At 42.6% G+C, this 144179-nt stretch overlaps 4 protein-coding genes across 7 annotated transcripts in view; 1 reads left to right on the forward strand and 3 right to left on the reverse strand.

Moving 5' to 3' along the window:
* Positions 1–17120: 17120 nt before the first annotated feature.
* SLC26A3 (solute carrier family 26 member 3) lies at positions 17121–39417 on the forward strand. The gene is made up of 20 exons (XM_077807860.1): positions 17121–17251; positions 17984–18123; positions 18260–18370; positions 18594–18751; positions 19967–20131; positions 21407–21559; positions 23647–23729; positions 25493–25640; positions 25774–25887; positions 25991–26068; positions 27711–27806; positions 28933–29039; positions 29668–29737; positions 29827–29919; positions 30550–30645; positions 32373–32606; positions 33628–33682; positions 34915–35060; positions 36085–36150; positions 37352–39417. Exons 1-20 carry the CDS (start codon positions 17121–17123, stop codon positions 37373–37375), a joined length of 2268 nt encoding a protein of 755 aa, XP_077663986.1. The 3' UTR covers positions 37376–39417.
* A 10707-nt stretch (positions 39418–50124) lies between these two features.
* CBLL1 (Cbl proto-oncogene like 1) lies at positions 50125–64704 on the reverse strand. Of its 3 annotated transcripts, none has more exons than XM_077835319.1 (6): positions 64667–64704; positions 58004–58171; positions 57397–57494; positions 57022–57105; positions 54308–54381; positions 50125–51608 (listed from the first exon to the last, which is right to left on the reverse strand). In XM_077835319.1, exons 1-6 carry the CDS (start codon positions 64677–64679, stop codon positions 50567–50569), a joined length of 1479 nt encoding a protein of 492 aa, XP_077691445.1. In that variant the 5' UTR covers positions 64680–64704; the 3' UTR covers positions 50125–50566. The 3 variants fall into 3 exon arrangements, with proteins under 3 accessions (XP_077691445.1, XP_077691438.1, XP_077691428.1); XM_077835312.1 differs by having other exon boundaries at positions 57397–57497; XM_077835302.1 differs by lacking the exon at positions 64667–64704 and adding an exon at positions 64064–64204 and having other exon boundaries at positions 57397–57497.
* A 6266-nt stretch (positions 64705–70970) lies between these two features.
* SLC26A4 (solute carrier family 26 member 4) lies at positions 70971–98821 on the reverse strand. The gene is made up of 20 exons (XM_077807861.1): positions 98667–98821; positions 96765–96904; positions 94020–94130; positions 93378–93562; positions 92057–92221; positions 91712–91864; positions 91528–91610; positions 89528–89675; positions 86567–86680; positions 85864–85941; positions 85537–85632; positions 83855–83961; positions 82739–82808; positions 82270–82362; positions 82058–82153; positions 76732–76959; positions 75072–75126; positions 74582–74727; positions 71824–71907; positions 70971–70994 (listed from the first exon to the last, which is right to left on the reverse strand). Exons 1-20 carry the CDS (start codon positions 98819–98821, stop codon positions 70971–70973), a joined length of 2331 nt encoding a protein of 776 aa, XP_077663987.1.
* An 8174-nt stretch (positions 98822–106995) lies between these two features.
* LOC144275810 (B-cell receptor-associated protein 29-like) overlaps positions 106996–144179 on the reverse strand; it is a 53962-nt gene continuing 16778 nt past the window's right edge. For both annotated transcript variants that reach the window (XM_077835352.1, XM_077835351.1), the window contains exons 5-8: positions 139056–139191; positions 132432–132543; positions 112423–112523; positions 106996–108040 (exon numbers count right to left, since the gene is read on the reverse strand). In XM_077835352.1, coding sequence (XP_077691478.1) covers positions 108002–108040; positions 112423–112523; positions 132432–132543; positions 139056–139191 — 388 coding nt within the window. In that variant the 3' untranslated portion in view covers positions 106996–108001. The remainder of the gene's footprint in view (positions 108041–112422; positions 112524–132431; positions 132544–139055; positions 139192–144179) is intronic.

A 144179-nucleotide genomic window follows, 5' to 3' on the forward strand; every position in this document is an offset into this window, starting at 1 on the left:
TACCAATGGACATTGCCAAAGAGCCACAGTGATACGTCAGCAGCCCCCCATCAGCTCTCAGCACCTCCCACCCACCGGCAGCCCCGCCCCCTGCTTGCCTCCCCGCACCTCCTGATCAGCTGTTTCATGGCGTGCAGGAGGCTCTGGGGGGTAGGGGGAGGAGCGAGGGCACTGCAGGCTGAGGGGGGTGGGTGGGAAGGGGTGGAGTGGGGGCAGGGCCTGGGGCAGAGCCAGGGGTTGAGCCGTGAGCACCCCCCGGCACCTTGGAAAGTTGGCGCCTGCAGTTCCAGCCCCGGAGGAGTCGGTGCCTAGACAAGGAGCCGCATGTTAGCCTCTGAAGGGCTGCAGGCTGGCCACCCCGGTCTAATCCATTTTAGTATCCTCCTGAGTTCTTTGCCTGCATACCTTTTGGAACTGAATTTTATGTTAAAAAACAAACCTATTTCTTTTCATCAAATTTAAATTTGTTACTGTTAGAGAGCTTATGCCTCACTCTCCCACTTCCCTGGTCCTTCTCGCATGAACAGAGAGCAACAATACCCGAAGTCCGAAGGTGCAAACAATTCGATGTTTATTGGGGTGAACTTCCAGCAAGCTTAAAGACAAGTTCCTTTTTCCTTATTTTCGAATCACAACTTACTTCCTGTTTGCCCCTAATTTATATAGTAATATTCTTAGCTATACCTTAACCAATCATTCTACTGAAATTTAACACTCCCAGCTACCTTCAAGACACCACTGACTTCCTGAGGAAACTTCAATCCATCGGTGATCTTCCTGATAACACCATCCTGGCCACTATGGATGTAGAAGCCCTCTACACCAACATTCCACACAAAGATGGACTACAAGCCGTCAGGAACACTATCCCCGATAATGTCACGGCTAACCTGGTGGCTGGACTTTGTGACTTTGTCCTTACCCATAACTATTTCACATTTGGGGACAATGTATACCTTCAGATCAGCGGCACTGCTATGGGTACCCGCATGGCCCCACTGTATGCCAACATTTTTATGGCTGATTTAGAACAACACTTCCTCAGCTCTCGTCCCCTAAAGCCCCTACTCTACTTGCGCTATATTGATGACATCTTCATCATCTGGACCCATGGAAAAGAAGCCCTTGAGGAATTCCACCATGATTTCAACAATTTCCATCCCACCACCAACCTCAGCCTGGTCCAGTCCACACAAGAGATCCACTTCTTGGACACTACAGTGCTAATAAACAATGGTCACATAAACACCACCCTATACCGGAAACCTACTGACCACTATTCCTACCTACATGCCTCCAGCTTTCACCCTGACCACACCACACGATCCATCGTCTACAGCCAAGCTCTGCGATACAACCGCATTTGCTCCAACCCCTCAGACAGAGACAAACACCTACAAGATCTCTGTCAAGCTTTCTTACAACTACAATACCCACCTGCAGAAGTAAAGAAACAGATTGATAGAGCCAGAAGAGTTCCCAGAAGTTACCTACTACAGGACAGGCCTAACAAAGAAAATAACAGAACACCACTAGCCGTCACCTTCAGCCCCCAACTAAAACCCCTCCAACGCATTATTAAGGATCTACAACCTATCCTAAAGGATGACCCAACACTCTCACAAATCTTGGGAGACAGGCCAGTCCTTGCCTACAGACAGGCCCGCAACCTGAAGCAAATACTCACCAACAACCACATACCACACAACAGAACCACTAACCCAGGAACTTATCCTTGCAACAAAGCCCGTTGCCAATTGTGCCCACATATCTATTCAGGGGACACCATCACAGGGCCTAATAACATCAGCCACACTATCAGAGGCTCGTTCACCTGCACATCCACCAATGTGATATATGCCATCATGTGCCAGCAATGCCCCTCTGCCATGTACATTGGTCAAACTGGACAGTCTCTACGTAAAAGAATAAATGGACACAAATCAGATGTCAAGAATTATAACATTCATAAACCAGTCGGAGAACACTTCAATCTCTCTGGTCACGCAATCACAGACATGAAGGTCGCTATCTTAAAACAAAAAAACTTCAAATCCAGACTCCAGCGAGAAACTGCTGAATTGGAATTCATTTGCAAATTGGATACTATTAATTTAGGCTTAAATAGAGACTGGGAGTGGCTAAGTCATTATGCAAGGTAGCCTATTTCCTCTTGTTTTTTCCTACCCCCCCCCCAGATGTTCTGGTTTAACTTGGATTTAAACTTGGAGAGTGGTCAGTTTGGATGAGCTATTACCAGCAGGAGAGTGAGTTTGTGTGTGTATGGGGGTGGGTTTTTGGAGGGGGGTGAGGGAGTGAGAGAACCTGGATTTGTGCAGGAAATGGCCCAACTTGATTATCATGCACATTGTGTAAAGAGTTGTCACTTTGGATGGGCTATCACCAGCAGGAGAGTGAATTTGTGTGGGGGGGTGGAGGGTGAGAAAACCTGGATTTGTGCTGGAAATGGCCTAACCTGATGATCACTTTAGATAAGCTATTACCAGCAGGACAGTGGGGTGGGAGGAGGTATTGTTTCATATTCTCTGTGTATATATAAAGTCTGCTGCAGTTTCCACGGTATGCATCCGATGAAGTGAGCTGTAGCTCACGAAAGCTCATGCTCAAATAAATTGGTTAGTCTCTAAGGTGCCACAAGTACTCCTTTTCTTAATCCTAACATATTGTAACATGATTAGCTAACCAATTATATCCCACCACCTTAATTAGTTTACACCCAGCAAAATTAATTATACAGCAGGCAGAAACAATCACAGAACCAGGCAGAGACCATGCCAATAAACAATAGCAAAGTGGGAACTATAATGACAAAACAATACAGAAGTGAGGATTTCACAACTACATCTATAAAGACATAAGAGTTTCCCAGCTGTGTCTATTGATAAGTGAGTTCTTACCAGACAGAAAACTATCAACCTCAATTTCCTTTTACATCTTCTAGGCACTTCCGTTTCTCTGGAGGTGATAGGAACTATCAGGACAGGATTGTATTCCTAACAACCCAATAGCACCTTCTTTCAATGTGACTAGTTTGGAATGTGAGGATGTGACCGGTTGCTTCCCAGCTTATGGCTACCTCTGTTGCTTAGCCAAAGGCCTTAGCCTAAGAACAGGGCCTCCGACTGTCACAGTAAGAGAAGGACCTTACACTGGCAGACAGTGATTTTGATTCTTTCTTTTATACCTCTAACTAGCCAAGTGATAAGAATACACCTAAATTCTTAAAGTATAGGCCTTTGCAGACAGGCCTGAATATCTATATCCTAACAGTTACTTTTTAATTTCTTTGGATGTCACTTTTCTCTTTTATTACACGAAAGGATACATAGGACCAATGAAATGAACTGCCTTATACCATTCATTATGTCTTTCTCTCATAGTCCCTTATTGATCTCCTAAACCAGTTCTAAGCATTTCTATCTGTCCTCCAATGGAAGCGTTTCCACATCTCTAAAAGAAAAGGAGTACTTGTGGCACCTTAGAGACTAACCAATTTATTTGAGCATGAGCTTTCGTGAGCTACAGCTCACTTCATCAGATGCATACCATGGAAACTGCAGCAGACTTTATATATACACAGAGAATATGAAACAATACCTCCTCCCACCCCACTGTCCTGCTGGTAATAGCTTATCTAAAGTAATCTTCAGGTTAGGCCATTTCCAGCACAAATCCAGGTTTTCTCACCCTCCACCCCCCCCCCACAAATTCACTCTCCTGCTGGTGATAGCCCATCCAAAGTGACAACTCTTTACACAATGTGCATGATAATGAAGTTAGGCCATTTCCTGCACAAATCCAGGTTCTAAATTGGTTAGTCTCTAAGGTGCCACAAGTACTCCTTTTCTTTTTGCGAATACAGACTAACACGGCTGTTACTCTGAATCCACATCTCTAGTCATTTTCATAGCTCTGAACTGGAACTTTTTTATTTCTGCTGTCTTTATTAATTGGGGGTGATCAGAACTGATTACAACTCTAGTGAAGTTGTACTACTGATTTATATAAGGGTATGATAAAATTTTCTATATTATTCTGAAAACAATCAGACAAAATGAATGGCTGAGTGACTACATCAGTATACAGTAGAATTTTTCAGACATCACGAGATGTCTCTAATTCTGTGCATTTCTAATGATCAAGACAAGCATATTAACTTCTGTTAATCACTCAGCCCTTGGGCTTTTCCCTTATCTTATTCTATTCACATCTATGGTGAAAGACATTTTATCAGAAAGATAAAACAATACAATACAGGTTCTCACCTGTTTTTTTCTGGTAGTTTCTTGAGAAACTGGTCTTAGATTGATATCTGACTGTTACAATGAAATTCAGTATTATGCAAAAATATTAACCACTGAAATGGTTCGTGTCACAGGCAGAATATTCTGCATTATTTCTATTTCACCTTTAAGTAAGATAACAAATAACAATAAAATCAATATAAACACTCAAGGAATTTCTGCCAGTAGTTACTGAAATGTAGAGAAACCCTAGTTAGTGTTTCTGGCTTTAAACAGTGCCAAATATAATATAAATTTAAATGTACACCTTTGAGTACAAATTTACTGTTACCTAAGTATCTTAATAAAAAATCCAAACAACGTGATGATCTTTCTTTACAATTTTATTAAAAATATGTTTTTAAGTGAAACTGGAGCTTGTGAGAAGTGAGAGATTATCAGCCACAGAGAAATCCTGATAAAAATATACTGGTGGTTTCTGTGAAGTGGATTTCTGCAAGACTGGGAGCTCATTTCACCACAGCTGCAAAAATGTTTAAGATGGGAAGGTTTAGCTACTAGCAAACAACATAAATATTATTGGAAACAGAGATCAAAAGATGAAATACTCACTATCCCAATACTGTGTGGTGTATGCAAATCCTGTGTGATGTGTACAAGAGCTGGCTATTAGTAGAGATGAATCCAGGTCAAATCTGCAAATCCATAGCTGATTTCAAACACTCCAAAGTTTGGGGATGGAGGGTGTTTAGATCCAGAGTTTGGTTTGGGTCACTATAAAGATAAGGGACATTTGCAATTGATTTGTCCTGTCTTTAGCACTTAGTAAATAATCTGCTGATTATGCACAAGAAAGCATAGAATCCATCTCCTTCTTAGATGCGTTGGCTCTGCAGTGCTAGGGGTAAAGGTAATAATACTTCGGCCACGTCTACACGATAAACTTTGGTCCATGAAGGTTACATTGGCATACAGCCTCTGAAATTTGTATTGCTCAGGCACATACATACTAGGCTTCTTGCATTGATGCTGCATGTACTTACCAGGAGTGTTTATGCTGATGCAAAGTGTGGTGCACTGCAAGCAGGTATCCCAATAGGCCACGTGCCACCATCTGGTGCAGTGGCTTTTGGGAAATTTCCCACATGTTGGGGGATAGAAATGACTCACCCAGGGGTCTATGGGAGCTAGGGGTCAAGTTCCCAGGATGCAACTTTCTCCATCCCGTAATGTCACCCCATCCCATAATTTTCATGTCATTTTTTAAAAATCCCACAAACCTACACAGGACTTTTTGGTATCTGCCCTCTCTGAGAGAAGCATGGAGCCCACACAGCTCTGCACTATTCTCATGAATGATGCAAATGCAGGATGCACAAGTCTCCAGGATATGCAGAGTTGCAGGAAGAACCACAACAGTGCGGGACATGAGGGTTTCTTGGAGGACCCTTTGTTAAGGTATGTAGCAAAAAACAATTCAAACTTGTTGGTGGCTTTCATGAAGCAGCTGCAAATGGTGGAGTACTGCTTTGGGGCCCAAGATATGAGCACTGGCTGGTGGGATCACATAATAATACAGGTTTGGGACAATGAGCCATGGCTTCAGAACTTCTGGATGTGAAAGGCCACATTCCTGGGTCTGTGTACCAAGCCCACCCCAGCACTCCAGCGCAGGAACACCAAAATGAGACCTGCACTGACAGAGGAGAAGCAAGTGGTGATCGCACTTTGGAAAGTTGCAACACTGCATTGCTACCAGTCATTGGGAAATCATTTCAGAGTTGGAAAATCCATAGTGGGGGCAGTTATCATGCAAGTGTGTAGGGCCATTAATCATCTCTTGCTACGCAGGAGTATGATGCTCAGCAATGTGCAGGATATAGTGGATGGATTTGCAGTGATGTGCTTCCCAAACTGTGGTGGGGCAATAAGCAGCACACATATCCCTATTTTGGCACCATCCCACACCAGGGTTGCTTCACTGTTATCAGTGTGGGCTGCTCAGCGAAGGTACATGATTCTTGCATCTTTAAGAACACAGGATTGTTCAGAAAGCTGACGTTCATTCCTGACCAGTGGATTACCATTGGTGATGTTGAAATGCCAATAGTGATTCTGGAGAATCCAGTTTATCCCTTGTTCCCCTGGCTTCCTCAGCCTCCTCGCTGTTCACAGCAGGGATCTGTGCCTTGGCTAGTCCAAAGAATCTGCAGGGCGGAGGGATCGGGGGGCTTCATGCAGCTCTTTGTAAAAGTGGCAGGTCTGCAGCTCAGCCCAGATCTGTTGCTGGCCTCCCTGGCCTTATGGTATCCCTGGGAAGTTCCTTTATTTTCACACAGCACTGCTGCTGATCCCTGTTGTACCCCTTTGCCTGAATCCCCTGTGCAATCTACTTCTAGATGTCTAGTGTCTATGGCTGATCCATAGCTGTGCTTGCATAGCTTCTCCCTCCACAGGTTCCGGAGAGCCAATCGCTCCTGTCTACTCCAGGCAGGAAGTTGTCTACTGAGTGAAGCCTGCATGATCGGTTGGACAGCTGCACACAAGAGTGAGCTTCCAGGTGTGCTTGCCAAGCTGGGCAATCAGGAAAAGGCATTTCAAAAACACATGTGGGGGCGGGGGTGGTTAAAGGGTAGGGGTGGCTTCTGGTCTCCATGACCCCTCAGCAGTGTAGCTAAAAATGGGCTCAGGGTCACTATTGCAGGGAATGAGCCATTGTGGGACAGCTGCTGGAGGACTATTAGTGTTGACATAAGTCATGCAGTGTCTACCCTGGCATTGCGTCAACCTCAATAGGTCAACCAAGATCGTACACTGTTTGGGGAGGTGGTTTTATTGCATTGTTGTAACTGGGCATTGACCTCAACCAGACACGTATTTGAGTGAAGAAACATGCACACGTAGGTAGACACCTGGCAACTTACATGGACCTAGCTCTGTAGGGTAGACCAGGCCTTACTTTAGTCACCAAAGTGAATAGTTACGATGCTGGAAACTGATCTGTTGAATAAGGAAGGGCCATTTTTATATAGTTGCTTTTCAAAATAAAATTGTACCTTAAAGCTATACGCCTTGTCTAATATGTCTTTTGCCCATAAATTGCACAGTTTGAGAGTAAGTGGCTTACACCTGCGACTATTCCGAAGGACAGTAGATTCAGTAGGTGTAACCCAAACTAGGGATCGAAGGTCACTGGGCATGCTAGAGAAGAGCTTACAATCTGGTTTCATTGAGAGCTTAGCTGGGTGAACCCATTCTACACAGTGGGTGAACCACACAAACAATAACATTGTTCTTTGGAGTAAAAAAACAGCTGGTTTCATTTTGCACATTCTGCAAAATGAGCAGAGACTGATAGAAAGCCAAGAGCTCATAAGAGTCCGAGTGAAATATTGGGAAATATGTTCATAGAATGTAAAGGTTAAGGGCCATCTTTGATATAATTCACTTGGCTTAAGGAACAACATGGGCTAAAGTAGCTGTAGATATGCAGTATTATGTAGCCCTACTGTTTGTGGATAGTGCACCACAGGTAGCCCATGGGCACATGGAAGTGTGATTATTAGGAGCATGATGGCAGGTCTGTACTCAGACAAGGTACACGTGAGTCTGTTATATATTTACTGTATGGTATTTTTGTAGTAGCTTTAAAGATATTTTAATGAGCAACCTCAGTGTACCTGATTGCGTCAGTTTGCCTGTAAAGACAGGGTCAATAAGGAGCTGCTCAGAGCATGCTAAGCAAATAAACAGAATTTGCATCTGCTTTGGGGAAGTTGCTTACCACACTCCCTTCTGCAGCTCCACAGCCAGCTGCGTTTCATCTGTCTAGTTCTGACTATTTACAATTATTGCTTGTTTTGTGGTATCCTCTTTATCTTCTAGCTTATGCCAAATAAACGTTGCTTTTATTTAACATACATGAAATTAGACCGAGGGCCAGATTTTTAAAGGTATTTAGGCACCTAAAGATACAGATCGATGCCTTGTGGGATTTTCAAAAACGCCCAGGAAACCCAACTCCCATTTATTTCAGTGGGAATTAGGCACCTAACGACTTTTGAAAATCCCACTTGGTGCCTGTCTGTATCTTTAGGTGCCTATATACCTTTAAAAGCCTGGCACATAGTGACTTAAATTGTTGGAAGCCTCAGAGAGAAAGGAAGCTAACCACAAGAGAGGTGCAAACAGGAATTAGGTAATGGTGTGAGAATTCAGTCAAGGGCAAAAGGGCTTGTGATTCCCTTCCTCAGTGGTGCTGCAAGGAACCTGGCATGGCCCAAAGTGGATGGGGCAGAGCCAAGTAACAGGAGTGTGCTAGGCCCAAGTTCCAGGTGCCTGTTACAAATAGCTAACAAAGATGTTAGTATAGATAGCAAGGGTCAGGTTCAAAAAAGAGTAAATTACACCTTTTTCTGCCATCCTTTCCCCTGTTCTAGAAGGGTTAGTCACACTGAGGGAGGACCTGCAGTGACACCACTATCACCGTCTCTGGGGGTTTCAGTCAGGTGGGAGCAGCTTTGGGGTAATACAGAAGCCCTGCTGATGAAAGAAGCTGCTGAGGGGAAAATGCAAATCTGTGTGTAACCTACAACCTCCTGGGGGTGGTGCTCTGTCCCATCTAGTGGGACCGAGACCACTTAGAGAGAGATTATGAGTCTGCTCTACAGCCTTAGCTAGCAAGCATATGGCTTTTAGCTCATGCAGTAGAGCGGGGTGGGCAAACTTTTTGGTCCGAGGGCCATATCTGGGTGGGGAAATTGCATGCAGGGCCATGAATGTAGGGCTGGGGCAGGGGGTTGGAGTGCAGGAGAGAGTGCAGGGTGTGGGAGGGGATGCGGTGGGCAGGAAGGGGCTCAGGGCAAAGGGTTGGGGCAGAGAAAGGGTGAGGGGAGTATGAAGGGGCTCAGGGCAGGGGGTTGGGTGCAGCAGGGGTGCGGGGTGCAGAAGGGCACTCAGGGCAGGGGGTTGGGGTGCAGGAGGGGGATCAGGACAGGGGGTTGGGGTGCAGGAGGGATGTGGGGTGCAGCAGGGGGCTCCGGGCAGGGGGTTGGGGTGTGGGGTGCAGGAGGTGTTTGGGGTGTGCGGTCCGGCCCGGCATCACTTACCTGGACCAGCTCTGGGGTGGCAACGGCGCTGCAGGGCTAAGGCAGGCTCCCTGCCTGCCCTGACCCTGTGCCACTCCCAGAAGTGGCCGGCACCACGTCCCTGCAACCCCTGGGGTGGGGGCAGAGGGCTCCATGCGCTGCCCTTGCCTGCAGGCACTGTCCCCCACAGCTCCCATTGGCCGGAAATGGGGAACCGTGGCCAATGGGAGCTTCGGGTGTGGAACACATAGGTGAGGGCAGCACGCAGAGCCCTCTGCCCTCCCACCCCGGGGCCACAGGGACATGGTGCTGGTGGTGCGGGGCCCACACTGGCATGGGGGTGGCACTCCTGCAGGCCAGATCCAAAGCCCCGAGGGGTCAGATCCAGCCTGCAGGCCGTAGTTTGCCCACCCCTGCAGTAGAGGCTCATGCACTAAGCTCCAGAGGTCCCAGGGCCAGTCGCGCCCACCAACAACTGGGATTTGTTGGTGTTACATGTGCATTCCATAGTCACCTTGGCCATATAGCCTGTAGGGGCTCTGATAACCTCTCTCGGTCCCTCCCCCAAAGAGGCTGATTGCAGCAAGTGTCTCTGCCCACCATCTCTCACACTATCTATCTGCAGGCCCTCAGCTGGTAACTACGCCTGCTGAACCCAGCACATCCTCATACTGCTGAAGTCTTCTTTTTTTTGCTTTGGCTTTATTGTACATGTGAGATGTGTGAGAGATGATGGTTTTTCTTTGTTCTTCCAGGAGAGTGATCAGAAGCCACAGTGCTGGGTCCACATTCATGGAGAAATGTAAATAGAATTATCAACAAAAACACAATGGCAACAAAAATGATTGACTGAAAGCAGCCAGCTCCAGGAACGCAATGGAAATATTCCTGCTAACAATTGAAGACATTCATATTTTCTACACAATATGAGCACGCTGCTATATCCAAGTATGTGTGATGTGATAGGTCAGAGCCTTTGCTGGAGGTTGTGCAGCATCTTCCTCCAGCCCTGCATATATCTCAGAGTGCATTATCTCTCCCACAGCCCCACTCCACGCTAGACAAACCCACCATTAAAGGGATATCCTTGGAGCAGCTGTTGGAGGAGTTTCCCTAACAGTATGACTTGAACAGAGCAGTGCCACGAAGGAACCAGAGGGATGCTGCAACAGGTGCTGGAATACAGGGCCCAAGGGTGAATAGCCCTAGCCTCTTGCAGATCCCACAGAGTCTGCCTAGATTCTGGGCTATCTGTGGGTGTTGGGACCAAAGCCACTGGCTATTCCTCAAGGGTACAAACCCTGCCCCTTAGGTGAACCAATACAAGGAAAGCTCTGCCGGGGGAATTCTGTGAAGTTTTACACCCCAGAGCCCTGTCTTCCAACCATTTCCAGAGGTAAGGCAAATCCAGACCTATTTTTTTTTCTGTATTGGAGCGATTTATTCCTCCCAGGACTTAGCCTGTGTTAAAATGGCGTGGAGAGGAAGTGTTATTACCATTGTACAAGGCACTGGTGATAGCATATCTGGAATAGTCTGAGCAGTTCTAGTCTCCCATGTTTAAGAAAGACAAATTCAAACGGGAACAGATTCAGGGAGGGGCTATTGGAATGATCAGTGGAGTGGAGAACCTGCTTTATGAGAGGAGACTTAAGGAGCTTAGCTCGTTTAGCCTAACAAAACTAAGGCTGAGGAGAGATCTGACTGTTGTCTATGAATACATCAAAGGGATAAACACCAAGGGAGGGAGAGGAGTTAAGGGCCAGTGTTGGTACAAGAACAAATCGATATAAACTGACCATCAACAAGTTTAGGCTTGAAATTAGATGAAGGTTTCTAACCATCAAAGGAGTGATGTTCTGGACCAGCCTTCCAAGGGGAGCAGTGGGGGCAAAAAACCAAACTTATTTCAAGACTGAGCTTGATAAGTTTATAGAGGGAAGGGGATGATGAGGTTGCCTACAATGGCATATGGCCCATCCGCTACTGCTTTTAGCAAATATCCCTAACAGCTGGCAATGAGACACTAGATGGGGAGGGCTCTGAGCTACTACAGAGAATTCTTTCCCAGGTGTCTGGCTGGTGAGTCTTGCCCACATACTCAGGGTCTAACTGATCACCATATTTGGGGTCGGGAAGGACTTTTCACCCTGGTCAGATTGGCAGAGACCTTGGGGGTTTCCGCATTCCTCTGCAATGTGGGGCATGAATCACTTGCTGGTTTGAACTAGAGTAAATGGTGGAGTCTCTGTAACTTGAAGTCTTTACATCACGATTTGAGAACTCCAGTAACTCAGCCAGAGGTTATTGGCCTATTGTAAGAGTGGGTGGGTGAGGTTCTGTGGCCTGCGATGTGCAGGAGGTCAGACTAGATGGCTGTGATGGTCCCTTCAGCCTCCAAGTCTATGAGTTTGCATACAGCATTAGAGTGACCGGTTCTGTACCAAAGCACAGAGCAAGCCAAGCTCCAGTGTTTTGCCCTCCCTGATTCCCCAGGGACCATCAAAACCAGACCTGGGGTACTTTATAATTTGGCTTCCACGCACTGCCATGATTCTCAATTCATGGTGATTTCACATGCCACTAGCGCCTGTCGTAGTGCAGATGGTGCATGTTGCTGTATCTAGACTCTGAGTACACACATGGTTAAAATGATGCCATGACTCAACAATTCTAGTCAATTTTTTGACCATTGTTACAGGTCTTTTATTGCTGAGAAACTCACACTGTGAAGTTGGCAAGAAGCAAGCTTCCAATGAAAGTGAAGAAACTTCACATTTTAAGAAAAAATTGGTCAATTTTAAAAAAGTAAAATCATTGAAATCTTTTATTAAACATTCTGCGGTTTGTACTCAGAATAACCAGGCATCATTTGTAATACTGGCAGTGAAGGATTACAAAACTCTGCATTATGAAAGACAAAGTGCTGCACGTTGCTTTTGAGGCACTGGTGGTATCATGTAAATATATACATTTTAATCATCAGCCCAAAATTGCTGCCTTACTAAACTTTACAACCCTCAGCATGTCATAAAATGACTTGAAATGCCAGCTTACAATAAAAGAAATCTGAATTAAAAATGACCGGGACTGGGATGGCTCTCAGTACTAGTTAGTTACTGGAAATTACCACTTCCTCCTTACTGTGAACCAACAAAACTGCACGGGGCATAGATTGTGCTTGGCATGCTTTCTTTACGTGGCAGCAAGAGCCCTTGAATAAATGGCTCTTGAGTGATGGTGGAGGCTTCTGAGGCAATTAGGTGTGTGGTTTACCCCAAAGTGGCGGGCATCAAAGATGTTCCTGAAGTAATCGCTGGCTTTGAGAGAATGGGGTCTCCAAACTGTGCCGGAACCATGAAGCTCACATCCGATGAAGTGAGCTGTAGCTCACGAAAGCTTATGCTGTTTTTTTTACTCCAAAGAACAATGTTACTGTTTGTGTGATTCACTCACTGTGTAGAATGGGGTCCCCAACCTGTGCCGGGACATGCAGCTCAAATCCGATGAAGTGAGCAGTAGCTCACGGAAGCTCATGCTCAAATAAATTGATTAGTCTTTAAGGTACCACAAGTACTCCTTTTCTTTTTGCGAATACAGACTAACACGGCTGCTACTCTGAAAAGAATTCTTCTGTTGACCTAGCAGTGTCTATACCAGGACTTAGGTCAACGTAACTTTGTTTCTCGGGGGGATGAATTTTTCACATACCCCGGAACAGCCTAAAACATATGGTTCAGGAGTAGACCAGGCCTCAGAAGTTTCCTGGAGATCTCCCATCCAAGTACTGACCTGGCTTGTCTCTGTTAAGGAGATGTGGCAGGACAAGAGCACAAGATTGCAACAAGCAATTTCTCTGGGTTTTTATTCACATGTATTCGTCTATATTAACCTCTGCAAACCACTAAAAGCAATTCCCCAAACATCATTACACAATCTCACAGAGAACTTAACGAAACCACTCTTATCATCCTGCTTGAGGACAGGCTCAATGGTCAAGGCTACAGTGAAATCTTCATATTCTTGTAAAAGTTAATGGAAGTTAGTTATTAAAGCTCCCCATATAACTACATCTTCCACCAGTATATAGGGAAATTTTGAAATGAAGAACAGCAATAGCTGCTTGCACTGCCTCAGAGAAACTTTGGGGTTCCTTTCTGCCTTGAATTTCTTGGATACCTTCTTCTAAAGGGCTTCACAGAAAACACATCAGGTAGGATTCAGAACTACTAATCTGTGTGCATGATGCATAAATTAGTTCTAAGAGCATGACATACAAACAAAATGCTTTACATTATATAATTTCTTGAGAAAGAAAAAAAGCCTTCTTTACAGAATTTGTTTATTTGTTTCTGGTTTTTGTATTATATACATATGTATTATATTTGTAATACAGTGAGGGGAAAAATCCTACAGAAACTTCAAACAGCTATGTATTTAACAGTTTCAAATAACAGCATGCATACAATAAGATGTGCTTTATCAAAGACTTCTTAGATATTTTAGGGGATTAGTACTGAGATAGAGTCTTGTATAGGTGACAGATGTTAGCCATATTGCTTAATGCACTATTAGAAAGTGTTCAGATACCGCAGTGATTTGGTCAATACAAGAACTTACGTAGAATAGACTATTATTTCTAGGTTGCCTGTTCAAATCCAACCTTGGCTAACAAGGAGTGAAAGTTGTTATCGTTTGATGGCTGTTCTGTGACTGCTGTAATCTCAGTCGACTTCCCAGTGGACAGGCCTCCACATTACAAAAGCCACTAACAGAATTGGAACTAGATGGCAGTCTCAGTGGGAAGATTAAATGACAGAAACACTTTGGCAAGGTAGCGTAGGAAACTGACATTAGGCTACTTCTTGATGCTGCATCTTTGCTGTGGCTATGCAGAGGACATCAGTCTCCAGGACTATCCAGCATTACATTTTCTTTCAAATATTTAAAGTAATTAATGATAAAGAGGGTTGGAAAATGAAGCTTAAAATAATTAATTCCTAAGCAAAATGCAAGCGATTCTGGGATTTTATCTTCTTGAACGTACACAAGGATAAAAATCAGAGGAAGCAGTAGAAGGACAGCACTGTGTGGGGTACCGGGTAGATTCCTGACACAACATATAGGAGAAGGAAGCACAGATGTAGTAATGTAGAACTCAATGTTATTCAGTGACATTCACCTCGAGGAACAAGAAATCCCCTTCAAGATGGAAGAATTTTAAAGCACCGGGACTGTAGTTGAAAATGTAAGGGACACTTTTCAAAATCTACTAAGAATGAGGCTTAACATATTTGGGTTTCTATGAGGGAGAGCCTCTGATCTTGAACAAGACAAACTTTAAGAAAACAACTGTGCCATTGTAAAGAATCAACTGGAATAGTGAAGTGGAACTGAGCACCTGGAGAGTCCTGAAGAAACATACTCAGTGTACTCTAAGCTCAGTAAATTAATTTACCACTCTGGAAGATAAAAGAAGGGCAATAAAACCAAAGTGCTCACTAAGAAAATCATAAATGTTGCAGCATCGGGGGAAAATGTCTGAGAGATGTATAAGTACAGCCAATGTTTTAATATTTATTTTCTGTGAGTGTTTGAGAGCATTAATACAGTGGATCAGGTGTGACATACAAAGCACAGAACTGTTGAAGAAGGAATTCCAATAGCACTAGATCTTGCAACATGAAGCTTAAAAGATTCATACACAGATTCTCATATATTAGGATATATAACAACCCTCAAATCTCCGATGAGGAAAATTCTGATCTGGAAACATGTCTAGGACATGCAGATTAAGGATCAATAAAGAAAGAATAAAATAAAACACCACATCTATTTAAACACCATCAGCCTCAGGTCTGGGGCCCTGATCCAACTGCTCAGATACTACGGTGATGGGCAGGAGTATAAAACTAAAGATAGATAGGCATTGAAGTCAATGGAAAGACTCCTGTTGACTTCAGTGGAATTTGGGTCAGGATCTGGACGAATAAATCAGCTATGGCTGGACCTAGGTTTTAACTATTTTTGTCTGGTGGAGTGCGCAATGGCTTAGTTTCAAATTTTGGAGAACCTTTTAGGTCTGATTTTTTGTAGTAAAAAGTTTTTTCAATTGTTATATCATCTAAGAAAATATTTTCTCAAGCCATTGCCAAAGTCGAAAACCAGCATATCAACAAAAGAGTGGTTTTAGGAGAATTAGTTGACATAATTTATTTGGACTTTGAAATAGCCATTGACAAAGTCTCCCTCAAGAGGCTATTAAGAAACTAAATAGTCATGGGGTAACATGTAGCATTCTGTCATGGATGAGAAAGGGGCTAAACAAACTTTTCAAACTTTTTCATGGTGGGAACCAGATTTTGATGCAGAGATTGTTTCATGACTATGCAACCTGTCCTCGCAGTCACAATCATCCAGACCACTTCTTCCCATTTGCAAATATATAACATACCTCTGACAACTTCAACAATTGCATACATGGAAGCAAAATGTTAGATATTTATTTAATGTATTGTAATGCAGTTCAGCAGTTGGAAACAAGGGGGAACGAGCACTAAGTGGTCAGCCACCTCTCCTCTCCACCATGATCCACAGAACACAGTTTGGAAACTTCTGTGCTCAGAGACAGAAAACCAAGTTGTAGGAATAAACAGTCTGTTTTTAACATGGTGAAAGATGATACAGCTGATGCTACAAGGTTCTGTTCTAGGATTGATGCTGTTTAATAGATTTATTAATTATTGGAACAGGGGATGAACAGCGAGGGGGAAACATTTTTCAGACAACACAAACGTATTTAGGCAAATCAGAACTAGGAAAACTTTGAAGAATTTCTGAGGAGCCTACCCAAGATCAATGGCAGATTAAATTAATTGTTGAAAAGATCGAGGTAATTCCCCTCTAGGAAGAATGATAATAATCTACTCATTCACAATGCTGCATTTTAAATTCCCTGTAGCCACTGAGGAAAAAGACCAGGGATTATAGTGGACAGACAGCTTAGTAAAAACTTCTGCTCAGTGTAGACAAATTAAATATTAGTATGCATGAGGAACAGGATAGAAAATAGCACTGAGGGGCTGACTATGATGAAGATTTGTGCAGGTGCATGCGGAAGAAGCATGCAAGAAGCTGTAAAGGAAACATCTACTTAGAAATAAATAATATAGGAAGTTATCCTTATTATTGGGTACAGCCGTTCATTAGTACCTGTGGATCCAAGCCAAAAAGTTTGACTCCAGTTCCAAACTTTCACAAACTCCAAGGGCTTGGACACATCTTTACTCCTTAGGTTGCTAGGTCATATTCAGTGAGCTCCCAAACTTCCTGGCAGCCCATAGTGTTCCTCACACTCAGTGTCACAACAGGAAATTGTCTTTAAAACAATCAGTTTCCCTTGATTGAGGTAGATTTTATTGGTAAACTATTGACTGGGAGATAAGCAAACCCTGACCCAATCTCAACATTCTGACTGTCTCTTTTGGAAAAATAGTTTTCTCGCCCCAGTGACATCTTCCCTAGCAATGTGAGGGGGAGGGAAGGAGGTCACTCTGACAAAGCAAAATTTCTCTTTCTTAATCCTGTTTCTTTTGATCTTCAAAGGTGGTAATGCTCAGTTTGGAGTCCACTCATCTGTGCACTTCATGATGCTCCCCCTGAGTTGTTTAAGAAGCACATTCTGTTATTTATTTTCAGGTTTTTAAGTGACTAGTGTCAAAGAGCTATATATAAGAATCTTCCGTCCTAACCCAGCACTTCAGGAAAAATGGTTGAACCTGTAGGCAACCAGTATGTTGTGGCCAGACCAGTATACTCGGAGAACTCGTTTGGTGAAGAACATAAGAAAGTGCACAGATACCATAAAACCTTTTTGGATCATCTGAGGGTATGTTTTAGGTAAGAAACTTTTTTGTAAATATTGATGTTAGAAATAGATCCTCTGAGCTACCTCCTAACTCTCAAATATTCTGAACTACATCCTTACAATCTTCCTTCCAGCTGGTCTCGTAAAGACTTTCACCCAGCTTTTGTGGTGGTTTCTTCAACATCCACTTCTCCCATTCTGAAGAAAACAAACATTAACTCTCTACACTGAGGGACAAATTCATCCCTTAACTCTGTTCAGTTCAGTACTGAGGTAACTCCATCCATTCAACTCAGATGACCCCAGTGTAACTCTTGTAGATGGAGTCCCACCAGAGAGGAATGTGTCATCCCAGTGTTGAGAGTCAAATGTTTGTTCCCCTACAGTGTCATATCCAAGAATAATGATAATGGATGAAAGTGAAAGTAGTGGAATATACAATGACTGACTTCATAATTAATGGGCAAAAGAGGCAGACTACATGACTACACGATTATGTCTGAGTGATCACAGCAAAACAAATGAAAACTCATTATTCAAACTCAACATCAGATGTTCCAAAATAAATTGAAAACACTCTTTTGCCGAAAAATATTCCTGGAACAGTGAGGCTATGGCCCAGGCAGGTTGTTCCATGCTGGGTACCTCTGATAGGCTGAAATCTAAATTCTTATCCATTAGTTTCAGCTATCAAGATTAGGTTTCGATATTGACTGACTCAAAGATGTTAGCTGACTGCACTGTGGCTTATCACATATTTTCAGATGTTCCCCACAAAAGGCCAAGAATATTGCCACTGGTTTGTTACCTATAACTTCCTGGTTGCCAGCATATCGCGTTAAGGAATGGCTCCTGAGTGACTTTGTCTCTGGGATCAGCACAGGGCTGGTGGCTGTCCTGCAAGGTAATCTTTGGGAAACACTTTTGCTTTGTTTTTGTTTTTTCTAAGATCAAACTACCACGTAAGTCCATGCTGAGAGACCCTGTAGACTTGCACCTGTAACATGGGCTTAACTTTCCCTGTGTTTCTATCATTACAGGTCTAGCATTTGCTTTACTAGTGTATGTTCGCCCGGGGTACGGACTCTATGCCGCCTTTTTCCCAGTCATAGGCTACTTCTTTTTTGGCACTTCCAGACATATCTCTGTTGGTAAGTTAAGTCATAGTGCACATTGTTTGTTCCACTCTCTGTCACAGCTTGCGTCTTCTTAATTCCATGCTGAAGATAAATAAAAATCCCCAGATGTAATTGATTACACACCGTGCCATTGGAGGAAGCTTTGTAGCTTTTTTCAAACGTGAAATAAAATCGTGGTTGATGGAAACTTATATTTTGCCCGTCCAGCTTTAATGCATGGCTTTGTGTCAATTAGGTCCGTTCCCTGTTCTGAGCATAATGGTGGGAGAAGTAGTGACGAAGTTAGTCGATGAGGAGAGTTTTGGAAACAGCACTTCAACGACTTCTACGGCACTAGATGATGAGAAGATACAGGTGGCAGCAACTGTATCACTCCTTGCTGGAATTTTTCAGGTTGGTACCTCAGGATGATATCTATCTATCTATCCTTCCTCCGTACTGCCAGCCCCAAATTATAAATTAAACCATCACCACCATCATCGTCCCGACTGGGTGATTCTGTCCCATTGACCAGGAGCCATCTGGGTGAGCTATTTGGAAGCTTCTACGGATATTGACGTGCAGGCTATTGACAAGGGCATTAAGGATGGCCCCACCTTTCATATGCTGCTACATTTCTGTTAAAAACAATTATTGTGCATGGGCCCAATCCCACAGGCTATCCAAGCACAGAATGCCCCACTTATTGCAAAATCATTACCCAGATTTTTCCTAGAGGGGCAGTGATACATATTCTTATGTCTGAGAACAGAATGGAGCCATGATATTGGTGAGGTGAACAGTCATATTGAAGGAAGCTCCATATTACAGTAATACAGTTTAAGGATGAAGTCAGAGAGGAAGACAAGTATATTTAGTTCCATTTTGTTCTGGAAATAATACGGTAGAACACATCCCTGTGTAGTGAACGCTTATATATATGTCCACATCATGAAAGATTTACAATGTGTAAGACATATGGATACACTGAAAATCTTAACAGCAAGGACATTTAGGTTATGTCTACAGAGCAAGAAATCCCATGGCTGGCGCTTGCCCGCTGACTTGGCGTGAGGTGGGAGGGTCCCTGAGCTGGGGCTGCAGCCTGAGCCCAGAATTCTACAAAGCAATGAAACAGCCCCGCAGCCCAAGCCCCACAAGCACAAATCAGATGGCTCAGGCGAGCCGCAGGCTTTTCTTTGCTGTGTAGATATACCCTTACTTTGGATCCAAAGTATAACTCAGAGGGTTAGGATTTCTGTAGCAATGACTGTTGTTACTTATGCTTCCATTGTTGCCCACTGTCATGCAAGTCTCACAATATTTGGGTGTTTCTTAAAGCCCCAGCTCTTGGAGTCATGAGATTAGGTGACAATCTCAGCTTTCATTTTTTTAAAAAGTAAGTTTCTAATCCTCTTGGTTGCAGAGAAAAGCTTGAAAACATGAACCAAGTGAACCCTAAAGGCTCAGAATCCAGAATGCAACATTTTTTAAAAATGTATTATTTTTTAAAAAAATCTCATGATTCATAAACCAATCCCAATCATGATTTTTGAATGTTTGGGGTGAGCAATATGGTGCATCTCTTCTAACTACATCTAACAAATGATTGGTTATTTTGTGTTACAGTTGCTTTTGGGAGCACTACAGATTGGATTCGTAATTATTTATTTATCTCAGTCATTAATCAGTGGTTTCACTACTGCTGCAGCTATCCATGTTGTGGTGTCTCAGCTGAAATTCATACTCCAGCTCCCGGTTACTGGATGTAAGGAGCCATTTTCAATTTTCTGTGTAAGTATTCCTCAGTTGCTAACAACATGATGCAACACCCACAGACCCTGGTCGTCGGCAGGTGGGATCAAACCTGGGACCTCTAGCGCTAAATGCATGAGCCTCTACTGCATGAGCTAAAAGCCACTTGGCCTTTTGCTAGGGCTTTAAAGCGACCTCATTACTCTCTCTCTAAATAGTCTCAGATAGGACTAGATGGGACAGAGCCGCACACCCAGGAGGTGTGTGGGTTACATAGACAAGTAGAGTACATCAGACTCTATATCACCAAGTAGTTACACCAACCGAATCTTCGGAGTAAAAAAAAAAGGGTAGCAATTTGCAAAAAGATGTGTTATTATCACAAAATATTTAGCTATTGTATTGGGTGCACAAATAGGCTAATTCTATGATCTTTTCTACAATATGTTAGCATGTCCTTAAGAGCCCAGGCAGCTTTGTCTCAGGCATTTACTTATATCTACCAATTCTTATTGGACTGGAATCTAAATAAATAAAATACTGTAGATGTCTTTCATTTGGGTATAGCTCCCGGAGTCTGGTTGCATGATTAAAAATCAAAAGAAACAAAGAAAGAAATAACTGACTTGCTGAAGATTTTTTTTATGCGTTCAGTTATTTTTTTCCCAAAAATGTCTGACTTCCTGGGATTTGGGAAATAGAGTCTTTCACCTGTATGTTATCTGTATCACTCTGACTCAGGTTTGTGGTGGCCAACAGTTGTTATCACCAGATGGCTGGCTGGTGTCCTGAATGAAGGGTGACCAGATAGCAACTGTAAAAAAATGGGACGGGGGGTGGGGGGGTAATAAGCACCCATATAAGAAAAAGTCCCAAAAAACGGGACTGTCCCTTTAAAAACGGGACATCTGGTCACCCTACCTAAATGTAATAAGCTGTTTGTTGTTCTCAATCCAGTTCCTGGCTGGCAAGTATATGTATCACAATTCCTCACACACGCTGGTAGCAGTCTCAGCAGATAACCTAAGTAGAGGGCATGGAAACAGATATACCATCTCACCCCTAGAGATGAGACCAGGAAGTCAGGTTTGAGGGTCATTGTGGAGAAGCTAGCATTGCTGTTGTCTATCTGTGGATAAATATCATTTTTTTGCTCGCCAGGAGTCTCAGTCCAGACCATTCCACCAGAACTAAATCCTAACTAAAATAATAATTAAAGAAAAATAAATATGTTTTCTTTTTTTGAAAAGTGATGCCCATTGCATCAAGCAAAGGCAGCCTATTTCAAAGCACTCTTTCTTTTTAATTCTGTAGACTCTGGGAAAGATTGGTGGGCAGATCACGAACACAAACATTGCAGATCTTGTCACAGCACTCATTATCTTGCTCATTGTGTTTGTGGTGAAAGAAGTTAATGAGCGATTCAAAGCCAAACTACCAGTGCCCATCCCAATTGAACTCTTTGTGGTAAGGATTATTCCACTTCCTTATTTCAAGTGTATAGTGCCACCCAAAGCAGAGTTTTAAACCTGTTTCTATGTACTAAAGTCTTCTTCTCAACTACTGTCTTCTTTCTGTCTTTGACAAAAACCATTGTGGGTTTCAGATATCCTGACAGAGAAATCATTATGTGCTTCACATTTCTTTCACTGTTTTATAATTTAACATAACTTTAGAGAGAAAAGTATTATTCGTAAAATGTTTTATGTCTGATTTATCTGTAAAATCAGACACTTCCCTTAAAACCAAGTACTACTGCATTCTACTGGAAGCCTACTGCAGAGCACTATTCCTCAACTGGTGGGTCGCGACTGCCAGGGGGGTCACGGGGCTTGAAAATGTTATTACAAGCTAAAGCAAAATCAATAAATCAATAAATAAGATTTCCAGAATAACTTTGGGGATGTGGCAGGGCAGAGGTAAGCCCCGTGAATGCCCTGCTAAAAGGGGCTGGCCGCACCCTGCTTCCTGGCAGGGTGGCCAGGTACAGGGGCCCAGGCACTCAGCAGGGGGCTCAGCTGCAGGCCCTGAAGAGGGCTGGCCCAGAGGAATAGGCTGAGCCAAGTGGAGACAGCTGTGCTGAGTACTGGGACGATTACATAAGCCCTGAGAAAAGCTCAGTCAGGGCTAGCCTGGTAGGGGGAGAGGAGGGCTGCATTTCTGCCTCTGTGCCAACTGAAGGAAGGCTCAAGGGCTAGAAGGCCCCGGGATGGGTCTGTTGGGGGATAGCGATTGGGGGCTAATGGGAGCACTGTAAATAAAGACACGAAGGTGAATCAGCACAAGAGGGCGCTGAGACTCTTTATTTGACCAGCCTAAGCGCAGGGTGCAGCTGCGAGGGAGGGGAAGCCTGAGCAGACCCTGCCACAGGTGGCCAAAACTTTCAGTGGTTTTGAGATCAAACTATTTATAACCCTTTGATCTGTTAGTTACAGTAGCTCTGCCCCTTTCATGTCCATGCAGTTGACCCTATCCCATGGTCACACTCCCCCAATCCTATATTCTTCAAGGTCCATTATTCTCCATCAGCTTCTTAAAACACACACACAAATAAAGTATGTAGCCCATATCATGGCTACAGTGTTTACTCTTGCTTTCATAGTAAATGTAATGGGGTCACAAAACGTTGAATAAGAGGTCCCCAACCGGAAAGGGTTGAGAAACACTGCTGTTGTACTATAGACCATTGTAGTACTTTTTTTACTTAAGGAGAGCAGAAAATGTCCATTTTGTAGGGATTTATTCCACCACTAATGAGAACATCTGCTGGAATCTCGGGGTGGGTTATGAACACGGACACACCTGTAACACCTAAAACTTACCTCTGACTCAGGGCCGTAGCCACAGGTGGGCCGTAGCCCACCCACGTAGCATCCAGGCCCACCCCCAGCTCTGCTCCGGCCCCGGTGCTAGCCCTGCCCAGACCTGGAGGACACTGTACACTGGGTGCCCCCGGCCCAACCAGAAAGGGAGGGACAGCAGCAGTGGAGATCAGACAAGTGCGCCACACATGCACACTGCAGCAGGAGGAGGGCAGGCGAGCAGGTGACCTGGAGGCAGGGGCAGAGGAGATCCTCAAAAAAGACAGGCCTGCTGCCTTGGAGAACTGGGCCTGGCGTGGGGAGGTGAGACCAGGATGGATGCCAGGAGCCGTATGTGCTAGAGAGCGGCATCTCCTCCTGGAGTTGGGTGCATGCGAGGGCCCCGAGGAACCCCTGGCCAGAGTGTTTATCGCCCCCCCACAAGGCTGGCTGGAGGGATAGAGGGGAGGTGAGCTCCCCCAATCCCTCCTGGATCCCTGATTCCTCCTACCCCCACCCCCGCTCCCTGTCATTGCCCACCCGAAGTCAGGGCCGACCCAAATGTCCTGTGCTGGCTATGCCTCGGCTCTGAATAGCAGGAAAATGTCTAATTTTGGAGGCCTAATCTACCACTAGAAAGCACATCAAAGAGGCAATGTTTGCTAGGAAGAAGCGAAAGGATAGTTTGAAATAGTGACTTTTTTGTGGTCTTATTTGCAAATTCCTAATGTAGGTAATTTTGCTACCTTACAGACAGTCATAGCAACAGGTATATCCTATGCCTTTAATTTCAAAGAGAAGTTTCAAGTTGATGTAATAGGACAACTAGAAGAAGGGTAAGTGTATAATTCTTAAACTTTCCACTGGAGCACAATATGCTTTCTAAACAAGTACTTAGGCACAGAATTCACCCATCTCTGCCTTCTAATTAAGTACTCTGCATTAATAAAAAACTTACTTCTTCTGAGCAGTTAAGTAAACTTTTTGCATTCAACAATATCACAGCTTTCAATAGACTAATTTTCAGTAGATAAGAGCTATTCAGTAATGAAAAGCATTTTTTCTTCCAAGAAACTGAGAATTCATTCATTCATTCCTTGTTGCGTGAAATGACCAGTTGAATACAAGGAGAAGGGGTGTCAGAGTTACCTGCCTAACTGCTCTTCTGCCCCATCCTGGTATTTGAGCAAACACCGACTCAGGTCTCAGGCTGTCAGCTATCTCAGAGTGGAATTGTGCAATTCTCGTACTCTCAGACCAGTCCTTGAGCTGCAGTCCCCTATGATCAACTATGATTATCTCAAGAGGCCTGACCTGTCTTCAGTGCCTGTGGTTCTGCTCCTTCCAGCAGCAATAACAGTGGCATCCAGTAGCCAAATAGTCTGCTTAAAGCAATCCTGTCCCCCTCAATAGTGCCTGACAATTGAGCTCAGTCTTGCTCTCCAAAGAGAGCTTGTTACCTATTTATAACCCTTTGAGCTATTAGTTTTCAGCCTGACAAAACAGCCTAGAAGTAGACCATTGTCCTGTAGTTGTCTAATGTGTTTCTTGAGAGGTTGCCTATCTGTAATTATTGTGTTGACCTCCTGCTTGCTTTCCCCACAACCCCTTATTAAACTAGAACAATACATTCATGTAAAAAAGTCTTGTAACTAAATATATAATGACTTCACCCCACTGATCAGGTCACATACAGCATTCCTTAAATTATTATGACTCAGTTTGCTTAGATTACTATAACATCTCTAAATCCCTCATGACGAGTAGGGCATAAATACTTACATTTAGAATATAAGCACAGTAGTGTGTAATGAGAAAGAAACAAAACATGACAATACACTGCTGCAACCTTTGTTGATGACAGAAATGTTGCTGACTGCCCCTGCAGGGCAGTGCTCGCAGTCACTGATGCTTCAGTGGATGAAGCCAGCAGAGGAACAGCTACTTCTACTCAATAGGCCCTGACCCTCAGATTTCAGACTGATCAATTTAAGGGCACTGAAAAACCAGCTCATTGAAGAATGTCTTTTTATTGCCCTTGGACTGCAAAAGCTCCAGTCCAAAAAGCCAGGGAGCAGGAAATAAGGAAGAGATCTAAATTTAGTGACTGGCCTTCCTTAGCACATATTTATTTAACTATCTAAAGAACCAGAACAAATCACAGCAGGTTTTCCCTACAGAGCGAAATCCACTCCAGTGCAGAGGACCTGTGCAAAGCCTCAGCATCAATTCAGCCCTTGACTTAGGAAGGGCCTTGTGTGTATCTTACAAATAATAATTCTCATCACAGGTGCTTGACACCTCACAGGATTTGACTTCCAGTAAAGAGAGCCTGGTCATTGAATTCCAAACTGAGCTGATTGCAGATTAGTAGGGAATGGACTCAACCTGAAAAGTCCCAATCCTGAGCCAAACATCCCTGAAATTCACTGGTGTTTAGATCCAAGATTATGTTTTGGTCCCACCTCTACAAAAAAGTGTACAGTTAAAATAGCACAAGAGATGGACTGTCACCAAGCTCACTGAATGCTTTGCTTGCCATACTGTTTTCTTAAGCACCCTGTTAAGGGACAGTTCTCTCTTTTGGGTTCTCTTACAGATTTAAGCCTCCTGTTCAACTTGATATGAGGGTTTTCCAAAGCTGTGTGGGTGAGGCTTTTTCCATAGCGATTGTTGGATTTGCCGTAGCCTTTTCGGTCGCTAAAGTATATTCTGTCAAGTATGATTATCCCATAAATGGCAACCAGGTAAACAAGAAACATTTAAATCAATATGACCATAATACATTGCAAATGAACATAGCTTTAGAAATGCTTTGGCTTATGAACTATTTTTTCAGAACTATTTCTTTCAAAAACTTCGTGTTCATTATTCTGTTAGGAATTAATTGCCTTTGGCCTGAGTAACATATTTTGCGGAGCATTCAGCGGATTTGCTGCAAGTACATCGCTGTCAAGATCAGGTGTGCAGGAAAGCACAGGAGGCAAAACACAGGTATTGCAAATACAAGATGTTGACAGAGCTGAATGCCACATGACACTAGCTGCACAAAGTGCTCTAGGATACAGACTTATGGTGAAATCCTTTTCTTCAACAGGTTGCTGGTCTTCTCTCTGCTGTCATTGTCATGATTGTCATCCTGGCCATTGGATTTCTCCTGGAACCATTACAGAAGGTATTCTCTACTTTTGCGTAGGATTTATCCCTGCTCATCAAGGACCTAATGCTGCTCCAGCTAGAGTCAATAGGAGTTTTGCTATTGACTTCAGGGGGAGCAGGACAGGATTATGTCAGGGCCTGATTGTTTTCCCCAGCTCAATGCACGGAGGGAACTTTCCAAGTGTGAATTTGTCCCTGCCTGCATGGACGGATGGGAAGGGTCAGCTGCTCCTTCGCTGAACCCCAAGTGTATGGGGCGGAAGTGATTTCTAGCCAATAGAGTTTAATAGAAAATGGTAACACTTCAAGAGGTGTTTTGAGCCCTCTGATAATTACATAGGAAATTATGTCCATGATATAGAAATTTATAGTAAGGTCAAAAATCCATAGCATGGATCTCATTCTCTAGTCAATGCTATAGAGTTTTAGAGTAATTTTGCAGAAGCCTATGAAGTTTCCACATAATCCTATGCCTGTTAAATTCTATAGGACATCTGTCATTAGGGATGGGACCAATACGGACATGCAACTTTCCTCTCCTTTCTCCCCAGCCCCTTAGGGAACCTGCAGAGAAGTTAGTACAGACTGATACGCTACTTCGGCATGGACGCCCAAACATCACAGAAATGAACACATAAACTCCCATATAGATAAGACCAGATTCTCATTAATCAGGCCACTTGCTTCTCCAGCTAAGGGGCCATGCTCAGATGCAACCCCTGGTCTTTCCTGAGCCCCGGGACTGCTCCTTGCTAGGGCCCTAAAGGAAATAGGGGAGGGAGAAGGAGGAAGAAGAGACAATGACAAACCTGGTGGCAGAGCTAATGGAAGGCAACTGCCCCCTACCTCCCCCCCCCCGTAGCCTTTAGGTGTATATGTGGCACCTTTTTCAAGAACGTTGTGCAACTGACAAAAGAAGGTTACAACACAAATTTTCACATGGGGCTACTCCACACTCCCCTGGCAGTAGTGGCTCCTGTCCCACAGGGCTGGGCCAGACTCCCTGTTCCATGTGTTGTGACATAGCACACAGGGTCAACATGGAGCCGTGACCCTGGTGCCATGTCATAATGCTATTCAGTCCAACTTGGCCCAGCCAGCTCTCCATCATGATAGAGGAGTGGCTGGGCCAAACCTGAATGGCACTCTGACCTTGTGTGCCAGGTCACAGTACTCACAAATACCCACAATACCCAGGTCCATAAGTTCACCATAAGTCACTCCTGCGGGACAGGAGTGACCACAGCTGGGTGAATGTAGGTGGGCTCACGCTCCATCTTCCAGCCCACCCTGGGGGCCTCCCCTCTGCACCAGGCCAGAATGGAGAGTGCTGCTCTGTGTGGTCAGTGCCACCAATGACCGACCACTGCCCTGCTCGCAAAGACTGGCACCTCCACTGCTGTGGCCCCACCCTCTTCTACACTGGCCAGTGCAGCAGGCCAGCCACAAATAGAAGCACATGCTCCACTATCTTAAAGGGAAGTGCAGAAGGCATCTGCACCCCACCTAATACAGTGCTCTATCTTAATGGCACATCCTGGCCCATAGCGTCAATGTAGTAGGAAGAACCCATTATCTTCCAGCCCAGGCTCTGGGTCTATTACTAGAATCTTGTCATTATAACATTCGGCATTTGCTCTGTTTTGTGTTTTTAACAGTCAGTCCTTGCGGCTTTGGCTCTCGGCAATTTGAAGGGGATGCTTATGCAGTTCAAAGAAATAGGTGTTTTATGGAAAAAGGACAAATACGACTGTGTAAGTAGCAGCCAATTTATACTTAAAAATAAAATCCAATTGCGCAGGCATTTATTTTGCAAATTCTCTTAAAGATTCAGTTTATTTTTAATAGCTTGCCTTGCTTTAGTGCATTGAACATATCTCTGACCTGCATTTTTATTTTTATACATGATTTTTTTTCAAATGTTTTTTCACTCAGTCTCATCTCTTTTAGCTCAGTTCTCTCTCTTTAATCTTCACATTCACCCATTTCATCAGTCTTCTTCATTAAAAAAATTCCCACCATTCAAAATCAATTATATAAAGAAGTGACAGAAAGATTGATAAATATTTGGCCTGTTGGCTACACATTTCTGGACCTATTTTCACTTCAATACATGTATGTAGCTCCCACTACTGCCAATGAGAGCTATGTAAATGAATCAAGTGGAGAACATTGCTTACAGTGTAGCTTGGCAATTACTGCTAATGATAAAGCTATAGAAATGACTGAAAGGCAGCATTGCCAGTAGACAAGGCATACCTCTAAGAATCAGAAGATCTGGGTTCAGCGTCTAACAGTGCCACACACTTTTTGTGTTACTTAGCTACTGTGGACCTCAGTGTTTTCCAGCTCGAAAATGAGGATGTGGATCTTTACCCCCCATGATGAAACACTTTGAGGCCTCTGATAAAAAATGCCAAGTGTTATTATAATTATTATTTAAATACTTCCAGTTTTCAATTAAATACATTCACAGTTGCTAAACTTTACTGTCTCGACACGAGATTATATTCACAAATATTACCTTTCCCTATATCATGATTTACATTCTACCTTTTCCTTTTGCCAGATATTTTTAAGAGCATTCAACTAGCTTTGTATACAAAGTCATGCTTTTTTAATATATCAGCACTTCACATCTGTTATACAGAATTCAGCTTCAAAAAGACTTTCCAGCATTAACGAACTAAGTTATCCTTCCAGCACTTCCATGAGACTGGTAAATCTCACTCTCTCAGTTCTGTTAACTAAGAAAGATTTTTATCCAAGAGCATAGGCACAGTCCAGATCAGACCCGGAGTTTCTGGGTTCCCTATCTGGGTTTATACTCTTGCTTCCTAGTGAAACTATAACATCTGAAATTGTGTATATTTTTTACAGATGATATGGATTGTGACTTTCCTATGTACTGTAATACTGGGGCTTGCTATTGGACTAGGAGTCTCAATAGGATTTGAACTCCTGACCATAGTGTTCCGCACACAGTTGTAAGTAAATGTTAAATATAACGTAAACCCTATCAAGACTGCATGGTGAAAATAAACTCATTTAAGACATAGAGGACCAAATTTTCCAGGCCTATATCTGGCCTGCAACTTTGGACTCAAAATCAATTCTTGGAGATAATTCTGGACACTAAATATTATAAAAGTCAAGGGGAAGCAATGGGAATGTTGTGTTCTGCTCCCTGGTAATGAGAAAAGGCATGTGAATCACACTTCAATGGGACTATATAATCTAGATAATAATAATTATACCTAGCTCTTATACAGCTAAGTATTATTCTAATTATTACTTATGTGCATAACGCTTGCCAATAAGAGTACAGGGTTCACAGTCTGGCCCATAATAAGCTACAGCACTCTGTCAATATAGATACTCTTCTCCCATTTGAATTTACTTTTCATAGTTAATTTTCTTTCTTATAGTGAAAGGCTCTTAGATTGATTCCATGACCAGTACAATTATTATAAAGCTGAGATCATTTTATTTGATCAGCCATTAAGGCAGTACAGCTTTCCAACAGCAAGATAAGACTTTTAAGACAACAGCAATTGTTCAGTCCATTATGTTCCAGCATGGTTTATAAATAACTTGATTTGCATTTGTTTGCAGTCCAAAGTGCACTCTTTTGGCAAATGTTGGAAGAAGCAACATCTACAAAAACAGAAAGGATTATGTAGATGTAAGAGCCTGTATATTATTTACATCATCTGTTGCATGCATTTCTGTGCAATAGACACCTGTATGTAATGCCCTCACTTTGTTGTGTAGATATATGAGCCAGAGGGAGTGAAGATTTTCAGCTGCCCGGCCCCGATCTTCTTTGCTAATATTGACTTCTTTCAGGACAAACTTATCACCGCTGTAAGTTTTTTCTTGGCAATCACTTTAAATGAATTCCTTTGAAAAACAATGAGGAGTCCTTGTGGCACCTTAGAGACTAACAAATTTACTTGGGCATAAGCTTTCATGGGCTAAAACCCACTTCATCAGATGCATGGAGTGAAAAATACAGTAGGCAGGTATAAATATACAGCACATGAAAAGATGGGAGTTGCCTTACCAAGTGGGGGGTTAGTGCTAACGAGGCCAATTCAATTCAGTCAGGGTGGATGTGGCCCATTCCCAACACTAATCTCAGTTGCACCATGTTAATCCATTTTAAACAATGGAACCACTGTGTCCAGAAGAATAACTTCAGATTTACCACAGTGTAAGTGAGATGAGAATCTGGTTTGGAGATTCATATCATTTGCTTAAATGCAACAAACTATCTTTCTTAAGACAGTTCTGTACTTGACTTTAATTCACAATAGTAAATTCATGTAAGGTTTGTTTGGAGTTTTTTTTTTACTTGGTCACTCTCCAAGAATTTACTAGTACTAATCACTTTTCAGAATAATATCAAGTCCTCTCTCAGATCCAAGGATACTGGGATTTTTTTTGTTTGTATAAAAAGAAATCTGGAATGTTAATCAAGATGTTATTTTGCAGGTTGGTTTTAATCCATTGCGGGTGTTGCGCAAACGCAATAAAGCTCTGAAGAAAATCAGAAAGATGCTGAAGAAAGGAGAGCTGCAAATGACACCTGTAAGTGTTATATTATGTAGCTTATTATCTAGCAGAGATGAGAGGTATAAATTAGGGAAAATATTTTCAGAGGCACATGGGAGGTTTGGGCATCTTATTTTCATGGACTTTCAGGGGGAGCTGAGGCCCAAATCCTCAAAGGGCAGAATTAGGCTGTTGTACCAATAAAATAAAAACCAGCAGGATCTTATTAAAGGGAAAAAGGCAAAATACCACATTTACTGTGAATACAGAAAGAATCATAGTAAGCAGTTAGTTATAGTTATAACATTCCATTCAATCTCATATTTATTCTCACATTCATTCATACACACACACACACACAGGTTCTGCAAGGTTGTTATCATAGTTACCAGCCTTAGAGTTGCTCATGCCAAGCCACTGGCCAGGTGGCCTGGACATGAGGAGGGAGCAGGGCCTTGTCAGATGCTCATCTGATGCTCCTGGAAGTTGGTTTGCAGAATCAGACCCCCCAAAGTTCTCACTTTTTAGAGTCTATTTTTATAGGAATTTCTTCCTATGCCAGTCTATGGGAATTGCTTCATCATGCTGTTGCTGAATCAATCAGCAGATAGCACATTCCTGATGGCTCCAAGATGTTATCTTGTTCTTTGGTTCTCCCATTCTTGAGGCTGTTGGGTGGATTCCAGTCTGCCCTCCGGGGGGTCCTCTGGTTATTTCCACTTGACGCCTTCTTCAGCCGATGGACACTGGATTCTTAGGCTGGCACCTCCCTGATCATTCAGTTATTATCCACACCAAGCATCCATCCACATACATCCTCTATCTCTATTTTAATCACAATTGTTAATACAACAAAAGGGCGAGGAGTCTCTGGGTGCTGTTTCTGTTGTTAGAGTATTACTTTGAGTCTCTCTCTCTGTGAATTGCTTTGAGAATAGACTCTGTCTTAGAACGTACTAACACAATTAGCAGCTTGCAAGTTTCACACATACAGGGAGAGAAACAGTACCAAAAACCAAGAGACCTCTTAATTAGTAATACCCTGGAATTTAAACTCTGGGGAATCAAACTCATTTGTGATTTTAATACAGAACTTCTTTAATATGATCCAACAAGGCCCCTAAATAGCTTTGAGGATCTGGGCGTCGGTACCTAACTGCCCACTGTGCCTTTGAGACTCTCCCCATGTCAATATAATGTAAAGGTGGATAAGTATTACCACATATTACCATTTGTTAAATTAAATACAGGCTTAAAAAATAAGCTTGTTAAATATAAATACCCTGGTCCCCAGTCTGCAGCATTAATGTTAGGCAAAGTTCTCTTGTCTTCAGAAGGAGCTTTGTTTGCCCTCAGACTGTAGAACCAGATCCCAAAGAGAAAAAGTTTTGACCTATAGTTAATGTTGACTCACAGCTGGTACTCGGTTTTCTCTGAGGAAAAATCCTTCACACTTTCTATGGGCCTAACCCAAAGCCCACTGAAGTCAGAGGAGTCTTATCATTCAGTGGACTCTGGAGCATGCTCTAAATCCTTGATTAATTAGAACAAAACAGAAATTTCAAAATGGCTCCTAACTACAGGGAGATAGAATTCCTTCCAGTGTGAAGCACAAATAGCGAATCATGATGCATTCAATCAGTGCTTCAGCTCTCCAGTGCCTCAGTATGCTATTCAAGTGTACACATCAGTGTGTTCTCTTATCACTGGACAACACCTGAGGCTGTAATGTTTACTGTGGCCATTTCTTCTCTTTAATACAGAAATCCTTTATTTGCACTGTTAATGGTCTGAATGAATCTGATGAAGAATTGGACAACAATAAAATAGAGGAGCTGGATCAGCCTACTAACATGGCAGACTTACCATTTCAAATTGACTGGAATGCAGAACTTCCTCCCAACATCACCGTGCCCAGAATTGACATCCACAGCCTCATTCTTGATTTCTCAGCAGTATCATTTTTTGATGTTTCTGCCTTGAGAGTCCTCAAAGCGGTAAATTACCTTTCATGAAACAACTAGTCAAGGCTTACAAGTAGAAAAAATGTACTATGTTTCTTAAAGATACGCCTCTATGTGCATAGGAGATCAGTAATAGATTGCATAAAGACTCAATGGTTGGAGCTTGTTGAAAATTTTCCATCAAAACCATTTTTCCACAGAAAATTGGGTTTGCTACTATCTGAAATTTTTCACAAAAAGTGTCTGGTTTCCATGGAAAATGTTGAGTTTTCATCAAAAACTTATCAGTGTTCATTTTTTGGACAAAAAGTTTAAATTTTCCATGGAAAACTTTGATGAAAACTTTTTTTTTTCATTTTCATCTAAATTTTCCAATCAGTTATATCAATGGCTATACACTCCTTTCTTGAACTGATAACAGTTCTGGAAGTTTTACAGCAATAAGGTATGAATCATGGACTTGGGTTTTAAACATAGGATGGGGAATTGGAACACCTAGATTCTGTTCCTGTTTCTGCCATCAACTTCCACAGTCAAAAATTTCAGATATAAGCACCTATAAAGTAGCCTTATTTTCTTTTGAACTGAGCACCCACAGCTTCCATTAACTTTAGTAGTAATTGCAGCTCTGTTTGAGCTTTATGTCTGAATATTCTGTCCTTTAACTCTTGGAATCTCATTTTTTCATCTATAAAATAGGAGCAATGATGCTTTACCACACTGGGGCATTGTCTTTCCATCAAAGATTTTCATTTTCAGCTCTTATCAATATTATTTCATACTGATCCTTTTCTTAAAATATATTATTATAAATTCTTTTTTAATTTATCTTACAAAAGAAGGTTGGCTTCGAAGTCCAGCATCAATCTAAAGAACCTATTCTGCACCCATTCAAGTTAATGGAAATTTTGTCACTAACTCCAATGGCAGCCTAAATCCATTTATTTGTGCTCAAAATACAAACGCTATTTTACTATAGACAATCACTGTCATTGCTGTTGAGTTCATGGCAAAACAATTAGTCTCTAAGCAATGCCTGCTTTCTGTTTAACAGACTTTAAAAGACTTTGTCCGGGTTGATGTGGATGTGTATATTGTGGGAGCACAAGGTAAGTTCTTCCACTTCTGTCAGTCTTGTTTTTAAGCAACCAGATTGCTCGATGGACATGTATCAATTATGCCTCTTCTGTCAGCTCGCTGCTTTCCCCACACAGTTAGAAGGGGCAAACCAAATGTTTATATTAAAAGAATCTTTAAAAGCATCTAGTCAGACTCAAATTAAAAGAGTCTTGCAGGAATCAGCAGTACTGACTTTAACTGATTAAAACTAACAAGCCAAACTAAACAGACTTAAATGAGATACAACTTTTACTGGCTAAAGTCAGCCTTTCATGTAACTGCAACCTACGGTGGATAAGAGGAAATGGGACCCAGATGCATAAAAATATCTGCAGCCACCTTAAATACCCATGGGTTCATTTTTCCCCTCTCAGGGTTTTGTACCCTCACAGTTTCCTCCATCTTAGATCTCCCCATCCTTCCATTTCCCTCACCCCACCAGAGTGAGGTTCAGGCCACTTGTAAATATTCAGACTTAGAGGGATAAAAAATATCTCCTCTGCCTATGCTCTTTCTGCGTTTCCTCCTGAAAGCTAGTGAGCGCCCAGTCCTGGGACAGCAAAGGGAGCCTGCGTAAAAGGGCTGGGCTCACATGTGCTATACAGGTAGCTGGGGAACTCAAACTAAGAGTGAAGCCTCAGGAACCCACACAGACCAACCGTGTCCCAGTATTGCAGGCCATAGCGGACACAGGGTATGCAGAATTACAGCCATATGGAGCCAGACTGTACATGGACACACTGCCCATGCCCCATCCCCAGTGTGCTGTGGAGACCTGCCATGAAGGTCTCAGGCACGATGCAAAGATTGCATAGAGCCCATAGGTGGGGTTTCTCCAACCCCCCACCACATTGCTGGTAAACTTTTTGGTCCTTACAAGTTAGCATAAGGCACCACAGGATGGGGCCTAAATGAGGAGACAAAACAACAAGGGCCAGTTCTCCTCTCCCATGCACCTTGTATTGTCTCTTCTGTGCAAAGTGCACAAAGGATGGATATGAAATGGTACCAGATGAGAATGGTACTATCTGGTGCCCACTTAGCATAGCAAATGCCTAAGAGTCAAAGCAGTGGAGAATCAGGCCTTGTGGCAGCCAAACTAACCCACTTTGATAGAAAATTGTGTGTGCTCATTCAAAGGATACACTGAGGATCCATTTTTGTCTTGATGACTGCATGCCTATCAGTCACTGGTTTGTGGTTTGATTCTGTTTCTCTGCAGATGGCTTCCTGGACAAGCTGGAAAGATGTGCATTTTTTGATGAGGAGATTAAGCCCTCCATGTTTTTCATCAGCATTCATGATGCTGTTTTACACATTTTGGTAAAAAAGAATGAAGTCTACTCACCAACGGTGAAACCCACGAAGGTAACCACTGAGCTATGTGTTCATTCTTCTCTGGAGTAACACCTTAAATTGCTCACAGTCCAGTTGTTTACATAGTCTCAAGGGACTGCGTCGTCCCCTCCTACTGGGACACCGCCCAGGAAATTGCATGCAGTGGAGTTCCCCTGAAACTGTCACCTTGAGAGGACAGGACTAGGAGGCCTGCAATAAAGGCAGGGGTGTGGCCTTTCACTCTGATGGAGCCACAGTAAAGGGAATTCCCAGGTCCTTGGAGAACCAGCCTATCTCCCCTCCCTGCTGGCAACTTGGCTCCTCCAGGGTTGCAGAGAGGGGTCTGTATGGTTGACCTACAGCAGCAATTGCAGGAGGGACTCAGGGGAGGAGATGATGCTTTGATTTGGATTCTGGCCTTGTCTACACTCAAGAGTTGCATTGATTTAATTAAATTGGTTTAGAAACTGATGTAATTAAATTGGTACAAGCCCCATGTGTGGCCTCTTTTACATTAGATTAAAAGTAGGTAATATAAATTTAGCTTCATTCAGTAAGGAATCAGCTCAAATTAAATCCATATAAGGCACTCTTAAACCAACTGAAGGGTGTTCACACCAATGGTACCAATTTAAATAGCTTCTAAAGTGAGTCAGTTAAATTGGTGCAACTTTTGTGTGTAGACAAGACCTCATTTCCACTTAGATTTCTGAATGGGATGCTGCAGGGCAAGCAAGGGATGAGGCCACAGGGAGCAGCACCACCCCCTCTCCCAATCCTGCTTCCACAGTGCAGTGGAGCAAAGCAAGCTCCAGCAGAGTAGGCTGGAAGGAGGGGCAGGAAGAGTGTCGCAGAGAACGCACTTCCACCCCACCAACCCCTGCTCCAGCAGGAGTCTGTCCGCTCCAGTGCCACAGACAGAGGGAACACGACGGCCAAGAGTCTCAAGAGTCACATTTTCTGAGTCTTTAGCGCAATATTACCTGTGAAATTAGCTAAAACGAGAGGGAAGTGGAGAGCATTTCCTAACCCTGAGCCCCTCTGTTCACTGCAGGAGATGGAAAGCAGTGATCATTATATTATCAATACAAACGGCGATTTACGCAACCGGGCGTACACGGTAAGGCTGCCCCCTCGCTCCCCCCTGTATGTCAGCAGCAACAGAAGATCAACGGCACTTTCACTTTTTAAACACATTTAGGCTGAAGTCAAGCACTTGTGAAAGGTGCCGCCTCACCAGCTCCCAGGACTCAACAGAGAGAAAAGAAAGCATAGGCACTAGCCGCACCGTGTTCTGCCTTGTGTCCTGTACCCACCCCTAGGGGTCTGAGAGCAGCTCACACTCCAAGCCCACTCACTCTTCATGCTCAAAGGTGCCAGTTCTGGCTATGGCTTCAGCACTGCTATAGGGACTGAGATGGCCAACTTGCTCCCCTGAGCCACCAACAGAGGATGATAATTTCCAATCACAGACCACCTGGTCAGACTCAAAAAGTGACCCCTCAGGGTAAAAGGCTCCATCCCCATGAGCCATCCAGTTTGTTTAACTTTTTCACTGATTGGTAGCTGGCATTTTATTTAAGGCAAACCGCAGCTATAGTAGGAGGTTTATGGCCCAGCCAGGACAAATTATCCATGGCTTTCTGGGTTAGCAACAGGTGGATGTGCTTCCACAGTGGGAGACAGGGAGAGGTCTGCTGATGTGATAAGCTCTGCTTATCAATGATGAATCTGTCCAACTCCCTCCTCACTACAACACTCTTCCCAAGGGTTCCCAGCCCTTGAATATTCCTACAATCCTGCGGCTGGAGCAGGTCCACTCTCGGAGCCTGTATAGGGAGGGGATGGAGATCAAATCCGCTGCTGTACCTTGGCTGACAGCTCCACATCCAGGCTCAGCCAAAGACAGATGGTTTCAGGTTGCACCTGCCCTTAAAAATTTTTCTGTAAACGAGCCCCAAACAAGGATGTCAGGAGATGTGCTTAGTGAGCTCCTCTTCTTCTACACAGTATTATTCTCACTTACCCAAATGCCATATACAGCTGCTGGATTTGATGGCCAGGCGTCTGACTGTAATTGCGGTTGGAGGGTCGGCCTCAAGAAAGATAGTCTGTAAAGGAGTGAGAGGGAAATATCCCCAAAATAGTGGGCAGCAGAATTGCCACTTAGGGTAATATGACTGAGATTGGAAATGTTAAACCCCATCTTTCCATGCATGCTCTTAGACTGGAAAATCCTCCTGCATAGCTTAGTGAAAGGTAGATACATAAAAACGTCTTTATCCAGAAGTGATATTTATTTCTTTGTTTCTTTCCCACAGTTGCCAACAGAAACAAAATTCTAATTCTACCTGAATTACATCATCCAACAACCAGATTTTCAGATACAGAAGATGAAGGCAGATGTACAGCATATGAAGACAGTTGTAGATATGCTGATACATTGTATAAGGGACTTTATTACATGTGATTATGTTTCAAGTTTTGGAACAGGCTTGTTATACACTACATATATATATATTTTTAGGCTAAAGTTATGTAGTTTTTCGGATTTTATACTCTGACTTCTCTTCTTTCAAAGGAGAAAAAGTGGTTTAAGCAATGTTAACACCACTTGCACATATGTGTGTATATACGTGTATATTAGTCAAACAGTTTATAGACAGCTGGTATAGTAACGAGAGTATATACTGTGTTCTTATAACTGATTGAAATCTTGTAATGTATATAGTATATTCTAATAGTTGACTGTCACATTGTATCTTCAACTTGTACATAATTTATTTAAAGTTCCTTTCGGGTCCTATGAGATATCCTTCTAGACTGAATTATCTTTAAATTTACCAGCCCAATATTTTATTCCACAAATGTCTGTAAAGTGATTCACATAGTTATTATGAAATATTTATATAGTGCAGCAAATGTACACAGCCATTTACAAACTCAGCAAAGATACCTTTATTTGGCTCAAGCTGATATAAAATGCACAAGACAAAACACAGGATAAGATAATATTTATAGTGAATGGTTAAATAATTATTTTAATAGCTCTGTGTGTATGCAGATCGGCGTAGACACAAACAGGGTGGCACACTGGTTTATTGTTATCCAAAAGTTTACAGAGGATTGAAAATAGTAAACTGCGGCTATACTTTGCTAGAGCTACATCCTAGGATTGTGAAAATTCCACTTTATTTGGCTCCACCAGATGCCAAAAATAGCTTCACCCAGCCAGGTGCTAGATAGTAGTCTTACCTATATAATAGGCTTGGCAGAATTAATTTCTATATTTTGTTATAACTTCAGCAGATAATACTGATGTTTAAGCATCTTTTTTGATTTTTATCAAATAAAATTTTCCCAGTTGCACAGAGTTATGGGGTTTAAGCCTTTTTTACCTATTTAAATTTTTCAGAGTTGAGGGAAATTACGGGGAGACAGACAATAATTATTTAATGACAGCAGACTTTGGCATTCAAAAAGTTAAACCTTTATAAAACTGTATATTTTGACATAAAATGTTGATATTTTGTTACGTCACCTCTAAAAAGTTTTTAAGCAGCATTTTTCTTACTTTGCCTATCTGTACATTTCAGTTATCATCAATGGAAATATTTTTTTCTCAAAAAGAAAAGGAGTACTTGTGGCACCTTAGAGACTAACCAATTTATTTGAGCATAAGCTTTCGTGAGCTACAGCTCACTTCATCGGATGCATACTGTGGAAAGTATAGAAGATCTTTTATACACACAAAGCATGAAAAAATGGGTGTTTACCACTACAAAAGGTTTTCCTCTACCCCCACCCCACTCTCCTGCCGGTAATAGCTTATCTAAAGTGATCACTCTCCTTACAATGTGTATGATAATCAAGGTGGGCCATTTCCAGCACAAATCCAGGGTTTAACAAGAACCTCTGCGGGGGTGGGGGGAGGCAGGAAAAAACAAGGGGAAATAGGTTACCTTGCATAATGACTTAGCCACTCCCAGTCTCTATTCAAGCCTAAAGTTAATTGTATCCAATTTGCAAATGAATTCCAATTCAACAGTCTCTCGCTGGAGTCTGGTTTTGAAGTTTTTTTGTTCTAATATCGCAACTTTCATATCTGTAATCGCGTGACCAGAGAGATTGAAGTGTTCTCCGACTGGCTTATGAATGTTATAATTCTTGACATCTGATTTGTGTCCATTTATTCTTTTACATAGAGACTGTCCAGTTTGACCAATGTACATGGCAGAGGGGCATTGCTGGCACATGATGGCATATATCACATTGGTGGATGTGCAGGTGAAAGAGCCTCTGATAGTGTGTCTGATGTTATTTTTTTCTGTGGTTTGTATGTGTATGGTGAAATTGACATTTACCAACCAACATTTACCAATAAAAATCTAATCCTCCCAAGCCTACTTATATAATGGAATTACAGTTCCATTGCATCACATTAGCTGACAGCAATGCAAAGACTGAGACACACATATTTACTGATACAAAAGCAAGAGCCCAAATATGGGCCAACAGGGAGCACTAGTTGATTTCTTGATGATAGCTTTTCACTTCCCTGCTAACCTGACATTGTTCTTTAATTTTGCCTTGTTCTGTACCGAAGCCATAAGAACAGCCAGACTGGGTCAGACCAATTGTCCATCTAGCTCCATATCCTGTCTTCCAACAGTGGCCAATGCCAGGTGCTTCAGAGGGAATGAACAGGCAATCATCAAGCAATCCATCCCCCATCATCCACACCCAGCTTCTGGCAGTCAGAGGCTAGAGCCACCCAAAGCATGGGGATGCATCCCTGGTCATCTTGGCTAACATTGATGGACCTATCCTCCATTAACTTATTAATTTTTTTTAGACCCATGATCGTTTTGGCTTTCACAACATCCCCTGGCAATGAGTTCCACAGGTTGATTCCACATAGTGTGAAGTACTTCCTCTTCTGTGTTTTAAACCTGCTGCCTATTCATTTCATTGGGTGACCTCTGATTCTTGTATTATGTGAAGGGAAAACTACATTTTCTTATTCACTTTCTCCACACCATTCATGATTGTATAGCTCTCTATCATATCCTCCCCCCTTTAGTCGTCTCTTTTCCAAGCTGAAAAATCTCAGTCTTTTTAATCTCTCTCCTCCTACAGAAGCTGCTCCATACTCTTAATCATTTTTGTTGCTCTCCTCTACACATTTTCCAATTCTAATTGGATGTATGCTGATGGATGTATCACTCTCCTGCAAAAAACATATTGGCCCAGAACCCAGCTCAGAGTTGCTAGAAAGTAAAACTGCATTTCCCATAACATGTGGACTTGTATAGTCCTAGACTTTAAGGCCAGAAAGGGCAATTGTGAGCCTCTAGTCAGACCCCCTCTATCCCACAGACCATAGAACTTCCCTGAATTACTTCTTGCTTCTGGTCCAATAGCTGTGACTGAACAGCAGCAGGTCTTTTAGAAAACCATAGAACCTTAATTTAAAGATGTCCAGTGATGGAAAATCCACCACAGTCCTTGGTCAATTGTTCCAATGGCAATTACTCTCACTATTAAAAATGGGCACTTATTTCTAGTCTGAATTTTTCTAGCTTCAACTTCCAGCCAGGGGATCTGGTTGTACCTTTCTCCGTCAAACTGAAAACCCCTCTATTATCAGATTTCTGTTCCCCAGATAGGTACTTCTAGACGGTGATCAAGTCACCAGTTTGTCTAGCTTGGTAAAACCATTCTCAACCCCCCGCCGCCCATGTACACTCTCACCAAACAAACCCTCAACTATCTAAGTGATGAGGAGAGAAAAGAAGGAAAGGCACAGGCTCTTGTGCTTGTGATTGGAGCAACAGCCAAAAAGAGTCAGGGAGGGGAATAGAAGAAAAATTATGCACCCATCCCCCCCCCCCCCCCCCCCAAGGAGCCAAGACCTTGTGGAGATGCAGGTTTGTAGTGTGCTGCTCCAACTCCACCCCTGGAAGGCAAATTCACTCATGGATATCAAGCACGACTGACTCATTGCATGGTAAAACCTTTCAACAGGCATGAGCGAGGTGTGGGGAAGCAGACATTGCAAATCCTGACCAACTGACCCCTGCTTTCTGCTGCACCCCCCTGGCACAGACCACCACCAGGCATCTGAGTTATCTGGAAGAATATGGAATGACCCGTGCGTGAACAGACTTAGAGAGCACAAGTTTGGACAAGGAACCACCCACAGCAGCACTGCAATTATTTGTAAAACTGGTTACACTTTCACAGCCCTCCTCTTTCTTTCATAGATCTTAAATCTAAAAAAAAAAGTAAGTTTTATATTTATCCTTAACAGTGTAAACAAAATTAGTATAATTCAGCTGTGTTTAGTGAACTGAATTGGGCTAGTAGTATACATAGTTCAAACATTTTTCAGCATACCGTTGAAATGGTGTTATGTCTGCATATTAACACCTATTTCAGAACTCATCCTGGGTTTTGTTCTAGCCACACCTGCTATCTTCAGAGGGCCTGCCTACATGAAATCCAAGTGAGGCATTTGCCACCTACCTAGGCTGTTCTCTTTATGATCTTTATTTGTACTGTTGAAGGTACCACAACACACCAGCAAGTAGCAGTTAAACTATATATGTAATTATCGTGTAACTGGACACCACCCACCCAGTTAAATTAATGTATTGCAAATACTGTAGCAGCCAGCTCATTGCAGCTGCCCAGAATTCACTGCTAGAACTCTCTTCTGTTGCTTTAAGTTGTCTTAAAATTTAAGTTGCTTTTTTAAAATTCACTCCTGATTTCTGCTGTTGGAGTCAACTCAGGGAACTATGAGCTAGGGGTGGGATGCGCAAAGGGACCTAGGTGTTGCAACACTGAGCACCAAGGTGCCTAACTTTTAGGTGCCTAGACAATCAAAGGAACAGCACTACAATCCACAAAGCCTGAGTTAGGCAAGCAGGTTCCTATACAATGAACAGGGAGAGAGAGGTGCTATAGACAGCAAACCATTAAATGAGCGTGCTAGGTGGGGAGCCTCCTAAGCTAGCTGGACAAGAGTCATGAGTGCAAAAGCCCCACCCCTCTCACAAAGATAGGCCTGTAAGTCTGGGCTACAGGGAAGTGCCTACCTCTGCTCGTGCTTTACACACCAGGAAATAGGCAGTCAGTCACCTGAAGTCACATGCAGTGCTTAGATGGGAGAAAGGTGCCTGGGCACATACAGTGAGGCAGCGCGGGGCATGTGCCAAGGCAAAAACTTCAGCACTGAGTGAGTTTAGGCACCCACAGGGTTAGGTGGTAGCCAAGGAGGAGTTTTGTGAATTACAGTGGTTTTTAGGTGCATAAGTACCTTCAGAGATCTTACGCTAAAGCTCTCTGTTTTGGCCTGAGCTGAGCCCTGCTCTGCCTTGCCTTTTGTGTAAGCGTTTACACAGCAGGTATAAAATATTGGCAAGTCAAGGTGGTAGCATTATCCAAGCACTGTGCACAGATGTGACTGACAAGGTGTCAGACACTGAAAACAGGTACTTTGGACTTAATTTTCCTTTCATTTACCTCAAAGTCACGAGTAACACCACTGAAGTACTTGGAGTTACACTAGTGTAAGTGACAAGAGAAGCAGGCCCTAATTCTTTCCTTTCAAAAAGGTCTGAACACCTAATGTTGGCTGGTTTTGGTCACGTAAAGAAAAATGAGTCCTTTTCAGAGCTTCATCCCAGAGAGAATCAGCTTTAGTGCTCATCTCACAATGCCCAATAACTATAACATGCCATGAATGAAACACAACCAGAAGAAGCCTGACCCATGACATCATGACCCTCCCGCCTCCACCCACCCAAGGATCCAAGTGGTGTTATTTCAACCCTTTCCCTTTCCAGCCATGTGAACATGTTCACTGGAAATTAAGCGAGCATAAAGCTCCATCCTAAAACTGTTCACCATTGTCCAACTTGGCACAAGTCCATTTAAATCTCATAGCCTTGTGGTTCAGTGTCATGTTTCCCTACTTCTCCACTCTGACTCCTTATCACTTTACTCCCGGTTTTGGCATAGACAATAGCAACATCATGTACCTTTACCTTTTATATGAATTCCCAGTTCTAGGCTTCTGATATTTCTCCATTCATCCTTCTATTACCCATTTCATTCTATTGTTTCCTTGTGTAGGTCTCCCACTTCTTGTTGTGTATGGTCACAGCCTTGTTTTATTGCCATTTACGTGATTCACTTGAGGAAGCAGCCTTGTAGCATAGTCTTCAAAGAGGGGCCTCCTGGAAACTAAATATTGAGCTGCCTCTGAAATCAGCATTGCTTGGACCAACATGATGTTCTGCTCTTTATTTCTCTATTTAATAAGCTACAAAGCCAACCTAGTGGCTTTTTACCTTCTTGGAGAGCTGTCAGATCTTTATAAAGGTAATTCCTTTTTAAAGTGTCTTAACGTTTGTGCATCACTCATGTCTGGTAGCCAGCCCTCTGGTTCATTTGCAACTCCAGAGGTTATATTTGTGTCTGTAAGGGTTTGTCTACATGGGAAAGCAAGTGCTCAGCAAGTAACAGTGTGAATTCACAGCACACTAGCTACTCCACACAAACTTTCTGTGTGGACACTCTTACTGAGCACCAGAAGTGCCCTCGGGAGTATTAGAGTGCATTAAGCTAACACACACACACACAAAGGATATGTCAACACTGCAATTAAAAACCCACGGCTAGCCCATGCCAGCTGGCTTAGGCTAAGGGGCTGTTTGATGGCCATGTAGACATTCAGGCTTGGGCTGGAGCCTGGGCTCTAGGACCCTGCAAGGTGGGAGGGTCCCAGAATTTGGACTGCAGCCCAAGCCCAAATGTCTATACCACACTTCAACAGCCCCTTAGCCCAAGCACCACAAGCCCAAGTCAACTGGCACAGCTGCCAGTGTTTATTTGTAGTGTAAAGATAGCCAAAGATAATTCTAATGCTCAGAAAGAGTGTCCACACAGGGAGTGTGTGGAGTAGCTAGTGTATGTGAATTTACAGTGGTTACTTACTGCACAGTAACTTTCCCATGTAGACAAGGCCTATGACAACGTAATTCTGTAACTGTTTTTTTAAAAAAAATGTTATTTAAAGCCTTGTTTATTAAGAATAGGACCTGGATCATAGTGCTGGAAGTTCAGAAGACTGGAAGGAAGCTAATGTACTAATATTTACGGTGAACAGAGTCAATTATATGCCTGTCAGCATGACATTGATCCCAGGCAAAATAATGGAGCACCTGATATGGGACTCTATTAATAAATAAAAGGAGTGTAACATAATTAATACTAATCAACATAGGTTAATGGAAAATAAATCCTGTCAGACTAACTTGATATCTTGTTTTAATGAGATTACAAATTTATCTGATAACAGTAATAGTGTTGATGTAATAGACTTCTGTGTAAGGCAGCTGACATGGTAAGACATTTTGATTAAAAATAGAATGATACCAAATTAACATGGTACACATAAAAACTGGTTTACTGACAAGTCTCAAAATGTAATTGTAAATGGGGAATCATCATCAAGCAGGTGTGTTTTAGTGGGGTCCTCAGAGACTGGTTCTTGGTCCTACCCTATTTAACATGTGTCAAGATTCCTTCCCCACTCTGAACTCTAGGGTACAGATGTAGGGACCTGCACACAAGACCCCCTAAGCTTATTCTTACCAGCTTAGGTTAAAACTTTCCCAAGGTACAAACTTTGCTTTGTCCTTGAACCGTATGCTGCCACCACCAAGCATTTTAAACAAAGAACAGGGAAAGAGCCCACTTGGAGATGTCTTCTCCCAAAATCCCCCACAAGCCCTACACCCCCTTTCCTGGGGAAGGCTTGATAAGAATCCTCACCAATTGGTACAGGTGAACATGACCCAAACCCTTGGATCTTAAGAACAATGAAAAATCAATCAGGTTCTTAAAAGAAGAATTTTAAATACAGAAAAGGTAAAAGAATCACCTCTGTAAAATCAGGATGGTCAATACCTTACAGGGGAATCAGATTCAAAGCATAGAGAATCCCTCTAGGCAAAACCTTAAATTACAAAGACACAAAAACAGGAATATACATTCCATCCAGCACAGCTTATTTTACCAGCCATTAAACAAAAGGAAATCTAATACATTTCTAGCTAGATTACTTACTAATTTAACAGAAGTTCTGAGGCTGCCTTCCTGATCTGTTCCCGGCAAAAGCATCACAGAGAGAAAAAAACCCTTTATTCCCCTCCCCCCTCCAGATTTGAAAGTATCTTGTCCTCTCATTGGTCATTTGGATCAGGAGTCAGCGAGATTACCTTAGCTTCTTAACCCTTTACAGGTGAATGGGTTTTGCCTCTGGCCAGGAGGATTTTATAGCACTGTATACAGAATGGTGGTTACCCTTCCCTTTATATTTATGACATGTTTATCAGTGACCCAGAAAAAAACATTAACAATCATCACTGAAAGTTTGCTAATGACTCAGGTTGCAGGAGTGGTAAATAATGAAGAGGACAGGTCACTGATTCAGAGCAATACGAATCACTTGGTAAGCTCGTGGTGCTGTGGACAAAAGAGCTAATGCATTCCTTGAATATAGAAACCAGGGAATCTTGAGCAGGAGTAGGGATGTTATATTACCTTTTGTGTCTTGCACTGGTGTGACCACTACTGAAGTACTGTGTCCCCATCTAAAGAAGGATGTTGATAAATTTGAACAGATTTGAATTTGTGGTTCAGATTAGAGCCACAAGAATGACTAAAAGATTAGAAAGCATGCCTTATAATGACAGACTCCAGGAACAAACATCTATCTAGCTTCAAGAGAAAGTTAAGGGATGACTTGATCATAGTCTCTGATATCTTTACCTACAAATGAGGAACAACAATTTTATACTAGAAGGCCTTTCAGTCTATCAGACAGAAGTCTAACAAGATCCAATGGCTGGAAGCTGAAGCTAGACAAATTCAGACTGGAAATAAGGCACACATTTTTAACAGTGAGGTTAATTACCCATTGGAACAATTTATTAAGAGTTGAGATGAATTCTCCATCACTGGCAATTTTTAAATCAAGGCTGGATTTTTTTTTTTTTTTTTTTTTTTTAAGAGACCTGCTCTAGGAAATAATTCAGGGAAGTTCTATGGCCTGTGTTATGCAAGTGGTCAGACCAGATGGTCACTATGATTCCTTCTGGCTTTAGAATCTATGAATAGATAGTCTGTTCCCTATCCTCATCTTAAATCTAGATAGGAGGAGTTTTCCTTTCCCACACAGAGCACACTTCGCCACAAGTCTTATTGCTCCCCTCCCTACTCCTGTGCCCTCCCAAAATGGGCTGTTACCCATTTCTTGCTCATGCTGTCTTTAAATGCTAAGTGCATGTATACATGGAGTCACTAGTAATAGTAAAAGTGATTTTATTATTAGTTTGGTGAGAGCATTGCCTTGGGACTCACCCAGCTCTAAGATGAAGGCTAGTTTTGAAATATTTTTGAATAGTTAATTCTATGATCTAGCGCAGATTTTTATTGATAGATAAAAAAACAGCCCAATCAAGAATGTCTAAAACACACTTTGAAACACTTAAATACACTAAATCACACTTTCCCCACCTAAATTATAGAGTTGTGGTTCTAATCTGAAGAGTGACTACCTAAAAATATAAACTTTTTACTCAAACCCACCTATTGCCTCACTGCCTTTGTGTATTCAGTCATTGCTGCTTTCCAGATCAAAATAAAATATTCGTTACCAATCATTCCCACTAGCACTGCAGAATTAATGCAGGTAGGAGAGAGTCAAGTGCATTCTATTACAGTTCCCATATCAAACAAATTGTTTACTAAGCCCCTGCAGCTGAAAATGGTGATGTTTATGCTTGAAAAGACCCAGCTTGACTTTCAAGTTCCAGGCTAAATTTGCAGGGCAAGCAGAAAGGGAGAAAACATCTTCCTATTTGTAAATTGAGCAGATTGGACTTGGGAGTCAGAGAGACAAACTTGAAACTACACGAGAAATATGACAGTGATGGAGATTAGGAATCTAAAGAGAATTGTTACATTTTTCAAAACAGAACTGCACTTTAAACTGAAAAATTAAATTATGCAAATATGTTGCTGCTGATGATTATTTTGGGTTTTTTATTACATTAGTACCTAGAGGCCTCCACCAAGATCAGGCCTACTTTGGAGTTGCCACTGTAAACACACATAGTAACAGATAATCCTTGCCCAAAAAGTTTGTAATCTAAGATTCTGATTCAGAAAAGCATCCCTATTCAGGAAAACACTTAAGCACACACAACTTTAAGAATATTCTTAAGTGCTTTTCTGAATTTCAGCCTAAACAGACCAAGGAATTATTATCCCCATTTAACAGATGGGGAGCTGAGGCATGGAGAGATTAAGCGACTTGCCCAAGGTCACTCTAGAAGATCACAATGGTCCCTTCTGGCTTTGTAATCAATAGTATAACTAAATGTCACACAAGAAGTTAGTGGCAGAGCCAGGAATTGAGCCCAGATCTTTAGAGTCTCACTCCAGACATTACCCACAAGACCATCACTCAACCCTTAAAGCCATCTTGACTGATCTTACATCCCAAAGAGTGATATGTAGTAATGTGGTGTGAAAGTGACATACCAAAGAATATTTTTAGATTGTAAAGTCTTCTGGTCAAGGACTGCCTGATACTGAGTCTGAAAGTGCTTAGCAAAACTGGGCTCCAATCCTGGTTGATGCTATTAGCATAAAAACAAAAAACTAAATTCAAAATTAATACCCATGAGTTTTGGGGAGGTAGTAAGATTCAAGTCACAATTTCCAAAACTGTGTTTTAGTGACTAACTTATTATTTTAAGAATAAAATTGGAGCATTAAACCTCACAATTTTCATTTATTGTTCCCAATAATAATAAAAGCTAATGCATTATTTCAACTTCAATTTTGCTATAGACAAAATAGCCTAAAAGCACAATATGTATATAATTTACCTGCAAAATCAGTTATCAGTGTATCATTACTAGACAGAGATGATTAATACCAACTGAGCAAGAATTGTTTTAACTCATAGAACAACTAAATCTGCCAAAATGGAAATGCAATTCATAACACACTTTAATATCCTAATCTGACATAGAAATCAAATGAAAATGAACACAAGTCTTGCATAGTACATTGTTCCTGACAATGTAATACATTTAGAAACTTAGAAGTTCAAATCATATTTCCCATGCATTAGATACTTATTTGAGCTTATACTCCATCGCTCTTCTTCTGACAGGAAATTGTACCTATTCTGCCACCAAGGTGTGTCCAAAGAGAAAAATACAGCGAAACTTACTTGAGAATTAGCACAAAACCAGACATAACCCATGAATTTAGAATTTACCCATGGATATAAGTAAATCTAGAAAGGCTGTACTTGAACTAGATACAAACAAATGTTGCTGAATTTGTCCTTTGGAAGGACCTGAAGTATGCACCAGAGAACAAAGAAATAGTTTCCTGTATTGCTACATTTGTAAATAGCCAAGTAATGCAAAACACATGCAAGTACTTCCTCTTCAGCGTTTCTCAGAATGAACTTGTCACCCCTAAAAGCAATATAATAAAAGATGCAGAAATCCTGTGTATTGGATTGGTCTCTGCCATAGTTTAACAATGGTGGGTATTATTCCTATTTTGCAGATAGGGAAACCAAGGCAAAGAAGCCTGATTTTTTTTTTAAGTCAGTCACATTACAACCGCACAGGCAACGGGACAATCCGACACATAATAGCTATTTGTGCAAAATAAGTATTTGATTTTCACACCCATTTATGGAGTTTGCATGCACCTAAATTCAAAACTCAGGTCCTAACTCAGGTCCCAACATCACCCAGCACATCAATGGCAGATTCAGGAACAGAACACAAGCCTAACAGAGTCCTTGACGTGACGGCCAGACAACACTCATTTTATATGCAACATTAGAAAGTCTGGAATGTTCTGCCAACAGGTGCTCTGACAGGCTCAATGCGAACAACTTATATTAGGTTAGAGGCAAAAACAGAACTTACGGAAGTAAATAAATTAAGCCTTTGAGAAAATTCTAACAAGCAGATGGTTTCCTACATCGTGCCTCTAAAACAATGTGAGACTAGACACCTAGGTCAAAAATAGATTAGTTATCTCTAAACCCCCTTAATTTTTAAAAGTTTTTTTTTTTTTTAAATGTTGATTTTTCAACTGCAATGTAAAAATTGAGCACTCTGCTTGGACAATGAGAGCAGCGTAAACAGTTGGATTCTCTGGCTCTCCTGCACTAACACAACTAGTGTTAAATAGGATATTTATTTCTTACACCTGTTTTCAATGGATTAAAAAAAATAGTTTTACAAAAACCTAAATTTTGGGCCCAAAGGGACCTGACAGTATCAAATCTACTTAAGACCATGGTTAAAACATATTATTAAATCCTGTAAACCATTAGCCATGTCATCAAATCTGGCAAAAAAATTTGACATGATTTATACACATGTATTTTTAATCTGCATAAGAGATGTCAGATCCCTAACTCCAGGTTATCAAAGTAGAATACTCCTACTCTACATTACCATTTATATAGAAAAAGCAAAAAACAAGTCCCAAAAAATCATATTCCTTCATATCAGGAACGTGGTGAGTCAATACATGGCACCTTTTATGTGAAAATATCCATTGAGTAAATGCACAAGACATGAATTCAACACCAGTAGGGAGTGTATGAGATCTCAAGTTAACCAGAATTTTCCAAACAAGAAGTGAGCTAAGAAAAGAAGATTTTAAAATGTTAAGACAACATGGCTTCATGTTATCACCAAAACTGTGTCTTTCATGTACCATTCACCCTGTGCGCCCAAAGTTGCCTCAAAATTTAAAAATCTGTGTGAAATGCAAGATTCTGCACTTCAGATTTACAGCTCCTTAAACTTGGATCGTCAGACTTTACTACAATGTTACTGCTAAGGAAAACTTGAACGTCTCTTACACCGAACATTATATTATAATGCCATATGGAAAAGTATTAGTGTCAAAACATGAAATGTTTTTTCAGAAATTGTGTCTGTGCTCAAATTCACATAAAAACCCAGCGTTTTTACAACCATATTTAAATTTAATTATTGTACACAGGTTAACAAAAAAGTATCACAAGTAAAACTAAACATTGGATTTAACAAAAACAATAGAGTGGTACAACGGGTGTTCAATTTTTCAGGAAATAATATTACAAATAACCATCTCTCAGACACTTTAACCTCACTAGGGACACAGTTTGTTAAAAATGTAGCTGTTATCTACTGAGCCACTTATCTTAGCACTACAGTATATTTGAAGTCAGAGTCCTACGGTCAAGGTATAAAAATCAAGAGTCTAGTCCCCAGAGTGTGTTAGTCACAACCATTGTATTTCTTTGAAAGGGGAAGGGGGGAAAGGAGGAAAAAAAAAAAAAGAGACCCCAAAAACAGATTCATTAAAAGGCTGCTGTATATAGTTTATCCTTCCCATAGCATACTCAGTTCAAATTATTGTTAATATCATTGGTAGTATGGTCTATATCTGGTTTGATCTGGGTGATGTGGTCCAGGAAGTGGGGCTTGAGAAGGTGGACCTTGCATTCTTGGGGGTGGAGGAGGCCCTCTTGGAGCGGGCCAGATCCCCGGACTCATTCCCCCAGGCTGTGTAAAAGGAGGGCTGAGAGTTCCTTGATCTTCACTGAACTGCGGCAAAGAGTTAGGATTATAGTGATGGGGAGGGGGTGCATTTACATTTACAGGTGGGCCACCATGTTGAGGAGGGGGAGGTCCTGGAGGAGGGTGATTCATATATGGTGGCATTTGGGCAATTATGTGTCCAGGGGGAGGGGTTATTGGTGGTGGAGCAGAGGTCATCGGTGGTGGTGGAGCTTGGCTATAAACCATATGAGGAGTACCTGCTCCCTGGGGAGGATGTTGCATTGGATGGCTTATTGGTGGTGGTGGTGGCGGGGGTGGTGCATAATGTTGCTGTGGAGGCATAATATGATGAGGATGGGATACCACTGGTTGACCCTGATATTCAGGATGATGATGAGCAGGTGCTGGGGCTGGTGGAGGTGGTTCTCGAGCACCTGAATTTGAATCATCCTGAATAGGGACAGTTATTAAATTGCTGTGTTTTCTCGTGGAAATACGAAACGTATCCTGACTGACCGAGCGAGGTGGTGGTGGAGCCATTGACATCTCTGAAGGGGGTGCACGAATGTCCTCATGTGGTTGGTTATAATGCTCGTGCTGCACATGCTGTAAAGGAGGTGGCGGCATCATGAGGTGCTGCTTTGGTGGGATATGGCTCATATGATGCTTATCAGGTGGCATTATGAAACGCTCAGGAATTTCAGCAGGAGGTGGGGCAATAGGAGGATGAACAGGTTCAAGTGGAGGACGGGTAACAGGTTTTCCAGCTCTCATATGACGATGGTTGATGTGAGCTTGTAAGTCTCTCTGAGACAAATATGTTCTCTTGCACCCTTGAACAATGCTACACATGAAGAGAGACCCTCGCACACATTGCTCAATTCGCTGCACGGGATCATTACAGCTAAATTAGAAAAAAAGATCAGTTTATTATCATCACCAACAGCTGTGAATCTAGAAATATTTAGGCTAAATGATCATTCCACAATTCTACATATTAGAAGTAACATTTTTTAGTGCCAACGCAACACAAAAAGCTTGTATTTCCTTAATTCAAATTAAATTACAATATTTCAAAATTAGACAGACATTCTCCTATAGAAGCACAGCTACAAAGTACATCAACATTTCCTGAGGAGACATTTAGAACTGACGTCCCATAATCTGTATCATATTCTAAGATGTGTCAAAAAGCACAAAAGAGAAGGGGTTCTTGAGATGAGGGTATACAATTAGTAAGTGAGCCTTAACTACTAGTGAACTGTTATTTGCGCTATTGCAGGTAATAACGGCAAGACTGAACACAAATATGTCAACTACTTATTTTAAATATCTTCTATTTACCATTTAAACTAGGGCTGTCGATTAATCAGTTAACTCACGTGGTTAACTCAAAAAAATTAATAGCAATTAAAAATATTGTGACTAATTGCAGTTTTAATCGCACTGTTAAACAACAGAATACCAATTTAAAATTATTAAATATTTTTGGATGTTTTTCTACATTTTCAAATATATTGATTTCAGTTACAACAGTATACAAAGTTGACAGTACTCACTTTATATTATTTTTTATTACAAATATTAGCACTGTAAAAATGGCAAACAAAAGAAATACACTGGACCCTCACTAGAACGCGCGTCTATATAGCGCGAATTCACATATAACGCGGTCGTGGCCATGGATCCCAAATTTAATTACTTTAATTGCAATTCATTTTAATGCGGTCCCCGTGTTAACACAGTACCACGAATGGATCCCAAAACCCGCGTTCTAGCGAGGGTCCGGTGTAGTATGAGGTGAATTTAAAAATACAAGTACTGTAGTGCAATCTCTTCATCGTGTAAGTACAACTTACAAATGTAGATTTTTTTTTGTTACATTACTGCTCTCAAAACCAAAACAATGTAAGACTTTAGAGCCTACAAGTCCACTCAGTCCTACTTCTTGTTCAGTCAATCACTAAGACAAACAATTTGTTTACATTTACGGGACATAATGCTGCCCGCTTCTTATTTACAACGTGACCTGAATGTGAGAACAGGCGTTCGCATTGCACTTTTGTAGCTGGCATTGCAAAGTGTTTAAATGCCATTTATGCTAAACATTAATATGCCCCTTCATGCTTTGGCCACCATTCCAGAGGATATGCTTCCGTGCTGATGACGCTTGTTAAAAAAATAATGTATTAATTAAATTTGTGACTGAACTCCTTGGGGGAAGAATTGTATGTCTCCTACTCTGTTTTACCTGCATTCTGCCATATATTTCATGTTATAGCAGTCTCGGATGTAACCCAGCACATGCTGTTTGTTTGAAGAACACTTTCACTGCAGATTTGACAAAACGCAAAGAAGGTACCAATGTGAGATTTCTAAAGACAGCTACATCACTCGACCCAAGGTTTAAGAATCTGAAGAGCCTTCCAGAATCTGAGAGGTACTAGGTGTAGAGTATACTTTTAGAAGTTTTAAAAGAGCAACACTCCAATGCAGAAACCACAGAACCCAAACCACCAAAAAAGAAAATCAACCTTCTGCTGGTGGCATCTGACTCCGAGGATGAAAATGAACTTGCTTTGGTCTGCCCTGCTCTGGATGGTTATTGAGCAGAACCCATTATCAGCATGGACGCATGTCTTCTGGAATGGTGGCTGAAGCATGAAGGGACATATGAATCTTAAAATTTATCTAGCACATAAATATCTCGTGGTCGGCTACAACAGTGTCATGTGAATGCTTGTTCTCACTTTCAGGTGATATTGTAAACAAGAAGCAGGCAGCATTATCTCCTGCAAATGTAAACAAACTTGTTTGTCTGAGCAATTGGCTGAACAAGAAGTAGGACTGAGTGGACTTGTAGGCTCTAAAGTTTTACTTTTTAAAAAAAAAAATGAAGTTATTTTTTGTACATAATTCTACCTTGGTAAGTTCAACTTTCATGATAAAGAGATTACACTACTGTACTTGTATAAGGTGAACTGAAAAATACTATCTTTTCTTTTTTACAGTGCAAATACAGCGGACTCTCGCTAGAGCATGCATAGCTAGAGCGCGGATTCCCATATAGCACGGTTGTGGTGGTGGATCCCAAATTTAAATTTTTAAATTGGGATCCATGGTAACGCGGTCCCCTCGTTAACACGGTACCGCACATGGATCCCGAACCCCGCGTTCTAGTGAGGGTCCAGTGTATTTGTAATTAAAAATAATAATATAAAGTGAGCACTGTACACTTTGTATTCTGGGTTGTAATTGAAATCAATATTTTTGTGTTTTCTACATTTTCAAGTATATTTAAATAAATGGTATTCTATTTTTTTTTAAATAGTGTGATTAATCGCAATTATCTTTTTAATCGTTTATTTTTTTTAACTGCTTGACAGCCCTAATTTAAACATCAACAGTTAAACTGAATCTCTCAATATCTGGATGACAATGTAGTGTCAACTACAACCCCTCTGGTACAGCAAAAGCATTCTTTGCTTCTTCCTACTGAGCTGTTTTTTCAACAAACAAAAATTAAGACATATGTGAGAATAAGCAGTTTAAATTATTCCAGTATATTCTCCCTTTTTAATAAGCAATCACTAGTGAACTTACCCTGGGCACATCTTGTCGCCCTTCTTCTCATGTAATATAGCACAGTCATAGCAGAAAACATGCTTGCAAGGTATCTAGAGACACACAAACAATTGCTTCATTAAACCATTATGTGTAAACCAGTATGTCATTTATAGAATGTATTTTTGATAAATTAAATAAGTTTTGATACATTCCTCCCTCATGAACATGCTTTCTCAGTGTGTATCTTCTTGAAAATAAAATTCTTATATTTAAGTTGTCTGAAATGCATGCTGGGAAATGGACAAGATACAGCTATATGTAACAAAGTATGCAGTACCTTTGATGGGACATTTTCAAAAATAGCTTGAATAAGGTACATTCCATTAAAAAGAAAATGCAAAGAATGCACCACGAGCTCTTCCTGTGGCAGCGAGGCAAGGCTGTTTATGGAAACTACAGCCGTATATTTCAGCTGTCCCTGCTACGGAGACTTAGGAACACCAGTACCGGTACTTCATGGTTTAGCAACTGGCATTCTAGGCTCCCCCTTGCTAATCACAGTTCTTTTAGCAGGACTCAGTGCTCTGCTTCTGCCAGTCTCCCATGTAACTGTGCACACATTAACTTGGATGGAGCTTGCACTTCTCCAAATCAAGTTGAAAATTTCCATCCTGGCAGTTGGAATAGTTCAAGTTCTGTGACAGGTCAGCGAAGGCACAACTGAACAGGACACAGTGGCTTTAACGGCCAGTGCCTAAGGTCAACGTCTCGCTAATTGGTACAGTTCTCCAAATAGACTGGTATTCACCCAGGCTTTAAAATAAGGAAGAGACTACACAGCAGAGCTGGATTCACAGTGCAGCCTGTAAAGTTCTTAACTGGCATATCTGCGCCTTGGCATCTCTACTACAACTATAAATGACTCAAGGAATCAAGTTACCACATTGTTCTTCCCAAACTAGTAAAAACATGGTTCCAAGATGTAGTGTAGGTGTGTTTTTAACGTCGCCACAGGCAAGTTAAAACTCTGGACAATCCACTTATATTACAAACCCCATTACAGAGATATAGGACCAGTCTGCAAAACAACTTTTAAATGGTCAACGGCCAAACTGGTGTAACAATTCCTCCTGACTTGGTCATAACCGTTGTGTAGGCAAGACCTAATGAATCAAACTACATTCCTGAAATGCTTTTCAGCACACCACAGATGCTACAAGGAGCAAGTGAGTAAAAGGAAAGATTACAACTTAACAACACAAATGTCTTCACGGTCTATAAAATAAATAAATAAAAAAAAATGCTCCCCTAAGCATCTTAATAATAAAGGTTGGTTGGCCTGAATTAGGACTATAAAGGTTAGTGACTCAAAATGCAATGCTAATTTTTAAAAAATTAAGCCAAAGTTAAATCCCTCAGCATCTATTAACTTTTAATCAATATTTTAACTTTATTCTTTGCATTCTGTTATATCACTGCTTTAAAGGAGCACAGAAATGAGTAACATCTAGTATTTACTAACTCAGTTAAAGTCATCAAGTAATATACAATGCTTAGCTTAAAAAATAAGTTGCTTTAAGGTTAAAGGGGCCTATTCATAGATATTTAGGTCAGAAGGGACCATTATGATCATCTAGTCTGACCTCCTGCACAACGCAGGCCACAGAATTTCACCCACCACTCCTACAAAAAAAACCTCACACCTATATCTGTGCTATCAAAGTCCTCAAATCGTAGTTTAAAGACTTCAAGGAGCAGAGAATCCTCCAGCAAGTGACCTGTGCCCCATGCTACAGAGGAAGGCGAAAAACCTCCAGGGCCTCTTCCAATCTGCCCTGGAGGAAAATTCCTTCCCGACCCCAAATATGGCGATCAGCTAAACCCTGAGCATATGGGCATGATTGATCAGCCAGATACTACAGAAAATTCTTTCTTGGGTAACTCAGATCTCACCCCATCTAATAGCCCATCACAGGCCATTGGGCCTATTTACCATGAATATTTAATTACCAAAACCATGTTATCCCATCATACCATCTCCTCCATAAACTTATCGAGTTTAATCTTAAAGCCAGATAGATCTTTTGCCCCCACTGCTTCCCTTGGAAGGCTATTCCAAAACGTCACTCCTCTGATGGTTAAAAACCTTCGTCTAATTTCTAGTCTAAATTTCCTAGTGGCCAGTTTATATCCATTTGTTCTTCTGTCCACATTGGTACTGAGCTTAAATAATTATGCTTATTATGCCTATTATGCTTCCACTGAAGTCAATAGATATTTTTAAATGGACTACAATGGCAGCAGGATCAAGCACCATGTCAGCCACTCTTCCAAAGCGATTTTACCCCTTAACCAAGCAAGGAGACATCAGCAGAAGATATCTGCAACAAGAACAGCTTGGAGTTCTTGTACAAATTAAGGCCTTGATTTTATACTGAGATGCATTGGTATATACCCTTTTGCTCATGCAGAGCCTGAAGTCAATGAGCTCTGCATGGGACAGGTATGCATCTGTGTGCATCTCAATGCAGGATCAGGGCCTAACTTTACAATAATTCTACTTAGTGGGAAGCTGTGACTCCTATTTTAAAAAAAAAAAAAAGTTAAGTAGCTGTTTTGTATGACGTTACACTTGCACTAGCTAACTACCCATATGCCAATGGGAGCACAGAGCACTTTTCCAAGAAGAGGTATAGACTTCATGTTAGTTCACAGCAGGGTAGCTTTTCTATCAATACAGCTCTACTCACCATGCGCCCATACAATTTGATAGGCAATCCACACTTGTCACAGAAATGGACTGGGGTATCATCCTTTTCTCCCAGCAAGTTTATCTGTCAAAATAGCATTCATTAGGGCTCCTTATTTCATTAGGGTATTACCAATATGCTTGAAAGTTCATAAATATTTAATAAGGAACAGAGAACTACATACAATCTGAGAAACACAGCACAGAATATAGTTTCAGAAAGTCAGAAAGCAGTGTTAGCACTTATTTTTTATTTGATTTCTCTAAAGATAAGTAGGATACTCTGCACTCTGAGAATATTAAGAATTAGCTTACGCCCTAAGGATTTCAAATTTAACGTATAGTATCATCAGAACTATTGCATTCATGAGTGTACCTTAAAGTCCCAAAATATGTGTCCAGGGAATCTTCTTGGATTCCCAAACATGTCCGCTCCTTTGCACTCATACCGCTCCTCTTCATTATAATCAAATTCTTCTGGGGGGAATGGGAGGGGGGAAGAAAGAAAAAAAAACAATTTTTCTAATTGACCCAAGTTGCTATTAAAAACACATGCCATTCTACATTACAATCATCAAGAAATGCTACAGCATTTCCAATGTCTGCAGCCTGCCTTAATTCCATTCTGCAAGGAAAAGTAACAGAAGTAGTGCTACACTCTGAAGACAGGTTTCAGAGTAACAGCCGTGTTAGCCTGTATTCGCAAAAAGAAAAGGAGTACTTGTGGCACCTTAGAGACTAACCAATTTATTTGAGCATGAGCTTTCGTGAGCTACAGCTCACTTCATCGGATGCATACCATTTATTTTTTTATACTGCAGAAGCACCTAGAGGCCTCTAACCTGTATTCTTATAAGTTTGGACGGCATCTAACATATTAGTTCTCCAATACTGAGTATGGCCCCCGAGCACCACTGCAATATAAATAATAATAAATTAATACCCTTTCCTTCTATAGCATTAAACTATTTAAATTAGTTTACCTTCATCACCAGCCTGTGCCTTTGAAGGCATCCTGTTCATAATTCTTGGAGCGCGTGGTGCAGGTTTGGTTTTGTTGGGCTGTTTGGAGATGAGCTTTATAGGGATTCGTCTGCGAACATCAAGACCACCCAACGATCCAGAACTATTAGTGCCTTGCAAATCATTGTCTATACAAGAGAAAAATATGTTTACTGTCATTTTCCAGTTATTTTATACATTAGTTTCTGAAAGGATTAGATATTAGCAGAGACATTTTAAGGAAAACACTGATTTTATTAAAGCTAGTTTAAGCCTTCATTTACTGTACCAGAATTTACTTGTTTGAAAAAAATCTTAATCTATTGCTCACATGGTACCTTCAAACTTTCAGGTCATGCCAACAGTACTGGTCATAAATGAAATTATGCAGTAATATGACATTTATAATGAAATCAGTTTTGGAGTGAATCAGTCTCTCTCTTTCTCAAACTGTAACTTCTTTGGGGCAGACTCTGTCTTTTTATTGTGTGTTTGTACAGCATCTTGCACAGAAGTACCCTAATTCATGATTGGGGCTCCTTGGAATAAACACTGTACAACTAATGAACAAGGATCTTCCCTCAGGAACGGTTTTGTATATACTGTTTGCAAGGGAAACCAAAAGACAAACATATTCCGTTTATGATCTTGGGCAAAATAATGGAACAGCTGAGATGGGGCTCAATTAACAAAGAAGGGTACTATTATTAATGCAAATCAACAACCATTTCCAGAAAATAGATCTTATCAAACTAACTTGATATCTTTTATTTATTTATGAGATTACAAGTTTGGTTAATAAAGGTAATAGTTTTGATGTAATATAGTTAGACTTCTGTAAAGCATTTCACTTGGTATCACATGATATTTTGATTAAAATCTAGACCAATATAAAATTGACATAGTAAATATTAAATGGATTAAAACTGATAGGCCTCAAAATGTAACTGTAAATGGGAAAATCGCCACTAAGCAAGTGTGTTTCTAGTAGGGTCCCACAGAGATCAGCTTTTGGCCCTATGCTATTTAACATTTTTATCAATGACCTGAAAGAAAATAAAATCATCTCTGATAAAGTCTGCAGATGACACAAAAATTGGGGGAATGGTAATCAATAAAGAGTGTAGTTCACAGATTCAGAGCAATCTGGATTGCTTGGTAATCTGGGCACAAGCAAACAATGTGTGTTTTAATACGCTAAAGGTAAATGTATACACCTAGGAACAAAAAATGCAGGCCATACTTACAGAATGGGGAACTCTATCCTGGGAAGTAGTGACTGAAAAAGATTTGGAGGTTATAGTGGATAATCAGCTGAATGTGAGCTCCCAACGTGATGCTGTGACCAACAGAACTAATGTAATCCTGGGATGCATAAACAGGGGAATCTTGAGTAGGAGGCTGTTTTACCTCAGTGTACTTGGTGCTGGTTAAACTGCTGCTGGAATACTGTGTCCATTTCTAGTGCCCACAATTCAAGAAGGATGTTGATAAAATGGAGAGGGTTCAGAGAACAGCCATGAGAACGATTAAAGGATTAGAAAACATGCCTTACAGTGACAGACACACAGAGAGCTCATCTATTTAGTACACGGGTTCTCAAACTGGGGGTCAGGACCCCTCAGGGGGTCACAAGATTACTACATGGGGGAGTCACAAGCTGTCAGCCTCCACCCCAAACCCCACTTTGCCGCCAGCATTTATAATGGTATTAAATATAAAAAAAAAAGTGTTCTTAATTTATAAGGGGCTAGCTATGTGAAAGGGGTCACTAGTACAAAAGTTTGAGAACCACTGATTTAGTATAACAAAGAGAAGGTTATGGGGTGAGTTGATTACAGTCTACATAGAAAAAATATTTAATAATGGGCTCTTCATTCTAGCAGGAATGATATAACACAATCCAATAGGTAGAAGATGAAGTTAGACTGACTGGTCGATCCCAGAAGATCTCCGGCAGCACAGCAGGGCTGCCGCTAAGACAGGCTCCCTGACTGCCCAGGCCTCACGCTACGCCCAGAAGTGGCCAGTGCACCCCGCAGCGCCGGGGGGGAGGGGTCTCCCTCCACGTGCTGCTCCTGCCTGCAAGCACTGCTCCTGCAGCTCCCATTGGCCGGGAACGGGGACCTGTGGTCAATGGGAGCTGAGGGGGCAGTGCTTGCAGAGAGGGGCAGCACGCAGAGTCATGTGCTGTCCCCCTCTCCCAGGGGCCGCAAGGGCGCCTAAGCCCCTTCTGGGAGCGGTGTGGGGCCAGGGCAGGCAGGGAGCCTGCCTTAGCAGCAGCCACACTACATCACTGCTGGATGTAAGTGCTGCCTCGCAAGAAGCCGCACCTCAACCCCCAGCCCTAAGCTCCCTCCCGGAGCCAGCACCCTGAACTCCCTCCTGCATCCTGAACCCCAGTCCTGACCCCCACCCCCAGAGCCAGCACCCTTTCCCCCCTCCTCCATCCCAACACTCTGCCCCAGCCCAGAGCGCCCTCTTGCACCCCAACTCCCTGCCCCAGGCTCAGCCCAGAGCCCCATCCCACACTGCAAACCCCTCAGGCCCAGCCCAGAGTCCGCATCCTCTCCTGAACCCCAACCCCTACCCCAGCCTGGTGACAGTGAGTGAGGATGGGGGAGAATGAGGGACCCGGGGGGGGGGGGGGGAAAGTGAGTGGGGTCGGGCCTTGGGGGAAGGGGCGGGGCAGATCCTGGGTTGCCCTTAAATTCAAAAAGTGATCTTGGGCATAAAAAGGTTGGAGACCACTGAGCTACACAAATCCAGACTGGAAATAAAGCATACTTTTTTGAGTGAGGATAATTAACCATGGGAATAATTCACTACAGTCATGGTGTATTCTCCATCACTGACCATTTCTAAATGAAGATGGGATATTTTACTAAAAGATATGACCTAAGAATTATTTTGGGGAAGTTCTATGGCCTGGGCTATAAAGGAGGTCAGACTTGAGCATCAGAGTGATCCTTTTTGGCCTTGGAATCTACAACATCTTATTTAACACATCACTGGAACATCAGTGACCAAATATAGCAAACAGAGAATTAATAAGGCTTTACCGGCACATCTGATAACATATTTATGTAAAATCAAAGGCTAATCCCCCTACACACATAAGAATAGCCTTACTGGGTCAGACCAAAGGTCCATCTAGCCCAGTATCCTGTCTTCCGACAGTGGCCATTGCCAGGTGCCCCAGAGGGAATGAACAGAACAGGTAATCATGAAGTTTTCCATCCCATCGCCCATTCCCACCTTCTGGCAAACAGAGGCTAGGGGCATCATCCCTACCCATCCTGGCTAATAGCCATTGATGGACCTATCCTCCATGAACTTATCTAGTTCTTTTGTGAACCCTGCTATAGTCTTGGCCTTCACACACACACACACAAATCCCTCTTAAGAGCAGTTTTAATCTTAAATCTCCAGTGCAAGGGAGGCAAGAGACACCCTGACACATGCCAATTCCAAGACAATGGGCAAGGACAATGTCTAGGCAATAAACAGGGCCCTCATTACATGAAAATATTATGCAATGGTATTACTGTAGCACCTATGAACCCTAGTGATGGATCTGAACCCCACTGTGCTAGGTGCTGTACAAACAAAGAAAAAGACAGTCCCTGCCCCAAGCAGTTTACAATCTGAGAAAATATATGGAGGAGTACAAAGCAGTAACGAGACACACAGAGGCAGTCGGGACCGGTGCATCACACAGACAATATATCAAGCTTGTGGATGTTCCTCATATTGGGAAATTATGACTCCGTTTATAATAAAATGTATGATGATGCTCACATGCATTCCTGAGCAGCCAACTTAAAGGAACACTGCAATTTCAGAGCAGAGGTCAACAGGGGGAACAATTCTGAATTGCATACTGAGGCACTGCAAAAAAGCGGATAGCCCCTGTCTGCAGAACACTGATGTGTCTGCACACATGGAATAGAGAGATCAGATATACGTTTTAGGCCAGGGGTTCTCAAACTGGGGGTCGGGACCCCTCAGGGGAGTCATGAGGTTATTATGTGGGAGGCTGCAAGCTGTCAGCCTCCACCCCAAGCCCCGCTTTGCCTCCAGCATTTATAATGGTGTTAAATATATAAATACATGTTTTTAATTTATGTGGGGGGGGGGGTCACACTCAGAGGCTTGCTATGTGAAAGGGGTCACCAGTACAAAAGTTTGAGAACCACTGTTTTAGGCAATCCAGTCCATCTCATTGCCAGCGCAGATACCTACAACAGAAAGTTCCGTTCTGGTACTTCAAGATCAGAACCTTCTGAGAAAATTAACAAAGACGATTATAGGGCTTGAGTGATTGAATGAGGTATTTTTCTGAGAGAAGGATAAAAGAATCAAGTAGGTATCAGTATGGCTAAATCAGGAGAAAAAGTAAGAACTCTTTAGAATGGTAGAGAATGTATTTATAATCAAGAGTAATGGGATGACACTGTAAGTTAAGTTCCCTCCATCTGAAAACCCATCTGGTGTGAGAAATACAGTATTCTAGATAAAAAGAGCATACATACCCCTACTCTGTACCTGCACGTGCTTTTACACAGGAAAGTCTTCTGGGCAACATAACTCTTCTGGTTATTTATTGGGCAATTTACTCCATGTGCACTAACTGTGCTAACTACACAAATAATATTGCACAGCAAAAATAACTATAGACCAAATATTAGAAAAACAACTTCCTAAGAGAGATTACTAGGGAAAAGGTGACAGCCACAACACTTGGAGGATTTAAAACTAGACTGGATAAAACACTGAAAAAATTACAGTAAGGAAAAAACCTGTAGTGACTTCCAGGAAGTAGACTGACTGATCTAATAAGTCTTTTCTATCTCTTAAATTCTATGGGTCACATTCATCTGATGTAAATCCACATTGACTTCTGAAGTCAATGGAGTCACACCACAAATTAACACATCTCTATGAATGTCTGAGTCGCTTGTCACAGTTCTGACCCAAATAAAAACTACTAAAGCTCACTCAAATTCATGTAAGAGAAATCTTATGCTTTTGAGTTTTTATAAATTTAAATTTTCAGTTGTGTTCTAACACATTTTAATTAATTGTCAGTTAATGAATAGAATTGTAGCTTCTTATTTAGTCACTTGTTTCTGTACGTGATGAATAAGGCTGTGAATCTTTCACGGAGGTCACAGATTCTGTGACTTTCCAGGACCTCCACGACTTCCGCAGCTGCAGCAGCTGACCCGCAGTGGCCTCTAATCCAGCAACCCTAGGCAACTGATCCTGGGTGCTGTGCCAGAGCAGCAATCCCAGAGGGGCGGCAGTAGGGCTACCCTATGGCCTGGAGGGGTGGGCCCCCCCCACACCTTCCCCGGGAGCAGCAACATCAGCAGGGCCCTGGGCTGCCCCCCATCCCCAGAAGCAGCAGCATCTGTTGGAGCACCGCCCCTCCACCCCAGCAGGTAAGATTTAGTTAACAATATTTTTAGTAAAAGTTACTGATAGGTCACTGGTGATGACTTTTTCGTTATTGCCTGTGACTTGTCCATGACTTTTACTAAAAATACCTGTGACTAAATCGTAGCCTTAGTGATGAAATCTAGACTACATTCAAAGTAATCCCCAAACCCATGCTATATATACATAGCAGTAACAAAAGGTGTGCATCCAGGGACGATTTGCAGCAACCAGGTAAAGAACAGTGTTCAATTCTGGTATTTCTATGCCAGAAACTTTGAGAACATCAACATAGCATACTGCAAGCAGAATAAGAAAATAAAATTTTAAGCAATACCACTATGATAAATCTCAAGTTTTGTAAAAATCTCAGGATTTTTCTACCTAGACAAAACCTTGATTTTTAAATGCTCCTCTCAGGCCCACACAACCAGTAAAAGGCACGGAATATGCTGCCAAAGGAGCAGCATTAATACACTGCAGATTTGAACCTGCAACCTTTATGTTAGCCTGCAATCCCTACTGGTTTGCCTGCTTCTTAGGCCAATGGACGAGAACCAGCTACAAAAAGTGCAGCGCGTTATACAAACAGTACATACTTCTAGCGTAGCAGATACAGCCAAGTGTTTCCCGTCCTCGGCCACCTGCGAATCTGCCAACTACACACCAAGAACCAGAGTCCCTTGCTAAGTCAGTACAAGGTGGACCCATCCTTCAGCTCGAAATGACGAGCCTCAGCCATTGCTCGGGCAGTGACGTCTGGGCGAACTCTGCTGTAGTACCCCCGACCCCAGCGCGTGGCGGAGAGAACCGCACACAGCCTACGGCTGCTCCCACTTCCCTGCTCCCCCGGGCGGACAGTCACAGCGGCCTTCCCCGTCCGCTCGGGGCCCCGCCGAAGGAAGCCAATGGGGATCGGGGCCTGCTCCTCGGCAGGGACCGGAAGGGACCAGGGCCCGCTGTCAGGGTGCGGGCTGACGGGGGCGCGGGGGCTGCGAGGCCCGGCCGAGTCCCCTCCCCGCCACACTGTGGGCCGGCGGCGCTGGGGTCCAGGCCGCGCTAGGCCCCGGCCGCCAGGCCGCTCCCCAGGCCCGCTCCCAGGGGGGGTCTCCCCGCGGCCGGCTACCCGGGCCGCTCCGCGCAGTGACCCGGGGCAGGCCCGCCCGGGTATAAATGCGGCTCCCTCCCTCTCCCCTCCTCACCATTGTGGTCCATGATTCGGCGCGGGGCACTGTGGGAGCGGAAGTCACCACGCCGGAAGCGCCTGGACAACGGAAGCGGAAGCGGTGCTGTCAATGCCGCGGGGGGTCTGGTCAAGGGAGAACCGCAGTGAGCCGCGCGTGCCCAGGGGCCGGAGGGCCTCGCTTCGGTGGGCAAAACGAATAGGCCCTATGCAAGCTACAGCTCCCAGGGTGCACTGCGCAGGGCCGGGGACTGTCGCTACCAGCATGCTTTGCGGGCCCCACAAAGTCGGGACATTGACTCTTCATGGCCCTGTCGTGGCCCAGGGCATGCCGGGAGCTGGAGTCCCCTCATGAATTGTCTCCGCTGCGGCCCGCGGTGCCGGAGGTGCTCTGTTCCCAGAGCCCGCGGAGCGTCTGAGAAGGGCCCCGCCCTGCGAGACTCGGCCGCCTGGGAGCTCATCAAACCCCAGCCCCGGGCGGGCGGAGGCGGCGGTGCCGCCAGGCTGGGCGCTTTGCAGTGGCCTTGGGGGGTGCGAGCCTTTCGGGGTCCCTCCAGTGGCTCTTTCGAGCGTTTGTCCGCAGCTACGTGCTCTAGACGCGGGCGCTGGGCTCTGACTGAGTGAGGAGCGTCTCCCCGTGTCGCGCGGCTCCGGCACCTGGTGCACTATGGAAAACACCAAAGGTTGCAGGCCTGGCGATGAGTGAGCGACATGCCCCCCGAGGCTCACAGGCAGCGCTTCCCCAGGCTCCACATCTGCTTTCCGAACCAAGCCCCGGCCTGAGGGGGCCTGTAGCTCTTCTCTGACCTCACTGTGGCTTGTCAGCATCTTTCTGGTGTACACACACAGATATTTCCTTTGCAGGAGTCACCTAAGGGAATGTCACCAGCTAGCCTAGCTATGTGGTGCATCTGCAGCCTAGAATTAGGGCTGTCAATTAATCACAGTTAACTCAGGCGATAACGCCAAAGAAATTAACTCAAAAATAATTGCGCTATTCAACAATAAGGGAATACTAATTAAAATTTATTATAATATTTTGTATGTTTTCTTTCTTTTCAAATGTTTTCAGTTACAACATCAAATACAAAGTGAGCACTGTACACTCTATATTTTTTATTACAAATATTTTCACTGTAAAAAAGAAAAGAAATAGTATTTTTCAGTTTACCTCATACAAGTACTGTAGTGCAATCTCTTTATTGTGAAAGTGCAACTTACAAATGTAGAATTATTTTTTCCATATAACTAACTGTACTCAAAAATAAAACAATGTAAAACTATACAGAGCCTACAGGTCCACTCAGTCCTACTTCTTGTTCATCCAATCACTGAGACAAGTAAGTTTGTTTACATGTACAGGAGATAATGCTGCTCATTTATTTATGTCACCTGAAGGTGAGGACAGGCGCTAGCATGGCACTGTTGTAGGTATATATGTTCCAAGGTATATATGTGCCAGATATGCTAAGCATTTGTATGTCCATTCATGCTTCGACTTGTAGATTGCACTACCTTTTGTTTCTTTTTTACAGTTCAAATATTTGTAATTAAAAATAATATAAACTGAGTGTGCTGTGCTTCGTATTTTTTGTTGTAATTGAAATCAATATGAAAATATAGAAAAACATCCAAAAATATTTATAATACATTTAAATTGGTATTCTATTATTGTTTAACAGTGCGATTAAAACTGTAATTAATTGCAACTATTTTTTAACCTCGTGATTAACCGCAATTATTTTTTTCAATTGTTTGACAGCCCTACTTAGAATTAATGGCTTTTTTTTTGTTCTGCCACATTGCACTCATGTCTGAACTTGCTGTCTGGTCCTCACAACTTGGTGTCTTTCAGCATTTATACTTCCCATTTTTGTCCCACCCGTATATGTGTGTTGGACTATTTTTCCTTGTATTACATGTCTCACTTTGTTATTTTTCTTCCCACATTTCTTGTCCCTCTGGGCCCTCTTGTATTATTTCTCTGACCCTAACTTATATTTGCAATGTCTAATTTTGTATAGAAATTCAGTAGGATACAGTCATTTGTCCACGCTTTGCCGTTATGGGTAGTAGGCAGGATGTGGAGCTTTCAAAAACCCTCTGCAGCCATAACAGGAGGAATGAGTTCTTGCAAGTGCAGGGGAAGAGAAAGAAGGGAGTGCTTAAATCTCTCCCAAGAGCCATGGGAAGCGGGTGAACTGGGCTCAGGGAGGCTAGCCCTGGCCCAATCCTTCTGCCTGGGGCCCTGCCCCCCATTCTCCCAACAGAGCCCAGAGGGCCCCCTCACCCCCTCCCCAAGCACTCCCAGCTCTGGGTGGGTGGCACAGACCCCAGTGACAGACAGACAGGCGGCACAAGCACCGGCTTTGGCCACCCGGAGTCCCTAGCTGCAGGCCAGTCCCCTGCTAGCCCTAGCCACGGGGTAAAAGCCGCAGGGGCTAGCAGAAAGCAGGAGGAGGTCTGGGGGTGGGTGAGGTTATGCTGTTTGGGGAGACTCAGACTTCCCTGGCCTTTGATACCCACCGTCCATGACGGGAATCCTGCCCGCAGCCAGGCCTTGGAGGAGTTTCAGTGTGTGGAGACATTTCCTGCACAAGATCGTTGAGAAATCACCATAAGGTCTACGGATGGTACTAAAGAGAGTGGCCACAACTGCAGAGCCACAAATCCACAGCAGCTGTTTTGCAGCTTTTAGGGGGCTCATGGCTGATGCTGTTTCCAGTCACCTGCTCACGAGCTGCCTGTGTTTTGATCTATCTAGGGGGCAAATTTTGCCCTCTGTTACACAGGTAGCCAATGTGTCACCCTGGAATAATAGATGGAAATTCTAGGATGTAAAGGATGTTATAACTGTAGGAGAAACTTAGCTTCTCACATAAGTGTATTGTAAATTCAGCTAAGGTCAAAATGGTAACAATTCCTATGAAATTCAATTCAGTGGGAGTCTTTCCAGTGACGACAGCCAAATCCAGTCTCCATTGAAGACCCTGCAATGAGGGAAGCTGGTGTGAAAGTGATAAATTTTCTGAGAACATTAAAAAGATAAAATCTGGGGGGAAAATAAGAATCCTATTTTCATATTGTGTATTTATTTCTTCCAGACAACATTTGAGAAGAAGTAACGAGAGCAATACAGAGAAAAATAAATGCAACGCTAAGGGGGTGGTTTTGAGTATGTGCAATTTTTATTCCTTAGGTCACTGACAACATTCTTTAAAATACAGTGCCTTTTCTAGAAGGTAAAAAGATTAATAAAATATCTATCTCTTTTCAAGGTAAACCTTTGACATACAGAGATCTAACAGTATTAATAGTCACAAAATGCTTAGAAAAATGCCATTCCTGTATTGTGCTTGAAAAACAAGTATATCCAGCTGTGCTTTTGAGGGGTTTATGCATGAGTGCAAAGTTCTGCAGGGTTTTAGCCATATTGTAAAATACATTACTTTGGTATCCTTCATATAAAAACAAGTATGGCTCCTCTTGCATTCCACCCCACCCCCCATTGAACAGAGGTATTTGAAATTTTCTTCATGATGTCTGTTGTTGGATGGGTGTATTAAATTAAGAATGTAAGGGAAACACATGAGAACATTCTTATCTGGATAACTGTAAATATATGTACTAGTAACTCAAAACAAATATAAACATGACTCAGATAATAAGTGTATATACATCCCATGCGTGTGAATAATTGTCCTATACCCCCATTCTGCATTAATTCATCCTGGTTAAAAAATCGTATTTTAAAAAGAAAATGTATTTTTAAAATCCTTGTATTTTATTATTACTCTTCTTAAATGCTAGGCAGCAAGAATGTGAGAGAGAGCCAAACCAAAATACTGGATCCAAAGCCATTTACATTTGAGGAAAGTTTGGATCAGGATTCAAACTTCATAGTGAAGGCCCATCTCTAGCAAGAAAAATATGTTCTAACAGTACCACTCTATTATTTTATTTTATTTCGTGATATTCCTTACTATATGTTCCTCAGAAAAATAAAAACCCAAGTGGCTTCTAACAATTTTCAAGTTAACCAAAATATTCAGTATTGTGTAAGTGGTTACAGTTTCTTTTATATAAAGGTATATCAAATGGACAACAGTTGATCAGAAGTAATGTTTCTGAGGGAAATTGGCCTGATCCTTCATTGTTGCACACACACAGCACTTCCATTGACATCAATGGATGTCAATTCTGCCACCATTTTCGGATCAACATACATAAGAATAGCAAAGTCAAGCTCTGAGCAAGTTTGTGAATTTAGAGATCAGTCCTACAAGGTGCGAAGCACTCTAGTCTGACCCAATGAAGCACTAAACTCTTGAATAGTCCAATTGACTCTGCTCATGCTTAAATTTAAGTATGTGCTTGTGTTTTTCTGGATTGGATGAGAATGCTCAACACCTTGCAGGATTGAGCCCTTTGTACTTTTGAAAGTAGTAGCCTATTTGACTGCCCTGAAAACCCCTTATTTATCCATAGGTTAAGTACAGCATAACAATGTTATGCCAATGTTTCAGCTCTGCCAGAAAAAGGGCCATCTCTGGGTAAAGGCCTAGTCCAACTGTCGGTGAAGTCACTGCGGATCTATCAACTGACTTTAATGGAGGTTCAATGCGGTTCTTAGAGATATAATCTCTTAGTGCTTGGCTTCCCATCTGAGTCTGCCAATTAATGCCAGTTGTGATGGTGGTAATATTCTGTGTGCAATGTGTGTGTGTGGTTGGTCCCAGTGGAAATTTTGTCTGATACAGTGAAATAAAATTTGTAATTAAAGTAATTTTAAATATAGAATCATAGAATATCAGGGTTGGAAGGGACCTCAGGAGGTCATCTAGTCCAACCCCCTGCTCAAAGCAGGAAATATGAGAAGATACTAAAATGATCACAAAGTTTAGACCATAAATGTGATGTAATCTAGAAACCTATGTTTTGTAAGGACTAGGTATGGTTTTTATTGCATGTTTTTTCAACATTGTATATTGGTAGTTGCCACAAGGAATTTCAGTTTTAAAAACTAATTTATTTACAATTTAATTTAATTTTTAATGTAACAATTTGTGTAATTCTTCATCTAAACATATATTCATTACATGGGAACAATCATTTCTTACATAGCCAATATAAAGCCTTAAAAACCGAAGTTAAAATGTTTTCTTGTAATCCTAAATTTTGTGTAAATTATTGCACTGGGGATTGTAGCATAACTTTTAAAAGTCCACATTTTTTAGAAGAATAGAAGCAGTTTGTAGAGTATTAAAAGAATGAAACAGTTTATGCAGCTAATTCTTCATTAAACCAATGATACTGTTACATCCCATTTCAAAAACCAAACTAGATATTAAGTCAGATCTTTACTCCAGTTTTATAGCAGCCTATTCCACAAATTCCATGAACTTCAATGGGACTATTTGTAGAGTAAGGGAGTGTTCAATCTATCCATGTTTAATTTCAGTAATGATTATTAACCAGGAATGCATGAGTTACTAAAAATAGCACTAATGAACCAAGACTCTTAAGTAATAATCCTTCTTACTGAGCCTTATCCATGTATATGATTAACATTTTATAGCAATATAGTAAACAATTTTGAGTGAATAAATTTCATCTGTACTCCATTTCTATTATATAAGGGATTTTTTATATTGAGACTGTAATGCTCCAACAAACCCAGGAATTATTTTGAATGACTAATAGATAGATTTTAAAGACGTGTGATGTTGAATGCAGCAGTGTTAACGTCCTGGGAAACTAATTAAATGGGATTGCAGATCCTTTTGCAGGTCAGGGCCTAGGGCTACCATTGCCTATTGTTTCTCTTTTGTGAGGAATTTATTATTTGTATTACAGTAGCACCTTGAGGCCTACCATCAGGGTTGGAGCTCCATTGTGCTAAGCACAATACAAACACATAAGAGACAGTTCCTGCCCTCAAGAAGAGTTTACAATCTCCTCAACCCCTGGGACTGGGTTACCATAAAGTAGCTATTTTTTCCTATATGCATTGATTATATGGGTTATATACACAGATCGACAAACCCTAAAGCTGGTTGCAATTTCTGTGATAGTTCTGATGATCGCCTCCCATATCTTGCCAACACTGATACTATGAACAAATTTTTCTGATCAGACTTGACTATTTTAAGGATTACATGTCAACAGACAAAACTTGGAGATTTACAGAGCTCTGTAGAGTTCAGACAAAGAAATTAGTGTTTTCTTCATGTGCAAAGACAAGTCCCAGTGCAGAAAATGCTTATATAGTATTGGTGCCTGAATATTGCCAGGGAGTCCAAGATATCCATAATAGTTTTCCTTCATGAAGCGAGTCTGCGCATGGCCTAATGAAATAAGTTTTAAAAGATGGGGAATTGTGAGAGGGAAATAGGTGATTAGTTCTGTGTACACACCATATTAAAAAAACAACAACTTTTGCATATATATTACTATACAACCAAGGGGTTCAGTCCTGGCTGACTGAGTCTGCCAGGAAATAATTTTAAAAGGCTGTAACCTGAAGCCATCTCTCTGGTTGGCAGCTTCATCACAGAAGTCAATCAGGGAGATGAAGTGAGCTTTGAGACCTGGAGATTACCACCTACACCCAGTAAACACTGGCTATCAAGCAGCTGGTTGAACCCTCACAAAACAGTCAGTCTTGAGTCAGGCTGTTTCTTTTTCAGTCCCTGAGGTAGCTTGAAAACGTTAGGGGTAAATTATGGCTTTTAGAACTGGCTGGTGCTTGGTGGATGGGGAGAGCAGTTTCAGGTAAAAGCATTAAGCTTTTGTAGGGTAGAAGCAGGCATAAAACCTTGAGGGTGCTGGAGGTAGGAATGTGTGAATACATGTGGCACCTGCTACACCTTCAAGAAAGATTCATTGTGACTTCCCTCACTAGTATTGACTGTTAGGTGCATAAGGAGGGCAGACTTTTGGCATCCCTCAACCCACTCCTTGGGTGTGCCACAGTCAATATTTTCCCTGGATCAGCCAGTCAGCTGCCAAAGTCTGTAGAGCTCACAAGGCTGTGGTGTTTTGGGTTTTTTTATATTTTTTTTATTTTTTCTTGGTTGGCCCCATATATCAGCACCACTCATATTGCTATAGTTCCGATAAAACAGCATACATCATAGACACATGCTTTATTTAATTAAAAGGATAGCTCCATACCTCCTCCTGAACATCAAGTTCATCATCAAGATTTCCTGTTTCTGTAAAATCTATTGGTTCCTTAGATTCCTGCATCAGTGAAATCTTAACAGAGAAGGTTAACAAGTATTGTGAACAAAATGAATGTTGCAACCATACCAATAAAGTTACTCGTAATTAACAAAATTATTCTTTTAGCTGTTGGGGTAGAGGCTTGTTATTTTGATGCTGAAGGCCCTTGGTTGTAATCCTGATGATGACTCACTGTCTATATATAGGTTTCAGAGTAACAGCCCTGTTAGTCTGTATTCGCAAAAAGAAAAGGAGTACTTGTGGCACCTTAGAGACTAACCAATTTATTTGAGCATGAGCTTTCGTGAGCTACAGCTCACTTCATCGGATGCATACCGTGGAAACTGCAGCAGACATTATATACACACAGAGATCATGAAACAATACCTCCTCCCACCCCACTGTCCTGCTGGTAATAGCTTATCTAAAGTAATCATCAAGTTGGGCCATTTCCAGCACAAATCCAGGTTTTCTCACCCTCCACCCCCCCCCCCAAACTCACTCTCCTGCTGGTAATAGCTCATCCAAAGTGACCACTCTGCCTACAATGTGCATGGTAATCAAGGTGGGCCATGTCCAGCACAAATCCAGACTTTCTCACTCCCCCCCCCCCTTTTTTTTTCCCGGGGACACACACACATACACAAACTCACTCTCCTGCTGGCAATAGCTCATCCAAACTGACCACTCTCCAAGTTTAAATCCAAGTTTAACCAAGAACGTCTGGAGGGGGGGGGGGTAGGAAAAAACAAGAGGAAATAGGCTACCTTGCATAATGACTTAGCCACTCCCAGTCTCTATTCAAGCCTAAATTAATAGTATCCAATTTGCAAATGAATTCCAATTCAGCAGTTTCTCGCTGGAGTCTGGATTTGAAGTTTTTTTGTTTTAAGATAGCGACCTTCATGTCTGTGATTGCGTGACCAGAGAGATTGAAGTGTTCTCCGACTGGTTTATGAATGTTATAATTCTTGACATCTGATTTGTGTCCATTTATTCTTTGACGTAGAGACTGTCCAGTTTGACCAATGTAAATGGCAGAGGGGCATTGCTGGCACATGATGGCATATATCACATTGGTGGATGTGCTGGTGAACGAGCCTCTGATAGTGTGGCTGATGTTATTAGGCCCTGTGATGGTGTCCCCTGAATAGATATGTGGGCACAGTTGGCAACGGGCTTTGTTGCAAGGATAAGTTCCTGGGTTAGTGGTTCTGTTGTGTGGTATGTGGTTGTTGGTGAGTATTTGCTTCAGGTTGGGGGGCTGTCTGTAGGCAGGGACTGGCATCAAGGCAAGCCTGGATTTGTGCTGGACATGGCCCACCTTGATTACCATGCACATTGTAGGGAGAGTGATCACTTTGGATGAGCTATTACCAGCAGGATAGTGAGTTTGTGTGTGTGGTTTTTGGAGGGGGGTGAGGGGGTGAGAGAACCTGGATTTCTGCAGGAAATGGCCCACCTTGATTATCATGCACATTGTGAAGAGAGTTGTCACTTTGGATGGGCTACTACCAGCAGGAGAATGAGTTTGTGGGGGGTGGCGTGGAGGGTGAGAAAACCTGGATTTGTGCTGGAAATGGCCCAACTTGATGATCACTTTAGATAAGCTATTACCAGCAGGACAGTGGGGTGGGAGGAGGTATTGTTTCATGATCTCTGTGTGTATATAATGTCTGCTGCAGTTTCCACGGTATGCATCCGATGAAGTGAGCTGTAGCTCACGAAAGCTCATGCTCAAATAAATTGGTTAGTCTCTAAGGTGCCACAAGTACTCCTTTTTTTTTTGTCTATATATATGCAGCCATAGGTTAGTTAAAATGGTATGAAGTCTTTTTTAAATACTGCAGAGTAACTCCTCCAGAATCTGATATGACCAGCAAAAATGACCAAAAATTCAGGGCCCCATACTGCTGTATTTGTGAGGAGAGTCACAAAATTTGAAGGCCCCTGGTGGAGTGTATGGCCAATCAAGGCTGCATATTTAAGATGGATGTAGGCAGAGCTGGTGCTAGGCATAAGCAGACTAAGCAATTGCTTAGGGCCCTGAGCAGCTCAAGGGGGGGCCCCCCAATTAATTATTAGTGTGTTTAGGGGGGCCCAAAATATTCCTTCTTAGAGCCCCCAATGGGCTGGCACTGGATGAAGGTAGAGTTAGAACTTTAGGGCTTCCTTGTAATGTGTGGAGGATTTGAATCAATCTGTTCAGTGTTCTGAAGTTTCTCTTAGGAATTGCAGGGACCACTGGTTCACTATATGTTTGTGTTGTTGCAGAGGCGACGTGGGGCGGGGGCATGGGCATGTGGGGTCATATCACCCACACCCCCAATTTGTTGCTTGGTTGGACTGAGCATGCTCACATGGGCTGCTGAACCCAGTTGCCCTCACTCTGCCCTCCTCCCCCCCCCACATCAGTAGGCACAGATCATCTCTGGCTGGGCCTAGCACAATGGGACCTCAACCTGCACTACTGCCATATAAATGATACATAGTAATTAATACTCCTCTAAACAGTTAGAAAAGATCTGCAGGCCATCAAATATATAACACAAGCTGTCCAGTTTATAAGCACCTTGTGTGAACATTTTTTGCTTTTTTTAAACAACTCTTCAAGTAGTTCCTAAAGCTTTTTCCCTTTATCACAAATGGTGAAAACTATTTACAGCTAGTGTATGATGCAGAAAAATAAATGATATATGGTCCTCACCTTTTCAAAAATAGGATCCTGGATGTCTCTGTGCATCATTTCATGCTGTATGTAAAGCACAGCATCATGGACAGTCAGGAAGAATATGTCTTTTCTGATGTTATCATCAAAGAAGCCACATTGTTCCAGCTTTGTTATAATGTTGTCTGAACAAAAAAACAAAGTTATAAAAGACTGATAAATTTGAAAATAATTGAAAAAATAAGTGTCAAAATAGAGATTAACAATTACCAACAATAAAATGTATAGACCTATAATTCTATCATAGTGGGTTCTCTCTAAGTTAATTTCATTTCTCCCCAAGACTCCTTTGTACGCCTGCAGACATAGCCAGATGCAGTTTAACTATTTATTTGTTTAAAAGAGCAGTTCAGTTCACTTTTAACTCTATTCACTAAAAAAGTACTTCCACAGATACAATCCACAGATCCTTTATTATTTTTATTCTATCCTTCTTGGTGTGTATTAGTGATAATAGATATATGGTTACCTTGATGTGATGCAATGTATACAGTCACATCAATTCTCTCGAACTCTTTAACTATCTGGAAAAAAAAGGGGGTGGTTTGCAATAAACATTTTCTTATACACACACATTTAAGAAACAGTATTTGTATTCACAAAGATTAGTTACATTTTTCATTTTCCTTTAAGTATTTGCACCACAATCCCAAATCATGTGTTCTTTTATTCATAGGAACATAGGAATTGCCAGACCCAAATTCCATCTACTCCAGGATGCTGTCAGTGGCCAGACTTTGATTATGAAAGGCAAAGCTGACAGTGCCATCTATGATTATAGTTGCATGACACTATGGACATGCTCTGAGAATGAATTGGGGTTGTGCAGTACAGATGGTTGTCTGTGGCAGTGGTTCTCAAACAGAGGTCCGGGGCCCCTTGGAGGGGGCCATGAGCAGGATTCAGGGAGTCTGCCAAGCAGGGCCAGCATTAGACTCATTGGGGCCCAGAACAGAAAGCCGAAGCCCCACTGCATGGGTCTGAAGCCTGGAGCCCTGAGCCCTGTCATCCAGGGTTGAAGTCAAAGCCTGAGCAATAGTTTCATGGGGGGCCCCTGTCGTGTGGGCCCCAGGCAATTGTCGTGTTTGCAACCCCCAATGCTGGTGTTGGCTTTTATATGCAGAAAAAACAGTTGTTGTGGCACACATGGGTCATGGAGTTTTTATAGCATACTGAGGGGGGCCTCAGAAAGAAAAAGGTCGAGAAGCTATGGTCTGTGGGACCCCTCCCGCATTTGTTGCAGAAGTTGAAAGATGCAGAATGAATAAGGCAGAGGATTACCGGAGCAGAAAAGAATTATTTGCAGGTAGTTACTAACTGTTTGTTCCTCATTTGCTGGATGTCCAACTTAATAACCTGGGATCTGAATTGCAGAAGTGCTGACCACTCAGGAACTGCAGTTGAAGTCAATGCTTCGAACATACCCAGTGCTATATAATGCTACATTCTCTGAAAAATCAGGTCCTATGTGTCACATATTGGTCACCCACAATTAGTGGATATTTTTCATCTTAATCTCTCTGTGCCTCAGCTCCCCATCTGTAAAATGGAGATAATACCCCTCATCTCACAGGGGTGTTGTGAACGTACATTGATTAACATTAGTGTACTCAGATACTATAGTAATGAGTGCTAAAGAAAAGTCCATGAGGAAGTTAATAATTTTGTATTCATGGCAAGGTCTGAATAGTGTGCAGTAAATAAGGCATGAGGCCACACATTGAACAATGAGAATAAAACAAATTATTGAATAGCTTCTCTTTAAGTGAGCGCTGGGCATCCTGTGCACTGATTGAAGCAAGGGTCCCATGGAAAAATATTTGATCATGTAAATTAAAGATAGTAACAATGCATAGGCACCAGGAGGCCAAATTAAGGTTGCACAGGCATCCTAATGCTGGCATTTTCTAATGTTTAAGTGCTTGTCTTTACAATCTTAATAATGTTTTTATTATAGGTTTTTGTATCTAATTTATAAATAGACCAAAATCTACCTGTTGTTACAGAAATATTAAAGATATGTCACAAACCAACATACACTGGGAAACTCAAAGTTAATTTCAGCCAACCTGTCCCTAATTAACATACCAGTGACTAATACTGGACAGGAAAAAAATAAAAAGACTTACCATTTTCATTGTTCTCACAGCTACAACATCCAAGAATGATACACCTCCAAAGTCAAAAATTAAACTGTGGATAGGCACTCTGGGGACATTCACTTTGACTGGGAGTTCTGAATTCCAGTCCACGTGGATCTCTACTTCTTTGGTTGGAATGTTAAGATCTTCAGGATCATCAAGATCTTCATCAGACTCAAAAGCTTCATTGGTAGCCCCAGAATCACTGATGCCATTCTAATCAGAACAGATAATATAAGAAATATATAACTTAATCAGGGACAAAGATTTTGGAATTTTTCCATATTAGCTTGTTTAAGCAATAATGGTGGAAGCATTTTTTCCTCATTTCTTCACATATGACTGATCCTGCACTAAATGACTTAAATGGAAACAAGATTGAGCCAATAATTAGCACTTCTCCCTGCATGCAGTGTATTTTCTTTCCTGTTTTGTTGTTGTTCATTAAGGGAGGAGAGCCATATGGGAAAACCACTGTCCAGAAAACAACTCATAGACTTTAAGGTCAGAAGGGACCATTATGATCATCTAGTCTGACCTCCTGCACAATGCAGGCCACAGAATCTCACCCACCCACTTCTGTAACAAACTCCTGACCTATGTCTGAACTATTGAAGTCCTCAACTCATGGTTTAAAGACTTCAAGGTGCAGAGAATCCTCCAGCAAGTGACCCCTGCCCCACACTGCAAAGGAAGGCAAACCCCCCCTTCCCCCAGGGCCTCTGCCAATCTGCCCTGGAGGAAAATTCCTTCCCAACCCCAAATATGGCGATCAGCTAAATCCTGAGCATGTGGGCAAGACTCACCAGCCACACACCCAGGAAAGAATTCTCTGTAGTAACTCAGATCCCAACACATTGAGTGTCCCATCACAGGCCATTGGGCATATTTACCGCTAATAGTCAAAGATCAATTAATTGCCAAAATTAGGCCATCCCATCATTCCATCCGCTCCATAAACTTATCAAGCTTAGTCTTGAAGCCAGATATGTCTTTTGCCTCCACTGCTCCCATTGGAAGGCTATTCCAGAACTTCACTCCTCTGTTGGTTAGAAACCTTCATCTAATTTCAAGTCTAAACTTCCTGATGGCCAGTTTATATCCATATGATGGCCAGTTTATATCCAAGCTTCCACTTGAGAACCTCACCCTATAGAATCTTTAGGGTTGATGTTTTTATTTTTGAATTATATTTATTACATTTGTTGCAATAACAATCCAAGGGTCAAGAGTTATTGTCACTTAACTGAACATATCATCATATAAACTTGAAAGAAAACAAAAATCTAGCATCCTGCAGTATAATATCTGGCAAAAATTGACACTTAGTCCCAACCTTCAAATGTGGGGACTTCAATAGGACATCTACAGTCCACATTTGGACACTCATATAAGCACTTAATGATATAAATGGCTATTTTACACATAGCGTGATAAATGTTGCCCCATTTAAGCAGCTGTGGAATGCCCTGTTGGCAGGAAAACCAATGCAATTCTTCTGCATATAGGAGGCAAGATATAAGGAGCCTGTGTAAGGGATTTGCATTCTCGGTGCACCAGAATGCAGCTCTGAAGGGACTGCCAGTCTCTAACTTCATAAAACAGGTGTAGGGATGAGAAGGAGGAGTAAAGGAAGGACCAGGTAATCCACTGCGTCCAGATCCACTGGCCTTTCTCTCCCCTCCCCAACATACTGTGGGCACAGCTGCCAATAGTCACTCCAACCTCAAGGCTACAGTAGCAGCCATGGAGGTGTTCTACTGCTGCCTGCATGCTGGAGGGAAAGGATTTCTTTTCCCCAGGCCCTGAAAATACTCAAGGGTAGAGTTCACTAGATGGGTCAAGTTCTGAAGACGAGGTTCAAACTGACACCTCATATTTGTGATTTGATTATCCTCTTCAGGTGCCCATGTTTGAACATATTGCCTGTTATCAGGAGAATTGTCCAGTGAGTTAAACATGTTATCAGCAGTTAATGGCTCCCCTCCCTAATGTGTACTAATTAGATGCACTTTGACTCTGAAGCAGCCATGATGTTCTATAAACGTTCCATGTTGCAATGGTTTATTATGGAGCATTGATCTTTATTGCACCTTGATACACCTCAAAGCATTTAGATGCAGCACTGGATGGTTACGGCTCTCTGTGGACCAAGAGGACCTCCTCTCCCTAGTGATCGTAAGTGTACATCCACTTACCAGACTTAACACTATGTGTACATTGCCCTTTCTGTGTAATCCTGGATCTCTCACACATTCACATCCCAGTGCCAGGGACTTCCCCTTCCCAGAATATTACCAAAAAGAGAGGTGAGTGAACAATACAGTCATATCACAGCGAATGATATCAGAGTGCACTATGCTACACAATTGTGCACCTTGAGCTTCTCAGTGATTATCTGAGGCTGGTGAATGGATACATATTCACAGGTCCTTTCCGACACCCACCTATATTTCACCCAAACATAGAGATTTCCAACTCTGTGGCATGTGGTGCCTGGTGCACAGCTCAAATAGTTTTTCTGAATGTGGAAGTATCTGGGCAACATAGGCTGGAAAAAGAATCTCCACTCTCCATTTCAGTACGTATCACAAACTGAATGATTACATCAAAACAAAGGGTCGAGCTTCTTGCCACTTGCATTATAATAAGAACATAAGCATTGCCATACTGGGTCAGACCAATGGTCCATCCAGCCCAGTATCCTGTCTTCCAACAGTGGCCAATGGCAGGTGCTTCAGAGGGAATGAACAGAAGAGATAATCATCAAGTCATCTATCCCCTGTCACCCATTCCCAGCTTCTGACAAACAGAGGCTAGGGACACTTCAGAGCAAGGTTTTGCATCCCTGCCCATCTGAGATAATAGCCACTGATGGACCTATCCTCCATGAATTTATCTAGTTCTTTTTTAACCCTACTATAAGTCTTGGCCTTCACAAACATCCTCTGGCAAAGAGTTCCACAGGTTGACTATGCATTGTGTGAAGAAATACTTCTTTTTCTTTGTTTTAAACCTGCTGCCTATTAATTTCATTTGCTGACTCCTAGTTCTCGTGTTATAAGAAGGAGTAAATAACACTTCCTTATCTACTTTCTTCATACCAGTCATGATTTCTATAATTTATGATATGCCCCCTTAGTTGTCTCTTTTCAAGGGTGAAAAGTCCCAGTCTTAGTCATCTCTTCTCATATATAAGCTGTTCCATACCCCTAATCAGTTTTGTTGCTCTTTTCTGTACCTTTCCAATTCCAATATACCATTTTTGAGATGGGGCAACCAGACCTACATGTAGTATTCAAGATGTGGGCGTACCATGGATTTATATAGAGGCAATATGATAATTTCTGTCTTATTATCTATTCCTTTCTTAATGATTCCCACCATTCTGCAGAATTATTCTGTTTTGAACTGCTATTACAGCCAGAAGGTAGGGGGAGCTGCCTTCCTATGACTCACAGCCAGAGGGCTGCACCCCATGCTCCAAATCAGCAATACAGCAATGCCTACAGCGAGAGAAGGATATCTGGGACAAGAGAGGTGCCCACCCTTGCCCTAAGGGTGCATCTTAGAAGCACAATCAATTACATGGTGGAGAATGCAAGCATTCACTTCCTAAATCTGACACAAGGGTAAACTGGGGAAGATTGAAAGCCCATGCATGTTAGCTTTTTTGACTGCTACTGCACATTGAATGGATGTTTTTATAGAACTATCCACAATGACTACAAGATCTCTCTCTTGAGTGGTAAGAGCTAATTTAGACCACATCATTTTATATGTATAGTTGGGATTATGTTTTCCAGTGTGCATTACTTTGCATTTATCAACATTGAATTTCATCTGCCATTTTGTTGCCCAGTCACCCAGTTTTGTGAGATCCTTTTGTAACTCTTCGCAGTCCACTTTGGACTTAACTATCTTGAGTAGTTTTGTATCATCTGCAAATTTTATCACTTCACTGTTTACCCCTTTTTCCAGATCATTTATGAATATGTTGAATAGGACTGGTCCCAGTATAGACCCCTGGGGGACACTATAATTTATCTGTCTCCATTCTGAAAACTGACCCTTTGTTTCCTATCTTTCAACCAGTTACTGATCCATGAGAGGATCTTCCTCTTATCCCGTGACAGCTTACCTTGCTTAAGAGCCTTTCATAAGGGACCTTATCAAAGGTTTTCTGAAAATCTAAGTACACTATATCCACTGGATCACCCTTGTCCACATGATTGTTGACCCCCTCAAAGAATTCTAGTAGATTGGTGAGGCATGATTTCCCTTTACAAAAACCATGTTGACTCTTCCCCAACAACTTCTGTTCATTTATGTGTCTGACAATTTTGTTCTTTACTATTGTTTCAACCAGTTTACCCATTCTGAAGTCAGGCTAACCGGCCTGTAATTGCCAGGATCACCTCTGAAGCCCTTTTTAAAAATTGGCGTCACATTAGCTATCCTCCGGTCATTTGGTACAGAAGCTGATTTAAATGATAGATTACAAACTACAGTTAGTAATTTTGCAATTTCACATTTGAGTTCCTTCAGAACTTTTGGGTGAATACCATCTGGTCCTGGTGACTTATCACTGTTTAGTTTATCAATTTGTTCCAAAACCTCTTCTAATGACACCTCAATCAGGGACAGTTCCTCAGATTTGTCACCAAAAAAGAATGGCTCAGGTTTGGGAATCTCCCTCACATCCTCAGCCATGAAGACTGATGCAAGAATTCATTTAGTTTCTCCACAATGGCCTTATCTTCCTTGAGTGCTCTGTTTGCATCTCAATCATCCAGTGGCCCCACTGGCTGTTTAGCAGGCTTCTTGCTTCTGATGTACTTAAAAAAAATTTGCTGTTACTTTTTGAGTCTTTGGCTAGCTGTTCTTCAGATTCTTTTTTGACTTTCCTAATTATATTTTTACGCTATAGGGAGTCCATTAAGAAATATATCCACCTAGCCTTCTGAACATCTAACACAGCCCAGTCTGCTGTCTTTTGGGTGAATGTTGCCACCTTCTGGGAACACAGCTAAACATTCTCTTTGCTACACCAGCATAGATTACCACTAAGTCTAGTTGCCTCCAGTGGCCTGATGCATGGTTTTCACCCCTAGCTTCCCAAGTGCCATGTAGGGTCCATACTTCCTATAACAGTGATCTGTCAAAACTATCTCTTTTTTATTTTAAAAATAAAATACATGGAAGCTTATATCACATCACTGTGAACCAAAACAAAGCCAGCTTGCCTTATATAGACCTATTAGCCATGACAGTAACCCTTTAGCAAAGAGCAGAATAAAAAATTAAACTTTACCTTAGTTGCTTTTAATTTTCCCTTCTTGATCAGTTTCTGTATCATCCTCAGTGCTTTGAGCCTCTTGTTATGCACGCGAACTGCATCAAACCCCACCTATAGAAACCAGGACCAAGTTATCAAAATTATTTTTGTTTTATCTAGGCAAACATCTGTAGAAATTCCAAAGCCAATTAAATAGCAAACCTCCAAAATCATCGTAGACTACTTACAGTGGATTTCAGGCTGCTTTTCAATCCATCTATATTAGCATAAAAAATAGGACTGGAAAATCTGAGAATCTTCACTCCTTCTGGTTCAACAACCTGTTGTCAAAATAATTTCAAGGTCAAGCATGTATATTACATTTATCTAATTAACAGCAGCACCCAAACTTAGCCTACTAGAGCATCAGTTTGATAACTTGCCAAGAATCCAAGTAGGCACTAATTTATATAAAAATGAACTGATTGCTAGCTACCTTCACTTTTAATATAAAGTTTTAGCTCCCAGAAACTATAGTTCCCAGCATGCAATGTGGTCTGACCACTTGGCTCCAGATGGAAGTTTTTACGCTGAGACCCATTATCTTCAGGAGCTGTGCTTCCATATTAAACGTGAGAGCAGCTGCAAGGTAGAACTCTGTACTTCACTTTGGATTGCAGGCTGCCATTAGGAAAATAACCAGTCAGAAACACTTACTGTTTTGTAGTCCTTGACGTTCTTGTAGAGGTCTGTGCCAGGAACGTTCCCAAGGCCACCCCACGAGGGACTAACAGAAACAAAAAATGGTGTCAAATTAACATCCAGTTGAGGAACTTATAACATGGGATGACTTGTTACATATAACCTTTTACAGAATGGTGAGAATCAGCAAACTGAATAGCCCCAGCAGGAGGTTGCGCAGGGAATTCCCTTGGATATAGCAGGTCCTTGCTTGGATGTGATGCACTTTGGTCTATGGTGGCTCAAGCATACTGACTGCACCACTTTTAACCACTTCCTGACAGCAAAGCTATGGACTGGCTTTGATGTCAGCTTTGCTTTCTGGATTCCAGGCAGAAGGAAAGGTGTTATCTTGTATATTCAGCCAGAAAACTGGGAGAGAGTTATGAGATGGCTGAGCAGTGGAGCAACATCCTGTGAAAGTCACCCATCACCTCCATTCAGTCTCACTTATTCTTCCACATGTTTGCTCTCATCCATGCTAGGCAGTGAGGGGAACACTAGAGCCATAGTCAACAGCTAAAATGTGAACCTTGGAATAGAATCTTAAAGCAGCAATAAAGTGGGGGCAGGGGGAATAGTCACACAGCACACATTTGTCTGCACATGTCTTCTACTCTACAGATGCCTTATAATGACATCCAGAATAAGTAGCTGCTGAGAATGTTACTTGCCAAAATGTTGTCTGTCTCAACATGTGTCTGTCTCCCTCCCCACAATGTTCTATGCTCAGTGAATAGTAATTGATAAAGTATAGCTACTCGTATAACTTCTTATACTTTATTTTGAATGCTTCCATCCCTTTTAAGATCTCTTATGGGTACCTAAATGACAGATGGCCAGGTAAAAAACAGAGTAGATCAGTCACAAAAATGATGCATGCCTCGTTTACATCAATGTGACTACAACACAGTACCTTCTGGCTTTGGAATCTATGAACACTCTCATAGAAACAGAAGGGTAGATTTTCTTTCACTTCAAAATCATGGTCAATATGACTGATTTTCAGACATAAATTCTCTCCTTTTCTCTAAATTCCCTTACTTTTCATGGGATAGCACTGACAGGTCTTGCTGTTTCTGTGTTACTTACAACTGAACTCTCACCACAACTGTCAGTAATCCGAATACAAGGCCAGCAAGTAATCCCAAATCAAGACCCAGAATGATGGATGCCACACATGTGAAAATCCAGATCATCTAGAGAGGAAAGAACAAACACAGTGTCTCTGAATTAAAAAAGAAAATAGCTTCTGATCACAGAAGAAAATCACTGCACCAAATAATAATAGCAACAAAAGAATTTAAGCTTGAAGATGGTCAAAATACCCAAACTATGTGCTGACTTCTATATTAAACTCTTCCTTTATTTCCAAACTAGCTTTGCCCATCTTTGCTTCGTTTCTTATTCGTATTTGGTGTTCAGGCAATAAATTATCAAGCTATTCTAATGTAATGAAGTCTAGCAGAAACTCAGTTATCCCTTGTACAGTTAAAGAGGATGCAGTTTCCCATTGTCTTTATTTCTCTCCAACAGCAGTTATTTTTGTTATTTTTACTCCAGGAATTTGAAGCAATGTATTTCCCCAAGAACCTAATTTGTTGTAGGAAGACAGTCTGCCCTCAGATGTGTAGTGGCAAAGGAGGGGTCCCACTTATTTCTGGGAGAAGGATCTGTACCACAAATGGGTAGTATTTCACATAAACCGGGTGGGGAAGGCGGGGGGACAAACATTTTGAAGTCTGTGCTGCCTACTTGAGCTAATTTCTGAACTCTTTACTCAGTCATAGCTCAGAAACTCCCACTGGACCCAACCCTGTGAGGTGCTGAGCACCATCAGCTCCCATTGAAGTCAATGAGGTTTTTACCCAAGAAAAGGACTAAGTAAAAATTGAGTAAGGACTTTGGGATTTGGCTACAGACAGGGCACTGTTCATAGGCATTCATGAGAAAATCTTTGCATATCAGAGATTATGTGCAGTTTGTGGCCTGCTCCACAGAAACTCCAATAAGAGATATGAGGGGTGCCTTGGGATGAGATTATAGGGGTCTGAGGGCACAGTCTAGATGTAATTGTGCATACGTCCCTTGACACACCAAGGGCCCCTATGCACACATTCCAGCACAGATAATTGCTGCTCCAAGCAAGAAAAAACATTTATTTGGTGAGGACTGTGATGCTATTGGTCCAGGCATGGTCCACACTAATGTTGTTGTTGCAGGCTATATGGGAACATTTGGGGACTGGTTATGCATTGGTTCAGAATCTGAATATAAGGGGCCAGATTCTCTCATTCAGCCAAACTGCTCAGCAAAAGACGAGAGTGGGGTGGTAAAAGTGACTTCAGGCTGTCTTAACATTAATCTGCAGCTCAGCTGATTGAACTAGAAGGCAGCTGTAAACTTTGCTAGTTGTTAACAGGAAGGGATGTCCAATACACAGGGATACCTGATCAAGCCCCCTTTCCTCTAGACACACCCCTTCCAATGGGAGACTCGGAATGAATGTGATAAAGAAGCTGCCACAAGTGCCTCCTACACGGGAGGAAATTTTCACTGGCTCGATCTGGTGGCTTTAGGGCAGTATTGTGTTGGGAAACTAACACAAAACTGCGTTAATGGACCAGATAATCTGTCTTAAAGTCTTTTGGTGTTAACAACACAAAATTCTGTTTCTGTTAACAAACTGTGGAAGTTATGAGTAAATTGGGTGGGGTTAAAACACAAAAAGACAACTAGACCCAAAACATGTAGGAAAAAAGTAAATGACTTACAGCATCAGCCTTATTCTGCCTCCACAGACGAGGAACATCAAACACCTGCATGAACATCCCTTTCAAGTTGGCAATGACAACAGCTGCCAACACAGACTGCAAAGAGAGATTGTGAAAACTGGGTTGTTCAGAAGAGAGAACACATTGTATGTTTTCGGTCTAGTTTTCTGGTTATTAAGTAAATTAAAATTGTACACTATGAGCCAGATAGTCCTCTGGTATAAATCAGCACAGTTCCACATAGAGCTGCTACTCCAATTTATACCAGCTGAGCATATGGCCTAAATGGTGCAGTGGTAAGAGTGCTAGATAGGAGAAGCATCATACCTTCTGTAAGGGCTCTAGTAGTTTCCCCAGAGCCACAATGGCAATCAGTACAATCCCTGCTGAGATTATGCTAGCAACCTGCAAAGAAGACAGTAGTGTTGATATGAAACAAGTATTTTTAGACTCTCTGCTATGTTTTCAAACTCACTATGAATAATGCATATGTTGGTATATTTTATATTTCTTTGTAAACAAGGAGACCTGTTAAAATATTTATTATGTTTAAGCATACACAGCCAAATCCAGAAACAATTCAACTATATAAGGTGATTAAGTCTCATCGGTCCATGTAAATCACCACACACAAATTAGTACCTTGGGAAAGGTTGACTTTGTGTAAGGGAAGAGGGGAAAATCCACACCAGTTCCATATTCTACCTGCTACTTGCCCTCTGAATGGCCCTACTATTAAATAAATAGTGTATAGTTGTTATGTAAAGTGTAACCCATACTAGGAAAGTCTTTGTGTCCCTCTAATGGCTGGTCCACATAAGAAGTTTGTGAGTGTTACAGGTTCCGTTTGCAGTATTCCAGCCTTTAGCTTCATGTGTTTAGCACTACACAGCCTGCGTTCAAATCCCACTGTCAGTCCAACCAGGGTCATACACACAAGCATATTGGAGTTAACCCTATGTGAAGTCTGTGCCCTATGCAATATTAAACTGAAATATCTTTAAAATTAATAGTAAAATAAACCCATTACCTGGGTTTTCCCACCAGTGCTTTCCTGGACAGCAGTACGTGACAGAGCGGTGGTAGCAACAAAACAAGAGAAAGCTCCTGCAAACACATTGCTGATTCCATAGGCAATAAATTCCTAGAACAAGATTAGATGATGATGTAAATATAGATTTGGAACTAGGGGTGCTGAGGTAGCAACAGCTCCTGGTTTGAAGTGGTTTCCATCATATACAGGGTTTAGAGTTTGGTTCAATGCCTCTCAGCACCCCTACTATAAAAGTTGTTCCAGCACCCCTGTTTGCACAGCAAAGATAATACTTCCTTATAGGAGCCTGTAAAGTGAGAAGTACAGTAGGCATGCAGAAAATACTGGATTCGTTACAACAGTTGCTGTTAAGTATTTTAGAGCTGATCTGCACACAGTTTTTTTTTTACTGATTTAACTACATCATCTTAAAAACCAATATAGTTAAATTGGTGCAATCCCCTAGTGTGGACACAGTTGTACCAGTATAAAGATGCCTATGATGGTATAGCTTAATTCCATAAATTTACCAATATAAGCTATCTAAACATAAGCATTTTATACCAGTATAACAGCATCCATACATGGGGGTTGTACAGATTTAAATATATCAGTTTCTAAACCAATATAGTTACATTGGTACAAAAACTGTTTAGATGAGCCCTTAGTTTATGTAAAAGGTTTTGCTACCAGGGTAGGATCTTGAAGCCAGATCCTTAAATAGAACAGACCTAGATGATCCACATAGATTTCGACACAACTTTGCTCTGGAAGAAGATGCTAGAGATAGATCAGTGACTGTTACTATTGTTAAGTTTGAAAATCTATGAGTCTATTAAAACAAATTATCACTAGCCCTACCAAATTCACAGTCCATTTTGGTCAATTTCACGGCCATAGGATTTTAAAAATCATAAATTTCATGAGTTCAGCTATTTAAATAGGAAATTTCAGAGTGTTGTAATTGTAGGGGTCATGACCCAAGAAGGAGTTGGGGGGGTCACAAGGTTATTGTAGGGGGGGTTACGGTGCTGCTACTCTTACTTCTGCACTGTTGCTAGCAATGGTGCTGCCTTCAGAGCTGGACAGCTGGAGAGCGGCGGCTGCTGGCCGGGAGCCCAGCTCTGAAGGCAGAGCCACCGCCAGCACCAGCGCAGAAGTAAGGATGGCCTGGTTTGGTTTGGCCACCCTTACTTCTGCATTGCTGCTGGCAGGGCGCTGCCTTCAGAGCTGGGCACCTGGCCAACAGCCACCATTCTCTGGCCACCCAGCTCTGAAAGCAGCACAGAAGTAAGGTTGGCAATACTGCAACCCCCCTAAAATAACTTTGTGACCCCCCCTGCAACTCCCTTTTGGGTCAGGACCCCCAATTTGAGAAACACTGGTCTCCCCTGTGAAATCTGTATAGTATAGGGTAAAAGCACACAAAACACCAAATTTCTCAGGGGGAGACCAGATTTCACAGTCCATTATGAGTTTTTCATGGCCATGAATTTGGTAAGGCCCTAATTATCACAGATGAAAGAAGGTAACTAATCCTCCCTCAAACCTTGTTTCATTGCCTGTTTTTATGCTGTTATTATTTTTCACTCATCTAATTTAAGTAGACTAGTAATCTAGCTTTCTTTCTAGGACTTTCTGTTGTTGAATGTTTGCCAGGTATAGTATTAGGACTAGAAGGAATATAATTTTGTTTGATTACCAATCATTCAGCTACTGTAATCGCTACCTAATGTCTTCTGGAACAGGCCAGTGCAGGTAGAATGTTGAAAACAGTACATGCAGCTGCACTACCCACTTAGCCTTATTAAACTGCAAGTGAGGACATGTTAGGCAACCATCATTTAAAGTGTTTCCCAATGTGAACATTGTGTATTATAGCTTCACGATACACAGTGTCCAACATAGAGAAGTCTCCTCTCATAATTCACATGCTTAGAGGGCCAATTTGGTTACTTAATAAATAAAAATATTTCTAAAATCAGATATATTGTAATTAGGGCATTATTCATTAGTTGTAAAGGACAGAGAGACCAGTTAAACAACATGCTTGGTTCATTTTTTGTAGCAAATATATTTTTCCCACATATTCAAAGGATGCAGTACATGTTCAGCATGGATAGAGGAGACAAAGGTGGCTCTAAGCCATTTCTTCATCTCCCTTGATCCTAGGAATAGAGACAGTTTGAGAAACCACAGGGTTTGTCTACACAGTTTTTATGACACTATAACTAACTTGGTTTAGAAATGGCTATAGTTAAAGCAATACAACCCCAACGTCGTAGTATGGATGCAGTTATAGTGGTATAAACTGGCACAGCTTACACCCATACATTTACAGGAGTACGGACATAAGCACATTAATACCAGTATAACTGTGTCTACACTAAGGGATGTGCCAATTTAATAATACAGGCGTAAAATCATACTCCCAACAGAAAGAGTTAAATTGGTACAAAAACTAAGTGTAGGCCAGGCCTAACTTATGCTGACTGGAGTGGTCTTCCAGGTACTGGTTCACCAGCCCAGCATTGCCCCTCCCTACCACCAGCCACCTTAGAACACTCTCTATGCAGAGAAGTGGAAGCAGGCCACATAAAGTCAGTTATTCCAGCTTTACATTACCACAGAATACCCCTACGTAATGGTTATCCCAACTGCCTCTTGAGAGCAGTTTTCGGTGCCTTGATGTCACTGGAACAACACAGAGGAGATTAACTAGGACTGAGGCTCTGGTTCAGTATCTTGGGTAGCTCACACCACTCTCATCTCTATGTATCACTGTATCACAGGACCATATCTTATCTGCTTTTTCAAATAGTTTAATTAATTTCACATAGGAGAGTTTCACTTGTGTCTGATAAATCTGTATAATTTCTTTTCCAGTTTGGACATATAAGCATCCTTCATGCCCAAATTACATTTAATTAGTTTTTAAATTAATTGGGTTTCATATACCTGGTTTCCATCAATAGAATAGTCATGTTTCGTTGCATAGACTTTTGCCACAGACACAGCAATAGCATAAGCGACCACAGCAATGGAAAATGCGGCTGCTATCATTTCTGAAAACATACTGACAGCTGGAGGCTCAGGAGGCAAAAACCTAATATTTAGGAAAATATATTTACATTATCAATTTTGATCAAATTCTGTGTTTACTAGATTTGTGAAGAAGCTTCAAAGCAGCAGGACATGTACACTACTGATAACATGAACAATATTTCAAAAAACAAAAAGCTGGGAACACTTGCAAACCATACAACAAGGTTACCTTGTCCAATATGCCCCAAATCCTGATCCTATTGACAGGGCCAGCCTGAGGAAAAACGGCACGCCGGACGAACTTGTATTTTGGCGCCATTTTCCCTTAGGCATGGGGGTTGGTCAGACGGTGGGGCAGCTCCCCATACTGTGACCCCTCCCCCATGTCTGGGGAGCTTTGGGGGCAGGAAGCAGGGGGCAGAGGTGCAAAGCTTCCTGCTGCTGTGGGAGGTTTCCAGAGATAGGTCTGACCTGGCTCAGAGAGAGGCCTGTGCAGAGGAAGAGGAAGTCTCGTCCCTCCACATCCTGGCCGAGACTAGCAACTGGATTCCGGCACACAGTAAGAGTCCCCCGCTGGAGCACCCCCAGCCCTGCCCCTCCCCAGCTCTAGCCCCAGCACTCTGGGTTTAAAGGGGCCTTGGGATGGCTGGGGTATGTGGGGGGGACTGACCACAGTGCCCCCTGACCACGGCGTCCTGGGCAGTCACCCACAGTGTCATAGAATCATAGAATATTAGGGTTGGAAGAGACCTCAGGAAGTCATCTAGTCCAACCCCCTGCTCAAAGCAGCACCAACACCAGCCAAATCATCCCAGCCAGGGCTTTGTCAAGCCGAGCCTTAAAAACCTCTAAGGATGGAGATTCCACCACCTCCCTAGGTAACCCATTCCAGTGCTTCACCACCTTCCTAGTGAAATAGTTTTTCCTAATATCCAACCTAGACCTCCCCCACTGCAACTTGAGACCATTGTTCCTTGTTCTGTCATCTGCTACCACTAAGAACAGCCTAGCTCCATTCTCTCAGGTAGTTGAAGGCTGCTATCAAATCCCCTCTCACTCTTCTCTTCTGCAGACTAAATAACCCCAGTTCCCTCAGCCTCTCCTCATAAGTCATATGCCCCAGCCCATAAGGCCATCCCTGGCCATTGAAGTCAGTGACAAAACTCCCATTGGTTTCAAAATTTGGGGGACTAAATTTTGGCCTTGTGGTAACAAAGCGAAGAAGTATATTTTTGGATATGTTGGACAGTATATGATTAATAACACTATTACATTAACAATATTTCACATTTGTGTACTGAACACTTTTTATCTGAAGAGTCTCAAAGACCTTTACAAATATCAATTTATTAAGGCTTGCACACCAAACAGAATGTGAAGGTTATCATTGTAAAGTGCTTAGATCTTCCAGGTAAAAGTCACTGCCAGTGCAACCCTTACTCTTGTGAGTATGCCAGGGGTACTTTTGACTGGGCTATATGTATGAATAAGGACTACAATGGGACCACTCACATAAGTATGGGTTTTCAAGATTGAGTCCTATATAAATGTCAAATATTATTATTAAAAACACTTAGCATTTATACAGCATTTTCCATACTCACATACTCACTTTACAAACATTAACTGATTATTATTAATAATAATACCTAGCTCTTATATAACATTTTCATCCGTAGATCTCAAAGTGCTTTACAAAGGAGGGTAAGTATTATTATTCCCATTGTACAGTGAGGGGGACACTTACCAAAGGCCATGGAGGGAATTAGTGACAGAGCCAGGACTAGAATTCAGGAAATGTTTGGCTGTGAATCAAACTGTGTCTCTCTCTCATTCTCACTATTATTCTTTTACTAGTCTCATTAATAGCCATTGAAAATATTAGCTGTGTCTCAGAAGACAAGGGCACTCACCCTCTAGGAATGGATTTAACAATGCCTGCATTGTACTTTTTTTCCAGGTCAGCAGCATATGAGATCCCTGTGGCTACTATTGTCTGGAATCAAATAAAACAATGGTTTTAATACTGAAACATTGCTCTGATCTTCTTGCAATCAGCCCAGTCTGCTGTGTTTCTTATTAGGGTACTTTGCTTACCACAATTACTTCTATAGGAATCGGAACAGGGATCTTGTGTTTGAATCGATCATTTATTTCTTTAACTACCATACACACAAAAATGGTCAGTAGCCCAGCAATGAGATCTGCAATGTTGGTGGTACCAATTCTTTGAAATATTTCGATGAGGGTCTGAAAAAAATAAAAGACAATTCAAAACACTTTGAAGCCACTTAAATAGAATGATAAAATAGCCCATACAGAGAAGCAGACACAAAACCTCAGAGAAGGTCATGGACTACTTGTCCCATATGCTCATTTTTACTGGCCTGAGGAACCTGATTATGGATGTGAAACAAAAGCAAATCAGCAGGGCATACTTACATATATTATGGAAAGGATCCCATTATAATTTTTCGTTGAAACATTTAAGACTATTTTCAGTTGTGAAACAAAAACTTGAAAAGCAGCTGCAGTTGTGAATCCTCCAACCAGGGGATCTGCTAGGTACCTCACAATGAAACCAATCTGTAGGGCTCCAAACACAAGCTGGAAAAATCACCAGGGAATAACAGTTTGCTAAACAGTTAAAAGGTGCAACAACGATGTTACAAAATACTCAGGATTCAGTCCCATACAGTATGCTGGCTGAGAACAGGTCAAATTGTGATATCCTTACTCACATTGACTAGCACCTTATACCATAAGTAGTCCCACTGAAGTAAATCAGGTTAGCTGTGGAGTAAAGTACTACTCAGTGTGAGTAATTCACACACATAACCTGGCCCTGTGTGTGAATCTGAAAAGTCTGAAACTACTTTATTAAGCAAAACTTGAAGGGCCTCATAGTGTAGCCACTCTGAGTGCTGCTGATTTCAATATGAGTACTGTGCACAGAGCAGCTGCAGAATCTGTTCCTAAGTTCTTCAGTAGGGAAGTGGACAAAAGAACAACTTTGGTATATCACTACGGGACAGCAAGATTTATATGGTGCCTTGGACTCCTTCCTTTGCATGACAGTTGCTGTGGATTTCTTCCCTACCCACGATGTCCATCTGTGTCCTATGTAGTTCATATTCTCACCCACTTTTACCTTATCTGGTGTCTACTTATGCATTTTCTATGTTAGACATGCCTTGTTCTTTGTGTATTGACCAGGAATCATTGGACCATCTTCCCTCACACCAACCAGCATACCTTCCAGGGAGACAAAGGAAGAACTGCAGAGCTGTGTAAGGGCCCTCCTTCCTTATGATCCAAGATCTATGCTGTTGGAACTTGGTTTCCCTACAGCTGTCTCAGGCTTTTTGCAGGCACTCAACTACGATTCTGTCCACTTCACTCCCAGCCGTGCTGTCACAAACCTTTTCCCATGAAGCATAGGTGCTGGAACTAAGAGTTCTAGGGGTGCTGCCACACCCGCTGGCTTGAAGTGGTTTCCATCATATACAGGGTTTACAATTTGGTTCAGTGGCTCTCAGCACCCCCACTATAAAAATTGTTCCAGCACTCCTGCCATGAAGCAGGAAATGTATTGAATTCTCTGTCATTTGAAAGCTATGTAAATTTCAGGGTGACTTTCCCCCCTCCTGTGTGTTTTACCATGAGAAGGGAGCCCTAATAAGCTATTTCAAGCTGCATTTTTGCCAGTTATTTAATAAAGTAAAAGCAACATCAATTTGAATCTTTGAGGCAGTTATGTTACCTGTATAATTCCAACCAGAAATGTGAGGGTACTGGCAATCACTACTCTCTGTGCATCTCGGGACGCAGTGTCTATCAGCGTTTTGTTAAGCCCTGTAGCATTACTGCTCATTATGTGGAACTTGTCATCAGGTGCCATGCTCAGCACAACAGATCCCACCATCAAACTGACCACAGGGAACGGTCCTGTAAAGATGAACAGTATAAAGCATGACTTTACACACATCACAAAATCCAAGTGTTTGCAAGATAAAATAAGCAGTTCTGCATTAGAGAACTAGTTAAAACATTTTTATGGTGACAAAATGCTTGTTCATTAAATAATCTAGAATGCACTTCTCTGTGCCCACCAGGGTCTTGCTTCCATCTGGTGCCAGGCAGAACACAGGACTGATGAACTTCAACACAAAGTAAGCAGAAAAGCTGTGTATGGGAACAAGTAAAGTTCAGCATTATGCATAGCCCTCTGTACGGAGCCAAAATACTTTTTAAGCCCCACAAACCTGCCAACATGAACGCTCAATACAGTGAATATGGTTAACAAAATGACTGCTTCACACTGCATATTAATACTCATGCCAGACATAAACACTGTGGAAAAAAAGATAATTGACTAAAACTGATATTAAACAGATGCAGTTACCAACTGAGAGGTGCCTTGATGTTCCCAAGAAGAAATATGTCAGGAGGGGAAAAAACGCAGAGTAGAGACCATATCCAAGAGGAACTGCAACCAGTAAAGCAAATGCCAAACCTGTAATCATATATAATCATCATTTTAGTTACAAATCTCACAACAGACTAATCTCTGGTCAAGTAATGGGCCAAATTTTCAGGAAGGCAGCTTCCTTTCAGCCAGGCACAATTTGAAAATACATTTTGCATCTGTAATTCAGTTGTGGGCACAAATTGTGAGCTTGTGCCTCAACATTTTTGAGAGAGCCAACCAGGTAGTTACAGGTGTAAGTATTAAGTGTTACACCAGCCATTTTTGTTTTCACAAAATACAGGAACAAATTTTAAGGGCTCTGCGAGATTCAGACAAGGGAACTTTGCAAGTGAAAGCAACTGATCTACCTTTCCATGGGTAAATTTGTGCCAAAAAAGTCTCAATTATGGCTGGAATTTTCAAACATGGATGCCCATTTACTCATCACCTCTGAAAATCAGGCCATTTTTATTTAGATATCTAAATATGGATGTAGATGTCTAACCGTAGGCACCCACATTTGAAAATTTTGCTCCTTACCAATAAAATGACCAATTAGTAACAACGGCTATGATGGGGCCCCGAAGAGCAGAAAAGCAGCTTTGCAAGATGCTTTTCCATGTATAGCCACGTTGCCTTCCTCTGCATATCTGTTTGACCTATCAGCTACATTGATAAAGTGGCAGGAGAAATAAGGAGATGTGGAGAAGTGTTATAACCCTTCCCACCCCTAGAACAGTGGAGCATCCCCAGTAAAATGTGCAGAAATTTAATGCTGTTTCAGGCAGCACTAACTGCCACTACAGAGTCTGTGAGTCCCCTCTCAGAGGTACCACAAAGTGCTACCAGGACTTCAGGACAAATAACAGTCTGGTGGGAAGGCTGAAGAGCAGCACACATGAAGAATCATGGAATCTGTCTGGTTTGGGGACCAAGGCACCTGGGGATCCCTGGCATCTGCTTAATTTTTTGGCTCCGTTTTTTTGTTCCACCTCCTGGCTACTATGAACCCAACCAGCTAGGGCTGGGGATTATATGAAGAGTATGTAGCTCTAACCAAGCCACAGAATTTTTGTATTAACTAATCTCTATGCACATTTGTGCCAGAAGGAAGCATGTGAGTCCAAAAATGTATTTAAACAGTATATTTTAAAATAAATTGTATTGCTGGATTCTAACTTTAAGAAGTTTGTGTGTGTGTGTGTGTGAGAGAGAGAGAGAGAGAGAGAGAGAGAGAGAGAGAGAAAATGTTCTTGTAATTAAAGTACTGCTACTGCCTGGCCGGTTATAAGAAGATTTTTTCCAGCTCTGCCATACAGTTCCTGTGTGACCTTCGGCAAGTCATCTCATATTATCTGTGTCTCAGTTCTCTAGCTGTAAAATGGGCTGATTCTACTTCCTTTCTCCCAACCTTTGTCCAGCTAGCCTATTTAAACGGCAAGCTTTTGGGGGCAGGGAGTGTTTCTGTCTATGGTTATATAATGTCTGCCACTATCAGACCCTAATCTTGTTTGGGGCCATTAGGTGCAGCTGTAATACACAGATACTCGACCCACTGAGGGGCAGAAGGGGGGCAACAGAGCTGTGAAGGCAGCTGACCTTATCATCTGCACAGGACGGGGGAGATTTGCATGCAGGTCTAGATGAAGGGACAATCTAGCCCAAAAGAATTACTATACTGGAACAGACCAGTAGCCCATCTAGTCCTGTCTTTGAAAGTGGCCAGTATCAGAAGATCCAGGGATGAGAATGGGGCTCTTACTTACCTCCTTCTGGTGTTCTTCACAACTGCCTAGTCATGATTAATCTAACTAATGCTTAGTCATCTGTATGTATACATCACCACCTCTCTGTTTATCTACTTTCTCTATCATTAATAAATGTATTAAACAAAACTAGCTGAACATTGCAAACTATGTTCTGTGAATATCCATTCCGATTTTTAAAGTTTGGCCAGGTTCATACCCCTTTTGTTTTAGTTTATTACAAACATTTGAGCAATCAAGCTTTACTGGCACAAATGTTAACAGAAAGTTGTATTCATGAGTTTACATTTGGATAGACAAGTGTTTGGGGTGCTGAGCCAATTGGGGAACAGAAATAATACTAGTGACTTATCTGACCAATCACAAATAACTGAGTAACACAATTCAATTTTTAAATGTTCACCTTAGGTCCATAGAGTTAAAAAAAATCAAAAAGATACTGGTCAAATATAATTGAATAACAACTTCAAGGAAATTGCAATCTGCTAGCCCGTATTGCATAAACAGAAAAAGTAGGCTAAATTAAGGAAATCAGTGATTTATTGTGAAATATTAATTTGTATGCAATATAAAATAACATTAGTCCTCATGGATTTTAATCATGGTTAACACTGAAGCACTGATTAGAAAGGAGAAAAGGAGGACTTGTGGCACCTTAGAGACTAGCCAATTTATTTGAGCATAAGCTTTCGTGAGCTACAGCTCACTTCATCGGATGCTCACGAAAACTTATGCTCAAATAAATTGGTTAGTTTCTAAGGTGCCACAAGTCCTCCTTTTCTTTTTGTGAATACAGACTAACACGGCTGCTACTCTGAAACCTGATTAGAAAGGGTCAGACATAGTTATGGGAATGCCAATATAGTACATCCAGTTTCTCCTTAATAACAGATAAAATCTTCCTGGACCTTACCTTGTAAAGTAGCTACAAGCCCCGTACTGACACCAGAGATGATATCACTAACTATCCATTCCTTTATTCTGTACTTAGGTAGCCATTCCAGGATGGGGAGAAAGGACTTGGTTATCTGAAAGGCCTTTTTTCTTGAACAGCTGCCAAAAAAACAACAACCTCCAGATAATTAAATTGTCAACCTACCCCTGTGAAATCATAACTGGAAAGTGGAAAAAAAAATCCTACCAAGAGATCTCAGTAGGTGATATTTAGCCAAAAGAAGATTGGTAATATTTTGTAGAAATTGTCTGAATGCTGTTTACAATTTACTGATTTTATAGTGCCAAATTTTGCTCTCAAGTTAAGAGTTACCCCAGGTTTTGTCCATAATGCTTAGCATTTACGACTGAAAATGGTGACAGTGGCCAGCAAGTTTCACCCATCATAACATTTAAAATATTTCATTTGCAAAACCAATAGTTGGTATTTGGTGATGCATAGTAACCAAAGTGGACTTTCTCAACAGAGATTTTGTATCAATGGGTGAGTTACCACAGCATTTAGTTTTTTGTTCATGTTTCTAAAAATAAAAACATGATCTACTTTGAAAATAATTTTGAATGGGTCGGTCACCTTTCCAAACAAAATATTGGATTATTCTCAGAGGGTCGGAGTCTGTCATTCTCACTCATGCTAGCTAGCACCTTCCTCTGTGTGTAGTCCCATTGGTATCAAAGTATTACCTGAGGAGTAAAATGCTACTCACCATGAGTAAAGGTGTCCCTATATGCCCCTGAATGTTAAAAGAACGAAGGATTATCAATGTTTACATTATTTTAGGCTATTTTCTTATTACTCAGTTCGTTTCAGGCAGAGCAATATGTGTTTTTAGCAGTAATTTTGTTTTTGATCAAATTCTTTTGCTACAAGATGGAAAGTTGACTCTTCAGTTGGATCCAGTTTATTCTGATCCTGTGATATGATTGTTTGTGTGTATAAACGACCACTCTCGAAAGAAAAAGGATTCCGTCTGCCTCGGACTATAAAATGCAATCAAATTGTAATTGCAACATTTTATAGGTAACGCCAAGATGACTTCGAGGAACAAAGAATAATGGTTGAGCAACTCTATGCAATCAAAGGAACTCCAGAGGCTAGACGCGGCACGTCCTAAATGTATCTTCTAATAAGGACAGTGCTGGGCCAAATTCGACTCCGTTCTATTTCGATTCTGCACCCGTTCCCATGATATCTGAGCGCCTGCACTGACTTCTACAGAGTCACTCTGGATTTACACAGCGCTGAATCTGGCGTTTTAACAAGACGGAAAGCACCTACATGTTACTTGCGTGGTTTACGTCAAATAAAACTCAAGTTTCAACTGGTCACAAAAACAATGGAAGGAGAAGAAGGAATCAGTGAAGCAGTGAAGGGGAGAGAGCCAAGCACCCGTGAAAACTCCCCCTGTTCTGGACAGAGCTGATCTCCCAGCTCGGAGACCAGCAGACACCGAACGAAGTGCGCAGCAGGGGCCAGGCTGGAGTCTGTTGTACCTGGGCTTGCGCATCTCACACGCCGGGAGCTCAGAGCGATGTCAGTCCCGCCGCCGATCACTCCCAGGGCGGCCCTGGATCTGTGCCCCCAGCCCGGGCGACACGACCCGCGCAAGGCGCTGGGGCTGCCGGGGAGCAGCCGAGCCTTTCGCCTCCTTTCCCTCTGCTCCTCCGCTCCCAGACAGTCGCTCGGCTCCGCGGGCCCCCGCGCCCCCTTAGTGCTGCCCAGACACAGCCTGGGCCGCCAGGCAGGTGCCCCCGCGTTCCCCAAAGTCTCCGCGGGACTCCCTGCCCGCACTGGGTCCCCTCCCTCCCCACTCCCGGGGCCCAGCTCCCCGGCTCCCCTGGCCGTCGGTCCTGCTCTCACCTGCAGGCTCCCTGGACTCGCTCGCGCAGGGTCGGCTGCAGGTGCGCTCTCTTCTTGTTCTCCTCCTCAAAGGCCGGCTCGCTGTATATGGGCCGGGCCACCACGTAGCGGCCCAGGTCCGGCATGGGCCCGGGCTGCCGGCCGCCTGCTGCCATGGCCCTGCCTGCGCGGGAGAGAGCGGAGCACCATCAGCGCCGCCCGCAGCCACCCCGGGGACCCACCTGCCGGGCTTCGCGCAGCCCGCCAGCCACCCAGCCCGGCACCAGAGCGCCCTCCTGAGCGCAGCCTGCGCCCACCGAGCGCCCGGCGTCCAGCGAGCGCGCACTGCAAAAGAGCTCAGCCTGCACCCAGTGACGAGCCCCCTGCATCGCGAGGGAGCCCTCCCTGCGAACCCAGGAGAACAGCGAGCCCCCTGCGCCTTCTAGTACGGAGCTCCCAGGCCGCCCCCCCCCCCGGGAGCGCACCGTCAGCCCAGCGAGCGAGTCACGCTGCACCCCACTGCCCAGTCACCCCAAGCCCTGCCGCCCGTAGAGCCCCTGCCCAGCCCAGCGCTGTCCGGGTCCTGAAATCACCAGCCGCAGGAACCGCAGAGCCCCAGGCCAGGATCCCCCCTCTTCCCGCTGTCCCTCGGGCTCCCAGCTCACTGAGCCCGGTGTCCCTGGGCTGAGGGCAGCCGCTGCGGGCCGCACCTGCACCGGCTCCTAAGCCCCAGCACTGGGCAGGGCAGCCGGCCCAGACGCAGCATTTATAGGGCCAGCCGCCGCAGGACTCTTTATTTATGGAGAAACAGAGACACCCGGCTCCAGCCTGAACTAGGAGCCGCCTGCCCTCCCCCTTCTCCCCTTCGCAAGCCCTGCCCCGGACCCTGCTGCTTCCACTGGCATCCTCCCACTCCAGGGCACGGGGGATGGAGCGAGAGGCCTCAAGGACAAGCTGCTCACCGTGGGGAGCTCCCGGCCTGCGCTGCCAGCAGCCCACCCGGGACGTCCCGCATGCAGGGGAGGGGGAAGCTGAGGGGGTCGGGTTATTCCTATTAATGAATTAGCTGGGAAATGGGGAAACCTACACCTAGAAGGAGGGAGCTGTCTGCCTGTCTCTCTGTCTGTCTACTGCATCCTCTGTCTCCCCATCCGCACAGCCAGGGGGTGGCAGCTACTCCAGGGACTGCCTCTAGTAAGCAATTCCCTTCGACATGTCCCCAGTGTGTCCTTGTTCGCCCCTCGCCTACACTCACCTTCCCTTGCTGGGCAACGTAAGGGCTCCCGACCCGGTTGTTAGAGTCACTCATGCTGCATATACACAATGGGCTAAACACTGCCCCGTGGCTGCCAAAGTGGGCGGGGGGGGGGGGGGGGAACGGCTCGGTTAGCTCCCGGGGTCGCTCATCTTAAAAAACACCCCCTAGTCTATTTCCCCAGCTGTGGCGTTCCTGCCAAGTCCAGTGTTCAAGGCTTTAGGAATCTAGCAACTGCATAAGCGCTCGGTGCCGCCCACATACCAGGACCATTAGGGGTCTCGAGGTCAGCAAGCCGGTGGGTGTATCGCCCCGAGCAGATTAGCCCATACGCTGGTGTCAGCGGCACGCGCCAGCTGCCACAGAAGCCACATCAGCAGGAAGGAGCAGTGAATATAAACGTAGATCCAGTGCCCAGCTCAGAGCACTTGTGGAGCCAGAGCCCTGCTGCTGGGGGAGGAGAGGCATGGCGTGAACGGTGGCTGTACAGCCTAGGCAAGAGGGCTTATGCCAGCCGAAGCTGGGCCTGTATAGTCATAGTATTTAAGGTCAGAAGGGACCTCCAGATCAGCTGGTCTGACCTTCTGTATATCACAGGCCACCAACAAAACCCCGTAGCCTAGAGCCCTGTGGCGGGGAGGGAGGTAATGAGTTCATCTACAGTCCATATCTTGTGCTCTTCCCATGCTCCCATCCGCACTCCTGTCCCTGCACGCCTTCTCCGTGGTGCTGAGTATTGCCAGCCATACCAGCAGCTCCCTCATCTGCAGCCTGAGGCCCCGATTCAGCAAAGATTTTAAGCATGTGACTGAAGCAGTCAGCTTCCAAAGCGTGTGTCACATATCGCTAGGGACAATAACCACACACAAGAATCTGGATAACAGTCAATGCGATATAACTAAGGAGTCCTTTCCCTGGACACTTGCAGTAGAGTACTTAACTTTTTAAGGGGAAGTGGTCTGGTGAATTTGATACAGCTTCCAGAATGGAATAATGGACCGTGAAATACAGAATTGCAATTCGAGTCAGCTTAAAATTATTTACTAAAAGGATATAGGAACACCACGTGCGGTCAAAGACTTTCTGAGTAGACTTAGAAACCACTCATGATAAAAAATGAAGTAGAACGAAAACAGATTTAAAGGTTCACTTCAATAAGCTACCGCGGTCAAACACAATTATTAATCTTTTTAGGTGCTAGAATGAGGGCGATGCAGATTTAGTGATCACATAAAGCGTACTGGACTCCAGGTGAATTATTAAATGACGGTTATAGTAATAACGAGGAGTCGGGTGGCACCCTTTTTTACCCAGGAAAGCTTATGCTCAAATAAATCTTAGTCATTAAGGTGCTACCGGACTCCTCGTTGTTTTTGTGGCTACAGACTAACAGGGCTACCCCTCTGGTTATAGTTATAGGAACTGGAATAATCATTAAAAACAACACAGATTTCCTTAGTTTATACCATCCTACATAAGCTCAATTTTTGTCACTGTATGTTGTGTACGATCTCATCCAAATACCCACGAAACTGAGAGCGTCCTTTGATATCTACGTAACTGGGATCTCAGCAGAGGATGGTATCAAAGTCACTGATTTAGTCAAAAGAAAAGGAGGACTTGTGGCACCTTAGAGACTAACCAATTTATTTGAACATAAGCTTTCCTGAGCTACAGCTCACTTCATCGGATGCATCGGATGAAGTGAGCTGTAGCTCAGGAAAGCTTATGCTCAAATAAATTGGTTAGTCTCTAAGGTGCCACAAGTACTCCTTTTCTTTTTGAGAATACAGACGAACAGGGCTGTTACTCTGAAACCTGATTTAGTTAAGGATGTCCTGTAACACTGGAAGAAGTTTGGAGAAGAATCGGGAAGACTCATCTGAGCTAACATTAATTAGGGCCAAAATCATAGGGAGACTAATTCAGCCCTGATCCACAGCCCAAGCAACCCCAGGGATTTCGCGGAAATGTGCATGAGGTATAAACCAGGAATTAATTTAGCCCTGATTGTCCACGGTGTTCAAACATCTTGAGGAGATGCTCTGAACTTTGCAGGATCGCACATTGAAGGGACAGTGAGACTGAGGACAGTAGATGTGAAAAATAAAACCCCACCTGTGTTGCAAATAAAAGTATTTGAAAAAAATGAGTTGAGGAATGAAAAATACAAAACAAAAAACGCCACCCTAATTCAAAATGATCCTCTCCCCCTCCCCCAGACTGAGGTAGGCGAATATGGAGGAGGTGAATGATGAAACCTGGCACAAGTGAGGACCTTCCTTCCTTCCTCCGCTTCACAGAGCACCTTCTATCAAGCGTGGCACCTACCGCTGGCAGCTGGGAGGGGGGTTTCGTTTGTTACTTGAAACCTACATCACTTCCCTTTCAAACCCTCTTCTTTATTTTTTTTTGTTTAACTTTCCGTTACTGTTCCTTAGTTAGAAGATTGTTAGGTTCTCGTTCGGTTTGTTAACGCCTAGTGACTAAGTTATGGGTAATGAAACAAAAGGGATACAAGTGGTAAAAGTGGTACGTGTGCACTGGAAAGGGATTCCTTTCATACGGCATTTCTAATCATTCAGCGCTTAGTCCTGTCTCTTAGATGCAGCTCTGCACTGGGAGTGGCGCCGAGTGGCACTACCCCAGGGAAGTTTAGGAACGGAGTGTTAGATCAAGATACATCCTCCCCCCCCCCCCGCGCCAATGCTTTGCACTTTGTGATACGCCTTCACAGTATTTTGAACATAGGGCCACACATTTCCTGGCTGCTGCTTGGGTCCCTGGTGGGAAAAGTAAAAAAAAAAAAAAAAAAAAAAAGCCTCCCCTGTTTTAGTGACCCTCATGCTGGAGCTCTGCACAGTGGCAGGTGATAGGGATTTACCGGCCCTGCCTAGCACCCAGGGGTGCACGTCACTCCTAACGGGATGGGAAAGACGCAGGGTCATGTTCCCCCCAGCACGGGTTAGCGGAGCTGAAAGGAGACAAAGGGGGGAACTCATGGAGTTCCCCTAAAGGCTAGGACCCTTGCATGCCAGGGAATTCCTGGAGTTAGCTCTCCCTGTCCCTCAACTTATTACCCGGTTTCTCCAGCTGTGGAGTTCCTGCCAAGTCTAACGTTCAAGACTTTGAGAAGCTAGTGTGTGAATAAGCCAGGGGTGGCCAACCTGTGGCTCCGATCCATATGTGGCTCTTCAGAAGTTAATATGCGGCTCCTTGTATAGGCACCGACTCTGGGTCTGGAGCTATAGGTGCCAACGTTCCAATGTGCAGGGGGGGTGCTCACTGCTAGACCCCCTGGCTCTGCCAGAGGCCCTGCTCCGACTCCATCCCTTCCCACCCCCTCCCCTGAGCCGGCCATGCCCTGGCTCCTCCCCCAGCAGAGCCTCCTGCAGGGCAGGAAACAGCTGACTGGGAGGTGCAGGGAGGGAGACGCTGATCAGCGGGTCTGGTGGTGGGCGGGAGAGGCTGGGAGCCCGGGAGCTGATGGTATGTTACAGTGGCTCTTTGGGAATGTACATTGGTAAATTTTGGCTCCTTCTCAGGCTCAGGTTGGCCACCCCTGGTATAAGAGCTTGGTGCTGCTAACACACCAGGACCATTAGGGGAGTGGAGGTGAGCAAGCCAGTGGGTTTGGGGGTGTATACTCCTGGAACTCCCAGGCATGCAGAGACACCAGCCTTTGGGTGGGAGCAATGTGTCATCCCCCTCCTTTGTGTCCATTCAGTTCCGCTAAAAAGTGCACGCAGGAGGGAGCAACATAACCCTGCCTCTTTTCTGTCCCTTTGGGAGTGACATGCACCAGTGGAGGGGGCAGTAAGTCCCTACCACCTGCCATTGTGCAAGGCTCCAGCATGAGGGACACAAAAGCAGGGGAAGCTTTTTTTCCCTCCTTTTCCCATCACACACCCATGCAGCCATCAGTAAATGTTTGGCCCTATGTTCAAAACGCTTTGATGGTGTAACAGAGTTCTTACGTATTATTAGAGCAGAATCTATCTTGCCCACTTTGGACTCAAATTTTCCCAGAGTGATTTCTGTTAACATGCACAGGGTTAAACTGATTGCTAAATCTGAGATCAGGAAGCAATTTTGACTCAATCCATGTCAGCATGTACTAGTTTAACTATAAAGTACCGAACAGAGAATCTGTGAGGAGCATCTGAGCTTCTCACATGATCAAGACCTTGCAAATATTTGTCAATTTGGGTTCTTCCATTCTTTGTCTACATTGCTAAATTGGGACTTTAATTTTGAATATAACTAATATTTCTACTGATGGCCACAGTCCTGCAGGCTATAGGTATTGTGAGATAACCGAACAGAGTACTTTTTCCCCAAAGTGCAAAAAAACCCGATGTGAAGCAGTTGTAAAATGTTTTTTAAAAATAAGATTTAGCAAACACTGGCATTTGTAAACCTGCTATAATATTTGTAATGTGCTTTTAACCCTCTTTCCAAATAAGCGTGGTTATATTTTGAAAGCATGGAAAATTGCTTTAACTTTATGTAGACAAATAATATGGCAAGTGTGGAACACTTGAGTTCAAAGGTTAATAAGCATCAGATGTAATATGAAAACAAATACTTGTGAGCAATGCTTAATGAGCAAAGAACAGCTAGACTCAGTCGGACCAATGGTCCAGCTACCCCAGTATGGGATCTCTAACAGCAGCCAATGCCAGATACTTCAACAGGAATGAACAGAACTGAACTGATCCATCCCTTGTCCAGTCCCAGCCTCTGGCAGTTGGAGGTTCCGCGATAGCTGGATCAGGGGTTCACCCCTGAGCATCTTGGCTAATAGCCATTGATGGCCCTATTCTCCATGAATTGACCTAATTCCTTTTTGAACCCAGTTGTCACAATGACTTAACATGAAGGCTGGAATCTAACAGATCTGACTGTCATGCATTTTGATAAAGTACCATTAATGGAATATCTTTAAGACAGAAACAAGAGATGGAGGCAAAGTAGAGAGTCTGAAAATTAGGGGTTGCTTAAAATCTGCATTTACTGAAACACGTTCCCTATACTGATAAGTATGGCTACTGTCCTGTTCTCCTCCAGTTCTTTTCAAGACTGGCTTCTACAAGTATTCCTATGTCAGCCAGTATATAATTGCTAGGCTGAGGGGCAAGTTTATGTAATTATAAAACTTTTAAAGAGAATGATTTACAGCCAGTATGTGTCTGTATATAAAATTGGACATACAATGGTCCCACTCTCCTCTTCACCTTAAACAAATGATATTCTAAGAATTCTAACCTAAATGGTAGTGCAGAGTTGCTCTCCATTGTTAATCTAAATTACAGTTGCATTTCACTGCAAGAGTACTTTATTCCTTTCTATAGCATGTCAAAACTTTGGGATCCTTCACAATGCTAGGTACTATTTCAGGTGGAGCAGACAGGGAACTTTAGCTACTTATTTTTCTAACACTTCCATAAGCACCAGTTTTCAGTTCCTTATGTTTTTGCCAAACTTTTAAAATATTTTAAATCTGGGTGTCTGCTTTAGGCGTTTTTTTAATTTCAGCTGTTTTTGTTCAGTTGTTTCTGAAAATGAGAGTAGGGAAAAATAGGTACTGTACACGGGCAACGGTAAATTCTGGTATTTTCAAACTGTTAGGTACTTGATTTTATACTTTTAAGGTTCTTTGAAACGTAGGTTTTTGTATGTTAATATTAAGGTTGTGTCCAAGCCATATTTACTGTATAGACAAGCTGATAACATAAAAGCATTTAGTTGGAGCCATAAAAGTTTTAGGCTCTAATCCTAAAAGTTGAGCTGCATTGATTGACCGTTGTGGCTGCACAGAGCCCCAATTCCCTCTAGATTATCTTGCAAGATTGGGGCCTTACTTTCTAAAATTTTATCAGAAAAAACACTCAACAAACAAAGAAATCTGATGAGGTTCAACAAGGACAAGTGCAGTGTCCTGCACTTAGGACGGAAGAATCCCAGGCACCGCTACAGACTAGGGACTGAATGGCTAGGCAGCAGTTCTGCAGAAAAGGACCTAGGGGTTACAGTGGACGAGAAGCTGGATATGAGTCAAAAGTGTGTCCTTGTAGCAAGAAGGCCAATGGCATTTTGGGATGTATAAGTAGGGGCATTGCCAGCAGATCGAGGGATGTGATCGTTCCCCTCTATTCGACATTGGTGAGGCCTCATCTGGAGTACCGATTCCAGTTTTGGGCCCCACATTAGAAGAAAGATGTGGAAAAATTGGAAAACATCCAGCGGAGGGCAACAAAAATGATTAGGGGACTGGAACACATGACTTATGAGGAGAGGCTGAGGGAACTGGGATTATTTAGTCTGCGGAAGAGAAGAATGAGGGGGGGATTTGAAAGCTGCTTTCAACTACCTCTTTGGAACCACCTTTCAGGATGGATCTAGACTATTCTCAGTGGTAGCGGATGACAGGACAAGGAGTAATGTTCTCAAGTTGCAGTGGGGGAGATTTAGGTTGGATATTAGGAAAAACTTTTTCACTAGGAGGGTGGTGAAACACTGGAATGCGTTACCTAGGGAAGTGGTGGAATCTCCTTCATTACAAGTTTTTAAGGTCAGGCTTGACAAAGCCCTGGCTGGGATGATTTAGTTGGGGAATGGTCCTGTTCTGAGCAGGGGGTTGGACTAGATGACCTCCTGAGGTCCCTTCCAACCCTGATATTCTATGATTCTAGGATATATTTTCATTTTTTGCCTGAATTTCAAAAAATGTTTTAAATTTCTATATAGAAAAAAAATTCCTCCCACCCCCCCAAACATATGCCACTAACTTCCCTGCTAGGCTGAATAACTTTGCTGAGCACATACTTTCTTGTATGACATGTTGTGTTCAGATGGTCTGTTCTGAACTTTTGGATTAACATTCATTTTTGAACCCTCCGGTCTGTATTAATTTAAAAACACTATTATCAGCATCAAACATACATATTTATTGGACAAGGCACGTGAAATAGTAATGTTATGAAAATGTTGTTTTGTTCTTCATGTGGGTAATTATAAACTCTGATTTTCAGGTTTTAATAGAGACAGTTTATCAGATAAAATGGACATTTTCCACAAACACACTGAAACTCATAAGCTTAAACAATCCCTTTAATATAATCATCATATACAACTTCTAAGTACAAAATTTGAATCACTAATGAAAAAATTACTCAATTTAGCTGTCAGATGCAAAAGAACAGATAATGTAAAAACAATGTATATTTAATTTGAGGTATTGTAGAATTACTCCTTAAACCATGAACTGCTTTTCATCAGTATAAGTAAATTATACATGAACGTTCTTTAAAGAATTTTACACTTTGCAAAGCAAGAAAGCTCAGCAGCACACACACACACAAAGTAAACAATAGATTTAAATCCTTGTACAAATGAATCAGGGAACAATAAAAACCCCACCAATACTATTTTTTATGACAAAAAATTCTGAAGTACTCCAAAAGAATAACCCAAAGGCATGCAAAATGGATAATTGTGAAACATACCCATCTGTGTGGCACAATGGGAAAAAACAAACTAGTGTGAGGTGGATTTAGAAATCTAACTTCCATATTTTTACTGATTGTCAATCAAATCCTTCTACATAAGTAGAATGGAAAATGAAGAATATTTAGCCTTATTTAACCCATAGTAATCAAATTTCATAGGACTGCTGGCAAAAAAGGGTTAAAGTCACCATGTTTTCATGGTTTAGTGTGATTTACAAAACCACTCATATGTTACAAGCAATTGGTGTTATTGTGCATCATCCTTTTACCATTTTTGAGGGCAAAAGGATAGAGATCATCTGAGTTTTTAGTGCAGATGGAAAATTTCCATTATATGCTTACATTTTTCCTCACAAGAACTGAAATATGAACTTCAAGGCATATCCCATATATCACTTAGTATTCTCATTGCAACACGGAATATATTTGGCAACCAAGAGCGATAAGTAGAATCTGAGTAGTGAACTACAGTGCATTTGATTTTCTTAAGAAAATCAAACCTTGTGCCATCTACTTCAGGAGGTTAAAGAGAAGAACAAGAGACTTCACACTGATGCAGTTATATCTAAGCAGTCTTTCCTGAATTGCTTCTACAGGTCTTTCTTATCCTCCTCTTCATCTAGGAGGTCCTGCAAACAAAGAGACAGACATGTCAGAAAGAAGCAAATGAACAATCTTTGCATTTGGCAAGATTAGTAACTGATGTCTCAGGATGAATATCCTAATGTTAAATCCTGAAAGGACAAGAGATACTGGGCTCTCTCTGTGGCCACACAAGTTCAGAATGCATCAGAAACACTATGGTTCTACTGCATGAGGAGAACCAAGAAGATGAAGAATGGCACAGTTGGACTTCACATCCCAGAGCTAAGATCCCTGGAGTTCTCTCCACAGGGACTTCGGGAGGGGTTGTGGGTGGGCGAGCTGGCCAGGAGATTTAGCCAGTACACTGTACAGACCTACTAACTACAACCATACGCCCCAAAAGGCCAGTAGGCTGCAGCTATTACTATAGCTCAGGGGTGGCCAAACTCACTGACCCTCCGAGCCAGAGATGACAATCTTCAGAAGTTTGAGAACTGGGGTGTGTCTGCTGGGGCTTGGGGATTCAACCCTGCTCCTGCTGAAGTCCTAAGCCCTGGCAGGCGCGCCCTGTGAGGCTGAAACCCCGAGAACCCCTCCCTGCTGTGCAGAAGCAGCCCCAAGCCCCACACCCTGCTGCAGGGCAGAAGCCCTGAGTTCCTCCTAACCCCAGTCTGGTAGGCAGAGGATGGGGGGGGCTCTGTGAGCTGCACTTTAACTGTAAAAGAGCCACATGCGGCTCACGAGCTGCAGTTTGGCCATCCCTGCTACAGCTCATAAGCTGCAGTATGGATGCAGCTATGTAGGTGGTTGGGGTCTGGCTTCTGGGTTGAGGGGAAAAGTCTGTCTTCCTCAACACTCATGTTGATTTCCTATATAAAAGAAAGGGCTTGTCTTCACTATTAGGGAGATTGATGCTGCTGCAATCGATGTAGTGGGTGTCAATTTAGCGGGTCTAGTGAAGACCTGCTAAATCGATGGCTGAGCGCTCTCCGGTCGACCCCTCCAAGAAGAGTAAGGTAAATCGACTGGAGAGTGTCTCCCACCAATGCAGCGCAGTGAAGACACCAGGATAAGTCAACCTAAGCTACATCAACTCCAGCTACATTATTCACATACATGGAGTAATGTAACTTAGGTTGACTTACCCTGGTAGTGAAGACAAGCCCATAGAGATTTTAGCTTAAGTGCAGCAATTGTCAAAAGTGACCAAAAACACCAAAACTACACGTGGAGTTCCATATTCTCTTCATTTTGAGAAATAAAGTTTGTTCATTTAGCAAATCAAAGGTTTATAAACAGCAAAACAAAACCCCACAATAGATTGCAATCTCTTCCTGAAAGCCATCTGTATTCTTTCTGGAGGCTAAGCACCACCCATAATGAAGATTCTACACTTAGAACTTGGTGGGCAATTTTGTTGATGTAGGAGTCAATAGAATTCTGCTCTCTCCAGTACAGCACTGCTGGAGTCTAGTTCCAGTGGCACAAGCAAGTTGCTTAATACAATTAACAGAAATAAAATGACGTTTTCTCCAGTAAACATACATGATGGACCTAGAGGGCGCTAATGTGGGTGGTGACATTTTACAGAGTTACTTCTCTAACTGAAGCTGTACTTTAGAATAGTGGCAGAATTCTCTCAGCTTCTCAGAACTTAAGAGTTTGATTTTTTTTAGGTCAAGGCTGAGTATTGGCAGGGGTTCACGTGTGTTAGCAATGTCTGTGAAATTGTATATGACCATATCTTTCTCAGAGTGAGTATATGTTAATATAGAACTAATAAGGTATTACTTGTCCTGAGCCGGGAGGAAGAAAAGAGGCAAATATGCTCAATGCTTAGTTGAAGGAGAGGTGAGGGGAGAGGGGAAAAGCAATCTTGTACACAAAAAAAACTATATTAAAGTAACAATAAGGTTGCAAAGTCAAACACTCAAAAAGTTAGGAACAACAGAATTAAGGTTGCCTGTGCAACCTTAATTTGGCTCCCTTGTGTGCATGCACATTATGACAAGGGGTTTCCTTACATGATCACATCTACTATTTCTTCCAAAGAGCCAGCGCTCAGGATGGACAGTCAATGTGCACCTATTTGATATTTTGCTTTTATCCTCATTCAATATGTTCTTTTAACAGTTGTGTTTGTGCGTGCAATTTCTTTCCTTTTCTTTTTTAAAAAAAGGACAACCAAAAGCAAATTCCATCATGTGGCATCATATGGACACCCACATGGTTCATCAGCAGGGTTGGAACCGTTAGATCCATCTCTGTCACTTGAGCTAATGGAGTAACTGATAGGAGTACTAGGATGTCATCCTCAATGTGGATCAGCATGAGTGTGGGGGAATGAGACACACACTTTGCCAGGGGCGTTCACAGATATTGCTGATGACAGAGGAATGGTGAGACTCAGGAATCTTGGTTTCCATTCTTGGCTTTGGAAGAGACTATACTGTAGGGAGCATTAAGACCTTTCTGCCTGTTCTCTCCTGCCCCCCTCCCCAAACTTGACTCCTTCAGCCTCATCCTCTTCAACGTGTCACAATCCTGTCTCTTCCCCACCCCTGGGCTCCTTGTCCAAGTCCAACTCTCCACTTCTCAGGCTTCTCATCCCAGTCTCCTAGTTCAGCCTCCCCCTGCTATCTCCCCATCCAAATCCTAGGGCAGGTCTACACTACAGGGCTAAATTGACCCAAGTTATGCAATTCCAGCTATGTGAATAATGTAGCTGGAGTTGATGTACCTTAGGTCGACTTAGTACGATGTCCACACCACGTGGGGTTGATGGGAGAAACTTTCCAGTCGTCTTACTTTATGCTTCTTGTTCCAGTGGAGCACCGGAGTCGACAGGAGAGCTATCGGTGGTCAATTTAGTGGGTCTTCACTAGACCTGCTAAATCGACCGCCAGTGGATCAATCGCTGTGCATTGACCCCCTGATAAGTGGGGACAGGCCCCCAGTCTCCTCTCCTTACTCAGTCTTATTGCCCAACCAGTCTCCCCAGCTCCATCATTTTCTCTCTCCCCACCCTCAGTTTTATCAGATACCTTGCACCACTCTACTCCTTTCCCTCCCTCCCCCACTCCTTTTTGCTGCTCTTGTCCTCTCTGTATTTTAAGTCAAGTAGCTTCCTCTTCATGCTCCCTGTGCAGCAGCATAACTGTTTCTGGGTCTGCGTGCCACTGACGGCACAGGAGACACTAGCTCCCTGTATTCAGTTCTAGTGCCCAGCCTGAGGCAGCACGGAGCTGCAATTACAGAGAAAATCCAGCTTGTGCCCTAAAGCTCTGGGCTGGAATATATTCAGTCACTCTGGGGGTTGCATATGCATAGTCTAGTCAGTACAGGTTCTCTGAGGGGCTGGAGCATGCTCAGGAAAGACAGAATCTTCAGATGTTTTAGCTGTCATGTGAATATTTTTTAAATATTTAAATAGTTTGTAATTTAGTAAAATTTGCACCAATTTTTCCCAACAGCACAGGTACATTCCTGACACAAAGGCCATCGGCTGCCAAATTTCCAGTTACTGCTCTGAAGCACAGGGGCACTAGAGCGTCTCAAAGAAAAGCTCACCAGAATTTTGTTAATACCGTAGAACAATGTATTTTCCACAACTTTGTTCTTGGAAACAGCTGAACAATTTTGGCTGAAAAACTTTAAAAAAAAAATTGATCCCGAGGCAGACACCTGGAATGGAAAATTTCATCCCATATAATTAAAGTTTGACAATTTTTAATCAACTGAAAATAGGGTCTTACATGGGAAGGGTCTGGCAATCTTAATAGGCAGTGCTACCAGCCCTAACTATGTTTTTATAGTATTTCAATGCCTCTGAACCCTTAAGCCCAATAAAAATCCATGAAATGATTTTTTAAAGTGTTATTCAGCTTTTGCCAGTTAGGCTGCCTGTTAACATCTTGCACATCACTTAGTTTGAACAGAGTGTTTAGACTGACCTGTTTGTAGTCTCTTGCTTCCTGGTTCTTGAGCATTAACAATGGTGCAGCATTTGGATTGCAAACATCATAGAGGAATGTTTAAAACCATAAAACTAAAACCAACCCCAAACTCTCCCTCTCACTGTAATTTCCATTACCTTCTTGAAGCTTTCAGGCTCAGTCCTAGAGTGAAGGACTTCACATGAATCCTGAACTCAGCCCCCAAGCTACAGCACATCAACCTAGAAATCTGATGATGCCACCTTTCCTTACCTCAGAAAAAACACTACCCAACTTTGCCATAAGATTCCTGCAAGAAGGCAGAATTCTACTAGGTATTTTTATTACCTTCAGGGAGTAATTTCCATTGTAACATATACTGAAGGGTTTGATAAATTCTCTTGCTCTTGGAAAAGAAACATCCAACTTGTGTAATTTTGTTAGTACAATTTCAGAACATTCTGCTCATGCAGTGAACCACAACCACCTACCTGCAGCCGTTCATGTTCTTTCATAAGGCGATCATATTCTCTTTTAAGGCCTTCAGATTGCTTTTTAACTGCAGTCACTTCATTTGTTGCCTTGGAAAGGGCTATAAGATATAGAAGTGAATTTATCAAAACACTTTAGTCACTGCATTTTGATATGAAGAAACATCTATGCAATAATGCTACAGCTGTCCAAGAGTAAAGTTTCAATTCTGTCTTTAACAGCATGTGCACCAGATATATATGTCCCAATTCTGATCTCGCATTGGTCTATGTCTATTGACTTCAAAAACGAAGGGTCTGAATCTGATCTCACATTGCTGTAAATATGAAGTATTGCCATTGTACTTTAAACAATCACAGGTAAGTAGATATTTGGTACTTAAGTAGTTTGTGAGTTATTACCTGAAGAAAATGAAATTCAAAATTATTACACTAGGAAGTTTCAGAAGAAGTTCATATTGTTTAATATATTGTATGAGTTTCCATTCCCTTTCCTTTATAGATTTGGTTAGAAAAGAAATATACTTATAAACAGTTGATGACCTTATAAAGAATTGCACCATCTACTGAACTGTATGATTGTCTAATTCTCAATGTGATCACCTTTATGTCTTACATTACGTTTAGTTTGTGTGTCCAAACCTGGACAGTGTGAAATGATTTTAGTCAATGATTTCATAATTTGGGGCAGCTATTTTGGAGATTTGTTGTTACATTCAACCAAGATGTGTCAGAATGTAGGAAAGGGCTAGGGAGCTATATTCACTCTCTCTCACATCATTCTACAACCAGAAGCCTATTTGTACCAAGCCTTCTCAAGAATATGGAGAGGTGACTTCCTGTTAGTTTTCCAACAAGTATACGATTTTTTCTGTCCCCCCATTTTAGGAGCATAAAAATAGTTGCAATTGCCTTTGCCTATTAGAGCTGCCATTACTGCCCAAGACAATTTCCCAGTCACCTATTTGCTCTTTAGTTCACCTGTTTCATTCTGGCGAACTGTCACTATAGTGTCAAATAGTGCTATAAGAGGGTTTAAGATCTGTTTGAATGTAATTTCTATTGGAGACAGCGTGTTTTGCATGCCTATCCAGTTTTCCGTGTGCAAAAATGTCTTATTTAGTGGTACCTAGAAGTCAAGTTGTTCAAATAATTTAAATGTTTGGTACTTGAGAAGATGTTCTATGTTTTGCAGTATCTTTTCTGTCCATTTGCTTTTTGGAGTAAAATCTAATTTGTCATATAATTCACTTAACTTTGATAAGAAAATATGCATTTTACATATAGTCAGATTTCACCAATCATTTTTCATTTGTAAAAGAATGGCATTCTGAAGTGTCTCAAACGGATTTTTTTAAAGTGTAGGACAGTTTGATTTATATTTCTGTTCCCAGAATTAGGGACTGCGTATCTACTGGAGGTTCCATTGTGCAGTAAGATTTGATTACTATAGGATATCCCAAGTTCAGACAAATGTGACACGTTTCAGGTGATGAGAGAGTTTGAATTATTTTAAATACATAATGGATTTATGCTCATTAAAGTAACCAGCCTGATAATATACACCACCATTTGTCTACCCAGATGTTACATCAAGCATCTTATATTTGCAAGCCTTACTTTTGCAAGTAGTCTAGCCCTATTGACCTTAATTGGACTACTTAGCAAATAAGTGTTGCAAGACCAGGTGCGATATTCCTCAGCAACATATTCATTTTAGTAATGTGTTAGACCTTTCCTAAGCAAAAACGTTACCAAGTAACTAAAGTGATGTGACATTCCTATGTGCTGTGGCAGATAGCTCCAAAACCTTTTGACATAAGAACATAACTCAGGAATGAAATGGGATTTCAGGAGGGCAAAGCAGTTTTGTCCATGGAATTCAAAAACATTAGGAATGAAACAATCCCACCTGCCCCTCTTCTCTATGGGAGCTCCAAGCTCCTTTTTAGTACTGCTGTATATCGCACAACACTTGAGGCCCTTCAATATAGCCATCAACCTTATGGCTAAGAAGTGCTGAACAGGACTTTTTAAAGCTCATCAACAAGGCCAAAAATGCCATTGTTGGGTGATAAAGAGCACTCCTTTCCCACTCTTCTACACCTACAAATTAAATTGGCCTAGCTACATTGCTCAGGGCTATGAAAAATTTTGTTCCCTGTGTGACATAGTTAGATTTGCCTAACTTGCATATACGAATGGAAGAATTCTTCCACTGACCTAGCTATCGCCTCTCCAAAAGGTGGATTATCCATATCAAAAGAAAAAAAAAAAACAAAACACTTCCATCAATTTAGGAAGCATCTACGCTACAGCTGCATTGCCATAGCTGTCCTATTATAGTTGCTGTAGTGTAGACATGGCGTTAACGTGCTGCCTGTATAGCTACCTATGCTAGGAGGTACAAGAGACAGACTCCAAATTAGATCACCCACATTGCAATACAGGCTATTAACTGTTAGCCTAAGAGGTTAACCCACAAAGCTATTTTTAAAAGCAAGTCTAATTGTAACAAAATGTAAAAGGTGACTTTTTTTTTTTAAAATTACCTTTGTTGCTTGCCTTCCCTCAACCCTTGTCAGTGTCCTTAGACTGAGCTCAAGATAGTGACCATTTCTTTAGTCCCCAGAACACGCCTAGCAAATTGCAGATGCAATCATAAACCAAGATGCTGTTCTCAGCAGACTTTGAACAAAGCATAAGTGCTTAATAAAGAGAAGGAACAGGTGAACTAGTCTGAAACAGGGGCAATACTTATTTTGCTATTACCTTGACTGCTCCTCTGTTGAAATCATCATCCATGCCTCATTTCTTTATGCCTCACTTCTGGAATTTCCTTTTCTATGCCTTCCCAAGACCCAGGTCTCCAGACTCCAGCATATGAAGAAAGATACTATATACCTTCACATATACCCGAAGGTGGATGACTGCAACATCCACATTTTTTTAGACATTCCATTGGGTCTTCATTTGACAATCTAGTTCAAAATCAACATTATTTTTTAAATTTTCCATGGGCTTTCTTTTTTTAAACGTTCCATAGCCTTACCTCATAGACCTGGGATGAAATGCTGTCTGCACTGAAGTCAATGGCAAAACTCCAACTGACTGCAATGGAGCCAGGATTTCACTCCTTGTGTCTCTATATTCCTCCTTTCACTCCCCCTCTCTGCTAGTCTTGCACTGGCCTCCTCTCGTCCTTTAATACCATCTTGCTAGTATTAATGTAAGAATCTTCTCCTCCACAACTCCCATAATTTGGGGCAGCCAGCCATTCTGCACATCTGACAAGTGAACTCTCCATTATATTTACAATCTTTGCTGAAATTCTCTTCCTTTCTTATATTACTTAACTTTCTCTTCTGCTACTGAAATATCTGACACTCACACACGTGGGAATCAAATCAATAAGTGTTACTCTTTATAAGTTTTTAATATTTACATTGCAAATAAAATGTAAACACACGTTCTCTTTTCCCTCTTCACTTTGAGGTTCTTCTCTATGCTGTATAGAAAACTAAAAAGGAAACATACTCCAGGATTTAATAGTTTTTCTTCATACTTAGGGATTTCACAATCTAATGCCATTGCACTATTTTTCATACAATATTTTGGTAACTTGATCTAATAGTAGCTACTGGGCTGTTTCACAAGAAGCTGAACACTGCTTTGGTTGTAACTAAAAACACCCATATCTCTAAACATGAACAAAATATCTAAAGATATCTGTAGATCAACAAAGCAAACAACTCATTGCATCGTCTCAATGTTTTGACCACAACGGACTCATGACAGGAATACCTCACCGAATCCTAGCCGAAGGAAAGCAAAGGCCAAGTTGTCCCTTCCCCCTCTGTGGGGAAATGACGAAAACCCCATTGATCCCTGCTGTGGACTACAGAATGAGTTGATCTCTGCTGTTCCTGGTGCAAGTGCTGGAGGAATCAACTAGGGGCAGAGCTCTTCTTGACCTGCTGCTCACAAACCAGGAAGAATTAGTAGGGGGATGCAAAAGTGGATGGGAACCTGGAAGGCAGTGATCATGAGATGGTCGAGTTCAGGATCCTGACACAGGGAAGAAAGGAGAGCAGCAAAATACGGACCCTGGACTTCAGAAAAGCAGACTTTGACTCCTTCTGGGAACTGATGGGCAGGATCCCCTGGGAGAAAAACAGGAGGGGGAAAGGAGTACAGGAGAGTTGGCTGTATTTTAAAGAATCCTTATTGAGGTTACAGCGATAAACCATCCCGACGTGTAGAAAGTCTAGTAAATATGGCAGACGACCAGTTTGGCTTCACAGTGAAATCCTTGCTGATCTTAAACACAAAAAAGCAGCTTACAAGAAGTGGAACATTGGACAGGGAAGAGTATAAAAATATTGCTCGGGCATGCAGGAGTGAAATCAGGAAGGCCAAATCACACTTGGAGTTGCAGCTAGCGAGAGATGTTAAGAGTAACAAGAAGGGTTTCTTCAGGTATGTTAGCAACAAGAAGAAAGTCAAGGAAAGTGTGGGCCCCTTACTGAATGAGGGAGGCAACCTAGTGACAGAGAATGTGGAAAAAGCTAATGTACTCAATGCTTTTTTTGCCTCTGTCTTCACAAACAAGGTCAGCTCCCAGACTACTGCACTGGGCAGCACAGCTTGGGAAGGAGATGGCCTCTGTGGAGAAAGAAGTGGTTCGGGACTATTTAGAAAAGCTGGACGAGCACAAGTCCATGGGGCCGGATGCGCTGCATCCGAGAGTGCTAAAGGAGTTGGCGGATGTGATTGCAGAGCCATTGGCCATTATCTTTGAAAACTCATGGTGATCGGGTGAAGTCCCGGACAACTGGAAAAAGGCTAATGTAGTGCCCATCTTTAAAAAAGAGAAGGAGGATCCTGGGAACTGCAGGCCAGTCAGCCTCACCTCCGTCCCTGGAAAAATCATGGAGCAGGTCCTCAAGGAATCAATTCTGAAGCACTCAGAGGAGAGGAAAGTGATCAGGAACAGTTAGCATGGATTCACCAAGGGCACGTCATGCCTGACTAATCTAATTGCCTTCTATGACGAGATAACTGGCTGTGTGGATGAGGGGAAAGCAGAGGACCTGTTGTTCCTTGACTTTAGCAAAGCTTTTGACACGGTCTCCCACAGTATTCTTGCCAGCAAGTTAAAGAAGTATGGGCTGGATGAATGGACTATAAGGTGGATAGAAAGCTGGCTAGATTGTTGGGCTCAACAGGTAGTGATCAATGGCTCCATGTCTAGTTGGCAGCTGGTATCAAGTGGAGTGCCCGAAGGGTTGATCCTCAGGCTGGTTTTGTTCAATATCTTCATAAATGATCTGGAGGATGGTGTGGATTGCACCCTCAGCAAGTTTGCAGATGACACTAAACTGGGAGGAGAGGTAGATACGCTGGAGGGTAAGGACAGGACACAGAGGGACCTACACAAACTAGAGGATTGGGCCAAAAAAATCTGATGAGGTTCAACAAGGACATGTGCAGAGTCCTGCACTTAGGACGGAAGAATCCCAGGCACTGCTACAGACTAGGGACTGAATGGCTAGGCAGCAGTTCTGCAGAAAAGACCTAGGGGTTACAGTGGACGAGAAGCTGGATATGAGTCGACAGCATGCCGCTGTTGCTAAGAAGGCCAATGGCATTTTGGGATGTATAAGTAGGGGCACTGCCAGCAGATCGAGGGACACGATCATTCCCCTCTATTAGACATTGGTGAGGCCTCATCTGGAGTACTGTGTCCAGTTTTGGGCCCCACATTAGAAGAAAGATGTGGAAAAATTGGAAAACATCCAGCGGAGGGCAACAAAAATGATTAGGGGACTGGAACACATGACTTATGAGGAGAGGCTGAGGGAACTGGGATTATTTAGTCTGTGGAAGAGAAGAATGCGGGGGGGGATTTGAAAGCTGCTTTCAACTACCTGAAAGGTGGTTCCAAAGAGGATGGATCTAGACTATTCTCAGTGATAGCGGATGACAGGACAAGAAGTAATGTTCTCAAGTTGCAGTGGGGGAGATTTAGGTTGGATATTAGGAAAAACTTTTTCACTAGGAGGGTGGTGAAACACTGGAATTCGTTACCACTGGAATCTCCTTCCTTAGAAGTTTTTAAGGTCAGGCTTGACAAAGCCCTGGCTGGGATGATTTAGTTGGGGATTGGTCCTACTTTGAGCAGGGGGTTGGACTAGATGACCTCCTGAGGTCCCTACCAACCCTGATATTCTATGATTCTATGAGAAGAATTGTGCTGCCTTTGCAGAGTTATTTCCCCACCACCTTTTCTGAACACCTCCCTGTGAGCCACACATTGCCGTCCAATCAACCCTATGGTAAATCCCCACCTATAGTAATGATGTCTGAATCATTAACTTAGCTGCACTGGACATGCTCATGTTCTACAATATGAATCTTATGACATCAGTGAACAAATACATTTAACCAGAATAATGTAGAAAATGTGCACAATGTAGCTAAGATTACACTGTTATTTTACATGCTAGGATTGTGTTACAAGCTTTTCCAAGGTATTTTTTTAAAGGGAAAAAGCCCCCCAAAAAATCCTTTTAGCGACATAAAGGCACTTAGAATCTGTGCATCTATAAGAACAGAAGGGACCATAATCTACTCTGACTTCCTGTCTAAATACAGGCCATAGAACTTCCCCACAATAATTCTTAGAACATATCTTTTAGAAAAGCATCCAAACTTGATTTTTAAATGGCCAGCATATGCCTTGGTAAATTCTTCCAATAGTTAATTACTCTTACCATTAAAAATATAAGCCTTATTTCCTGTCTGAATCTGTCCAGGTACAACTTCCAGCCACTGGATCATGTTATACCTTTCTCTGCTTGATTGAAGAACCCCCTATTAAATATCTGTTCTTCACGTATGTATTTATAATGTGTAATCAAGTTACCCCTTCACCTCCTCTTTATCAAGCAAAACAGATGGAGCTCCTTCACACTATCACTATAAAGCAGGGTTTCTAATCCTTTATCGTTCTTGTGGCTCTTCTCTGAACGTACTCCAATTTATCAACATATTTCTTGAATTGTTGATAGCAGAACTGGACACAATATTCCAGCAAGGTCGCACCAGTGCCAAATTCAGAGGTAAAATAACCTCTCTATTCCTACTCAAGATTCTCCCAGGATCACATTAGCTCTTTTGGCCATAGTATAACACTGGGAGTTCATTTTCACCTGATTCTGAAAAAGATTTGGAGGTTGTGGTGAATAATCACTGATTCCTAGGATAGATTTCCCCATCCTGTAAGTATGGTCTTCATTCTTTGTTAACAGATGCATAGATTTAAGCTATATTAAAAGTTTGCTTGTGCCCAGTTTACCAAATGATCCAGACTGCTTTGTACCAGTGACTTGTCCTCTTCATTATTTAAAACTCCCCTGACTTTTGTGTTATCGGCAAACTATCAGTGATGATTTTATGTCTTCTTCCAGGTCATTGACAAAAATGTTAAATGGAAGAAAGAACTAACCTTTATGGAAGCAAACCTGTTCAATGATGATTCCTTGTTTACTGGTCTCAAAATTTAACTATCAGCCAGTTTTCAATCTATTTAATGTGTGCTAATTTTATATCATTCTAGTTTTTTAATCAAAATGTTATGCAGTACCAAGTCAAATGCCTTACACAAGCCTAAGTATATTACGTCAACACTATTACCTTTATCAACCAAACTTGTAACCTCATCAAAACCAAATATTAAGTTAGTTTGATCGGATCTATTTTCCATAAACCATGTTGATTTGAATTAATTACATTACCTTCCTTTAGTTCTTTACTAATTGAGTCCTGTACCAGCTGCTCCATTATCTTGACTGGGATTGATGTCAGGCTGACAGATCTATAATTACCTAGGTCATCCTGTTCACCTTTTAAAAGATTGGCAAACTAGCTGACTTCCAGTCTTCTGGAACTTCCCCAGTGTTCCAAGACTTACTGAAAATCAACGTTAACAGTCCAGAGAGCTCCTCAGCCAGTTCTTTTAAAACTCTTGAACACAAGTCACCTGGACCTGCTGATTTTAAAGTATCTGACTTTAGTAGCTTCTGTTTAACATCCTCCAGAGATATTAGTGAAATGGAAAGTGTGTTTCACCATATGAGGAGACCGTATCATCTGTTTTACTCCAAATAAATAACAGAAATATTTACTGAAGACCTCTACATTTTCTGCATTATTGCTGATAATTCTACCATTGCCATTTAGTAATGGACCAATACCATTGTCAGGATTCTTTTTGTTCCTATTATATTTTAAAAATTCCTTATTGTCCTTATGAACTTATGAAAATACTTATGTTTGACTGGTGACCAACCACATGCATTGAAAAGTGTAGATTTAAGAACATGTTCAGCACCTCCAACTCTCAAAGTCTCTGTCCCCAATCCCAGCCTTAAAAACTCAAATGGGCAAGGGTAGGATGCTCTTGCCTGGGACACAGAAGAGGACTGGAATTGTTCTAAGAGGGCTTCTCCACCCTAATAACTGGAAAAGCTGCAGTGTTCCTACCACATACTCCTCTCCGCAGAAGTGGCGGATCAGCTCATCACAACAATTCTTAGACTCTTCCCCTGCCCAAACCATTAATCCTTTACTAGGGAAATGGCTTTGCTACCAGATAATTCATGCAGCAATTAAATCAGTGTTGGTTGCAAGGTAATTTTTTTTTAAATTGCTAATACTTTGCACTTACATAGTTTGAAAGAGTATGTGAAGGGCCACTTTCTTTAGAGGATCTCAACGTGTATTTGCAAAACATTTTCCAGGAAGGGAAAATAAGGCACAGACAGGCTAAGTGATTTGTCCAAGATAACAGCAAGCCAGTTGTAGAGCTGGGAGTAATATTTAGATCTCCTGACTCTCAGTACTGTGCTCTAAATCAGAACATATCCTTCAGAAATGTTAATTCTTCATTAAAAACTAATTCACTTGGCTCCCCTCCCCCCAGCATTTTCACTGTTTTTACGTTGAGTGAGCAATTCCAAGCAATGGGATAAAACGTTTATCAAATTCAAATCAAGTTTCTCCCTTGTAGAGGGACTTCATAACATCTTAACATGGTACTTAAGTAGATTGGCAGGCCCTGCAAGAGCCCTCCTCACAAGGGTTAATGATATCCCTTCGAAAAACTATAACCAGAAATACTCAGCTATAACATGTACTACATTGTATGGGATGCCTCTTAATAAAGTTATGGTCTAGAGGTTAAAGCAAAAGGATGGGAGCATGGTGGGCTTGTCTTGTATACCTAGCTCTGCCAATAGCTCAACATGTGATCTGACCTGGTCACTTAACCTTCTTGTATCTCAATTTCCCCATTTGTAGATGGAAACCGATGTTTACTCACTTTTGTAAAATGTTTTGAGATCCTGTGAAGGTTTTCATGTAAAGGGCATTTTCACACATCCCTTCAGCCTGGTTCTAACCCACACCCAGAGATGACCTGTGCCTGCCGACAGCAGGGGTGGGAAGACAGAGTGAGGGCAGTCAGCTTCAGCAGTATTACTGAGCGTGCTTAGTACAAGCCAAACAGCAAATCTGGGGGGACCCCACATTCTCCCCCCCCCCGTGTCGTCTCTGCCCCCACCTCTTTAAAACAAAAACCTACATAATGCCCAAACTGAACTCTCACTGGTAGCGATAAAATTTATCAAATGCTTTCATGTGTCCCCATTTCTTGTTCATACCTTTCAAATCTTGAACAATCTTGCATCAATTTATTTTAAATTAAAAAAAAAATTAATGATTGTAATATTATAGGTCTTGAAATGGTGTGTGTATTTTAAAACTAGATTGGCCAAAACCATCCCTTACCTCCTCCCATAAAACCCAGAGAACTAGCAACACAGTGTTCTTGTTACAATTATTTTGTACACAAATCAAATCTGTTTAAAGGATCCAGGATCCTGTTTCAACAGCATCTTTTTCCTTCCCCCCTCCCCCACATCAGCCTCTGAGAACTATTCTGAATTCTTTTTAGTTCTGCGTGCGTGCGTAAATATAATGTGTTCAAAAGCACCTGAAGGTATGTCTACACGGCAGGCAGGAGGTGAGATTCTCAGTGTGGGCAGACAGACTTGCGCTAGCTCACCTTGAGCTAGTGTGTTAAAAACATCTGTGTGGAGATTGCAATACCGGAGGCAGCTTGGGCTGTCTGAGTTTGGACCCAGGGGGTCAGGCTGGCTTGAACTCAGGCTGCCAGCCCAAGTCTCAGCCAGTGCTGCAACATCCCCACTGCTACTTTTAGCACACTAGCTTGAACTAAGTTAGCACGAGTCCCAGGTGCAGTGTAGACATACCTGAAATCTCATTTTCAAAAGTGACTTAAACTTAAGCTTCGAAGTACCAAATGCACTTTTGAAAATTTTATGCATCAAGTTCAAAATTCTCTCCCCACACATACTTTAAACGTTTTGCAAAACATGAATGCCACATTAAACAACGAAAGAGACAGATGTTATCCCCTTTGCTTATTGTGGCTGGAAGGCTGACAGGAAAAAAGAGACATGTCAGTGGGGTTCTGTGTCCTCTTATTTTGGATTTCTTATTCTGTGTAGTGGAACAGCTTTGATATGGATGGAGTCTAGTATGGAAGAAGGGTCATATGTAATGAAAATATATAGGAATGGAAGAGCAGAAGGGTTGTCATGCTCTCAGATACAGGCAGAACATTTGGTGCAAGTCATATGGAGTTGAGCATTATAATGAGATGTTCACATACTACTGCGGAATTTGGCAGGGATCTGTTCTGCTGCAATGCTTAATTAATACTTGTCAATCCGTATAACAATTTTGTTATGTGTAAATAAAGCTGTAGCTTTTACTAGATATTAGTGCAGTGCCCGCAGAAGGCCAGGTGAGTTGTGGAGGAAAAGGAGTAGGTCAATTCTGCTGTACTTCCCTCAGAAAAGGTACCATTGTCATGAACAACAAATACTTCACATTTCAATAGCTCCCTGAAGTACAGGATCCATAAGTGAGAAAGGATGGATAAGACAAATGCCTGGTTAATATACAGAGAGACAAGGTAGAGGAGGTTAATATATAGTCATTTAAATGTATTCAACTAGGCAAGACTTTTCTAATCCATTCATGAAAAGGATAGCTAAGAGAAGGAAAGTCCTGCAAATTAAACTCAGACCAGTTTATTTCATTGCGGGTTTTTAGACAATTTATGGCACTAGCAAAATAGTGTATTATGTTGTTTCAGTATGTAGGGTTATTATGTTTACTATTGATTGAAATTTAGGAAACTAAAACACACCAAAGAAACTTCACAATTTCAGAAATAGCCTTGAGACGTGCCCCTGCAAATTTGTATGCACAAGTTTTCCATAAGTAAACTTGTCTACATGCAGAAGGTAATAAGTACAGTGCTAGCAGACAGGTTAAGAGCCCTTGAGAATTTAGATGAAAATTTTCCTATTATAAGCAATTATAGTCTTGAAATGTATCTATGTGCAAAAGGAGAAATATTTTCTTATTTCTGGATTTTTTTTTTGGCTTTATACAGAAAATCATACCAGAAGACAGTCAGTCACTCATGATCATCAGGTCTACATCACCACTACTAAATCCTGCCAGCAGTCAGTCATTTTAAGATAGTAGTGAAACAGTCTTCATAATATGCATGTGCATCTATAAACTGCCATCTCAGAATTTCTCTCTAAGGACATGTAATTACATGCCAGGTATGCTAAAAATGGACTTAGGCTCTGAAAGTCCTAGCTAACCCACTGCTGGGTGCCTGTAAAGCCCTCAGTATGTGGGTCTGCAATAAAGAAAAATAAAAGCCCCCTTCCCTTCACTTCCATAGCATTGCTAAAAAAGAGGCCTAAATGGGGATAGGAGAACCAGAACAAAACACAACAAAAACCTGTCTGAAATTGTTGTTAGTTCCTCTCCAACTTTTTCTCAGATTTAGGTAACCCCTTATCTAGAATTCTGGCCTTGTCTTCTCTAGGAAAAATGGTGTGTTCTAAACTGACGCACCAGTTTGTAGTTTTAACATGATTAAGAGACTGCTCCTCAGAGGGCCTCCAAAAAACACCCCCTCAGTATTTGGATCCCAGTAGAAAATTCAAAAAGATCTCACATTAAACCAAAACCATAACAGTTCACCTTTCCCATAAAGTTAGTGTGTTGATCTGGATACAAAATTCTATTATTAAAATGTCAAACAGAAGGATTTTAGTTCTAAATGCAACTCTGACTGGAACTTTAAGTATGGCAGCACTAGGGTGCCTTAATATACTGCCACTTTTTAACGCAAATGAACCACTCACGGGATTCCATCCTTATGTACGAAGTGTTTCAAGACCAGCTTCATATTACAGCAAGAGATGTCTGGAATCGCTTGGTGTAATATGCTGTGTACACAGTTTATTTGCCATTCAAAGAGCAAAAACATAGTCTTTTAAAGCAGTCAAACCATACCGGATTTTACCAAAATAAGGATAGGAAAAACCATAAAGGGTTTTTCCATTAATTTTGTTTGTGGTTTAGGTCTGTCATGATTAGGTAAAAGGAAACTTCAAAGAGACATTACTTTGCAACTATGCAAATACAAAGGAAGAAATAGAAGGTTTTTCAAAGATTTTTCAGTCATACGTGCTCACCAAAGCGCAACACAGATAAGAAAGATCAAAGTTGAGATTATTAAAAATAACGCACTGAAAAACTTGTTTTAATGCACTGGTCTTACTTTTAAAAACCATGAAGTTTCACATTCCACTGCTCAGTTTTAAGGAAGTTATATTCTGAAATTTTACAAGACATACCTCAATAACTTGATATAAAAATTGAAATAAATATAGCCTGGATCAAACATGTGGGGTGTGCCCACATTAGCTTTTACATTCATGTTGAGCACCCCAAGTTAAGTAGCAATTAACCAATTCAAGGTTAAGAAAAAAAAAATCTAGTGTAGACACATCCTGGCAGGATGACCTTTATTATTTGTATTATTGTAGTGCCTAGGAGTCTCCCCATGGTTAACAACCATATTTTAACCCTGTGCATATGACAGGGTCAGAAACTGATTCCTCACAATACAACTTCTTAAATTGAATTTGTGGAGACTTATTTTTGGTGCACTTTAGCTGAAGGACATCCCCCAAAACCCACACAGGGACTGCAGCTGAGATGGCATGTGATAAACCTACTTTCACCCCAGCTTTCTATTACATTCCTGGCTAAAAAGCTTATCGTATATATTAAGGCTATACCCTGCCAATATAAATACACATGTGCATTTACATTCTCCTTTCAATGAGCTTGTCACTTCAAAGGAAGCCTTTCTTCCCTTTCTGTAAGGAAACAGCAGGGGAGGGAGAACCCACAATCAAACCTGCCTGGCAGGGAAAAGGGTAAAGGAGACCCCCTCCATTCAAAATAATGGATTCTTGATGTATTAATGCACCAAGCCCAACTAAAAACAGCTGTTCTGCAGTTTTAATTTGTCTTTAGGTTTAGAACTGACAACTTATGATTCATTAAGCACTTGGAGTTTCTATTCTTGCAGTCTAGTAGCAGAGGCACACTACTCTAGCCAGGGCAGTGACCACTCTGTGATCTCATGAGAACTGCTACCTTATAGTGACAGCATTCTGTATATCGTCAAGGAAAAATATTTTTGGACTAGATTGTGTCGATTTGATCTTCGCAAGGTCACAAGTGATGTTATCTAAAACATTAATTTCATATGGGTGGGTGTTCATAAATGTCACACACCTTGAAAGATCCAAATAGGACATCTTCAAACAGGTAAAATCTGCTTTTATCTCAGTGTCAATTAACCAAGAAAGCAGTTCTGACAGCCTAAACCTTAAACATGGTAGCTGATAACATATGGTGTCATGCTTCAAAGCACATCATCCCCCCATTTAAAAAAAAAAGAAAAAAGAAAAGAAAAAGCTAATGGCTCTACAGTTGAGAGAGAGTCAGAATTCCAGTAAAGGCTTACCTTGTATCTGTGGTTTAAAAGATACACTGTACCGAATAAACTTTTCATATACCATCCATTTTTTGGTATGAGGAGGAAGATTATACATAGGCTTGGAAGCATAAGATTTGTATCAGTAAATATAAGTTAATGTCAATTTAACTGGACACACACAAACTAATGAAAAATGTTTCCATCAATGCTAATCAAAATGTATAGATAGGCAAAGAAAGAAAAATGCTGCTTGAGAACTTAAGGATATTTTGATTGTATATTTTGACATCTGATATTGACAATTTGTATTTTAAAAGTTATAAAAATAACTTTTTGAATCTTGTAGTAATGTAGTGTGGTTCCCTGCCACCCTGGAGAGAGGACACCCTCTGGACATCAGAGTGGGTGGAGTCAGGGAGCTCTGAGCCTGCCCCCTAGAGGGTCAGGCATGGCACCGGAAGTATAAAGGCCCGACCCCAGAGCTCACTGAGAGGGCAGCCACCAGGGAGGCCAGACGCCTCCGGCCTAGCTCGCAACTGGGAAACCCCAGCAGCCTGCGATAAACCCAAGGACTGGCCCAACCTGCCCCGTGCCAGCTACCCGGAGGACTTGCCGAGCTTGCCCCTTGCCAGCTATCCCGAGGAACCCATGGTGCTGGACCCCAATGAGGACACCACCCTGACCCAGGTACCTCAAGAGGGGGAGTCTGGAAGTAACCGGGAGCAGCTGACCCTAGTCTGGCTGCAGCACTGCCAGAACCCATGTCATTGTGTTGCTGAGTCAGTGGGGATCCTGGCCGCAGCAGGTCTTCTGCTGCTGCTAGGGCCACAGTGGAGTGGGAGGGCCTGAGTCCCCCCTGCCACCCAACTTGCTGGTGTCAGTCTCCCCCCTCTCAAGCCCTTCAGAGCCAAGGGCCTGAACTTACTGTTATATGCTGTTGTTGCTCAGCCCCTGCCTGAACGCCTGACTCTCTATTGCTCCGCCCTGACCTAGGGCCTGGGCTTGCTGTTATATACTGTGGTTGCTCAACCCCTGCCTGAGGGCCTGAGCGCCTGACTCACCATTGCCCTGCCCTGACCTAGGTCCTGGGCTTACTGTGTTTAGTTCTGCCCTCACAAGGGCCGCAGAGGAAGACTCCCACAGCCGAATTAAGTCCCCACAAGACATCTTCCCGAATTTAGTGAGGCGGTGTGGTTCCCCGCTGCCCTGGAGAGAGACGAGCCCCAGCTAACCTCTCTACATGTGGTGGAGAATGTGGGCATGATCCCTCGACTGCTGTGAGAAAGGGTCTGGGGGGAGGGTGAATGTACCCCAGAAAAAGCCATGGATATGGACAAACTCATCAAGCTCCTGACCGAGAGCCAGCAGCGACAGCAGCTGGCCCAGCTCCAGCAGCTGAGAGGACAGCAACAGCAGCTGATTCGGGACCTGGGGGTTTAGAACCAGGAACAACAGCGGCAATGCCTGCAGCAGCTGACGATAGTACTGCCTCGCCCCACGGTGCCCCAGCCTCGTCACCCCGCATCATTGCACTGGTGCGGCTGACTAAGATGGGACCTGATGACAAACCTGAAGCCTTTTTGGTAGTTTTTGAAAGAGTGGCGCTGGTTTCAGGGTGGGCTCCTGACCAAACGGGCCACTCTCTTGGCCCCATACTTAACCAGGACAGCCCAAACAGTGTACAGTTGGCTGTCTATGGAGGATGCAAGGGACTATAGCAAGGTAAAAGCAGCAATCCTGGACGCCTTGGATGTCAGCCCGGAAACCTTTCGGCAGTGGTTCTGGAGCCAAACCTACCCCACAGGCACCAGATTCTGGTTGGTGGCCCAAGAGTTGAAGGAAGCATGTAAGTGGTGACTACAGCCGGAGAGGACCACCATGGACGAGGTCACGGAACAAATTATTTTAGAACAGTTCGTCTACATCTTCCTGGCACGAGGAAGGGTCTGGGTGCTTCGCCATCAGCCAGCAATGCTAGCCGCTGCCTTGATGGAAGACTTCCTCGTGGCCGAAGCGCTGGTGGGGCCAGCTACCAGAGCCCACCCCCCAGGGCCAGAGTGCCCTAATCCTGAAAAGAAAGGGGGCTCAGACCAAAGTTCGGAGTCTCTCCTGCAGGCAAGAGGCTCGCTCCGGGCCAGATGCCCTGAACTCCCACCTCAACAAGGATCTGTGCCATCCTCCCATGCCGAGTGTCCCGAGGACCAATCTGAGTCCCCCCAGGGGCCTGATGGGAGCCCCCACCCGGGATGGTCACCCAGAACTTGGGCCCTGTTTTTTATGTGGGAAATATGAATACTTCTAGTGTGACTGCACTGAGATGGAATGCAGCTTCGGCCACATCTGTGTGGGAGAGACCTGGGCCCGGCTGCCACAGGTCCCCAAGATCATGGTTCCAGTAGTTGTCGGGGACCACGCAACCCTGGCCCTGACTGATTTGGGCTGTGGCCAGACGCTAATCCATCAGACCTTGGGGCCCTGGGCCGACCCCCACCTGGGGACGATCCGTCTGCAATGCATCCATGGCGACGTGCGGCCCTACCCCAGTGCCCAGATCCCACGAACGGTAGCCAGGGTCACACGACGGATGATCGTCAGCCTGGCCCCTCAATTAGCCTACCTGGTGATTCTGGGGCGTGACTGGCTGGCGTTCAAGGAGATCCTCCGCTCGATCCCTGCACTGGAAGGGGATTGCCCCAAGGTCCAACTGGAGGAGGAGGTGGTGGACCCGGAACTTGAGGGAGGGACTGAGGAACCTGTGGACCCCCCGCCTAGGCTGGCTGTCGAACCCTGACTTAATACCAATTTTTGCTGCAATCAAAAAGAGTAGACACCACCCTTAGTGGCGCCTACAGACAACCAGTCGCTGTCGATGGGGCCATGATCGACCCGCATAGCACAAATCAGGGCCCCGTTCTGAGCTATGCCATGACAGTTTTTACTGGGGTGGAATGGAAACCCCGCACGGAAGAACCATGGACCCAGCTGCTGGTGCCACAGCCGAGCAGTAATGAAGCTTGCACATGATATCCCTGCCGCAGGGCACTTGGGCCATGAAAAGACCCTCGCCCGGATTTTGACGCGGTTCTTCTGGCCCGACATTCACCAGGAGGTGAGAAACTATTGTAGCTCCTGCCCGGAGTGCCAATTAGTGGCTCCCCCAGGGGTACCCAAGGACCCTTTGGTTCCCATGCCCATAGTGGAGATGCCATTTGAGCGGGTGGCCATGGACCTCGTGAATCCGCTCCCGAGAAGTGCCATGGGATTCCAGTATGTGTTGGTCATAGTTGATTATGCCACCCGTTTTCCTGAGGCCGTGCCATTGCGGAGCACCACCAACCAAACCATTGCCGGCAAACTAGCGAAGGTCTTTGCTCGAGTGCACCTGCCCCGGGAAATCCTAACGGACCAGGACACCAACTTCACCTCCCGACTGTTGCAGCAGGTATGCGAGCTCCTGGGAGTTAAACAGTTATGCACCTCCGTCTACCACCCACAGACTGACCGGCTGGTGGAACGATTCAATTGGACCCTGAAGGAAATGCTGCGCAAGTACTCCCCAGAGGAGCTATGCTGGTGGGACCAGCTACTCCCACTCTTACTGCTGGCAATCTGCTAGGTACCCCAGTCATCAACAAAATTTTCCCCTGTTCGAGCTACTATATGGCCACCGCCCGTGGGGCCTATTAGACTTAATGTGGGAGACATGGGAGCAGTCTCCATCGCCAACCCAGGGCTTCCTGAAGTACGTTCTCCAGCTCCAGGAGCACTTCACTCAGGCCAGAGCCCTAGCATGCGAAAACTTAAAAGCTGCACAGGAAACCCAGGAACGAACCTATAACCAGGAAGCGCGGGTCCGTGTCTTTGAGCCCAATGATCGGGTCCTGCTCCTCCTACTGTCGAGCGAATCGAAGCTGCTGGCAGGGACCCTATGAGGTGGTCCGGAAGGTCGGGCCCGTCACCTGTGAGGTCCACCAGTCCGACTGGCGCAAGATGACCCAGTGATATCATGTGAATCTATTGACATGGTGGTGGGAGGGCCTATTAACCCTTACCTGCTAGAACCTGAGTTGGGTCCCTGCATGCCCCTGACAGAGGGCCCTGCAGGCCACCAGCTCAGCGACATGCTCATGGAGGAGCAGCGAAAGCAAGTCCAATATCTCCTGCAGGCTTTCAGGAGAACTTTTATAGTCCTACCCAGTTACCCAACCCTGGTCCATCATGCCAACCAGACTGAACCACGGAAGGTAGTCCGGGAGACGACTAGGCCCCTGCTGCACCGAATGCGGCAGGAGGTCAAGGAGGAAGTACAGGCCATGCTAGCCCGAGGAGTCATCGAGCCATGGCAGAGTGAGTGGCGCAGTCCAGTGGTCTTGGTACCCAAGCCTGATAGAACACAGCGCTTCTGTATAGACTTCTGGTGGGTCAATGCCATCTCAAGGTTTGACGCATATCTTATGCCCCATGTGGATGAACTGCTTGGCTGCCTAGGGGAGGCCCATTTCATCACCACCCTCGACCTCAGTAAGGGATACTGGCAGATCCCTCTCGACCCCATCTCTAAGGGGAAGATGGCGTTCACCACCCCAACGGGACTTTACCAATTTACCTGGATGCCCTTCGGCCTCCATGGGGTCCCGGCGACATTCCAACAACTAATGGACCGCCTCCTATGGCCCCATCAAGACTATGCAGCGGCGTATTTGGATGATGTCTTAGTCTACAGCCACCAGTGGGAGGACCACATGGAATGGGTAACTGCGGTCCTGAGATCCCTGCGAAAGGCGGCACTAACGGCCAATCCAAAAAATGTAGCATTGGCTAGCAAGAGGCAACGTACCTTGGATACGCCATAGGGAGAGAACGGGTGAAACTCCGTGTGGGGAAGGTTCAAGCACTGGCGGCCTGCCCGCCATGAAACACCAAGTGCGACAATTCCTGGGGCTCGCTGGCTACTATCGGCAAGTCATTCTCCAGTTCGCTTCCATTGCAGGCCCCATGACGGGACTTTTGACTAAGGACAGCCCCCGGCACGTGCCGTGGACCCAAGAATGCAAAGACATCTTCCGGACACTCAAGGAGTGCCTCTGCCAGGTGCCAGTCCTATATAGCCTGGACTTCGACTGTGACTTCATCCTCCACACGGAGGCCTTAGAGGTAGGGCTCGGGGCTGTCCTTTCCCAAGAAATCAACAGAGAAGACCACCTGGTCTTATATTTTAGCTGGAAATTATTCCCCCATGAGAATAACTATCCAGTAATAGAGAAAGCAGCACTAACAGTGAAATGGGCCTGTGATGCCCTGTGGTACTACCTCCTCGGGGGCCCATTTACACTAGTCATGGACCATGCCCCACTCCAGTGGTTAACCAGAATGAAAAACAACAACATTAGACTAATGCACTGGTACCTGGCGTTACAGCCCTATGCTTTCACCATCCAGCATAGGACAAGTGAAAATTTAAATTGATAACAAAAATGCTTTAAAATAATCAATACTATCCACCAAAATTTTAAAAAAGTAAAAATCACAAGTTTCCAAGCCTAGTTATGTATTACAAGATGTGAAAGGTCATCTTGGTACCTGTAAAGTGCATTCTTATACAGTATAAAACTGATATCAAGACCTACCCCACTGAATTAAAACAGCTCAAGGTTATAATTCTAGTGCCTTAGTTACATTATAATTGTTTACAATGTACAACTTTGCATAACACATGTTTACTGTAAGACAAAGTGACATTGACTGTACCTGAAATACTGGCCCAAAAGCACCTGCTTACAAAGGTCTCAAAATTCCATTTAAGTAAGTGGAGTTCACCTGACTTACACCAGGGATTATTTGATCAAGTGAGCTTAATTTATTTTTTTTAAAAAGGAAATAAAATCAAAATTACTTGAACATATAAATATGAGGAATCTGATATTTGTTAGGACATTTCTTAGACTATTGAATTTAAGGACCAAACTGCTAAGCTTTGAGGCATAGAATGCCAAGTCATTCTCATTAAAAAGAAAGCAATTAAAAAAAAAGTTACCATTCAAAGTTTTCTTTAATTCCGCTTTCAGTTTTTCAGTTTCTTGCCTCAGTTTTTTATTGTCTTCTTCTAGTGCCTGTTCATTTTCACACTTCCCTTTTTCATTCAATGCCTATCAAAAAAAAAATTGTGGATATAGTTAGTATTAGTTTAAATTACTGCTCGATACTAATACAAATGACCAAAGAACATTGGCCCTGATCCTATATTGTGCTGGATGTCTTCAATTCACACTGATGTCAAAAAGAAGCAAGAAAAGATTAGCACCTCTGGGGGGGAAAAAAAACCCATCCCAAACAGATGCATCCATAAATATAGTGATAACATTTAAGGTTGAAGAGGACCATTAGGATTGTCTATTATAACCTCCTGCATAACATAGGCCAAAGAACTTCACCTAATAATTTCAGCATCAAACCCATAATGTGTTTAAACTATAGCATCTCTTTGGGAAAAAAAAAAAAAATATCCAGTCTTGATTTAAAGACCGCAAGTGATAGGGAATCTACCACATCTTCTCCAATGGTTAGCTACCTTCACTGTTAAATTGTACCTTTATTTCTACTCTGAATTTGTCCAGGGGCAGCTTCCAAACATTTATCTGCTAGATAAAATAATTATTTATTATCAGAAATCTCTTCCCCTTGTAATATTTGTATTTTGTGATCAAGTCATCACTTAACCTTTTATATTTATAAGATGTTTAGGTACTTAAATACAGTTTTATCTGATTTCCAGAAATGCTAAGCACCTGGAAGTCCCCCCAAAAGCCGTATTAGGCACTAAATAAAAGTTATGTACTTACTGTACTTGCTATTATGAATCTTTTCATTTCAAGCAATTAAACAGTTGTGCCTTAATTACCAAATGATAAAATATCCAGGATTAGTCACTGTTTCTTGTGACTTTTTCCTCATTTCTCCTGCAACTTCCTTTCCCATGCGCGTACTCCTCCCTCCCCAGTATTCTCCCTTCAAAGAAATTCAATCCTCTGCTCATCTGACCTCCCACATCAAACACATGAACGTGAACTGTCCCATTTAAGGAGAGCAGGAGAAGAGGCAAGCTTCTAGGTGAAGAAAAGGAGCAACACATTTTCTTGTGCTGAGCGACAGAGGGTGGAGGAGATCATTCAAAAGTAAAGAGGTAGATACAAGAGTCAAGTACATAGGAAAAAGAGCTGAACCCATGAGATCAAATGAGATTGCTCAGACTATTCAGGAGAAAGAGCAAAGGCCCTTGATAAAAATCTTGGGAAATCATCCAAGACGGGTGAAAGAGGAGCTACCAAATAAAATGTTGGAGTAGTCAGTATGCTTTGCATCCCAAGCGGGATGGAGCTCTGCCTGGCACCTGCAACCCACCAGCGTGGCCCTTGGCTGCCACAGTTCTCCCCTCAGGGCACACACACACCCCCCTCCACAGATATGCAAGGAAGATCCTGAGAGCCAGGAGGGCTACTCTGCTTTCTGACTCTGTTATTCGCAAGAGGGGAGAATGTACTTCTTATGTAACACAGTCCCCTTTGTAGTGAAAGCAGCACAGAAAGAGGAAGATGAAGCTGCAGCCACAACCCAGCAGGACAGAAAATGCAAGATGTCAGACATCTGGCTAGAGCAAAATGGCAGATATCCCAGCCAAAACACGGGATTGTGGCAGTTTGGCAACATGCCAAATTCCATGAACACACACAACCATGGACTACACAAAAGGACTTGCCTACAATCCACTCTACTGACCTTATTTCCTTACAAGATACCTACCCGAATTACCAGTAAAACAGTTATGGTTCCTGGCTCCACAAGCTGTTACCACCTACTTACACTGAAGGTACACTTGAACACACCCCTAGATAACTTTATTTTGATAATGTGTTTTATTGAACAGAATCTCAGTTGTGAAACAAAACTGCCAAAATTTGTATTTTTGACTTCTTGCTTAACTTTTTCCTACAAAGATCCAACTAGTTAGTGCCAGGCAAAATTCCTTATGTTACACAGTACTGATGAAATTAATTTTCCTTCCTTAACAATACTGCGTATTGAACCAGCCAGAGGATTACTTCAAATGGCAAATTTTAAACCTTTTGTTTCTACTTTTCCTAAAACAATATTTTTTGAAAAGTTTAAATTGTAAGTGTATAAACAAATTAGCTAATCCCCAGGTAACAGCCATAATGAAAGTAGCTACCATGCCAATAGCTAACATAATACTAGATGTTTGTGTAAGTGATTATATGACATGGTGGATTAAAAAAATTAAGAAAAAATAAAAATTAGTTTTAGTTTAAATTGGATTTTTATTTAAAATTGAAAACAGATCTCTTTTTAAAAAATGAATATATTTACAATGAAATTTGAAATTAATCTATGTGAAGGCCTAAACTTAATGAATTAAAATAATTTAAATACTAAAAAATACAATTAAGCAATCTGTATTTGCTGCCAAGCTTTAATGAAAGTCAAACTACTGAACTGGTGGAAGTCACTGGCTAAGCAACTTGGAATCACAGCTTGCTGAAGTGCTAAGCCAGCTTTTGATAGCAGTGGCCTCTTCTGCAAGTGCAGAAAGACCATTTTCCTCATTTCAGTTTATTGAACTAGTTCAGTTCAATGACTAGTTCATTCAGAGTTAGGAAACCAACTGGGAGCTGAAAAAGCATGAAACTTCTTTTTCTCTTCCAATCTATGAATGAAAACAAAGTGTGAGAGGAAGAGATTTACAAGTTCTAAAACTCTGAAAGACATGGTGACCAGAATTAATCAGTTCAATTTACTAACTACAGATATTTCCTTTGTTTAATAAATTAGTTTGAAAGGCAAACCATGTTTTGATACATAAAAATAGTGTATCCAGCATATTTAAAGGTAGATTTAATAAAATAATTAAATTCTGTTTTTGTGCATTTTAATCAACTTTGAACTTCCATCCAAATAGAGCTTAACACAAATCACAAATAAAAATTCATCTGGTAAAAAATAAATGCATAAATCATTAACCTAAATATAAATTAAGCGATATAATTGCTTAAATAAGTGTATTGTTAGCAAAAAGAAACATCTTTAGTTGCACATCAACATGTTTTAATGGTTACCAACCAATGAGAATCAACTTTGTTAGGAAATAACTTAAAAGTATGACTAAAATGAGCAAAACACTATTAAAATTTATTATTTAGATCATTATTAAAATCGGTTATTTAAATCCTTTGATTTAAATCAATTCATGCTATTACATGAGCTCATTCAAGCAAAGTGTTGGGCAACCCTGGAAGTTGATAAGGCCACTGCGGAGAAACTAAATTAATCCTTTCAGATGGTCTTCACTGCTGAGGAGGTAAGGGAGATTCCCAAACATGAGCCATTCTTTTTAGGTGACAAATCTGAGGAACTGCCCCAGATTGAGGTGTCATTAGAGGAGGTTTTGGAACAAACTGATAAATGAAACAGTAATAAGTCACCAGGACCAGATGGTATTCACCCAAGAGTTTTGAAGGAACTCTTATGTGAAATTGCAGAACTACTAACTGTGGATGTAATCTAATTGCTTCAGATATGATCCCGACAATTATAGGCTGGTAAGCCTGACTTCAGGACCGGGCAAAATGGTTGAGACTATAGTAAAGAACAAAACTGTCAGACACATAGATGAACAGAATTTGTTGGGGAAGAGTCAACATGGTTTTTGTAAAGGGAAATCATGCCTCAATCTACTAGAATTTTTTGAGGTGGTCAACAAGCATATGGACAAAGGGGATCCAGTGGATATAATGTATTTAGATTTTCAGAACGCCTTTGACAAGGTCCCTCACCAAAGACTCTTAAGCAAAGTAAGCTTTCATGGGGTAAGAGGGAAGGTCTGCTCATGGATTGGTAATTGGTTAAAAGATAGGAAACAAAGGGTCGGAACAAATGGTCAATTTTCAGAATGGAGAGTGGTAAGCAGTGGAGTCCCCCGGGGGTCTGTACTGGGACCAGTCCTATTCAACATATTCATAAATGATCTGGAAAAAGGAGTAAACAGTGAGGGGGTAAAATTTGCAGATGATACAAAACTACTCAAGATAGTTAAGTCAAAAGCAGACCGCGAAGAGCTACAAAAGAATCTCACAATACTGGGCAACAAATTGGCAGATGAAATTCAATGTTGACCAATGTGCATTACTTTACATTGGAAAACATAATCCCAACTATACATATAAAATGATGTGGTCTACATTAGCTCTTACCACTCAAGAGAGAGATCTTGGAGTCATTGTGGATAGTTCTCTAAAAACGTCCACTCAATGTGCAGCGGCAGTCAAAAAAAGTTAACACAATGTAGGGAATTATTAAGAAAGGAAGATAAGATAGAAAATATATTGCCTCTATATAAATCCATGGTACGCCCACATCTTGAATACAGCATGCAGATGTGGTCACAGATGTGGTTGCCCCATCTCAAAAAAAATTATTGAATTGGAAAAGATTCAGAAAAGGGCATCACAAATGATTAGGGGTATGGAATGGCTGCCATAAAAGGAGAGATTAATAAGACTCAGACTTTTCAGCTTGGAAAAGAGACAAGTAAGGGGTGATATGATAAAGGACTATAAAATCATGACTGGTGTGGAGAAAGTAAATAAGGAAGTGTTATTTACTCCTCATAACACAAGAACTAGGGGTTCATTTGGGGTCACCAAATGAAATTAATAAGCAGCAGATTTAAAAACAAACAAAAGGAAGTATTTTTTCACACAATGCAGTCAACCTGTGGAACTCCTTGCCAGAGGATGTTGTGAAGGCCAAGACTAGAACAGAGTTTAAAAAAAGAACTAGATAAGTTCATAGAGGATAGGTCCATCAATGGCTATTAGCCAGGATGGGCAGGGATGGTGTCCCTAGCCTCTGTTTGCCAGAAACTGGAAATGGGCAACAGAGGATGGATCACTTGATGATTATTTGTTCTGTTCATTCCATCTGGGGCACCTGGCACTGGCCACTGCTGGAAGACAGGATACTGGGCTAGATGGACCTTTGGTCTGACCCAATATGGCTGTTCTTATGAGTGAACAACAGCTTTTAAGAAGAGTGCTATATAAATGTGTGTTTCAAAAATCCTGTGCAGAAAGAAATGCGAACTAGAGATATCAATCACATCAGCCACTACTAAAATATAACCACCTCTGGGGTGATCTAAACATTTAATGTAACACCACAATGCATGAAGGAGTTTAAAAAAAAAAAACAGTAAAAAACCCCATACAAATTTAGTAAAATTCAACTGCAGAAGAAATTTAAGTAGAGAGAATATAACTGTCTAAACTGGAATTTGGCCAGATTAAGAGTAGAGGTTCTGCTACCAGTAAAGATCCAAATACTCCTTTCATGATCACAAGTGGTCAGGATCTCATTTCTCTATTTTTGTGAAACATGGCACTTCCATCAACATAATAGTCCCTCTACCTAGCTCAATACTGACAGGAAATAATGCCATCTACAGAATCACCTACACCATTTCCTATAGCCTTTAATTGTTCCTTGGAGGTCTTCCATGCATTCCAATTCAGTTGAACCTGTGATATCCAATAGTATCACAGTAATTAGATTTTTTTTTTTTTAATTAAAATCATAGGGGATGAAACTCATAGTTCCAGCACATCCCCCTCTTGCACGTTGTTCTAGAACAGTGGTGCGCAAACTCTTACAGTTCCACCCCCCCTTACCAGTAAGGGAATCCATCCATGCCCCCTTCCATTACAGCACAGCTAAGGCTTCCTCAGCAGCAGAACTTGGGCTGAAGGCAGAGTTGGGGGCAGAACTGGAGATGGGGTAGGAGCTGGGGCTTGAGATGGAGCTGGCCTGGGGACAGAGAGGGAATGAGGGCAGAGATGGTCTAGGGGTGGAACTGCGCCTGGGGGCAGAGTGGGGCTGAAAGCATGGTTCCCTCTCCCTGACCTCTGTGGGGGCTGGCCCGGGCCCCACCATGTGCCCCACCCCCGCCCACGAACATTTGTCCGTGTCCCCCTTGAGGGGCATGTCCCACAATTAGGGGACCACTGTTCTAGAAGCATGAGGAGGTAACCACAGTGGTAGGGTCAAACAACTGCCATAAACTGAGTGGAAATCTTGAAACCTATGCAGCTCATCCCCTCCTGCTGGTACCTAAAAGCCAGGGTAGGGGCAAACATGCTCTGAAACGCTACACAAGCCTATGGAGACTAAGAAGAGAGCACTTACCCAGGGAACGCATCACTGACTGAGATGGAAAGTTTTTGAGACAAAGAACCCTTATTAACATTTTGGCATCATAGCACGGAGCCATACAAATGATGGGTAGTTAGTGGGCTGAACTATGCAGAAGAATGGTTTTCATGTTTGGCGAACCCACCCAGAAAGCAGCTCCACAACTGAGAGGAGCCCAAAGGGGCTATTTAACTGCAGTGTAGACTTTAGGGCTCAGGCTGGAGTCTGGGCTTTAGGACTGTAACCCCTTAGGCTGAGCCACACGAGCATGAGTCAGTTGGCATGGGCCAGCCATGGGTGTCTGCAGTGTAGACATACCCTATGGGTTTTACAGCTCATACAGTTTTTGCTGTAATTATTTCCTTTTAAAAAAAGATAATTAAAAAGGTAATTAAGATACCTGTTGCAATTTTTCATTCTCCTCCATGTATTTTCTGGCAGCTTCATTAGTATTTGCTACCTGAATTTCCATAGCTACCTGAATTCCCATCTCTTTTGCCAACTGAGTAATAAGGGTGACAGTACGTCTCAATACACTGAGGAAGAAACACAGTGAGAATTTAAGCATCATTACTTTTCCTAATAGGATTCTTTGCTTTCAGTTAAGATTTATTTTAGATGTAAAGGTGAACAAAATGCTTCTATAAATAAATTTAAGAGACTGTTTAGGATCTTAAATTAATAGGACACATGCATAAGCTTAATGTTGACAAATAGTTAAAATTAGGACTTGAAAAGTGAAAAACCTTTCAGGACCTGAATTCCAGTTCTGAATGTCAACTGTTCCAAAGGATAACATTACACATATTTAAAAAGTGGGGCAGGGACCTCCACTGCTTACAAGGTTGAAGGTGCTTGTACTGTTATTTAATGTTATAGAAGAAACATAGAATCCTGAACTCAAGATTCAGGTGCTAAGATATTATGGTAATAAGCATGGTATAAGAACCCTTGTAGGAGGCAAGGGTAAAAGCACTTTTCAATTTAATTTTAAAATGTATTTGTAATTTTTGCATATTACATCCCATGTATTCTATTGATGATTTTGGATCTAAACATTTGTTTTGTATTAACACAAATAATAAAATACAAAAACACACGTTGACAAAAGTGTGACAAAGTCTGAGAGTTTTTCATTTTAAAGTGATAATTACTTCCAAGATATCCAAATATGACAGCTCCCCATAATTCTGACAAGGAACACACACCAATTTCACCTCCCTACCAATGCTTCAAAAGAACACTTGAGTCTAAGTGGTATAATTCAGGTTCTCAAAGATCCTCTTTATTCTGAACACCCACAAACTTCCACTTCATTTTGATGCATCTTTCCCTCCTTACATTACCAGAGCCTTTCGGCAATATGTTACTGGTTCTGTTAAAGCTGAAGGCAGCAGTGAGCAAAAATTACTTTGTAAGATGGCTGCCTGGATTCATAAATCCAAGTGGTTGCCTCACCCTTGTTCTGGGGAGAAGCGTTAACAGACCTGTTAACCTTTTATGCCTGGTCTACACTACACAGTTAGGTTGGTTAAAGGCAGCTTACATCGATCAAAAAGTTTGTGTCTACACTACCAGGTCCATTCTGCTGATGTAACTTGCCTGCTTCATTGACTTAACTACTCCCATCTCTGCAGGGGGCGTAGTGCTTAAATCAATGTTAGGTCGACGAAGAGGCAGCGTAGACAGTGTTGCTTACGTCGACTTTATTGGCGTCCATGAGGTATCCCACAATACTCCACTGTGACTGTTCTGGTGAACGTTTTCAACTTTGTTGCTCAACAGCTAGGTACACAGGAAACAGCACCTCTCCTGTTAAAGCACCAAGAACTTTTGAATTCCCATTTCCTGTCTGTTCAGCATGGAGAGCTCACCAGCCAAGTGGATCATGGTGATTCAACGTCCCAAACGCGCTCCAGTCTGGAGTACACAGGAGGTGGTGGATCTTATTGGTCTGTGTGACGAGGAGTCTGTAGAGGCACAGCTCCGATCCAGCCGTAGAAATGTAGACATCTATGAAAAGATTGCGTGTGGCACTGGGGACAAGGGCTACACTAGGGACATGCAGCAGTTCTGCGTGAAAATTAAAGAGCTTCAGCAGGCATACCAGAAGAAAAGAGAGAAACAGTCATTCTGGTTTTGCAGCGCAGACATGCCACTTCTAAAATAACCTACGTGCAATTCCCATCAACGACCCCAATAGCAGCCTGGATACCTCTGAGGAATTGGAGTCCTAGGCCACCACAGGCAACACTGAGTTGGTCTTGGACTAGGATGAGGAAGAGGAGAATGGAAACAAGTGAGTAGCGGATCCATTCGCCCAGAAAGCCAGGAGCTGTTTGAAACCCAGGAACGATCCAGCCAGTCACAGAACAGCATCGTGGTCAAGTTTGATGCCGGGGAAGGCATCTCTGGTGAGTATGCAACTCCAGCTAATATTTTGGGGTCACATTTTCTTATACTCTTGTTTATTTTTTTTTTAAAATGATGAGGAACAGTGGCTATCTGCTTCCCAGTGGCTGCACCAGCTAGGCAGAGGGAGCCCCATGGATAAAACTGTTTATGTGCAGAGGGATGGCCTGGGAATCCTCCATAGAGATCTCCAGGAAAGATTCATGGAGGTATTCTGCAATCTGTTGTAGAAGGTTTCGGGAGGGTAGGGTGGGGGGGGCCTTATTTCTTCCACCACAGTAGGGCACTTTCCCACACCACTCCAATATTACTTCTGCTGGCATCATTGCAGCATCTGTTCCCTTGCTGCCTCTGCTACCCTCAGGAGGATGATATCAGCTAAGGTCACCTAGGGGAGATGGTGGCAGTTTTCATTTCAATTACTCGGACTGCAAACAATAGTGCACATGATTCCCACATTACGCTTTTTTCTGGGAGCTATCGGGAGGGGTCGCTGCTTTAGCTCCGTGGGGAGAGACAGCAACAAACAACAGCTCTCCGTGCAGTTCCCTGCTATTTGCTGCTGCTTCTGCCCACAGATGCAGCTCCCAGTTTGCCAGCTCCCGCAGCTGCCATGCAGGTAGGGGGCCTGGTAGCACCAGGTGACCAAGCAGGTCCAGCAAACCCTGGCAAAAATCTGGGGGGGCACGTGATTCCATGTGCCCCTCTCCACGTGTCGCCTCTGGCTTCTGCCAAATAGGGAGGGGTGTCTCGGGCTTTCAGCCTCACAGTAGGTGCCTGCTCAGGGCTTCAGCCCCGAGGGGCGTGCCTGCCGGGGCTCAGGGCTTCAGCAGGAATGGGGAGAAAAGTACCCTTTTCTGTTTATGTACTCTTTGGCAAGGTGGTCTGGTGCCAAGATAGATGGCATGCATATCCCTATTGCCCTACTGCAGCTAGGGAACCCCACTGCAGCAAAACCATCCAATACGTCCTGCATATTGCCAAGGGACTCACTACCCTCAACAAAACATGCAATTAATGGCCCTGAATATTTGGATCACAACAGTCCCCACCATGGATTTACCAAATCAAAATTGATTCCCTACTGACCGGTAAAAGTCTGGCATTGCAAGCTTCCACACAGTGATTGCCACTTGCTTTTTCTCTGTCAGAGCACATCTCATTTTAGTGTTGCTGTGCTGCAGGGCTGTTGGGAGCCCTGCACGCAGCTCCTGGAAAGCGGCCTTGCACATACAAAGTTCTGCAGCCACTGATAGTCATCCCATAACTACATAACAAAGTGATCCCACCAGTCAGCACTTGTTTCTGGGTCAGAAACGACGCTCCATTGTGTTCAGCTGCTGTACGACTGCCAGCAGCAATCGGGAATTGTTTCGTTCTATGGCTTCCAGCATGGCTGCTTGAAGGACATTGCCATGTTCCATTCAGCGACTCCTCTCGTCGCTCTGAAAATACTGCAAGATAAGGCGCGTGGTGTTTGTAATCCTCACAATAGTCACTGCTGAGCGGGATCCAGGCTTCTCAGGAGATGGCGCACATGCAGCTTTGTCAGTGTTTTGAAAAAAGGCATGAAATGTTATCCGTTGCAGTTGAGATGCGGGGGAGGAGGATGCACCATGGGACGCTGAAGCCAGGATCCCAGTTCCCCCATGAAAATGTTTTGGTTCCATGAGTCATTGAAAGCCCTTCCCAAAACCCCATGGGGAGTTGCACTGTGGGATAGCTACCCATGGTATACTGCTATCAGCATCAATACAAGCACTGCTAGTGGGACACGCTCCACTTAGTTTCGTGTGGAAATGCACTTCTGACTTAATTATTGTGGCAGCTGGATGTCAACTTAAAGTTTGTAGCGTAGACATACACTTAGGCATGGAGTAGAGTTCATCTTTTCCCACTTCCTCTTACTTTTTGAGATGGACAGGTTTAGTTGAATGAGTTTGTTGTATCGCACTCACTTTTTTACTATACATCCCATTCATATTCAGGTGGCAGAGATAAGATTATATTCTATCATGTTTACTATTGTGTATATAAAAATGAGATAATGGGCTCCCAAATCATGAAACAGGCACCTACAGAGCTTCATGAGTTGAAATAAATTAATGTAAAAAACCAAGTTGGGCCCAAAAAATTAAGTTGAGCCCCTTGTTGATAGTCCTAGCACAGAGGCCAAGGAATCATGAACAATTAACCATCCTTTCATCCTTAGATGTGGTCCCTCCAGGGCAGGGTAGAAGCAAGACGAGGTAATGAGATTGTGCTATTGTGACTTGTGTTCTATAGGTTAAAATAAGAGTTTTCAATTGAAAGAAAATATTTCAGTCTGTAGAGCTATCAACTTAGCAACAATTGTGGAAGCTTTCATAACCACCTTGGGGGAGGGTCTCTAACCCAAGATCTCTCTGAGGTACTGTTATTTTTACCAGACCTTCTCAGGACTTGGAAGCTCTGCAAAGAAGTGCATTGTGGCCGCTGTGGAGATGGGGAGAGGCATCTTCCTCAAGCCCCTGCTGCACAACTCTCATCTTCATTCATAGGTGAATATGGTTCCCCTGGTGCGCTGAAGGACCAGCCTGACTAATGTCATCAGAATCTGAGACTTCCTCGACTGTGCTCGGTGGGACTGGTGGATCCAACACTGCTTGTCCAGTGCATGAGGCTGTCAACCCGCTATGTCCCCACGAGGTTCCAGAGGTGAAGGCTGCTTTGCTCCCTGCCTCTCTTGCTTATCTCAAATTCGTGCTGTGAGAAGGTTCTCCATGCCCATCGCTATCCCAGGACTGTTCAGACTTCAGAAATTGGGCCTCTCCCTCACCTCCATGCCCCACTTGAGTAGGGGGAACGATATCCAGGCAATCCACCTCTGAACAGTAACTCAAGAACAGCTTATGCTTTCTTCACACCATCCACTTCCTCACTAGCATGTCTCACCCTGATACAAAGTGGTCAGACCTTTTACCCCCTGCAGAGGGTGGGGTTCCCAGTGCACCAGCTTTCATTCCACCGTGGTTCCATGGTCCACTGAGGACTTAATCTGGGGGCTCCTCCATGGAGCAGTGAGCACAGGCATTCTGCGGGCACAGTTCATGGAACGCAGTATTTGTCCCCC

Source organism: Eretmochelys imbricata, chromosome 1 (genome assembly GCF_965152235.1).
Source record: "Eretmochelys imbricata isolate rEreImb1 chromosome 1, rEreImb1.hap1, whole genome shotgun sequence".
NCBI lineage: Eukaryota > Metazoa > Chordata > Testudines > Cheloniidae > Eretmochelys > Eretmochelys imbricata.

Coding starts and splice junctions, on each gene's coding strand:
- SLC26A3 (XM_077807860.1), top strand. CDS start 17,121: ATGGTTGAACCTGTAGGCAACCAGTATGTTGTGGCCAGACCAGTATAC. Junction 25,641..25,773: donor ATCCCATAAATGGCAACCAG/GTAAACAAGAAA, acceptor TTATTCTGTTAG/GAATTAATTGCCTTTGGCCT. Junction 25,888..25,990: donor GCACAGGAGGCAAAACACAG/GTATTGCAAATA, acceptor TTTCTTCAACAG/GTTGCTGGTCTTCTCTCTGC.
- SLC26A4 (XM_077807861.1), bottom strand. CDS start 98,821: ATGGCAGCAGGCGGCCGGCAGCCCGGGCCCATGCCGGACCTGGGCCGC. Junction 85,942..86,566: donor GCACTGGTGGGAAAACCCAG/GTAATGGGTTTA, acceptor TCTTCTTTGCAG/GTTGCTAGCATAATCTCAGC. Junction 83,962..85,536: donor GGCAGAATAAGGCTGATGCT/GTAAGTCATTTA, acceptor TTTCCTCTCTAG/ATGATCTGGATTTTCACATG.
- CBLL1 (XM_077835302.1), bottom strand. CDS start 64,175: ATGGGTCCACCTTGTACTGACTTAGCAAGGGACTCTGGTTCTTGGTGT. Junction 57,498..58,003: donor GGCACAGGCTGGTGATGAAG/GTAAACTAATTT, acceptor CATTCCCCCCAG/AAGAATTTGATTATAATGAA. Junction 54,382..57,021: donor TCAAATTGTATGGGCGCATG/GTGAGTAGAGCT, acceptor GTGTGTCTCTAG/ATACCTTGCAAGCATGTTTT.